The 125313-nt window shown below is 40.4% G+C and overlaps 2 protein-coding genes across 6 annotated transcripts in view; one reads left to right on the top strand and one right to left on the bottom strand.

Annotated features, from left to right (window-relative positions):
• Pola1 (DNA polymerase alpha 1, catalytic subunit) overlaps positions 1–8049 on the bottom strand; it is a 299315-nt gene extending 291266 nt beyond the window's left edge. For both annotated transcript variants that reach the window (XM_076918524.1, XM_034486071.2), the window contains exons 1-2: positions 7926–8049; positions 2832–2956 (exon numbers count right to left, since the gene is read on the bottom strand). In XM_076918524.1, coding sequence (XP_076774639.1) covers positions 2832–2956; positions 7926–7968 — 168 coding nt within the window. In that variant the 5' untranslated portion in view covers positions 7969–8049. The remainder of the gene's footprint in view (positions 1–2831; positions 2957–7925) is intronic.
• Positions 8050–20943: 12894 nt separating this feature from the next.
• On the top strand, positions 20944–110635 carry Pcyt1b (phosphate cytidylyltransferase 1B, choline). 4 transcript variants are annotated; one of them, XM_034485824.2, is made up of 8 exons: positions 20944–21327; positions 67654–67753; positions 72278–72394; positions 83491–83642; positions 85905–85983; positions 91168–91310; positions 94261–94449; positions 106866–110635. In XM_034485824.2, exons 1-8 carry the CDS (start codon positions 21301–21303, stop codon positions 107076–107078), a joined length of 1020 nt encoding a protein of 339 aa, XP_034341715.1. In that variant the 5' UTR covers positions 20944–21300; the 3' UTR covers positions 107079–110635. The 4 variants fall into 4 exon arrangements, with proteins under 4 accessions (XP_034341715.1, XP_034341713.1, XP_076774641.1 ...); XM_034485822.2 differs by lacking the exon at positions 20944–21327 and adding an exon at positions 41002–41405; XM_076918525.1 differs by lacking the exon at positions 20944–21327 and adding an exon at positions 66682–66885.
• Positions 110636–125313: the final 14678 nt, after the last annotated feature.

Raw genomic sequence — 125313 nt, forward strand, 5'->3', positions numbered from 1 at the left:
TTTATGAAAAAGCTTCAAATGGAGTGAAAGTGTTAAACAATTCTGATGAAAAAAAATTATCAAATTGAAACTGGAATGGCAGCCTGATGGAGTAGCTGCAACCAAATCATGAGTTCTGACATTCAACACCACCGCAGGGTTTTCCTTAAATAGACATCAATTAACTTAGTATTCCTTTTAGGTGGGTGTTAACATAAGATATTAAATGACTCCATTAGCATAATATACTTGTCACACCACCAATTACTCATCTATTCCATAAAAAACAAACTGAATTATAGCCAACTCTTCATTAGCTGCTTTGGGGATTGTTCACATAATTTCTAACCTAGTTTTTCCTATAGTTAACAAATTCATAAGGCACACCACACCCATTCACCACTAACTGATGAATGCCCTGCAAAGACACTAATTTTAGTAATGGTTCAACTAATTAAATAAAATTCAAAAGAAATACCTTACTCATCCCCTCCAAAAATGAGCAAAACAAAATTCACTCTATATTCTGTAGGCAAAGAATAAATGGTTTTTAAGTCATCTATTTGTCTTACATAACTAATCCTCACTGAACTTCAAGTCTTAAAAGTGTATGGAGTGAGTTCTCAAATCACACTGGCTGTCTGACTGCCAGAGGGCCTGAGCAACTTGACCCACCTCTACACAGTAAAAGTAATAAATGGGACAGATGCACACTAGTGTTACAGCTACCCATGTGGCAAGCCACTGACCTGCCAGACTGAGTATATGGCAGACTGGTTATCAATAGTTTATAAATACCTCATTTAAAATTGCCCCCTCCTTAGGTGTCTGCCTTTTTAAAGAAGAAACAACCAACTGTACCAGAAAAGCTAAGACCTTAGGGAAAAACTTCAACAGAAGACTTGAGAGCCTAGCAATAAACAGCCAACTGGATTTCCACTACACAGGAAAAGTGTAAGATGGAGTTAAAGAAACATAGATCAATGCTTAAGATCAGAGTTCAGTTCCCAGCACCCACAACAGAACCACCTATAACTCTTGCTCCAAGGGATCCAACACCCTCTTGTGGCCTCCAGGGGCATCTGCATACATGTGTGTAAAAAGACACAGGCACATACATACACATATACATATTTTTTTAAAGATATGAGGAAACTTTTTACTCTATCTTCTGCGTGTGGGGTTCCTGAGGATAAAACCCTGGGCTTTGCTCTTGTTAGGCAAGCAATCTACCAGTGAGTCATATCCCCAGTACAGCAGACTATCTTAAGAAAAAAAAGCATGCTGCTACTACTCAGATATATGATTAATAATACCATGCATAAAAGGGACTCACTCACATAACATAAACATCTGAAAGGCCCCAAAGAACTCCTTTATAGAAATGCCTACATTAAAAAAATGCACCACTCTGCATGATGGTGCATGCTTTTAATCCCAGCACTTGGGAGGCAGAAGCAGGTGGATCTCTGTGAGTTTGAAGCCAGTCTGACATACACAGTGAGTTCCAGGACAGCCAGGACTACACAGAGAAACCCTGTCTTGAAAATTTTTTTTTAAAATGCTTTACTCCTGCTTGACTGTAGTCTTTCTGACAACTCCTTATGTTCCTGGAGCCTCACTTAACTTGAAAATCCTTTCTATTTGCCTAATCCTCACAATATAATACAGGCCAGTATTAAATGTGAATATTCCCAAGCAAGATCACCTAGGTTCAAATAAGGACTCTGTCACTAGGACCTCACTAACCTTCCCGTGCTACTTCACCTGCAAAGTGTTGTTAATCATACTATCTATCGCATATGGTCACTGAGAAGATTAAATGAAAAGCATATTGGTAAAAGTACTTAGAATGGTGTGTGTTAAAAAATATAAAATAAAAGAATGGTGTGTGAACTCAAAGTATATTAGCTGCTATTATCTTCTAGTGTTTGTTTATCTCTTTCTAGCATTGATGGTTAAGATACACAGAGTGTGGAAGGTAAGGCTAGACAATGTTGTGCATTCTGATTTTGACCTACAGGCCATTAAAAAAAAGAACTGCCAGCTGGGCAGTGGTGGCGCACGCCTTTGATCCCAGCACTTAGGAGGCAGAGGCAGGAGGATTTCTGAGTTCAAGGCCAGCCTGGTCTACAGAGTGAGTTCCAGGACAGCCAAGGCTATACAGAGAAACACTGTCTCGACAAACAAACAAACAAACAAACAAACAAAAAAACCTGCCAAGAATATCCAGAATATCCATTCCATCTTACCAACAGGAAGAAATAAGGCCCAAATCTCCATCACCACTCCCTTAGCAAATGAACTTAAGAACAATTCTAAGAAGGTGCTTAGCTAGACTACTTAATATCATGAAAGTAAAAACACCATTTCCCTTAGGCAAAAGAGCATGCAGTATACTAAATAAGGGAAAATATACCAACTACTTTCACTTACAATGGTATGCAAAGCTCCTTACAACTTTAAAGGGTCTAGTATTCTCCATAATCTGCAAATCTACCTTATGGTCACATTTGTTCACTATTATGTTGTAAGAAGCGTGAGCCAGTCCCAGTGAGAGGGGCTTGTAATTCTACCTGCTATGGAAACTGAGGCATTATTATTGCAAGTTCAAGACGATCACAGCCATTTAATGAGCTTCAATCTCAAAACACAAAGTGAAAAAAGACCTAGGAATAAGCTCGGCGGTAGAATGCTTGCCTAGCATGAAGAGGTCCTAGATTCTCTTTCATTTCCCTATTCAAAAAAAAAAAAAAAACTTAAAATAGATTAATATTTCTAATGGAGTGATGAAAGGAACACTGACTATAGAATGAGAATTAAATAAAACACAGGATTAAAACATTACTTACTTCATATTTACACTTCTCACCAGCTTTAGCCTTTTTCAGTCTCTCTAAAGCTTCTTGGCGTCCTTTCTTTGATTTTTTTTCTCGACGAGCTCGAGAAGACACAAAACTCCCTGAATCTGAGACATCTGAAAGAAAAAGTCGAGTTTATCAGATATTATAAAATTACCAGCCATCTTCCCTCAATACCAAAAGATTGTTTCTCAACAATAATAACCAAATGAGTATTTTTAGAATGCAAAGTAATTCACAAATATAAAGATTGTGTGACTCTCCAGAAATTTTCTCGAGTTAAAACAGCTGAAGCCAGTTATCTTGGTTCACTTCTCTGTAGTTGTGATAAAACACTGATCACAAGGCTAGGCACAGTGGCACACTCTTTTAATCCCAGTGCTGTGGAGACAAAGGCAGGTGAATCACTGTGAGTTCCAGGCCAGCCTTGGTCTACATAGTGAGTTCCAGGACAGCCAGAACTACACAATGAGACTCTGTCAAAAAAAAAAAAAAAAAAAAGATAACAACAAAAAAATACTAATGGCCACAAACAACTTAGGAAAGAAATGGTTTATTTCATCTTAAGTCAGAAAAGGAATCTTGAGTCAAGAACATAAAAAAATAAACATGATGGAATGAATGTGCTTATTGATTTCTTCTCAAAAATCAGCTACTTTTCTTATATCTCCCAGGACCTCTCCACAGTTGACCATATCTCAAGAAAATGCCTCCCTAGACTTGCCTACAGGCCAATCTGATTTGGAGGCATTTTTTTCAACTTGAGGTTCCCTCTTCACAGATGATTCTACTTGTGCTAAAACTAAGCAGCACACCAGTTCTAGTCTCCCCATAAAAGGAGCAAAATCTCAAAATCGTGTAGAAAAACATGGAAGATGGAAATCAGACTTAACATTTCCATCAGAAAAAAAAACAGGCCACGAGCAATCTGGTGAGTCATAAAAGGACATTTAGTATTCTAATCATCAAAACAAAAGGATTTAAATAGCATCTGTTCTTTGCAAAGTATAATATTCTACAAGACAGATCAAAGGGATACGGGTCCCTAAACTCACAGAAATGTACAGTCTAAAATGAGAGATGAATACTGAGGAGCTCTAAAACAATGTTAAACAGCACATGCCGTAATGAGATATACAGGAAGCACCTGGAATGTTAGAGAAACAGACTAGCTAAAGGAATTTCAAAAGAGGGTTTAGAGGATCATGACAATATAGGACAGTGGGAAAAATTCATAATGGTTTCTCAAAATTATTGAAATACCAGAAAACCCTGGTATTCACTCAGTTTTTGACCCATCTATGCTTTGGATCATCACAAGTTGGCCAACAGACAAACAGACACAGAGACACAGACAGACACAGACACACAGACACACAGACACACACAGACACACACACACACACACACACTTCATCCACAGAATTAAGACTTCCTGGAAGCCATGAGTTTAAGCTCAGCATGACTATCACACATGTCTATGAAATTGAGTGTTTTATCTTATTCGATATTGATTAATTTACTAAAAGGAGTAATCACAAAAGAGGAGAAACTGATAAGAATCCTAAAAACACCATTTTGTGACATTAAGCTGTTTGACAAAGTGTCTGAATGAATCAGAAAATAAGATCTAAAGCTTGTGTACCTGATGTTGGCAATAAACTGCTGAAAACTGTATCTTAAAAGTAAAGTGTAATTAGAGATCTTATTTTCTCTCTAGCTTTCTGGAAATGAAATCTCTGTAAAATCTCAGTCTACTGTTTAACATTCACATTTGACTTTAAAATACATTTTCAGAAAGGCATTAAGAAAAAATTAAAAGAATGCAGATATTTGATGACAGTCACAAAATCTTGAGTATCATTTAAACGATTTAAAAGATCTTCAGTAGGCATACATGAAAACGGGCATAGCCCTTAAAAATAAATTCAGTGTATTCAAGACCTTGACACCCCCACAAATTCTCCAGATCTTAAATAGATTTATTCCATGAGCAACTGTGCCACTATACAAAGTTTGAGATACAAATGCAAATAAGACAGCATTCTCCAAGTTTATCAGAGTCAAGTAACACAAAAGGACCTAAGGCTAGGATCAGAATATAAAAATAGTGCCATAGAAGAAGTTAAAATGCAGTGGAAATGGAGAAAAACCATTAGGAAACTGAAAAGAGCAGAATTTCAACACCAGAAAACAGGATTAAAAAATGTCAGAAACAGAGGAAGAGACCTAAGCCGTTACAAAGAAAGGTGCAAAATGTATCCAGAAAATGAGACAAAGCCAGTGTGGAAGCTCATTTCCTTGTAAGAATACACAGCAAGTAGGACAATCTAGAGTCTAGATTCTAGACATTATGGAACAGATGCCCAATTCTGTCATTTTCAATGGGTGACATGAGACCAGCAGTCAGCCAGTTACACAGTGAACAGAGCTGTCTTGTTTTATTTCGTTTCACTTGTTTCTGAGAGGTAATTAGGATGTCCTTAAATTATGGTCATCCAGCCCCAGCCTTCAAAGTGATAGGACTGTAGGTATGTGCCTCAATGACAGGTTCACCTTGTTAAGCTGCCCAGTATATGAAACTGAGAAATTCTCTCAGTAATGTTTTGAGGGTTCACAGAGCCCATTTGACCTGCTACAGTGGGTGTTTCTGCAACTAAGTCTTCCTTCCCAGATACTTTGTAGCTAGGCTATGAGCTTGCAAACTAGTCTCTACCAAATGACAAACAGGGGCTCAGATTTTAAACTAGAGAGTAATGTTCCAAGGGAAGAATATTAAGCAAGTTTGCAAAACAAAAAAAAAGCAACTGTTACATAACTGAAAAAATGTGTCCAATATATCTTAAGGTATACACTGTATTTGACATCTGAGTGTTTTGCCATAGTTGGCAATGACCTCCTCTCTGGCTCAGTTTTGTGGCACAACAGAAATCACCGTTTCTGGCTAAGCAGACCCCAGAGTAGTTTCCCAGTCCTACAGGATCTCTGTAAACTACATAGTACCCTAATAAATTTCTTTTATTTAAAGCAACTAGAATTGGTTCCAGTAGTTGCAGCGGTTCTTGATTGAGCCTCTGTATGCCTTTTCTGGTCATTAAGTTCCCAATCTCTTTTCATACACTATTTGTAAGAGCTACTCATAGACCTTTTAAGACACTCTTGCCCTCGTGAAAAGGAGAAAACACATCTTCCCCATTAAGAATTAAATAAGAACGTCTGTCTTATTATGTACTTAGCAATACAGGAGAAATTTGGTGTGCATGTGCATATGTATGGGGGATGCATGTGCATATGCGTGTGTGTACGAGCTTGTGTGTGTTGTGTGTGTGTGTGGTTGTAGGAAAATCAAACGTATACTACACATACATACATTCCACACATCATGCCTAGCCAACACTTTGGTCTAGCTTCAGAAGGCAAACTAAAGCAATTTCCTCAGGGAAGATTCAATGTGGCACTACATATGACTGTTTACTTTCTCTGCTCCACGAAGACGGAAGCCACACCATTCTACCTATCATGCTAATACCAGAGCCTGGCAGAATGCCTATGCCTAGTACCTGCATAATAAATATTTGCTGAACAAACCAATATACCAGGAAAGCCTCCAGTGACTTTCTATACACAATAGCAGCTAATTACATGCCTTGCTACATTTTGCTGCCACTGTCCAGGTGTCCCACCTTCCAACATAAAAAAGCCTGGAATTTTTTTTTAAAGCAATGTCTCTAATGCTGTGTGAGTTAGGAAAAAAAAAAAAAAAAAAAAGGAACAATGGGGGAAAACACAAAAATTTAAATATTGTTTTCAAATCACCACTTGGAGTACCTCCACCCTCCCCCAAAGCGGGCAGAGACAGTAACCTGCAACAGTCTTCCATATAACAATCTTTTGGTCTGCTCTAAAGGAAAAATTCCAGTCACAAGTCCCCAGAAAATACTTAATCAACACTGTGACTTAAGAGGGGTCTCAAGATTGCACAGTATCCTCCAAAGAGTGATTTCTTGATGTTCACAGATGGAGTACAGTTTTTTAAAAGGGAAAAAAGGACTTAGAAGCAAATGACTGATAGGGGCTGCAGACTGTTCATGTACTCACATCCCACATCCCACATCCCACTTGTAATCCAAGCCAGTCGACTCTCCAAAATAATCTCGGGGGGGGGGGAGGGGGCGGCTAAGAAAAATTGAAACCTGTGATTTAAAACTAGCTGAATGCAAAAGAAACTGATTAGGAAGCACGATCTCATTAATGGCAATGCACACCGAATGACAGGACATGTGACGCTAGGCTAAGAAAGTATCTGATTTTAAGTTAGAACTGAAGTTAAGTCATACTTTAGTTGAACACCGTTTAAAATCAGAAATCAGACAAGGCCATCTGCATTTTTTGTATTCTACTTCTAGAAATAAAAGATTACTACTCACAGACTGCCTGATATATAGGGCATCCGAAATGCTACTCAACTGATAATTTTTTTTTTTTTACAAACTTCACCCAAAACGACTACAATGGAACACTGTCTCTATGCAACACTTGAAGAACTTCCCCCGTAGAACTAGAAAAATTCTTAACAAAATGCATCTGCATCTGGTGACAACACTTCCAGCTCTCTCCTCAATGACAATGCTAACAATTTTCCTGGGACTTCCTAGAAACGGAGGCAAAGGCATGCTCCACCCTTGCCCTCAAACCGACACCTGGGAAGTGAGCAGAGAAACAGTTTCAACTACAAGATAGCAAACCCTGCCGAAACAGGGTTACAATAATGAAATTGTAACCTGCACGTGCGTGCTACTCATCAAAGAAAATGAAAATAGCCAACGACTGTGAAACCTGTCACAAGAGAAGGAAACCTCCCAAACCAAAATACCTTTAGCAAGTGACCCCAAAAGAAAGCCCCGTCCCACACCCCTAGGGTCTCCGCCCAGAATGATTAGAGTTGGCGGCCAAACAGAACTAAGGGGCGATCCAGAAGCACGCCACCTTCTTAAGAATAAAAAGCAGAGATTCTCAGTTCCCCTCAATCATGCTGCGACCCCTACATTCCCAATCAGGTGCCCTGATCATGGGCTCCTCCCTCACCGCTTGTCTCCAGTTTGCAGTCGTCTCCATGCACCAGCGCCATGGTACCACAGTCTTCCCTATTCCGCGCCAACCAGCCTGAAACTGGCGCGGAGGCCAAGATAGGCGCCAGTATGAAAGCCAATCAGCGGCCTGGAAGGCTGCGGACTTCCGCCCGGAAGACCACTGACGTACAGCGCTGCGCCGCGCCCCGCCCCAGGTCTTCCCGCGGGAGTGCATTTGGCGCCCTGTGATGACCCCCAAATGAAAAGCGGGAACCTCTGCGAGGACAGGGGGGAAACTGAAGAAGGAAGCGGTCGGGCACTGAAAATAAACCTCTTGAAGACACTGCGCAGGCGCATGCACGCTATTTTTAAAAAAAATCCGTAGGATGCATGGGAAAGAGGGTTCTCTGGTCACCAGAGATGATTTTCTAGGAAAAGAACTGCGGGCGGGTATAAAAGAGAAGGACACTGTCTCTCAATCTCTGCTGTCCATCTCTGCCCCTGCCCCCAAAAGGGAGACTTCCTCACCAGTACAATCTGATTCTTGCCCTGTACCTTGTCTCTGAGTGTTATCATCCACCAAAACCTATTTCACTACCTGAAAGTATGTGCAACATCTTAAGCACATAGCTGAAGTAACAGCCTCCAAATGCAACAATCTATCTTCATGACTCCTGATGTAATGCAGTTGAAAAAGTAACAAAATGACTTGTGTGTTTTGAGTTTGTTTTATTGTTTCTTTTAAGATAGCTGTTGACAAAAAATACAACTCTCACCTCAAAGAGGGTGGGGGAGGTTAATCAGTAAACTCTACTCTTGGAAGGCTGAGACAAGAGGGTGGTAACTTTGAACCCAAAATTAACTTCTAAGTTTGAGGCCAGTTTGAGTTACAGAGGAAGTTCATGCCTCAAAAAAAGAATGAGAGTTGGATAGAGAGAAAGAGAAGCAAAGAAAAAAAAGGAAAAATTTAATGGACAAACATCAAAAAGATAAAATAATGAAGAAAACAGAAGATGGGAAGTGTTTGTGATATATGAGATTAAAAATAGCAAATGGTAAATGGATGTTATCTTAGAGTTTTACTACTGTGAACAGACACCATGACCAAGGCAATTCTAATAAGGACAACATTTTATTGGGGTTGGCTTACAGGTTCAGTCCAGTATATCATCAAGGAAGGAACATGGCAGCATCCAGGCAGGCATGGTACAGGAGGAGCTGAGAGTTCTACATCTTCATCTGAAGGCTGCTAGCAGAATACTAATTTCTAAGCAGTTAGGAGTAGGGTCTTAAAGCCCACACTCACAATGACACACCTACTCCATCCACACTTCCAAGTAGTGCAACTCCCTAGGCCAAACATACAAACCATGACAGATGTGTACATACTTAATTGCAAAAAACATATCAAATATTTAGGCCTATAAAATCCATACCCCAAATGTGTATTTTGCAAAGATGATTTACTTATAAATACTTTCTGTTTATAATGCTCTATTTAATATTGGGAGAATTTAAAGTTCAGGTGGAGTCAGGCTTGGGATTTAAGTCACAGACTTTTATATAACTTTGGACTACTTCCAGAGACCTGAGTTTCTTCTTTTATAAGTTATTTCTACTTATGTAAAGAATTGTTGTGAAATTTAGTTGAAATATCTGTACAATTCCATTAAGATACTATCATTTGGGCCAGTGAGAGGGCTCCATAGGTAATAGTGCTTGCTGCCCAGGCTGATTATCTGAGTCTGGTCCTCTGAACCTACATAGTGGAAGGTAGAAGGAGAGAACTGAATTCCACAAGTTTTCCTCAGACTTACACACACACATATACACTCAGTTACTCATACATAATACATACATACATGAGCACAAAATAAATGAATGAAATATATCTGAGCCGGTGCAATGACACATGCACTTAATCTTAGCACTTATGGTGCTGAGGCAGGAAGATAATGGGCTCCAGGCTGTTCTAAACTACATAGTGAAAGCCTGTCTCACTCTTATCCTCTCTGACTCTCTCTTCCCTCCAGGTTCCCTTTCTCCCTCTCTCCCCACCCCATGTGTTTCTGGCCAGCCTCTTCTCTTCTCTTCTCTTCTCTTCTCTTCTCTTCTCTTCTCTTCTCTTCTCTTCTCTCTCTCTCTCTTTTCTCCCTCTCTCTTCTCTCCTCTCTCTCTCTCTCTCTCTCTCTCTCTCTCTCTCTCTCTCTCTCTCTCTCTCCTTCTCTGTCTCTACTCCCTCCCCAACTCCCCTTCCCATGTCCTAAATAAACTCTATTCTATACTAACAAAAAAAAGGCCTGTCTCAAAAATATGCCACCAGCTAAAGGACAGCTAATAAATAATTTTATGAGGGTGTTATGAACAATGTAACCATGTAACCAAAGGGATATAACAGTAAAAATTATAAAATCAAGTGTTTCAAGTAGCAGAAACATCAGTTAACACATTTAATTGTGATAAACTTTTTTTTAATATGTTGGTACTTTACACACACTAATTAAACCAAGCAAGAAATCTGTGGGGGGTTTTTTTGTTGTTTTTTGTTTTGTTTTGTTTTGTTTTGGTTGGTTGGTTTTTTTTTTGGTTTTTCGAGACAGGGTTTCTCTGTGTAGTCCTGGCTGTCCTGGAACTCACTTGGTAGACCAGGCTGGCCTCAAACTCAGAAATCCACCTGTCTCTGCCTCCCAAGTGCTGGGATTAAAGGTGTTCGCCACCACCGCCCGGCCATCTGTGTTCTTCTTAAAAATGGAACATGGACTTTCACTTTGGTGCATTTATAAAAGGAAGAAAGACTATTTCCAGGATTTACCAAAAACAAAAAGGGGGACTCAGATATTTAACAAACTTCTAGACCACAAAATATATGTGGTATCATAGGCAGTATTTAAAACAACGGGTGCCTAATTCATTTTTCTTCTCCTGTTTTCTGCCCCCCCCTTTTTTTTTGTCTCTTCCTGCAACACAGATTTGATAAAACCTGTAACCATCTTGGGTCATGGAATGACTGGAAAGAAAAGTCACATGCTGAAATTGTGGAACAGAATGGTAACAATATAGGACCCTAATGTCTTCAAAGCCACCATAACACCCTTAACTTTGACTAACTGCAGAGTCCTACATGAAAGGAAAGGAAAGCCGGGCAGTGGTGGCAGGCACACGCCTTTAATCCCAGCACTTGGGAGGCAGAGGCAGGTGGATTTCTGAGTTCGAGGCCAGCCTGGTCTACCGAGTGAGTTCCAGGACAGCCAAAGGCTATACAGAGAAACCCTGTCTTGAAAAACCAAAAACCAAAAAAAAAAAAAAAAAAAAAAAAAAAAAAAACCAGCCTCTTAATTTATGTAACACCTGAAGTGAAAACTTGAGGGTTCTTTGAAAATTTAGTTGTGTCAGATGGTGTTTTGCTAGGGCAAATGCATGAAGGCATGTTTTCCTGAAACAGACAAAGGAGAAAGGATGTTTCACGTGATGAATTAGTCTTCGATAACAACATGTATGATAACAGCATGCACATGAATGCATGTATTGGTTCACCTTTTGCATAGTTAAGCTCCATTTGTCTGGATTCCATAGAGAGAAAGGCACCAAAAACTTCTAGTGGTGTGCTGTGGCTTCTTGCTGCTTCCACAGACTTGGGCTGACTGGCAGAGTGATGTCAGCTGAGACAGACTCACATGAAGTTTTGCTAAATCAGACTCACCTGCTGAGGCAAGAGACACATGGTGAAGCAGGACTAGTGGAGGATAAGTGATGTTTGGAGGGAGTATAAATAGGACTCAACAGCCTATAAGAGAGGCTTGCTTGTAGAGCTAGCTGTGCAACACCTCCCTGATTTTTATTTACTTCATTGAGAGAGGCATAGTAGAGGACTTCTCCTGGTTTCCCTGATGGTCCAAATCCTTCCTGCTGACTCATGCCAATTTGGCTGAGGCTTGGCTATTCCTGCTAGGTCACCCCATTGCTGCTACTATCCAGACACTACTGAACTGCACTGCTGGCATATTTGTGAAGTATTTGCAAGTAGATGGAGCAGATGCAATTTGCTCCAAAGAACAATTTCTAAACAGGCCCACTTCCTGCATATCCTTTCTTTCCCACTGCCTCTGGTGGGTGGTGGGCTAGAAGTGGGGTTAAAGCATTTAAAAACCACCATTAAAAGCAGGCATTGAAAAAGCTAAAGCTACAAACACCAAAGCTGATACCTTTTCCATTGTGCAACTGTCTCTGGTGAATGCCTATATATTTCATTTAAATAGAAGTAGTTGTTAAGAGCAGACAAAATAAACATTCAGAGCATCCATTCATTCACCAAATGTTCAAGTGCCTACTATCCTTCTGGCATTGCTCAGAGCCCTAGAGATAAGATGTTTGTTGAGCAAGGATAATTTTCCTGGAGATTATTTTCTTCTTCTCCATCAACTTTTATAAACTAGATTTTTCTTTGAAAGAGAAGGAAGGGGGGGGGCTAAACGAGATGGCTCAGCAGTTAAGAGCTCTGACTGCTCTTTCAGGGGTCCTGAGTTCAATTCTCAGCAACCACGTGGTGGCTTGAGGGACCCTAAAGGCTTTTTCCAGTCCCACACCCTCCCTACAGCTTCCCCCTCCCACCTGGGGTCAAGGCTAGACCAACTTTCATTCTCCACCCACAGGAACATTCTTGAGTTAGAAATTCTCAGAATGTACTGACTAATAGTCACCTGACCCTGTGGAAAGTCACAGGTAGAGTTCAAATGTGTGTCATGCTTGCTAGCCAACCTTGCTGATGTAACCTGTGCCCCTAAAAAGTATAAAAACTGCTTGTAATAGCCATTTAGGTTGCCTTCTCATCACTCGCCTAGAGGGACTGATTGAGGGTTGACCAGAAAATAAATCTTATACTTTTGCATTGATCTGCATCTAGGTGTCTCACTAGGGGGCATCTCATCTCGAAGTAAGTACCACTGACTGAGGGCCGGTGTCTTAGAGCTCACAACCATCTGTAATATGATCTGATGACCTCTTCTGGTGTGTCTGAAGACAGCCACAATGTATTCAAATAAATAAAAATAAATAAATCTTTTTTTAAAAAAAGAGAAAAGGAGGATTTTTTTGTGTGAGAGATAAGGAAGAAGTAGGAGTAGGAAAGAGAGGAAAGGGGAGAGAAGAAGAAAGGAAAGAGAGGAAGTGGGGGACAACTACACCAGCCAATCAGACTATATTCTGACATGCTTGCCAGGTATGCTTCTCAAGGAAAATCACCAAATTATCACTCTGGTTCCAGTGAGTTTGTTCACATGAATGTAGCCCTCAGCCAGACAGTGGTGGCACACGCCTTTAATCCCAGCACTTGGGAGGCAGAGGCAGGCAGATTTCTGAGTTTGAGGCCAGCCTGGTCTACAGAGTGAGTTCCAGGACAGCCAGGGCTATACAGAGAAACCCTGTCTCGAAAAAGAAAAAAAAAAAAAAAAAAAAAAGATGGTTTCTATGTGCTTGGGCCAGGGAGTGGCACTATTAGGAGGCGTGACCTTGTTGGAGTAGCTGTGTCACTGTGGGTGTGGGCTTTAAAACTGTAGTCCTAGCTTCCTGGAAGGGAGTATTCTGCTAGCAGCCTTCAGATGAAGATGTAGAACTCTCAGATCCTTCTGCACCATGCCTGCCTAGATGCTGCCATGTTCTCACTTTGATGATAATGGACTGAACCTCTGAACCTGTGAGCCAGGCCCAATTAAATGTTGTCCTTTATAAGCGTTGCCTTGGTCATGGTGTCTGTTCACAGCAGTAAAACCCTAACTAAGACAAAATCTAACAAGGGAAAGAGACAAACACATATCAGGGCTTCCCTAGATTTAACACAAAGTACCCCTTAATTAATTCACAATGAATATATGCTATTATTCTGGCTGCCCAGAATCTAAAGACCTCTTGCTGTATGTGGGTCACTTCCCATATTCTGGATTTTGCAGAAGATAAACTATAAGTCTACAAACTGAAAATGTTTCTGTCCCAACAATGCTGCTCATTACAGCATGAACATATCCCATTGTCCTTTCTACAAGGGATTTTGATTTTGGAGCTAGTGGCATGCATTTGTGTGTGTACACATACACACACACACACACACACACACACACATACACACACACACACATAATGTTGATCAGTAACCCACACAAAAAAGAATGAAAATTAACTGTCTTTGAAAAATACTTTTATGCATTCAATTTTAGCTGTTTAGCTGATGCATTTGCATCCTATCCTCAAAGCCAGTAATGCATAATATCCTTGCCTCTGCTCTCTTACAGAATTTTATTTACTCCATGCCTGTAAGTGAACCAAAATGAATTATTGGCCAGTCAAAAAATCTTCTGTGATAAACAGGGCCTTGGATCATTGTGTGAATATGCAATGTCACTCTGAATGAAACCTCCCCCAAATAGCAGTACTGTTTCAAAACCTTCTAACCCATCAAGGAAAACTACCACTCTGAGATGGAAAACTAGAATTCATCTAAGTATTAAGGTGTCTGAATAGGCCAATGAGATGGCTCAGCAGATAAGGATGCATACTGCTGAGCCTGACAACCTGAGTTTCATCCCTAGGACCCACATAGCAGAAAGAAAGAACTGACTCCCACACATTGTCCTTTGACCGCCATATATGTACTATGGGGCACACATATACACTGCACTATACACACACTAAGGAAATAAGTAAATGCAATTTTATAGCTAATCAAAATTTAAACAAGGTTAACAAAGATAGTCAACATGAATTTAAGAAGAGGAAAACAGCATGAAGGTTTCAGAGATTACATTTGGCCAATATTCTATAAAGCTGCAATTTTGAATCATCTGAGTGGTTCTTCCAAATGCCAGACCTTTTGAGGATAAGACCTTAATGTGCTGCCAAAGCTGGGACCAAGTATCCTTAATAAAGCACAGCTAAACGTCAATGGGATGGGTAGCCTGGAGGGAAACATTCAGCTACAAGGCACAAGTGGCCCACCTCCTCCTACCTTAAGGAAGAGCTTATTCTTTACTTATATCTCATGTTATTCATTCCTGTGGCTTCCTGTAAACTGAATAACTGGGTTTGTAGAAAGACTTTATGCAAGGTCAGCAGTAACTTTACTAGAAATATTACAAAAGACTCCCATTGTTAAGCATCATCCCATTGTTAAGGATCTTTGTAGTCTAAGATTTGGAAATGGAAAGTGACTTTCAGTGCAAATCGTCAATCATTGGTTGCTTCCTCGTGTTATCCTTGTGCTTTCAACAGCAAACACAGTTTATAGTTTACTTCCCCTAGTTCTTAACTACTTACTAATTTCTGCTAGTGCCACAAACTTACCCAAACTGTCATGGCCCAGTCAAGAGGTGTTTTGTTTTGTTTTGTTTTGATAACCATTTGCTTTGAAAGATCATCCAGGACATAGAAAACACAAGGTGCTGAAAAGATACAGGGGAATGGATGTCAAACAGAACGTTGAAAGCAAATCTGCTGAAAAGTTCAATGGATGGATAGATAGATAGATAGATAGACAGATAGATAGAGATAAACTTGATGCTCTTCCAATCATATATGTTATCTTAGATTCTAGACCCTCAGGAAATTACCTCTTGATTGAACTTTAATCTCATTCTCTTCCACTGCCATAAATAATGAATGTTTAGCTGCACTTACTGATAACTATACTCAGAATTTCTGTACCTTTTTGATTCAGTGGGGACATTCCTAATGCATCTTCTCAATACTCACTTGAATTTTGCAGATTGTACATTTCCTTAAATTCTTAATTATATGTCTTAATGTGAGATGATTCTAAATTAACATGCAGTTGTAAGAAACAATGCAGAAAGAGTCTACATACTCTTTACCCAGTATACAAATAATGAGCTAAGCTGTATGTAGACAGAGATGTGTGGATACTTTACCCAGTATCTCACAACGGTAGTGTCTTGACCTTAGTCATGGATAAATACTAACCTGTGTGTGTTCTATTTTTATAATTATGGGTGCCAGCATTTATACAAACATGTTACATTTCCCTTGAATAAAGACTTAAAGCATGGGGTTGCTGGTAAATACATGTTTATCTTTAAAATAAACTGCTAATTTTAAGGTGGCTGAGGCACTTTTCATTCTCCCAGCAGTGTTAGAGATCCAGGAATTATGCATCCTCAGCAGTACTGTCAGATTCTATTTCAAATTCCTTCCTAGTGGTGCATATTAATATCCTATTGTGAATCTTCTGCACTCTTCTGGTGACTACTGATACTGTTTTTACATGCGCTTATAGCAGCTCATAACCCTGTCCCCCACACTGCATATATTGTTTCATTTTCTGCTTTAATGGAGCAGTTCACAGGGTTCTTTTTTATTTCCTCTTTTGGCATAGGATTTAATGCTTTTTTTTTTTTTTTTTTTTTTTTACTTTTTAGTGATTGCCTTGAGGCTTACAACTATACATTTTAAAATAATGTAAGTTGTCAGGTAGTGGTGGCACATGCCTTTAATTCTAGCTCTTGGGAAGCCTTTAATTCCAGCACTCAGGAGGCAGCAGTGCAGCAGATTGCTGTGAGTTTGAGGCCAGCCTGGTCTACAGAGCTAGTTCTAGGACAGCTAACATTACCCAAAGAAAACTGGTCTCAAAAAATACAATAAATAATAAATAAATAAATCACCATAAAAATGAACAAGCTAATTAACTAATGTAAGTTCACATCCAAATTATATTGAAATGCATGTAACTTTTCTTTTTAATTCCTTTTCTTTTTAGATATAGCCATTGGTACTGGGCTCCACAGTTCTTTATTTTCATTGGTTATGGTTTTCTGTAATGGTCCCCATCCATTGTAAAGAGATATTTCCTTGATGAAGGGTGAAGACTTTTATTACCACTCCTACCCCTAAGGAGGAACTGTGCTCAGCTGATGGCTTCCGAGGCAGGGAGAGTTTATTTTCTTTAAGGGTATAGCCAGCAACATTCCAAAGGATGGCCCCCACACCCAGAAATATATGTGTGCTACAAATTGGACTTGATGAGTTATTAAACACAAAAAGGGGATACAAAGTTGAGGGAGTAAGGAGATGATGGTACATATTTGATAAGTTAAGGGGAGAAGTTGGGGATGAGTATGATTAAAATACAGTGTATAAAATTCTCAAAAATTAATAGAATATTTGCCATAATTTTATTACATTTATTTAGGAAGTTTAAGAGATAGAGTGGATATGGAAGGCATTAAAGATGGGCATAGAGGGTGAATATGATCGAAATATAATAAAATTTCTATGATAATTGCAAAGAAGTAATAAAATATTATAGATCTGATTGCATTTATTTATTTATTGTGTATGTACATGTGCATGCATGTGTGTGAGCACACACCATGTCGTGCGTACGGAGGACAGAGAACAATTTAGGAAATAGTTCTTTTCCTTCCCCCATGTAGATCCCAGGGAATAAACGCAGGTCACCAGACTCAGCAGCAAGCACCTTTACCTAATAAGCCATTCATCAGGCCAAATGCCAGGTACCTTTAAACCAGTGTTCCCATCTCCTCATCCCCTGGCCTCAGTACATTGGTGCCATTCATTTCACTTATCATTTATCTTACACTATACATTCATACTTATGTAAGTGCTTTACACTTATCTTTCATTTATTTTACGCTATAACTAGTCAGTACATAGTCACTGTGTTGCTTTAAATGGTTGTTTTAGGTCAACAAAGAGTAAAAAAAAGTAGAAAAAAATGTATTTTACCTTAATTTATTTATTTATTCCTCATCTGATATATGCTTGTTGTGTGGATAGCCCTGGCCTTGCATTTTGATGCTAATTCCCCTTTCCTGGGAGGGGCTGCAGAGGAGGAGTGAATCAGTACACAGGTGAATTCTAGTGAACCTTCTGCCCACCTTAATTTGTAAAATAAAGGCTAGATCCAGTGATTGGGCAGTAAAAGGGGAGGTGGAGAAATAAAGGTTTGTGGGAAGAGAAAGAGAAGAACGATGGGGGTGGGGAAGCCAATGGAGGAGCAGGAGGTAGAAGGACAATCCCGTGACTTTGAAAACCCGCAAGTTATAAGGGATCTCATAGCTAGGGAATAAAGCAGTCTAGTGGTGAATCTGCCCAATATAGGTGTGCAGTTTATATTCATAACTATTGAGTTGTGTTTTCTTTGACCGGTCTTATTTGGGTTGGAGAATTACTGTAACATATGCTTTTTTTTTTTTTTTTTTTTTGAGCACATCCAATTTCTGAATTACCCTATTTTTCTTCTGCCCAAATTCTGTTAACATTTCTTGTAGGAGTAAGCTGGTAATGAATTTCTTCATGTTTTTATTTGTCTGAAAGAGTCTTTATTGCTTTTTTGTGCTTTTTTTGAAGACCATGCATATAATAAGAAGTTATTTGAATGCCACACATAAAAGAAAAAAAAACAAGAAAGCATTGTAAGCAGTATTTAATTTCCTAAAAGAGAATAACCATTTAATATGGTAATTATTTAAAATGATGAAAATTTTGACAATCACTAAGTGTCCTATTTTTGATAGGAAATAGATGGACAGGATTTAAAGAGCATTAAAAATAATAAAAAAAATTGATAGCTGATATAACACTTTTGTTATATTATTTCAAAGTTACACAAAATATTATAAGCTTAAAATAAAAAAATTCAGACAACTAAGCTTTAAACACAGAGAGGGCGGGGAGAGAGGGAATTATTAAATATCCACAATAATGGGAAGGAAAACAAAGGTGAGACTCTGGCCAGGGAAGCAACTATGCTAACCGCAGATCTTCACTCTCCCTTTGTTCTTCCAAACCCAATCCTCTAATCTTATCCCCAGCTCTTCTTCAGCAGACCACCTACAGCATTGATGGCATCTTCTGAGCTTCCCAGATGCATGCTTTGTGTCTGTTACATTATTGTTACTTGCAAAGTTTATAGCCATTATTACTTCAAAGATATTATATGTGCAGGCAAAACACTCATTTACATAAAATAAATAAATCTTAATTCACTTTTTAAAAACTAACATTTAAAAATCCAATGGAAACAAATATAGCCTACTCTTGCACTTCGATAGATCATTACGTCACATGGATGGAAACTAATTCTAGTTTAGACTTTGTACACATGCTAATAGCTAATTCTAGAATATCAGGGGATGAAAAAGATAGGGAGTCATGGGTAACTACTTGCCCCCAAGACCAAGCAGACTCAAATTTCTGCATTTGTTCCTTGGTTTCTCTAGGAGCCAAGGTCCCCAAAGCAGCCTCAGATGAAGTCATAAACAATTTTCTGCATCCTTATTAGCTGCCAAACACATGATGAGGCTCAGTTTACAAAATGCTGCAGAGATTCTTTTATTCATTTTATAATCATTTTTAAAGCAACTCCTATGGAGCTGAGGGTATTGCTCACTGATGGCTTGTCTAGTATGCACAGGCCCAGGGTCAGATCTCCCCTCACAGCAATAAATAAATAAAACAACTACCATATGCCAAAAACTATGTTAGGTATAGAGTAAATCATTGCACTTTAGTACAGAATCTAGCTCTTTGTTACTTAGATTTGGACAATAGTATTGTTCATATATTCAGAGGTGATGAAATCAACACACCACCTATAATTAGCTATAATTAGAATATACGAAAATGCCAAGTCATTCATTTTCACAATGATTTAGATGATTTAGAATATGTCTAGCCAGGCCTGCCTCCAAAATTTATGGAGTCAGGGCAAGAGCATAAAGTAGAGGTCCATGTATCATAAGCCTATGTATTTAAAAGTTAGATGTTATACATGGTGTATGTATGTGTACACTACTATATGTAGCCATTATCATAACTTGACAGATTCACCTTCTACATAACCTAGGAGGCCAAAGACTTGTTGGAAAGGCAAGATGAGAAGCCAAAGCTCCTTCTCTGTCTATACCATAGGATGGAACTAGGTCAAACCTCTGGCTTTTATTCAGCCTTCCTGCTTAGTCTCTTCATCCACCCCCTTGTGTCTAGATATGTGCCACTGTGTAGCAGCAGCAGTTACCCAACCTGACCCTAAAGAAGAGGCTACAAATGCTCTAGAAGAAGTTAGGACACATAGGCAGATAACTCCAGAGTATTTTAGAAGGGGGATGGGTCTCTAGATATGTACTCCATCCTCTTGATCCATGGATTTCTCAGAGAATGGGAGTCAAAGAAAGACCCTTCAATATGATGCCCGGAGCGGTGATTCAGAAGATCCTCTGTCCACCTGTGAGGTACTAAGAAGGCAAACTGGCAACTAGGATGGTACCCAGAGAAGTTACAGGATGAACTCATGGACAGAAAGGCTTAAAAGGATCCTTTAACAGCTCCACCAGGAGTTCTGTTCCGGACATTAGACTATAGGAACAGCTTCTGAGAGCTTTCCTGCTGGGCTGGAACTGAGGCCATCATTATGTTGGCCAAGGCTGACTCAGAATAACTATTTTCATCCTGAATTGAGAGAGGTAAGAGTTAGCAGCCAAAATTCAGTAGCACTTTGGTACAACCAGATCTTAATAGAACCTGCTTCTCCAGCTAGCCCAAGCACGCAGATCTTTAGAATTCTTTCAAAGTAGTGTTGGGGTGGGTGGGAAGATGAAGCAGGGCATTACCTTGACACAAATTAGGAAGACTTCACATTGCTAAAATGCACAAATTCATTATCAACAGTGCTTACTTCTATGCTGGTAAGGATATCACTCCTTGCAAAGGATAAAATGCTTATTAGAGTCAATTAACTGTGTGTGTGTGTGTGTGTGTGTGTAAATGCTTTATTTTCTTACCTATATCTTCCTATTTAGAGAAGGTTCTTGCTGAATTGTACATCCACACATCAAGGGTTTTGGTTCTTTTTAATCTTTGGGAAAAGAAAGAAAATGTTTGTCATTCCAGGAGCATAATCAGTCGAGCCAGCACACAATGACATAGTTAATTCACCAACGGAATTTGTTGCCATAGCTCCAGGGAGGGACAGGGTAGATCAAACAATGGCCTTTTTCACAACTTCAGCTTTTACCACAACCTGCTCGTCCCCACACAACAGCCATCAGAGCGGACAGAGCACAGCAATTGTCAATGAACAACAGCCCAGAGGGGACAAGAGGACACTTGTGGCAAATCAAATAAAGCAAAGGAGCTGGACAGCTTGAATCTCTGCTTATCCAATAAACCAGACACTCCTAGTCCTTTGGAGCTTATCTGTCAGCGCTGGGCATATCAAGCTGCCTTGACCTTTTTAAACCAAGTGTCTCTCCCATACATCTAAAGCCACAAAAACTTCTCCCTGTGACTCAAAAGAACTTGTAAAGGGAGAAGACCTTAGAGACGAAAGAAAATTGGGAACAAACCTAGTGGTACATCAGAAATGCACCATGGACAAGGACAAATTCTCACGCAAGGTAATGCCAATGCTTTTTTCTTTGTTTCTGCTCCTTTAAATATCAAAATTGCTGGAAAAATAAATTCCTATGTTCGGGAGTGTGACAGCCGTGTGTCATACCCACACTGAAAATGAAAGTAATAGCCTTTCCATCCTGAGGTAATTTTTAAAAAGGAGAAACAATGTGACTAATGTTTGTTTCTCTTTCCTCTTATAATGTTTTGTAACGTCCTTGGATGGATTTAGACAACAGGAACAGACTTGTTTTCTAGAAATGCTCAATGAGATTGTAATGGCTGTGCCTCATGCTGTTAATCCCAGCACTTGGACGACTGAGGCAGGAGGATTACAGATTCAAGGCTAGCTTGAGTTACACAGCAACAAGCCCCCCTGCCCCACCGCATGCACATATGTAGCAGAGTGCTGTCTTGTCTGACCTCAGTGGGACAGGATGCACCTAATCCTATAGAGACTTGATGCCCCAGAGTGGGGAGTAGGGGTATATGGTGGGGCTGCTCTCTCAGAGGAGAAGGGCAGGGCATGGGAGGGGGAATGAGAGAGGAACTCTGCAGGATGGAGGCAGCATTTGGGATATAATTAATTAATTTAAAAATTATATATTTTTAAAAAGGCAAATCAGTATGAGGAACTGTAGCTAGTTCAAGGCAAAAAAGAATGCCTAGAAAACCAGGGGATATTGGAAAAATAATTTAACAAAATTTTCATTATCGTCTAAAGTGCTAGCTTTTTTCTAGTGGAAATATCATAAGATTGTGATCCCTTTTTAAATTTTATTTATTTAACTTTTATTTTTAAATACTCCAGTCATTACCAATGTCCCTGTCCTCCCTCCCACAGTTCCTCATCTCATTCTTCCTCCCCCATGTCTACAAGAGGGTGTCCCCACCCCACCCCCAGCCTCCACCAGGCCTCCCCACTCCCTGGGGCCTCAAGTCTTCTGTCAATAAGGCCAAACCAGGCAGTCTTCTGCTGTATATGTGTCTGGGCCTTGGGTCAGCTAGTGTATGCTGCCTGGTTGACGACTCAGTGTTTGAGAGATCTCAGGGGTCCGGGTTAGTTGAGACTGCTGGTCTTCCTATGGAGTTGCCTTCCTCCTCAGCAAAAATATTGTGATATTTTGAGAAGAAGTCTTACTAATAGCTCAAGTTGGGCTGAATTTCACTGTGTAACCTAGGTTTCCTCAAACTCACAATCCCTTTGTCTCTCTGCCTCTGAAGAGCTGGGACTACATGTATACCTTACCAAAGAGGATCTTACCCTATTTTTGAGGTATATATTATTTATAATCCTGACTTTTCAGTGAGAAAACTGAAGCTCCTAAAAGTTGTGTAAATTGGCCAAGATAGTAAAGAAAGAACTGGATCCTAGGATCCATTTTTTTAAAGACCAGGTCAAGGTGGCACACTCCTTTAATCCCAGCACTCAGAAGGCAGGAACAGGCAAATCTCTGAGTTTGAGGCCAGTCGTAGTCTACAAAGTGAGTTCTAGGACAGCCAGGGTCTCAAAGAGAAACTCTGTCTCAGAAAAACCAAAAACCAACCAAAGGAAAAAAAAAACTATCCTATCAAACAAGAAAGCCAGCTACTAGTGACACAAAATTATTTAAATTTATTTAATTTTATGTGCATATGTATATACTTGAATGTATGTATGTATATCACGTGCATGCAGGAGCCCACAGAGGTCAGAATAGGCATCAGCTCCCCTGGAAGATGGTTGTGAGCCACCATATAGGTGCTGGGAACTGAACAGAAGCCTTCTGCAAGAGCAATAGGCGCTGGCTCTTAACCCCTAAGCCATCTCTCCAATTCTAACTATTTAAATCTAAATTAATTACAATTAAATATAAACTAAAATTCAAATCCTCAGCCGCACTATCCATACCTCAAGTGCTCAGTAGCTTACATATAGCTCATGAGACTACCTTTATTTGAACAATGCAATTATAAAACATTTCATAATCATAGAAAGTTCTATTAAATAGTAAGGCTTTAAACACTACACTTCTTTTAGATATGTTGAGCCATGTTCTGAAAATATGTTGCAGTTCTGTTACAAGTAATATGGATTTTTAAAATTTACATTAAAATCTCATTCATTTGAAGTCACCTCATTTGCAGAGTGCCAAGTTAACTTTGATCTGCAAATTAATAATATAGATAAGAGTCAAGGAGACTGTTAAATGCACTTCAGAGACCAAAGATTTTTAAGCACCATCAAATAACTCCAGAAGCACTCACTTAGTTGCAAGCAATTGATATGATAATTACACATCATTTTTATTTATTCATTAAAATAGGGATCCCCTAAGGTGCCCTTGTAGAGAATAATGTGGTTAGCCTACTTATTTCTAGTCACCCTTTGCTGTTTCTAAATTCTATGTAGATCATTCTATGCTACTGATTTTGTTCCTTTCACTTGGAACATACAGTAAGTTGGTAGCAAAAAATACTTTTGCCCTGATATTTTGACCAGTCTAAGAACCACTTCCAAAACCCTTACTTCTTCCTTTATATCCCATGAAACCCTGGAAGGGTGTTCCTATGCCACTAGCATACAACCTTTCACAATACAGGGCTTAGATAACAGCCTGTTCACTGAGGTCTTTCAAGATCCCACTTTCTCAGGTAAACTCACAGAATCTATGAATCAAATGGAAAACTACCACATGTTTATTCTTTTTTGTTTATTTGTTTTTGTAGCAGTCTTTGAAGCAGGATAAGGCCTTCCTATGTTAAGAGAAAGAACTAACTTCTGGGCATTTGGGGAGGGAGAAGGAGGTTGTGATTTGGAAAGTAAATTGGCTGACTCCTTTAGAAGGGAGAACTGGATAGCAAAGAATAAAGAACTTTAAGATGTTTTGTTCAGGGCCGGACAATGGTGGCACCTTTAATCCCAGCACTTGGGAGGCAGAGGCAGGCGGATTTCTGAGTTAGAGGCCAACCTAGTCTACAGAGTGAGTTCCAGGACAGCCAGGACTACACAGAGAAACCTTGTCTCGAAAAACCAAAAAAAAAAAAAGTTTTGTTCAGAAAGCAGCACATAGTCCTTAGTTATTTCATGCCTATGTGTATTTGGTGTATCTCTCTCTCTCTCTCTCTCTCTCTCTCTCTCTCTCTCTCTCTCTCTGTGTGTGTGTGTGTGTGTGTGTGTGTGTGTGTGTGTGTGCGTGCGCATGTGCTTGCTATGCTGAGGATCAAACTGAGGACACATATTTTTTGGCATATATTCATTGTACTAGATTTCATAAGGACATATTCATGTAAATATATAATGTGCTTTGAGTATGTCCTCCCATGCACCCCTATTCTCCTATGAAACCAACTCCTCAACCTATCAGTAAACTCAAAGTATTATGCATTGTTTCTTCTTTTTCTCTAGAGAAGCTGTATAGCACACAGTCCATAAAGTGAGACAAGAAAAATTAATAGAAACAAGTTAATGTGTACTAAATATTTATGCTTTATCTGGAAGCCATTGAATGTTTTTTACAATCTGGCAGATTTAGAACTTTTAGATGACTGAATATTTTTTAAATATTCAGAGAAGTCAGGTGTCGTGGCACACGCCTAAATCCCAGCACTTTTGGGAGGCAGAGGCAGGTAGATCTCTGTGAGTTCAAGGCTAGCCTGGTCTACCTAAGGAATTCTAAGCCCAGCCAGAGCTACATAGTGAGACTTTGTCTCAAAAACAAATCAAGTTGTATAAAAGGAAAGTAATTCACTTTTTTCTTTTAAAGATTTTATTTATTTTATGTGAGTACACCATCACTGTCTTCAGATGCCCCAGAAGAGGGTGTTAATCCCATTACAGATGGTTGTGAGCCACCATGTGGTTGCTGGGAATTGAATTCAGGACCTCTGGAAGAGCAGTTAGTGTTCTTAACCACTGAGCCATCTCTCCATCCCTAGTTATTAACTTTTTATTCTAAAATATCATTGGGCCTTCTTTTCTCCCATCTTTCTGTAATCCCTGTACTTGGATGATACAGGAGCAGTATGCATTTGCACAGACTTCTGCTAACTCAACACAGTCATGTGTCCTTTGGTCAGTATGGGAGACTATTCTAAGGGTCATACAGCCTCTTATTTCAATTAGCAGATAGAGGATTGCTGCCATAGACTTCCTGGATGCTACTTCTTCCTGCGAATATTGACAGGTAGAGCAAAAGTTGACTCTCTATAGAATGTAGCAACTTTTCACTATACCTCATCTACTGTGATTCCCCAAGGCAAGCCATGGTTGGTCCAAATTCTGTAAAGACTCCCTGCTCACTGACATGACAGTGATCAGGCAAAAAGCCATGGAGCAGGAGTTCTTAGCCTTATGACCAAATGGGTTTTTTTCAGTGTTTCCTGACATTGAGAGCTGTAGGGAGTTAGGGGGAGAAGAGGCTTATTATTTCACTCATTCTTTTTTTATTCTGAAGAGCCTAGAGCTAGCTCTGAAACATCAAAAGATAATGAAAACAACATAATTGGCATAAAATTAATTTTGTTTCATTTTAATAATGAGGCATTAAAGTGTGAAACTATGTTTTTTTAGTTCAATCTTGCCTTGGGTATTAGAACAGCTTAAAGTTCTCTTTGAGCCAAGCATGATGCAGCATGACTATAATCTCAGTACTTGGGAGGTTGAGGCAGGAGTATTGTTGTGAGTTGAAGGACTGACTGACAGGAGTTTAAGACCACTCTGTGCAGCAACAGCAAGAGCTTGTCTCAAAACTACAGCAAAAATAGTTTTCTTTGTTTTCCTAGAAATGACAAATTCTCTCTCAAATGTGTGCATATGCACAAAAAGACAGACTCATGTGCTCTAGATGCATAGACACATAAAAGGAAGAAAGGAACTCCAAAAATTGCCAGGTATGATCCGGGACAAAGAAAACTATTTTTATTTTAAATTGTTTTTTTAGTAACATTAGTTTAAGTCATGAATAAAATACATTAGAGGCTAGAAAAAAAAAAGCCTCAAGTGAATTAAAAAAAAAATTGCTAAGAAAGCAATGGGACCTGATCTCAAGTCCCAGGAGCTTGCTGACCAATTAGCCTAGCAAAATGGTGAACTTCAGGTTCAGTGAGGGAAAAATGAGGTAGAGAGCAACAGAAGAAGATATCCTTCTCTGGCCTCTGTATACATACATATACATACATACATACATATACAACACATACATACATATATAACACACACATACACATACAACACATACAGATAATACATACATACATACATATACAACACACACAAATAAAAGAAAAATATGGAAGAGTTTAAACAATTTCTGTTGGAATAAAAAAACAGTATGATTAGAGGTTTTTTTTTTTTTTTTTTTTTAAAAACATGTTTACTGAAAAAAAACAATCTTAGTTTTTTGGGGGAAATATGATAGAGATTGAACTTGGGGTCTTGAACCATTCTATCTACCATTGAGCTATGCATCTCCAAACCCCAAATCAATCTCTAAGAGTTTGTTCTACATATTCTTGAAAGTGGAGACTTTCATCTGGAATCATGGCTTCTAGTAATACTTAGCAATTTTTTAAATTATTATTTAGTTTGTTTTGTTTTGTTTTAGACAGGGTTTCTCTGTATAACAGCTTTGGTTGTTGTGACACTCACTCTGTAAACCAGGCTGGCCTTGAACTCACAGAGATTCATCTGACTATTTTCTGAACACTGGAATTAAAGGCATGTGTCACCACTGCCCAACTGCAATTTTTGTTGAATAGATAAAAGAACTCTAATAAAGTAAGATAACTCTTGCTGTTTATTCCAGATTTTTTTTCTTGCCCACAAAGATTCTGAAGTTTCTCCATCTAGAGTCATCTCTAGATAATTCATGAAAAAGAATTTGTTATAACCCAGCATTTGAGGCATGGTTCAATGTCAAGTAGACCAACTTCAACTTGTAACCTCTAACTTGATTGACATTAACATTGGCACCAATAACAAAGATACTGGGATTGTTGTTTAGGCTCTCCTCAAATCCTGTGTGAGTCCATGGCTTGCCATAGGCGTATAATATCCGAAAGCTTATGACTACCACAAAGGGAAGACATCCTTGTACAACTCCTGTTCAGCTTTCCCAGAGGGTGGGAGCTAGACCAGCCTCTGAGAGAAAGGGATAAAATTTGTACACACACACACACACACACACACACACACACACACATCTCATGCAGCAGCTATACCTTTGTCTAGGGTGGCCAACTGAAGGTTTTTTGTTTTTGTTTTGTTTGTTTGTTTGTTTGTTTGTTTTGGTTTTGACACATTCTTGTTAGGTGGCTGAGGCTGGTAGCCTCAAACTGTCAGTCCTCCAATCTCAACCTCCCAAATTCTAGGGTGCATGCACCATCATACCAAGCTTGAAAGACTTTCTTAAAACTATCACACAAATCATTCATGATGATGTCCACCTAAGTTTTGTAGGGTTTTCTCCATTGTACACAGTTGGAGAGAGTTGCAATCACTAGGCACTGCAGTATATGTCTTCTTACCCTGTACAAGGAGATAGACTATTTCAGTTCATTGAAAATTAAAATGGTTATAATGGAGCCTCATTTTGAAAAGCATAAGTACATACATTAATCATTTATCGAAATAGAAAAGGTATTGGTGATTTGCACATGCTTTGATCGGGACAGTGATCAATGTTCTGCCTTGGCTTATTTTCATTAGGCAAGCACATGTACCATTGTCTACAGTTTCTGGTTTTGTTTTATTCTAATTGGAATGACAGCTTAAGATACTGCTGAAATGTTCTGAGTATAGAATTACCAGATAAGACTTCTGAATTTTATTCCCTGGCCTTTAAAGTTACCTCAAAAGTTACTTTAAAGTGGCCTCATTTAGCCACTCAATGGCAAATTGCAAATTTCAGGGTCATCTAACTATATCTTACCGATTTAGCTTAAGATAACTCTTTTTTCGAATTTTTTTTTTTTTTTTGCAGAGTAAATGTAGATTTATTAAGTAAAAGCAAGGGAAAAAAGACACGAGAAAACAAGAAGCTTGAATTTAAAAAAAAATTGTAACAACAATCCCTGTAACCCAGACAGGTCTCAAACTGAAGATCTCCCTGCCTCAGCCTCCCCAAAAGATCAGCCTCTCAAAAGCTCAGTGTGCTGCCACAATGGGCTGGTCGTGCAACAGTTCACTAGACTCTACAGGCTTTAGGGGGAAGCTCAGTTAAAGCAAAGTACCCAGTGATCTAGAATAGTTTCTCTACTAGCTGGAAAGCTTCAGAGAGCTCTTGGGACTCCTGAAAGAAATGGCCAACATCATTGTTTAGTTTCACAGAATGGTTAAGTTGGCAGTTAAGTAATTTGGCAGTTACTTAAAAGATATTGTCTGTTCTTTAGATATATACTGACTAAAAACCTGACAGGAAGTGCTTTTTTTGTCTGACTTCTACTCCTCAGATCTACTGTATACCTAAAGACCTAGATATACTTTGTGGTAGGTACTTAGCAGATGCAAAGACACACATATAAAGACAGTTCACATTTAAAGCCACACTGTTTGTGAGTTAATAAAATACATATTGAACCTCTTTCTTTCTGAACACATATCATTATAGATCTCAACTCCAAGTTTCCTGACCTTATAATGGGAATGGAGGGCAAACAATACATAATGGTTTCTATTTAATAGTTATCTGGTGGGCAGCCAGTATCTAAATGGAGATTACATTTTTTAAAAGACAATTTCTTGCTCTATAATCCCAGACTGGCCTTGAACTAATGGCAAGCCTCCTGACTCAGCCTTCTGAGTGCTAGGATTGATTATAAGTGTATACCACTATACCTGGCTGAGATGGGTTATTTAAACAAAAGAAATACAACCCTTGTGGGTGATGAATATGTTCATCCCAATTCTTTCAATTGGCAAAGACAAAGGCTACAGAGCTATCAGGAGAAGGAACATTGTTTCCAGTAGTAAATGAAGAGATGCCCCACCTTCACAGTCTATTAAGAAGATAATCAATGTGAACTTGGAGTTTGGTATTTGAAACTCAAAGGCAATAAAATCAGAACCCTACTTAGATTTTTTTCTCATAAAGAAATTAATAACAATTTTAGGCCACCAAGCTAAGGTAATCACATTTTGAATGATTTCTCCTGAGCATGCCTCAAATAACCTGCTCCTGTTGGGTAAAAAGAACAAAGAAAGACAAAGTTAATTACTAAGGAAAAGCTTCATCGAAGAATTTTGGTTACCTTTACCCAGAGTTTCTCACTGTTGTTGCTACTGATACATGAGGCTAAGAAAATTCTGTATTGCAGGGATGCGTCAAAGGATCACACCTGTCTCCTGAAAATTTTAAATGCCCCTTCTAGGCTAAAAGTATCAATGTATTACCCACTGAAATAAGTACTACCTTCCTTCCCACTCTCCATCCCCTGGGGCTTTCTAGGGTTTGCTGTTCTGGAGGCTCAAAACAAACCATTTTATACCAGAGACGTCTAGACTTCTCATGGGACTATTTGAAAAAAAATGGACTGGATTCAGACAACAAAGAAATGACTTTTTGCACTTCTGTATTGAGAAACATCAGACAGAAAGAACAGAAGAGCTAGTAAGGTAGCCATTTAAAGCACTCTAGTGAACACCCAGCTTATTACTAATCACCACACGCCTCTCAGAGGTACTGTTAACTTCATTTTATTTTAAGGAAACTGAGGCTTACAGAGGTTAAGAATTGTGCTCAAGAACACAAATTTTGGAACTTAGTGGAGCTTGGCAGCAGCTTTTGTGTGTATATACATATTGTATGCGTTTAGAATGCAATACCAAATAAAGCAAAGGGACCAGTATTTATCTTTTGTGAGATTTTTATTTTCTGTGGATGTGTGATTGACTACACACATATGTATGTACTCAATGGCCTGGTGCCTGCAGAGGACAGAAGTGTACTTTGGATCTCCTGGAACTGATGTTACAAGCAATTTTACACTGCCATGTGCGTGTTGGGAACCAAATCAGGGTCCTCAGGAAGAGTAGACAGGGCTTGTAACTGCTTCACCATTTCTCCTGCTCAATTATTTATCTTTTAAAAAAAATTTTGTTCAAGAAAAGTATCAAATGTATATACATTTAGACAAAGCTGTATATTCCCATTAATAATGTTCGTGTGATCCCCAACTTGCTTCAATCAACGTGATCAACTCATAGCCTATCCTGCTCCTTTCAGAGATTCTCAATCTCAGCATAATTGACATCGTGGGTGGGATCATTGTCATGCACAAGCACATGCACACCAGAAAAGCTAGGCAAGGTCTGGCTGATTTGACTGGTAACAGTACTATAAATCACTTTTAGATTCAAATTGTTTATCACTCAAAAGAAACAATGGCTTGTGTCCCGAACTTCCATAGCCCTGTCTCCCACCAGAAAAAAGATAATGCTGAAACATAATGGGCCAGATGACCTGACTCCCATCACAGAGGAACCTAATGAAGTTTGAAACTCTTCCAGCTCTATACTGAGACAAAACAGAAGGCCCAGTGCCCAAAAGAAGGAAGGTGATTAGAAACCACCTTGTGACAGCAAATAGTTTAAAGAGACATAAGGAGCCCAGAGGGAGATAGCTAGGAAGATCACAAGGCTTTCTCCAGTACCTCAAGCCTCTGGGTCATCCAAGGTCTTCATGGCATAGGATATTCTAGGGTGTCCAGTAGCATTCATAGCTTCACCCACTAGATACTTGTATGTAGCACTATCCTCCAAGTTGACAAAAATGTCTATAGACTGTGGGGCGGTGGGCTGTGAGAAGCAGCTGGGTGCTTGGTCGAGCATGAGCTTGGAACCCTGGACCATTATTGGAAGGCAGGAGTTTAGGTCTGCTCCCCGGCTCTGGTTCTTTTCATTTAACTTCAGCTCTCCAACAACCACTTCCACAGAGAGGTCTATGGCCAACAGTCAGAAGGAACAGGCCTCAGACCCTAGAGAGATTTACATACTAATGAGGTACCTGAAGGCCAGAGGGTGGAGCCAATTAAGCATTCTTCCCCAGCCCCTCCCTCCCTATTTAACTCAGGTCTGCCCTGGGTTTTACAGGGGGGGGGGTACATCCAAGCTCATGCTCGACCAAGTACCCAGCTGCTTCTCACAGCCCACCGCCCCACAATAGACATCACTTAAAACTTTCTAGGGGCAAAACTTCACCCAACTGAAAATCACTGATCTAGAATGTAATCCACTTCTCATACCCAAACATTATACAGGGGCAAACACTTTAGTATATATTTCTAGTTTTGAAAACATAAATAATTCAATGCCATTGCTATACCTAAAAAATTAACAATGTCTTCATACCACCCAAAAATTGGTCTAATTTCTAGTTGTCACATAAATGTTATATCAGTTTTTAGTGCTTTGAATTTGAAATACTAAGACTGTACTCTACATTGACTGCTATCTTATAGGCTTTATGTAATCATTAGATTTCTTACAATTGTTTGGCCCTAAGAAGCAAAGCTTATGCTGTGGAATTTTCTACAACCTGGACTTTGCTGATTGCATCCCTGTGGGATTAACATACTTGTTTATCTCCTCTGTGTTTCCTGTAAATTGCTCTGAGATCAAGAGGTGTGGTCAGAGTCAGGTTCTCTTTCCTTGGAAGACTACTTTATAGATGGTTCAGAAGCACAGAGTAGCTGCAGTTGCCTTTCTGTCTTGCATACTCAATGCCTAGATTTAATCATTCATTAGGGGTAAGAAAGCATATAGGGTGAGGAGGCAGATCAAATGCATTGCCTTCTTCAGTAACCATTTTAAAAAGAGACTATTTGATGACTCAAGCTGATAGTTTGGAAAGAAAAGGTTTGTACCAGAAAACATAAGATTAATACTTGATCCTTTTTCTAGCTCCCAATTTTCAAAATAGTTAGCACCCTCCAATACAGACAAGTGAAGGTTTTGGTTGTTTTGTTTCATTCTTTGTTTTTGAGACAGGGTATGATATAGCCTAGGGTAGCTGCAAACACACAATGTAGTTGAGGATAACTTTGAACTCCCAATCCTTCTGTCTCCCCAAGTGATGGGGTCACAGGCCTGCAGCATCATAACTGGCAAATGTGGTGACAGACAACCCTAGCTATTCTGTGCTTCTTTTTTTTTCTCTTGATTAGTACTATGGATTTAAACTTATTTGGTTGGTTTCAATCTGTTGCAATTCTCATTCTTAGTGATGTTTGGACTCTCCATCCTGGTTGGCAGGGGACTCTTCAATTTGGACTTCAATTTGGATCCTAAGTTCTTTTGACATTTGTATCATTAAAAAAAAAAGATTGATATATTATATTCATGAGAATTGTTATTGGTGCAGTTTTACCTGATGGGCCTTGTATTTACTATATTCTCATAAGTACATTACTACAGTGTTGCTGAGCCCCTGTGAACTGGGAAAAAATTCAAATTGATGGGCCTACTGAATTAGAATCTCTGATTTTCATAAGTCACCTTAATGCATTGATATGATGGAAATTTCAAAAGACTCATTCTTAAAGTGTGTGGAACAATGGTAGGTTTCCTTCCTTTTGAGCTCCTACGGTTGAATGAGAGTGAACTTATTCAAGCTATTTTGCAAGAATAAAGAATCTCTTTTCTTTGATGCTATGTATCCCATGCTCACTAATTTGCTTAAGGAACAAAATTGTTTATAGCAAGGATGGGCTCCTGCAGAAGACCATTGGCTTGCATAGAGTTACTCTACTCAGGATTAGTAAGTCATTTTACATAGCCTCTCATTAGATGTCAGTGGGCTGAGGGTTTAAAATAATTGCCTATTGGAAGTTTTTAGATAGCAAGCTTTTGGAAACACATACAATAATAGTTATTTTCTCATAAATCAAGCATAACAAGGATTCTTGTGGGGAAATATTTAATAGTTGGGTTAAGGCTCAGAGGATAAAGGTATCTGCCACTAAGACTGCCAACCCGAGTAAAACCCAAATTCAGTTTTAGGAATCCACCTGGTAGAAGGAGAGAACCAACTCCTAAAAGTTGTCACATGTACATATACATGGTGACACAAGTACATGTGAGTATTCACATACATACACACACAAGCTAAATGTAAAAGATCTTTAAATTTATGCTTGTTTTGTTTTGAAACAAGGTATTATTCTATATCTCCGGCTAGCCAGGAAATCACAGTTCAGGCCAGGCTAGACTCAAACTTGTAGCAACCCTCTTGCCTTGGCTTTAAGTATGGAAATTACAATTGTGTGTTGCCACATCTGATCTCCAGATGTTCCAAGTGTATTAGACCAGAATCTCCAGGGCATAAAAATCAAGCCTCAGTGTTATTGAAAACTCTTCAAGTAGTTCTCTTTATAATCTAGACTGAAAACTATTATAATAAGGATTTTTCTAGAGGAACAGAACTTATACAATAAATATATATATGTATTTGTGTACATATATAAGGGGTGTTTATTACAATGGCTTATGAGCTGTGGTCCAGCTAGTTCAACAACAGCTGTTGTCTAATAACAGAGGGTCTAAGAATCCAGTAGTTTTTCAGTCCACAAGGCTAGATGTATCAGCTGGTCTTCAGTATATGCCAGAATCCAGAAAAAGTAAGCTCTAATGCCAGGGAAGGAATGGACTTGCTAGGGAGATGAGAGCAAGCAGGCAAAGAGAGAACCAGCTTTCTTCTTCCATATCCTTTATATAGGCTGCCAATAGAAGGTGATGCCCAGATTAAAAAAGGATCTTCCCATCTCAAAAGATCTGGATTAAAAGTGTGTCTTCCTACCTAAAAAATACAGATTAGTGGTGGGTCTTCCCACTTCAAATGATTTAATTAAGGAAAAATCCCCCATGGGTGTGCCTAGCCATTTGGGTTTTAGTTGATTCCAGATATAGTCAAGTTGACAACCAAGAATAACCATCCAAAGAACCTTATGGGGTGAAACAAAGATGACATAAAGCTTGAGCTTAAGATCCTGAAGTATTAGGCTCTTTTTTTTTTAAATAGGGCATTTGGTATACTGGTGGGTCTTGGAAAAGATAATTTTGTTTGCCCTACCATTTGCTATCTTTTGGAGATTTACATGCCACTCACAAAGAAGAGGTCCTAATGAATTCATTTCAGATCACAGTGTAGAGCAACTCAGGTTGTGGGTGATGGCAATGCAACTTTCTGAAAGATTGGTGGGAGATGTGAAGGCCATTTTTCTTTTTCTGGCTGTGGATAGAGCTCAGAGGCTAGCCCATGCTCAGCAAGTGCTGAACCATTGAGACTGCACTGCATCCCCAGCCAGGGTATCATCTTCAATGTATGTTTTCTGATGATGCTCTATGCTGACATCTTCTGACTGAGTAAAATAGGAGATATATGTGGCTTAATAAAAGCTTTTATCTGGCTAATTTGTATTATTAAATCCAAATTAAATGAAAAGCTCTCAAAGAGATCTGTCCAAAGAGAGCAAACTGATCAGAACATTGCATATGCCGAGATATTGAAGCAGTGTGTGTAAACCAAGGCTTTGAAGGGCCACAGCCCTGAATTTGAAACCCAGTTTTGCACAAGCTCCAAGACCCTGGGAAAATTATGTAGTGTCTCCAAGTACTGCTTATTATCAGCAAACTGGGCATCATGCCTGTACGTGACAGCAGGGTCTCATAATTGCTAAGTATTGAAACTACAAGCAATGCATTCTTCTGAATATGTCAATATGAGATATAAGGTGAGGCTCCTCCTAAGGAATATGTGGCAGGAAGAATAACAGAACAAAAGCCTCCCAAAGACGTCTGTCCTATTCCTCAAAAGCTGGAACTATATTACCCTATATGGCAAAAGGGACCCTACAGATGTGATTTAAGATCTCAAGGTGGAAAGAGTAACTCTAGATTATCCAGATGACCCAAGGACATCATCAGGGTCTTTCTGAGTGAAAGAAGGAAGCCAGAGATTTAGAAGAGATCACTGATGCAGACACTTGAGTGATATATTGCTGGCTCACCGATGGAAGAAAGCAGGCCACAGAAGATGGGCAACATCTAGAAATCAGAAAGGCAAGGAACCAGATTATCCCTTCAAGCTTCCAGAATTAAAATCCTGTGGCCACATTGATTTTTACTCAAAGAAGACTCAATTTAGGTTTCTAACTTTGGTCCAGAACTTTAAGATAATAAATTTGTATAGTTGTCAACCCATTAACTTTGTGACAAATTGTTATGGCATTCATAGGAAACTAACAAAAGATTCAACCAACTCTGTGGGCATTCAAAGATTTTGAGTGCAGATTTTGTGAGAAAGTCACACTGGAAACAGATCATTTAAAAATTTATTAGTGTAAAATCCCAGGATCATAATACCAATCTACCCGGGAATGAATGCATCTATACTGGCATCTGGTCTTGATTGCTTTTTTGCTTGTCAGACCCATTTGTGTCACATTTGGATGGCCCCTGGAAAAACCCTCAGGACCCTGCAGTATATGCTGCAGGGTTGGGAAACTGAGTCTTATTGAAACAGCAAAAAGGACCAGAACCATGAGCATGGTGGGGTGCGCCTGTAAACCCAAACTTCAGGAGGTAGAGTCATGATGTCTGTAGAATAGTGAGTTCATACCTGGACTGCACAGTGAGACCTGTCTGTTTTTTATTTATTTATTTATTTATTTATTTATTTATTTAGTTAGTTAGTTTTTTGAGACAGGGTTTCTCTGAGTAGCCCTGGCTGTCCTGGAACTCTCTCTGTAGACCAGGCTGGCCTCAAACTCAGAAATCTGCCTGCCTCTGCCTCCTGAGTGCTGGGATCAAAGGCGTGCACCACTACCGCCCGGCTTCTGTTTTTATTTTTAAAGAAAGGATAGAACTAATTATGGCAGATACTAACCAAGGAAAACAGCTGTTTAAGTGGATATAAGAAGGCTGAAGAAATGGCTCAGCTATTAAGAGACTGATTGCTCCTCCAGGGGTCCTGAGTTCAATTCCCAGCAACCACATGGTGGCTCACAACTATTTGTTAACAGCATCTAATGGCCTCTTCTGGTGTGTCTGAAGAGAACAATAGTGTCCTCATATACATAAAATAAATATATCTTTTTAAAAAGTGGATATAAGAAACTGTAGATATAATCAAACATTTTGGAGGATAGTTTGGTAACAGTATCAAAAAATACATGTCAAAAGCCTTGAAAAAAGCAAGTACTCCAACTTAACAATTCTACTTATAAGAAAACTCATTGGAATGGGAAAACCTGGATTACTGTGCATATCATACGTGTACTTCAATCCTTTCATGGTTCTGTGATTGCAGATAGAATAGCATGTGGTGATATGGATGGGATACAATAGTATACCCATTTAAGGTGAAGAATGAAAAATGCCAGGTGTTTGATTTGAACCTAGTTAAATTAATACCTCAAAGATCCTTCCCTTTTGGTATATTTGATTTTTATTAAAATCACTGAAACTGTGACTGTGACTATGACTAGCAGCTGCATAAGTTGGTGTCTAGCTTTGTATGTTTAGTGAAACTACCATCCAATGTTGTGGGTTAAGCATACGAAAATTTCATAGATACATGAAATTAAGCTATTAAGAGTAGAAAACTACCTAGAGTTTTACTTATCGGGTGACATTCACCCAATGCATCCAGTATGCAAAAGTTTTACATTTAAAGTGTGCTCAAATCCAAGTGGGGAATTTTTATCCATTTTTGTCGATAGTATTTTGTGTTTCAGTCACATGCTAGACTCAAATCCCATGAGGGAGGGACCAAAATTTACACAGCATCCTGAGTGTGATGTTGGCGGCACTTGGAGTTTTGATTAAACTGCACTACATGTGTGATTATTACTTGTAAACAGATGATTAGATATTAATTAGACAATAAGTGATTGTAAAGCACTTAGAATATAAAAGTGTTTATAAATACCACCAAGTGATAGCAACAATAATTCTTTACTGACTACGCAGCTGCTAATGTCAGTAAGAATGATTTTTTTTTTACAGCTAATGGCAGCTCTAATTTCTGCCCAAAATCCCTGTTATATCTGGTTTGTACAGTAAAACAAAATATGTCTTGTTTCTACTTTGTTGAATCATCAGTATTTAGATATATCTGTTGTAGTTTGAGAAAAAAATGTATTTCTTTTCAAGACTTACTCAAACCCAGGTACAGCCATTAATACTCTGCTGTCTGTCCCCCTTGGTGCTAAGACTGTGGAGTGTCAAATATTTGGGTTTTCTTAAATACATTTTAAAAATTGAACTTATTCATGGTGTGTGTGTGTGTGTGTGTGTGTACATGTGTCTGTCTGTCACTCACTTGCCAGAGCATGAGTGTGGAATGTCAGAGGATAACTTGTGAGAATTGCTTCTTTCCTTACACCATGGGGAACCCATGGATCAAACTCAGGTTATTAGACCTGGCAGTGTCTTTGCTTACTGAGCCCGCTGGCCAGCCTGTTTATTTTAAATATAATATATTAGATCAGAGTTTGTCAGCCATATTTTCATTACACTGTAGGTTTCATGTGTTGGGTTTTTGCAGTTGCAACTTAGTGTCACAAAACAGTGCTCAAAATCAATACATTTTAGTCAAACAAATGAGTGAAGGCTAACTCTTTCTTGGTTACCACAGAAGCTTAAAAAAGAAGAAAATACATTTAAGAATGAAACAAACCACTTGAATTCTATCTTCTGGATCTTCTTTTCAAAAATAATAAGCTGTTTTGTTTTCCAGCCCCCACCCCCATGCCTTTATGGATCATGGCCTTGTATCAACCTTGTTCTTAACCAAACTGTTTGACTTTTCTGTCAGAAATAAATGTGAGAACCTATGATGTTCAGATCCATGTTTATATAGATTTGAAATGAACTGTATGAATCAAAGTAAAGAGAGCTTCATGCTTCAGGACTGCAGTAGAAAAGGAGTAAAGGATACAATGAAAGAAGAGATATATCTGAATCGCCCAATAATTTTGTTAACAAGGTAAATCTAGTTATATTGAACAGTGAACCGCTGGGTGGTGGTGGCACATGCCTGTAATCCTAGCCTTTAATCCCAGCACTTGGGAGGCAGAGGCAGGCAGATTTTGGAGTTCGAGGCCAGCCTGGTCTACAGAGTGAGTTCCAGGACAGCCAGGGCTACACAGAGAAACCCTGTCTTGAAAAACAACAACAACAACAAAAAAAAACAAAACAAAAAAAAACAAACAAAAAAAAAACAAAAAAAAAGTTCATTGCCTTGTAGAGTTTGGGACTGACAACCTCATTTTTCAGAGTGGCTACTCTAATCTAGTTATGTGATGTCTTTATTTGTGTGTTCATTACAATAAAGTGATTTTTTTTTAATTTTAAAATGTAGTGCAGGGTTTGTTTCTCCCATGCTGATCATCTCAGTAGAGCAAACCTGTGGCCTGAGGTGTTTTGTGCTTCTAGAAGGGCAGGTAGAATAGGAAGGAGAGGACCCTTATCAAGATGACCCAATAGTAGCTGGGATTTTTGCATCACTGGAGTTCTCGTTTATTCAAAAAAAATTTTAATTATGTGTATATTCATGTGTCTCTGGGGTGGGTGTAAGTATATGTATGTGAATGTAGGTGCTTTTGGAGGCCAGAGGCATTGAGTCTCCCTGAAGCTGCACTTACAGGTGGTTAGGAGGTATCCAATATATGTGCTAGCGACTGAACTCAGGGTCTCTGCAAAGGCAGCAGTGTGTGATTTTTAACCACTGAGCCATTTCTCTAGTTCCTAAAATTCTCTTAAGCATAGGTCATATACTGTCAAGTGAGTGACATCATCCTGACTTAAACTGACAAGTTTGGTGGGGTTTTTGTTGTTGTTATTTGGTTTTTCAAGACAGGGTTTCTTTGTGTGGCTCTGGCTGTCCTGGAACTTCCTTTGTTGACCAGGCTGTCCTCGAACTCAGAGGCCCTTCTGCCTTCTGCCTCTGCCTCTGGAGTGCTTGGACTAAAGGCGAGCACCACCATGCCTGGCTTAAATTGACACATTCTTTTTTTTTTTTTTTTTTAGATATTTTATTTACACTTCAGATGGCATCCCCTTTCCTCATTACCCCCCCCCCCTTAGGAAACCCCTATCCCATGCCCCCTTTTCCTTTTTGCATTTATACATTTTTTAAAAATAATGTTAATCATAGGCTTTATAAGTTTGGAATTGTTCAATCAGAGGTGTAATCCACTGACCAAATTGACACATTCTTAATGGTCAACTTAAATAATATTCTGCTACAGTACCCATTTTTCTTCTTTTAAAGCTAGCCCTTTGTTTACTTGAGAAGTAATAAAAAACCAGTGTCTCTTATCCATTTGATCCTTCTCAATTCTATAAGACAGATGGGACTGGCATTTTCATTCCATCCTTTGAACTACTGTTTCTCAAGTTATGGTCCCCATACCTGCAGCATTAGAATTACCTAGAAGCTCATTAAAAATGCAAATGCAAGCCCTATCTCAAACCTGCAAAATCTGATTTTTGATCTGTCATGGGACCAATAATTTTTATTCCTAAAACATTCCTGGCTGGTGATTCTGATGTTGTCACTGCTGGTCTAGGGCCACACTTGGATGGAAACTGTAGTTAGAAACAAAAAAATGAAAGCTTTAGAGGCATAAGGATTTATTTGGCTTAAGTGGATTCTTCCTTAGTTCCTTTTCTGCTACACTTGCTGTATCCCTGTGACTCCCTGCCCCCCTTCTTCAAATGCCAGCTCCATTGCTTATGAACTTTGAGACCCTAAGCAATTACTCTAAGTTGCAATTTCCTGACTTAGAATGTGGGGATAATGATAGGATCTGCTTTGGGTTCTTATGAAGATTAAGGAAGATCTAAGTAAAGTACTTGGCACTGCACCTGTGCTTAACAAATACTAGTGATTTTATTTCTTACTAATATTAGACATGGCATTTCACTAGAACAAACACTTTTACAAGTTCTTTCAGACTGTCTTCAGACTCCTCTTACACTGATGTTCCAGGATAATGTAAACACTAAGGCACATCATTCTGGTTTTTTTTCTCAGATTGCCATGAGCATTAGATAGGCATATAAGCCCTTTGCTATAGGATATAGGGATGTTAGATAAGTATATGGTGGAAGAGATGACAGTAAGGCTAAGGGGGGAAACGCTGGCTGAGGGAGGAAGAGAGAGCAGTCAGACCTGGGAGGCAGGCTTGTCAAAGACAACCTACCTCCTTCAAAGTTCCTCCTGTAGCAGCCCCAGGAATAGACTCCAGGGTTACAACAGGCCTTAGACATCTGCCAGTGTTCCTGTCTTATGCAGTCCAGAAGGTGAACACTCAGGTGCTCACAATGAGTGCCCTGACAAGCCCTCAGATGCCAGCTGGCAATTGACCTAGTGGTTTGGGGCTTTAAAGTGGCTCTGCCTTCAGAGTGATTCCTATTTAGCAAATATCTGACTACAACTGCATCATACACTCATGCCAGGGAATGATCCTTTATAGCTATGCTCTTTTGCGATGCGTCTGGGGCACCTCAGGAAACAGCTTTATCTTATCTAAGAAGTGCAGGGAGTCTTTACCAGGCACGGACGGAGACCTTCACAAGTGAATTAAATACAAAAAACAAAAGCAGCAAGTTCAGGCCCCGTGGGTAAGGCAGGCCAGCCAATGGGCCCCGGCCGCTCCCAGGTGGAGTGGTACTATGATGACAGTAACCAACCAGAGCGCTCCATGCAAATGAGGATACTGTATCCGCACCAGACGCTCCCGTGCTGTCTGGTTGTTATAGTGATAAACTGAGGCCCTGCCTCTGGGCTTCTCTGAGAAAGAAAGGGGTGGTGTGTGCGTTGGGGGTGGGGGGTAACCTCTTTACTTCCCCCCAGGGAAGACAAAAAGAAGGGAAGAAGAAGGGGGATGGGTAGGGAAGAGAAAAATACGTGACAAAGAAAACATTCTTTGCCTGGGAGGAGACTCCCAGAGGGTGTAGAGCTGGAGGGAGCATTCACTGGCCATGCCAGTACTTACCACTGATGCTGAGTCAGAAACAGGTATCCCAAAATCCCTTTCCAATGAGCCTCCCTCAGAAACCATGGAGGAAATAGAGCACACATGCCCACAGCCTCGACTGGTAAGTAAAGACAAAGGATGGAAATGTATGCGTGGCTATGGCACAAAAGAGTTCCTTCTGTGCCCGCAGCCAGCGAGGAAAAAAACGATGCTTACAGGATTTTCATGTAAATGAGAATGGAGCTGCAGCCTAATCCTTCTCAGCTGTTTATACTTAGCTCCTATACCGGACACAGTTCTCAGCTTACAAAGCATTATTATATTGGCTGGGTAGGAAACGGGGATGCTGGGGATATGTTGTGTTTTTTGTGCTTTGGGAGGAGAGAGAATGACCTTTCCCCCACCTTTTAGGTGCATTGTCACAGTTTTAAAATGGTTTTCTTCTTCACAAACCTTGGACTGCTTCCTTGGTGAAGTTCTAAATTCTAGCTCAGGAACGAGATCTCTTTCGTTCTCGTTCTCTCTCTCTCTCTCTCTCTCTCTCTCTCTCTCTCTCTCTCTCTCTCTCTCTCTCTCTCTCTTTCTCTGTCTCTCTCTCATACCTAAGGGCAAAGGAAAACTATATGAAAAATAAAACACCCTCATTCCTTTGATATTTTCAAAATAAACAAATAATACCTTGAGGATGCATATAGAAATAACGTGCGTTTAAAATGAAGCATGAATCTTTCAGGACGATACTGAAGATTTCTAGTCAGGCAATGGCAACCTAGAGATGCTACATTTATTTAGAATGGGGATGCATGCCTTTAAGAATGAAAGTGCGGAAACAGGAGGCTAGAGCTTTCTCTCAGTAACTGTATCTATTGAGCAGCTCTCCCACACTTGTTCTATCCTTTAGTTTCTTCTCAACCACTTCAGCATCGTGGCCTCAAGGAATTAAAAAAAAAAAAAACATGTCAAATGAGTTGTGGGTTTCCTAAAGCTTGGAATCCTATACAACTTGGGGATACTGCTCTTTGAACCCCCAAATCCAAGACACACACACTAGAGTTATCCTTTCTTCAAGGATTTCTTCCAAGTTAAAACATAAGGTGTTTTGATTGGCTGTGCAGTTTGGCACTAAGGAGACATTTTTTTTTTTTAAAGAGATTTTTTTTTTTTTTTGGTGTAGAATTTTATGTGAGCCCCCACATAATCTGGACTTACAGATTTCAATGCTAATCCACAATTGAACTGTTATTTCTTAATAAGGGTTTGAAGGCAGGCTCGGATCAACTTTCTGAAATCAGATAACCAGGGGGAGTTATATTAGAGCAGTTTCTAAGTTTTGAGGCGTGTTTTTAGGATATTTGAATATTAACTACTTCCTAGTCCATTAGTCAGTGACTGACTGACATAAGTCATGTGGCCTCTGTGCACTTCTCTCATATAAATTGTCCTGATAAGTTGGTTATCAAAAAATTCCTCTGGGCCACTAAACAACTCATGGTTTAACAGTGGGAAAAGCTGACCTCTAAAGGTGAATTACAAAATCTCCCAGAATTTACTTTTTAAAATAAGTGCAATATACAAACTTGAAACCATATACCTTTGGACAAAGAGTTAGGGCAACAGAGTGAAAGGTAATATCCAGCACCAGTTTTCTTTATGTATTTTCTTTCCCTCTGACCTCTTAGCTGTTCAGCTCCTTGGTTAGTTGGCCTGAGAGGGGTATGCAGAGTTAATCCTGGAAGGGAGTAAGTTCAGTTTGTTCTTTCACTTTCGCTTTTGACAACTTCTCTCAGATGGTTACTGACAAAACCCAAACCCAACAGTGTTTCACCTTTACCTTCCACACCTGTGCAGAAATAAAAGACTGACAGAATTCTTTCAGAAACTAAGTAACTCTCTAAAGACCCCTTTGAAGGGCCGCAGGGAGGCACTAAGCCCAGAGCATACCTGAAAAGCATGAGCTTGTGCCTGTAGAATATATTCTTCAAGTGAGATGCAGTCTCTTCCTATCTTTTCAGAGGGGGAACTGGGGTGATACAAGCACAGCAGAGGTATGAGAAATGTGTTCCAAAATTGAACTGTTGAAATAACTGTTGTGATCTACTTTGATAAAAAGGCTCCTGTAGGCTGCTGAAATTGTCTATTAAATATCTGCTTAAACTAGATTTTGTGAAGCATATATATATTTTTTTTTTGGTTAGGAACAAACTTTCACTGTAGAGTTGGTTTCATTTTGACTTATTTATCATAGCTAACTTTCCTTTGCCTGGGATTTTGCTTCAGTAACTAAGGTACATGCTAACTATTTAATAAAGTTTTTTTGATGGAGAGAAGGACAGGGACAGGAAAATGGGAAATTACCATTTCCTGGTTTTTTGGTTCTTTCTATTGATCATGAACCATTGCTAAGAATTCCATTATTCAAATGTCATGAAGTCTATGTTTCCCTATTCACCCAAGCTAATCATATGTGGGTCACTCATGATGACAGCCATCAACAGTCAACAGGGTATGGATATTGGGTTGCATAAGTAACTTTGGAGAGTATGTGAAAGATTTGAGAGGAGCCAGTTTACGGATGAAACTCCAATACTCAGAATCCACTTCTGATGTCAGATCTTTTATCCCAGTCATTGAAAGAAGACTGGGATTTCCTGAATAAACAAGGCTTTAAAGCAATCCATATTTTAGGTGCGAATCGATAATGCTATTGATGCTATTGAATTATATACTTCAAGGTGAAAATTTTCTAAAGGGTAAACATGTAGTCTTCCCAGCTGCTTTATTTTACATTACAGGAAAATACAAAAGGAAAAGACTAAATAGAATAAATTAGTACTGCTGAAGAAATTATAAAAATGATCACTGAAAATCATTTCACTTTTATGGTAGTCTATGTTTTAGGAGTGTAACTTTATTGTCCATAATACCATGGTATCCAGTTGGAGATGTTTTCTGAGAACTTTTCATTATTATGATATTTACTCTAGACTGGTTTTCTGTTACTAAATGTTTCCTGCTTAAATATGATGCAAGGAGCTTGGATTTGAAGAAGAAAAGATGAGGGGTCCTGGGTGAGATGATGTAACCACTCTCCTTGGAAACCTATCTTTTGGGGGAGGAGCACTCCTTACAGGCATGGACTGCTCTCAAATTGGACCAGCCCTCTATGCCTGGACTAATCCTCTGGGACCAGTGGGGTCTCTACAAACCCTTCCTAACAAGGACTAGCTGTCCTAAAGTCTGTCTGCCTGAGGATTTAGTTAATGACCTTGGCTAAGTTCTTCTTGGGGTACATTCTGTTGTCAGAAGGAAGCTGTAATTCTAGCCTACAAAAGTCCATTTACATGAAGATAGATGTGGTACCAGTCAACATAGGAGGCCTTGGAAATAAAAAAGGGCTTGTTCAATGTGCCACGTTAGCAGGAGTTCATTTGGGGTTTTACTTCAAAGTGGAGCATCGCCAAGAGACTGCTGTCTTGCAGAGAAGGTGCAATATGTCATTGATGTAGGTACTCACCCACTGGTACTCAAAAAGATGACTGGGTTTCTAGCTATCACTGTATTTCCTTTACTAGTATCACCATCTATCTAGCCACTCAGAGCAGCATACATTTTAAAAGCAAGATGCTTTTAATATGCTATACTGGTACAAATAAATGAACATACGCTTCCTTGGGTATTTAATATGGCTGACTGGAATTCTGCCCAAGGTTATTGTTAGACATTTTCCTATTGGTTCATGTCCAAATGCAATACCCATTTCTTACAGATTGATAATAGTCATGTGTATTACCCATAGAATCAATGAATTTATATATCTCAGTATTCTCCTAAGCACCCATTTGTCTAATGCTAAATTCCTTATGGAAAAAAAGCTTATATCAAATAGAAGGTCAGCACTTTGCTTTATTTTGGTGTTTGGGCATTTAGAAATAAAAAAGGTACATAGGTCATCATTCAGGCAATGCAGAGGATTTAAAGCATCCAATGATAGAGGATTTTAGGAAGTAACTGAGAGAAAACTCAGTCCCATACCAAGCAGATTCACAGTCAGCCAAAGGGTGACAACTTCTAAATACAGCAATATACCAGGTGATGTGGAGAGAAATAAAAGAAGCGACTCCACAGCCCCCACTTTTAAAGATCACTTCCACTTAATAGAAGATCTAATAGAAGTCTAGTGTGTGGATATTTGCCAAGATGCTGAAATCCCTTAAGAGAACCTTCTCGTAACTGTGACCTTAATATATTGGGCCTTCCAAAAAAGCCATATTTTATCCATTGAGTGGAAGAAGTTCTCAGCAGGGAGGGCTGTGTTAACCTTATCCCCAAGTTAAGACAAGTCCCACCATTTGAGGGTAAGATTACATTTTAAAAGCTTTAGTTGGGGCTGGAGAGATGGCTCAGCGGTTAAGAGCACTGACTGCTCTTCCAGAGGTCCTGAGTTCAATTCCCAGCAACCACATGGTGGCTTATAACCATCTGTAATGGGATCTGATGCCCTCTTCTGGTGTGTCTGAAGAGAGCAATGGTCTAATTGTATACTCATAAACATAAAATAAATAAATTAAAAAAAAATAAAATAAAAGCTTTAGTTGTATTTGGGGACAAGAAAAGGATCAATCTGGAGCTAGGGCAATAACTCAGTTGGTAAAGAGCTTGTCTTACTAACATGAAGACCTGAGATTGATTCCTAGCACTCATGTAAAAGCTGGGCATCGTGCCGCACACCTATAATCTCAGTACTGGGAAGATGGACACAGGAGGATTTTGCTGGCCAGCCAATCTAGCTGAACTGGTGACTTTCAGGTTCAGTAAGAGACTCTCTCAAAATATAATGTGGAGATCAACTGAGGACTACCCATGTAATCTCTGGCCCTGCAACTACACATGTATACCTCCACACATACATACAAATGCATGCACACACACACACACACACACACACACGGACCAGTCTATTTTTAGGGTCTCTTAAAGACCTATTTTTTAATTGGTTATTTTATTTGTTTTCATTTCAAATGTTGTCCCCCTTCCCAGGTTCCCTTCTGCAAGCACTGTATCCCATTCCCCTCTCCCCCTGCCTCTATGAGGTTGCTCCCTACCTACTTATCCACTCCCACCATACCACCCTAGTATCCTCCTATCCTGAGGCATCGAGCCTCCACAGGACCAAAGGCCTCCCCTCCCATTGATGCCAGATAAGGCCATCCTCTGCTACATCTGTGGCTAGAGCCACAGTCCCTCCTTGTGTATTCTTCGGTTGATGTTTTAGTCCCTGGAAGCTCTGGGGGTCTGGTTGGTTGATACTGTTGGTCTTTCTATGGGGTTGCAATCCCGACTTCAACTCCTTCAGTCCTTCCCCTAACTCTTTCCTTGGAGTCCCCATGCTCAGTCCAATGGTTGGCTGTGAGCATCTGCCTCTGTATTGGTCAGGTGCTGGAATTCACAGGCCTAATGAATGAAACTAGAAAATATCCTGAGTGAGGTAACCCAGGCATAAAAGAACACACATGGTATACACTCACTGATAAGTGGATATTAGCCCAAAAACTAAATACCCACCATACAACCCACAAACCATATGAAGCTCAAGAAGAAGGAAGATCAAAGTGTGGATGCTTTCCTACTTAGAAGGGGGAACAAAATAATTATGGGAGGTAGAGGAAGGGAGGGATCTGGGAGGGAAAGAGGAGGGGAGGATAAAAGGGAGACAGAATCAGGTGTGAGAGGAGACAGGGGAGAAGTACAGAGGGTCAGGATATTAAACAGAGTGTGTAGCAATGGGGGATGGATAACTGGGGGTAGCCACTAGAAAGCCCCAGATGCCAGGGAAGCAAGAGGCTCCCAGGAGCCAATGGTAATGACTTTAGCTGAAATACCCAACAAAGGGGAGAGAGAACCTGTAGAGACCATATCCAGTGGATAGGCACAGCCCCAGAGGGATGGAGCCACCCACCCATCTCAAAAATTTTAACCTAGAAATGTTAAACAAACAATATATTTTTTCCAGAGACCGCTCCACCTAGGGATCCATCCCATCTGCTGACACCAAACCCAGACACTATTGCTTAAAGACCTATTGTAAGTGGCATACTCCAGCCTTTAGAATAGTAGTATCCAAGGGAAGTAGAATTCAAGCCATATGTGTAATTTAAAATTATCTAACAGCCACAGTTTAAAAAGTGAAAAAATATATAGATGTATCATTTTTAAAAAAGATGTATTATATATATATATATATATATATATATATATATATATGCAGCTGCCTTCAGAAACACCAGAAGAAGGCAACAGATTCCATTACAGATGGTTGTGAGTTACCATGTGGTTGCTGGGAATTGAACTCAGGACCCCTGGAAGAGCAGTCAATGCTCTTAACTGCTGAGCCATTTCTCCAGCCCCTATGTATGTTATTTAGTGCCATGTATCATGAATATTATGTCAACATGGCATCCATATAAAAGTATTATTTATTATTTTATATGTGCGTACATGTTTATGTGTGAGGGTACATAAGATGGCACATGTGATTACAGATATGTGGCTACTACATTTAGCATTCATATGGTTTCTGAGGATCTGAACTCAGGCAATCAAGCTTGGGTGACAAGTGCTCTTACCTACGAGGCCATTTTCTACTGTTTTTTTTACACAAGTCTAAAATCCAGAATATATATACATATATATATATGTGTGTGTGTATGTGTGTATATGTATGCATATATATTACTTTAAAATATTGTTTGGATTTGAACCCTGTAACAAGGGACTGCCGTGCATATTTTACATACCAAAGTAGACCTGGCTTCCAGGTTCTCCCAGCTTCCTTCAGTCCCTACCTGGCATACTCTGCCTCCAACCCTGAACTTTCCAGCCCAAGGCCTTGGCTTCCCTTCCCCCAGAGGCTTGCTCTCACTCTTCTCTCTCTGCATGTGCCCTTTCTTTCTTTCTCTCTCCCTCCCCTACCCCCCTTTCCCTGTCTTGGTCCTTGGGACCATTGACCTTGACAGTTCAAAAGCAGCTTCCCAATAAACCTGCCTTTAATATAATCTAATCTGGCTTGAATTGGCTTATTTCACCAGTATCAGAGAAATAACCTATCATATATCTCAATTCAAAATAGATTTTCAAGTGCTCAGTGGTCATATACAGCTTTAGAGTAAACTCAGACACCTTTATACCTAGTCCAATTCATGTAAGTAGCTTTTTTGTATACAGTTCATGTAGGGTTGGGATTATAGCTCAGTGGTGGAACACTTACCTATTATCCAACCCCCAATACTGCCAAAAGAAAGAAATCTTCAGTGTTCAATGCATCCATACATATATGTTGGGTACCACCACCTCCTATTTTATACTCTTGTATTTTCTTTGTTAAGCTATTCTGTTTCAGTTAGAATATTGCAGTAATCTAGATGAGAATTAATGAGTTTTAGTTTATGGCATGAATGGGGGAAGGAGAACTTGGGAGATATTTAAGAGGCAAATGCATCAGGATCTGGTAATCTGGTCTGAAGCTGGGGCAGGGTCCAGGAAGGCTAGTTTTTCTGGCTCCAGCAATATGAATATGGTCACCACAAGCGAGCATCAGGAGTGAGAAGTGTGTGCAAGGCACCATGGGGATTTCCATTTAGTATTATCTAGTCAGTGTTATTTGTGGAGTTCAGGAGAGACTTTGGAATTAAAGGCAGAGACTGTAGGAACAGCATGGAAGAGGTGGCCATCAAATTGAGTGAGTGTGAGTCACCTTAGAAGGAAGTGGATTGAAATAATGACCAAGAAAGATGCCTCGGGATAGTACTAATGGTGGGTGACTCACTCCTGGAATACCAGCACTTGGAGGCTAAAATGGTATCTTGTCTAGATTTATACCAACTTGAAATAATCTAGAGTTATTTGGGCAGAGGGGACTCTTAGTTGAGAAATGCCTCCAAAAGTATGCATTGCTCTGGGCTTGGTAGCACACATCTTTAAATCCCAGCACTTGGGAGGCAAAGGAAGGTGGATGTCTGTGAGCTTGAGGTCTACCTTAGGGAGTTACAGGACAGCCAGGGTTACATAGAGAGACATGTCTCTAAAAACAAAGATATATCTATAGGTAAGACTGTAGTGCATTTTCTTGATTGATGACTGATATGAGAAGGCCTGGCCTATCACTACATATGGTGATACCCCTAGGCCAGTATCTGGGTTCTCAGAAAAAAAGCGGGTTAAGCAAGCCAGTAAGCAGCAGTCCTCCATGGCTTCTGTATCAGTTCTTGCCTCCAGGTTCCTACCCTGTTTAAGTTCCTGCTCTGACTTCCCTCCATGATAAAAGAGTGAGGTGTGGAAGTATAAACTGAAGTAAACCCTCTCCTCCCTAAATTGCTTTTTGCTCACGGTGTTTTATCCCGGCAGTAGAAACTCTAGTTACAATAGATGGGAAGGTTAACAAGTGTGAGCCTAGCCTGGGCTATATAACAAGACTTTGTTTTTAAAATAACAACAACAAAAAACCCTACATAAATAAAATCTTAACAAAACCAATCACCAGTCACATCAAACAATCCTGTAACGAAGCTAACTCTAGGACACTATCTTAGTCACAGTTACTATTGCTGTGATGAAATACTATGACCACACACAACTTGGGGAGAAAAGGGTTTATTTAGCTTATATATCCCAAGTCAGAGTGTGTTATGGGAAGCCAATATAGGACCTAGAGACTGGAGCTGATGCAGAGGCCATGGAGGGGTGCTGCTTACTGGCTTGCTTCCCTCCACTTGCTCAGCCTGCTTTCTTATAGAAAGCACCAGGACCACCAGCCAAGGAGTACCCCAACCTACAATGAGATGAGCCCTCCCCCACTGATCACTAATTAAGAAAATGAACTGGGCCCTTCCTCATCAATCATCAATCAAGAAAATAGTCCACAAATTTGCCCACATGGGCCTAGTCTTCTAGAGACATTTTCTCAGTTAAGGTTCCCTCTTCTCAGATGATACTAGTTTTTATGTCAAGCTGACATAAAACCAGCCAGCACCGAATCAATGCACACTAAACAATGTACATTATTTTGTTCTTGGAGGAAGAGAACAGAAGAGCTGAAGATAAATCTATCAGAATATTCCTAATTTTTGCCTGAAATTCGGCTAAGTTAATCTACTTTTATCCTCAGATCTTTCCAGGACAGAATCTCAAGGAAGACACAGAAAGAGGCAACAGAGGAAGGATTATGGAAAGGGAAGAGAAATGTATTTCTCAAATGACTGAGAGATCAAGGTACCAAGGGCAGGGTGAATTCCCAGAGAGAACAGCCAAAGTCAGCAGAGAGAGCAAATGAGGTGAAAAGACAGAAGGAAGAATTTCAGATTGGATTTCTGAGATAGTCAATAGTTATGTTTTGGTAAAGCTGTGTGAGTTTGGGTTCAATTAAGTTATGGGAAAGAATAGTGCAAGTTGAGGGTCCCTCTTATCTGATAACATTCTGCTGATGTCTGTAAAGGGACAGGAAAGTAGTAGTGGCTTGATTCTGGCAGATGCAGAAGTATCATTTTGTGGTATTCTGGGATGTTGGATCCTGTCACAGAATGGTTTTCAGAGGTTGTTAGACTGGGAGTAGGAAGAGGGAGAAATGGCTAGACATAGTTTGTCTGGTAAAATACCACACAAGCATGAAGATCTGTGTTGGATCTAGAACTTGGGACAACGTCAGAAGCTCATGATCCCAGTTCTGTGGAGTGAAAAGGCTCTTTGATCTCTACACACACACACACACACACACACACACAGAGAGAGAGAGAGAGAGAGAGAGAGAGACAGAGACAGAGACAGAGACAGAGACAGAGACAGAGAAAGACAGAGAGAGACAGAGAGACAGAGACAGACAGACAGAAGCAGAGAGAAACAGAGAAAGAGAGACAGACACACACAGAGAGACACAGAGACAGAAATGGAGGTGGTAGGGAGTATGCTGGTTCTTGATAACAAATCAGGTCATTTGTGGCCTCTGGAGCACTACAGCTGCCAGCAAGAGGAACCTAGGATTAGGCAGAGAGAACTAGCCTGGCTCGAGGTGCAAAGGCTAAGGGCTGGTGAAACTGAAAGTTTCCATTCACCAAAGCCTGCTGTGTCACACAGTTTTATTGTGAAATTATTATTATTATTATTATTATTATTATTATTGTGTGGATTTGAGCAAATCACATTTCTTCTATATCCCAACTGTACCACCCCAAAGGAGTGAAACAGGTGATGGTTTTACCATGGAGTGTGATCCGCTGCTGTATATGTGACCAGTCAAAAGTCAGGGCTCTGCCACTCCGTTCTGTGCTTCTGTTTCATCTCATCCATTTGGAGACAAACTAGGTTGAATGGGTTTTTGTTGTTGTTGTTTTGTTTTTGATAAGACACACTGGCTAAATATGTGTAAGAAATGTTCACAAAGTACTTTGAAATTTTACATTAATGTACCAAACCACTTCTTCTGATTTCTGCTTTTTGTCTCGGATGCCTCCTCAAAAGAGTGAATGTATTCCAAATTGTATTTGTTACATTCTATTCATTGTTTAAAAAAAGCTATGTTGAATCTTCTCTTCATGCGAACAATAGTCTCCTAATTTACCTGTTTCATAATACTGAAGTTTAAAACATTGGCTTTCTTTGAGGCATGGCAGTATCACATTGAATTAGAGAAGTTTTCTTAACAGAGGCTGTCCATCTAAGTTCAATGCTTGGGGTTAAAACCCAGCATCAGGAAAAACAATAGTCTTGAAGGTCTTGTGTCTTTAGCTAGTGCCTGAGCAAAGCTTCTCTGTAACTCTTAGGGAAATAAACATAGAAAAAGAATTATTCCATCTGATCACAGGGGGCAGGATGAGAAAGAGAATGGAAGGAAGGTAGGAATGAAGTCAGTCATTGCAAGCCAGGCCTATTTTCTTCCAATAATCTCCCAGGTAACAGCCTCTACCTTGCTAGGGTCTGATTACCCGTTGCTGGCCTCAGACCATAGTATTATTGTTTTAACATTCCTACCTTCCTCTTTATCCCAGCATGAACTGGGTTATAAGGGAGGCTGGAGAAGCTGACCCTGCTTGGGGAAAGACAGTTTAGCACTCAATGATCTTGAAGGCGGACTTGAAAACACAGTGATTAGAAAATAAAGCAGTGAGCCCTGGTAGTGTAAGCCTGTGTAATAATGTGCAGGGCCACACAGGGCTAGCCTATTGAGCAGGATTCATTTTCATATAATCTCCTCCCTCCAGCCCAAGTCTTTGACTTTGGGGTTTTTGTTTTCCTCTCTGTAATTCATGCATGCTGAACCTGACATCAGTGTAAAAGGACGCTGAGGGTTATTTAAATGGGCATTTAAGAAAAATAACAACAGCAATAATAGGTTAATAGAAACATCATGAATGATGTGTAGAGCTTATTGCCAAATGAATGATGTTGAAAGCCCATTCCTAGGACACACAGGTCTCTAGGCTTCATCTCTAGTATGCCTAATAGTGACTGCAGGCACAGTCACATAATAATAAACTGTATTGTAGCTCCAAATTGTTTAGTTATAAGGTAATTGTTCTATACTGGTTCCAGGCTGGAGGTCTTACTCATTTTTCTCGGTAGGTGATAGAGAAATGGTACAGCCATTCATGGTCACACTGTATTGGGCACTGTGTTGAATGTTCTATATGTGTTAAACACGTACAAATAGATCACAGACTCGTGACATATGAATTACAATTCTTCACACTAAAAGAAAATCATGAAAAAAAAATCCCCTGATTTAGATCCGTCTGACTTCTAAACTATATACATGTCTCAAACCAGTGAGCTATGAGTTATCTGCTCAAGGCCCCAGAGGATTCAGAAGCAACATGTGTGGGGATGCACTTTGTAGAATGCTGGATTTAGACCTCTGGTGTAACACTTTTAAATTTTAGGACTGAGAAACAAATCCAATATCTAGCTTTTTGTAGTAGAATTAGAAATTCAAAGTAAGTACTTTTTTTTTTTTTTTTTTTTTTTTGCAATTCTGGGGACTGAGCTCAGGGTTTTTCATGTTAGGTATGTGGTTTACTAATTCTTTTATGAAGAAACTTGTACATATAATCAGAGCTACCCAGCCCCCTAGTGTGTTTTACCTAAATTCTCAGTAGAATAGGACTGGGCAAATAAATTGTAGTCTATATGGCAATGAGAATGAAGACTAGACAACCAACTACAAGAATGTAGCTAAATCTCACAAGCCAGACATATGGACGGCATGGACGGCATGGTTTCCTTTCCACAAAATACAAACTGAGATAGGCAGAGCTCACCAATGCTATTAGAAATCAGCATAGTGGGAGGGGCGAGGGATGGATGATAGCAAAGGTCAGTGACTTGCTTTGGATGCTGTGTATGCCCAGGGTTTAAAGGGGAACCAAAAAGAGCAGTCGTTAAGGCTACCCAATCCTCTCCATATTAGCCTGTCTCTGCATGAATTCTGGTTAAATTGCTCTTCTTCACCCCACAATCTACCAGGATGAGACCCTGGGAGCAGCATTTTGAGGGCTAATAGAGGAAGGTCCCATAAAGAAGACAGAATGGTATTTCTCATATAGTTCGGAGACCAGGAGTCCAAGAATAACACCATCACCTCATTGATGATACCCCCATTTCCCCAAAAAATAATAAACTAGTTTTGGTTTTAAGAAGTCATATATTTTGCAGAGTATACCTTCTTTGGAGCATATTTGTCCATTGTTCAGAAAAACACTTTTATTATTAAAGTACAATCTTGTGCATACTTCCAGCTGAGCCATGTTAGAAATAGCTGTATTCAATGTGACTGCATAGCAAACCTCCCACACTACGTAATTTGTTCTGATGCTTGTTTCTTCCAACCCTCAGCAATGTTTTCTATATGTCTTCTAAACATATTTTCTGACAAAAGAATGTGTTTTACTTTGACATTGTTTTTTTTTTTTTCATCCTTCATGTTAGAGTTATTTGTTTTACTGTGGCAGGAAGAACAGGGTGTTGTTTTTTTTTTTCTTTCAAAATACAGGAAACTGAAAAAATACTTCTAAATATTTATCACTACATGTGACAGTATTTTTAAGTGCTGAGTTGAGTATCCTATGACTCAAAACATGAAACTTAAAAGAATCATTTGTCTTCATGTTCTGAACGCTTCATTTTAGGATACCATGATAATTACAATAGTTTTATAGTACCTCCATTCGCTAATATCTTGAGGTATGATATATGCTCAAACTGGAACATCTTGGCATTTCTAATAGTCTTCTATATAATAATTTTCATTTCAGCTGTCTTCTTGTGAGATCAGATTAAGTTGTCATTGGTTGTGCCTGATCACGTGGCTGATGCAGAATTCATACAGGCAACAGAAGCATCAGCTCTGCTGTCCTTCCTTTTCCTCGTCCTTCTCTTCCTCTTCTATGGTTCACTGTTCTTTCTTTGTTTGCTTCATTTTGTTTCCTTTCAATTTTTTAAAGACAGAGTTAATGTATCTGAGACTGACCTCCAACTTGCTATACAGCCAAGGATGACCTTGAACTTCTGATCCTCCTGCCTGTACCTCCCCAGTCCTGAGATTAGAGGCCTGTGCTGTGGAGCCTGTTTTTTTGTGTGGTACTGGGGATCAAGCTCATGGCTTCCTATATGCTAGACAAGCACTCTGCCAACTGAGCTGCATAGCCAACCCTTACCCTGCCATTTTCTTGTTGTTTACCAGTGCTGCTTCCCTATTTTATTGCAAGAAATGTTTTTTGAAAGACTTACTGTTGTTTTTAATTATGTGTATGCAGGGGTATGTGCACATGAGTGTCAATACCTTCAGAGGGAAGAGGCATGGGATTCTCCTGGAGCTGGAGATATAAGCAATTGTTAGCTGCCTAGATGTGGTTGCTGGGAAACAAATTCAGGTCCTCTTCAAGAGCAGTATGGGCTCTTGACCACTGAACCATCTCTCCAGCCCTTCGTTGCAGGAATGTTTTAAGCCACTAACTGATCTTATGAGTATCTGGTTGGCTAAAATTAGATAATACATTCCAAAAGGCATTGATCAAAGCCTAGGTGAGCTATAAGGCAGGCCACCCAATTTGCACCCCCTCCCCCAGGCCATTGTATACTTTACTATGACAGAGATGGCGTGCCAGTGTAAATCCACATGTTAGAATTAGATCTTAGCAATGCTGCCTTTCTTGATTACTGACATGAAAAGTAATTGTAAAAAGTACAGGACTCACTGTCCTCACTGTCCACTGCATTGTCTTCTGCTTTGCATAGAAGGAACCAGTGGTTTACACATTCCAAGTCTTGCCGTTGGGTGCTGCTGTAATGGGGGAGATCTGCATTTATAGACTCTGTTTGGTTCCTCTTCTCCACTGTTGTTGCTGTTGTGGTTGTTGTTGTTGTTCTGGGCTCTGCCTTGCATGGACAGTGTTATGAAGGCAAACCTTCAAAACAAAACTGTCTTCATCCAGGAGCTGTTGTTGAACTGGTAGGAATTGTGACTGCATCAGGCAACAGATCTTTTTAGGTAGCACTGTGCAGGGGATTTTTTCTAGAACTTGCCACCAGGAACGCTGGCCTTTTCCTCAATAGTTTTCTTCTTCTTTTTTCTTAGACATAAGAACAATGGCTACCTTTATTCTCCTTGTTGCTAGGACTGCATAGAGTTAAAGCCATTTTTGTAGTCTGCCTCTCAAAAGTGCTGATGGTACAGCACGCACTCCTGCATTCCGTGTGCTTACTTCGATCTTGATCTTATCTTCTGGCAGCTAGAGATAGAGCCCGCAGGCTCTCACATGCCACGTAGGCAGTCCTGTAGCCGAGCTGCACCCCCAGCTCTTACCCCAAGGTCTGTTAAGAAACTCACCTATATTTCCTTATTCCTCCAAATAAAGCAAGTTTTAAACTGCCAATTTTTACTGCTTTTAAGCCACTTTAAGGTTTTGGGAGAAGGATGTGGGATAAGACAACTAATGTTCATATTGAAGCTCAACCGCCTACGAGAACATAACTTAGAGTAAGGCATTTCTTACCTCCAGGTAACAATTCTTAGTACCAGTGCCTATTAATGGCATGGACATGAGATCTGTTAACTGTAAGCTGCACTTGCATTTCAGAGCAGTCATGTGTGAAACAGCAGGCAACACTGGTTATAAGACAAGATGTATTGGGAGACACCGTCTAATCTTGAACCCATTACAATTGGAGGGGAGGAAACAAATATTTTATAATCAGTGAAACGTGATTTCAGGTTTAGTTCTAAGATTCCTCATGCTATTTGAAAGTCACTGTTGTGTGTTCCAAAGCAACATTGGAGGGGCTTGTGCTTATGGATGGTCCTTGTATTAAGAAAGCTCACATACCAGGGCATAATACAGTTTCTCTCCCCTGATCTCCAAAGGACCAGTAATTACTAGTCTGATTTAGATGCAGGTGCTTAGGCACTCTTTTTAAATTGATGTTGTTGGGTTTTTTGTTGTTGTTGTTGTTTATTTTTTGAGACAAAGTTTCTCTGTGTAGCCCTGGCTGTTCTACAACTCGCTCTGTAGCCAGGTTGGCCTAGAACTCAGAGATTCACCTGCTTCTGCCTCCCGAGTGTTGGGATTAAAAGTGTATGCCACCACTGCCTGGCTGTTTTTTTTTTTTTAATTTGTGTTTTGCTTTGTTTTTGAGATGAGGTCTTATTCTGTATCCTTAGCTGTCCTATAAACTCTTTATTGTAGCCCAGGATGGCTTAAACTCATAGTTATACAGCTGCCTCTGCCTCTCAAGTGCTGGGATCAAAGTCATACATTATCACATATGACTGGCCTAATTTTTGTTTTTGAAAAGTGAACTGTCAAACCCACCTCTATTACCCATTCCCTCTTCTCTAATGCCTCCCCTTTCTCTGTCAGCAGGCTTCCCTCTCTACATCATGTGCTGTCTTATTTTTAAGCCCACTGAATCCACTTAGTGCTGCCTGTATGGACAGGGGTAGAGGACCATTTATTGGAGCATGGGTAGCCTCTCAGGTGCTGAATCCCTGAAGAAAACTGACTCCTTTGCCAGCAGCCATTCACTGCCAATAGCTTCTCTAGTTGTGGCGATACTTTGTGACTCCCTCCCTGATCCAGTTCGAGTTTGGACTTTATCTGGCTTGATTTTGTGTAGCTTTTGTGCAGGAGTGTACAGTCACTGCCAGTTCATAACTATAACAACCCTCTCACGCCCAGATAACTGCATTGAAATAGTTGTGTGGGTTTTTTTTTTTTTTCCTTAATGGAGTTCCTACAAGGCAAATCTAAATAAAGTTGCAAATGCATTTAAAAAAATATTTCAGGTAACTTTTTAACTGTGCTATATTGTTTTGCTTTTAAACAGCTTCAACCTCTTTATTCCCAACAATAGAAATGTGGGCAAAGGACAGGTTATTCTCAGAAGAAAATACAAATGGCTAATAAACATTTGAAAAATGTTCAATCTTTCCTGTAATCAAAATAATGCAAATTGAAACAGCATGATGCCATTTTTTTGGTCTATAAAATTGACAAAGATAATACTTCATGCCAGCGAGATGGCAACAAGATAGGCACTTTTCATACATTGTAACGTGAGTGTGAATGATACAGCCTTTGTAGAAGGTAATTTACCAATAGATGTTAAAACATTCTTCAAATGTTTATGTTTAAAATGTTTACACCCCTGATCTAAATAATTTAGCTCCTAGGCATCCATTCAAAGAAAACAACCACAGTTTCAGAATTATGTTTAGAATGCTACCTTTTTAAGAAAATATATTTTAAATTAACCCTTAATATTAGGGAACTACTTAAGACTTTTTTTCAGGATATGTTTTATTTTTAATTATGTGCATATGTACATGTCTGTGTGTGGGTATATGTATGTGTGTGCACAGGTGCCTACAGAACCCAAAGAGGGTGTCCGTTCCTTGCAGCTGGAGCTATAGGCTGCTGCAAACTGCCAGATGTGGGTGCTAGGAACTGAACTTGGGTCCTCTACAAGAGCAATATGCAATTTTAAACATAGAGCAATCTCTCAGACTCTGTATGATTTTCATATCCAGTGTAATATTTTATTGTCTTCCAAATTAGTGAGGTTAAAAACTAATTCAATGATATGATAAGACTGTCATGATGTACTGGGTAAAGAAAGTGCTTATGCAGTAAAGTTGTAAAGTTTTTAGTATGTATACATGGCATATCGAAAAGGCTAAAGCTAAACCATAAGGTATTACCATCAGTTGACTCTGGAAAAGAGAATTAAATTATTTGATGTTTGTTTTCTCTTAACTTTCCCTAGATTCCTAAATTATATACTATGATGATAAGAGACATTTAGAACATACTGTTAATATGTGTACTTTCTTCCTGAGTTTAATGCCTATTTCTGTCTTTATCAGCAATCACTTTCTCCAGTTACTATCCAACTAGTATTTGTTAAGGACCTACTCTGGGTCTAGGACTGCACTGGGGAGTGGAGCTATAGTGACAAAGATGGCAGACCAAGTCCTTGCTTTCTGGAGTTTTCATTATGATGGAAAAAGACTGTCTACAAATTTAGTGTCTCCTTATTTGCCAACTTGGACCCTTCTTCCTATTGCCTTCATGCTTTTAGATGTTATAATATGAATTCATTCCAATTGCTTTAAGTATTACTTATATTGAGTCATCTTCTAGAGCCCTATTGCCAGCTTTTAGTGCTCTCTCCCAAATTTCAGTCTTGTACATACAGGCCTAACATCCCTACATGGAGATCTAACAGTAATGTCTGAGTGAGGGAGTGAGAACAGAACCCAAATCTTTCTATCCTTCCTACCACAGACATCTGCTTTTAGAACCTTTTCCATCCAGAGAACAGTGACCCAGGGGCTCCCATTTTTCTGCCCAGTTACTTTGGAATTATCCTAACTCCTTATCTTTTTCATATTCTGTATCCAATCTATTATAAATTTTACTTACTCAAAAACCTATGTAAAATCTGATGTCTCATTACCTCTACTGCAGTGGTTTTGTTTCTACCTTAGATCTTTTACTAGTTTGTTCTCAACGTATTTGCTAAGGCCCTGTTAAAGTGCAGTCAAAGCCAGGTGTGGTGGTGCACGCCTTTAATCCCAGCATAGGAAAGGCTAAGAAACAGGAATCAAGAGTTCAGACCACCACCAGATAAATAGTGAGTTCAAGGGCAGCCTGGGCTACATAAGACCTTGTCTCAAAAAGAGAACAAAAACCAGAGACTAGACAGATGACTCACTAGGGAAGAGTGCTTGCAATCCAAGCATGAGAACTTGAGTTTTAATTTCAGCGTCCATGTTTTAAAAAAAAAAAAGATGTAACCACATACACGCATATAACCCAGTGCTGCAGGGGAGAGGTGGGGTGAGTCCTAACTAGGGCTAACTAACTGTCAGCCTAGCCGGGCAGTGGTGGCGCACGCCTTTAATCCCAGCACTTGGGAGGCAGAGGCAGGTGGATTTCTGAGTTCGATGCCAGCCTGGTCTACAGAGTGAGTTCCAGGACAGCCAGGGCTACACAGAGAAACCCTGTCTCTGAAAAACAAAAACAAAAAAACCCAAAAACTAATTGTCAGCCTAGCTTCAGTTTCAGTGACAGACCCTGTCTAAAAGAAAAAGGCAGAGAGTGCTAAAGAAGGATACCTGGGTATCCTCCTGGCCTCCAGATTCAAACACACAGGTAATGTGCATCCAGTCCTCACGCATATGCATAAACACATAAACACACACACACACACACACACACACACCACTTACATGAAAAGATCAGATCACTCTTGCTTGCTTCTCTCTTCTTTCTCCTCCCTTTCTACCGGGAATTGAATCTAAACTCTCAGCCATCCTAGGCAAACACCACCACTGAGGTATGTCCAACCTCTTCTTACTTTTATTTGGAGACAAGGTCTTGAACCCACTCTGTAGCCCAGGCAGGTCTTGCACTTCAGCATTCTGAGTAGCTGAGATTATAGGCCTGCCATTGTCTTTCTCCCTCATTTATTTGCGAGCTCCCTATTACCTTTCTTCACTTTATTTACTACCTATCCTCGCCTTAGTTTTTTCATAGCGCGCAATCACCACTTAACACACTGCATATATTTTACATTCTTCCTGTTGTTTCTCATTAGTGTTCAGTTAGGAAGACAGAATTTTTGTTGTTGTTTGTTTGTTTGGTTAGTTGGTTGGATTTTTTTGTTTGTTATTGCCTCTGATGTGACCTCAGAATCTACAACAGTACCTAACACACACCAAGTACTACTCACATGGGATAAAATGTTGAACAAAGGGATAATTGGTAGATATTATGACAGTGATTTAAATCTTTCAAAAACACAATTGAGTTCTAAAACTTCCCTGTGCATAGGAATTATGTCAGCTAGTTTATAGTTAATAGCTGAATGCTTTTATTTTCCATAAGACCTACTCTCTATATTAAGGACACCTGAGCCTTGATTAAATTTTCTGCAATTCTGAAATCACAGAAGAGGAAAAATATTTCTTTAAATTTATTTTTACATTCTGTAGATGACATGAATATGTTATCATTATAAGAACAAAGCAAAATAACTCATATATCTTCTTTCCAAGGAGGTAATTAAGTGCCTGCTGTTTATTCTTCTAGGCTAAGTAGCCCTTTCTGTGATAACAGAAATGTTCTCTGTCTGCCATATGTACTTATTAAATACTTTCAGTGTGGCTAGCATAACTGAGATTCTGTTTTAAATTTTGTTTCATATTAAGTATCATGTTAGTTTAAATAGTCACATGTGAACACTAGCTATCATGTCAGCATAATTGTTATCTATTTCTACCTCACCCTTCCCCTTCTTTTTAAATCATAAATGATATTACAACGTATTAACATGCATGTATACTGTTTAGGGATTTCCATCTTGCATTCAGTGAAATACCTTAGGAGTGATTCCTTCTTGATGCACATACATCTGCCCCAGTCTTTGTGGTGACGCCTATCACTTCTTCATGTGTACACACTATAGTTAACAAAATGAGAAAAAGGTACTTCTTGGTGTTGAGCCACATTCTGGACCTCATTATCCTTCACTTCATGGATTTTTACTTGCAAGACATTCATATCAACTGTGTGATTTGGGATTCTACATAATCAATGACCTAATTCAAGACTCTAGTGACTTGTGTATTTAAGACCTATGATCAACTGTTTTGTTTATTTATCTTTTTCTATCTTGCAATCAGATTAAACTTTTATGATCCTAAGTTAAATCTAGGTTTAAAATTATGTTCAGAGATGAGAAATAGAATTTTTTATGATGCCTTTTTAAAATTCTGAACTTGCAGTTCTCAGTCTGATCAGTCCAGTTGTTGTCAGTCAGCAATGCATAGTAAATAAGTACAGGTATTATGTGTCATTTTTGCACTCCAGTAATAATTGTATCATGCCTTTTATATTGTACCTGATAGCTATCTCTGTGTGCATGTACATGCATGTGTATGTGTGTGTGCAGGTGTGGGCATGTAGCTCTGTGTGCATATGCACTTGCTTGCACACACACCTGCAGAAGTCCTGCTGTGTAACTCAAGCTGCCCTTGAACTCCTATGTGGCCTAATCTGGCTGGGAACTCATGAGCCTCCTACCTCAGTCTCTCAAGTACACTCCCAGCTATGTAACAGTTTTTGTTTTAGGTAAATATTTGACAAGTCTCAGTAAAAGGGATTCTGTAAAGCAATATCCAATATACAATGTCCTTCCCTTTGCAAAGCCTTTTGGGAGTATAGCTTTTGTATGGCACCATGGTACAGTGTACATAACTGGAACACATGTAAAATGGGAAGCATATTTGCAAGCGATGGTTGGTGTTCTGAAATCCTAAATTAGGCAAGAGGACTTTTTACTCTGACCTAGAACCAAATCTGTGGTCTTCGAAGGCTCGTGTACATGTGAGGTCTGGGGCACTGGGCCAGAGCTTCTTATCCCTTGAAAGTTGTCACTCTTATGCTGAACAGTCTCTTGTGTCTCTTGTGTCCCAACTTTGAATGTGGACTATGGTTCTCCAGGGAGGTGTGGTCTATAGTTCTGATGACACCCACTATTCTAGTTACTTGATTTCTATGAATTGTACATTGAAAAGAATGTGTCTTTGGTTACAAATATGAAATGATTGGAAATTGTGTTTGCCTTTTGAATTACTATCTTTTCATGTTCTGAAAGGGCCACTCTTCACTTTGGTAGATTGCTGCCCCAGAGTCATCTCTCTTTCCTGCCTTTCTTAATTGTTCCATTATTTGCCTACCTCCCAGACCCCTAGCATCACTTAACTGTGTATCTTGTACTAGAAACACTAGAAAAGGTGATCTGGGTTCCTTAGAGACTAAGCTGAGGCTTGAGGCTTGCCAATGACTACATGCTTCACTAAGTCAGGGTGAAAATATCTGCCATGTGCTTTTACTTCTTCAGTTAATTGTTTTGAGTTTCCCTTTCTGGATTATCAGGCATTTCAGTATCTTTCTGTGTTCTCTTCCTCATCTTGTCTAAAAATTTGAATGTTTACTCAGTTCAGAGGGAGCCAAAAGGACAATTGAGTCTAAAGGATTTACCACTGCTATGGCTATGGCTTCTTGACATCAATTGATATCACTATTGCAGATGGGTCCTGCATAGTTCGCTAGAGATTGTACCTTTCCTACAGAGTTTCTGTACAAACTAAATGAGCAAATATATTTGACATTTTATATGTATCACTGGGTAGACAATCAAAGACTTAGTTGTTATACTGTTATTGGGCCCACATTTTCATGGCTTAACAAAAGGCCTATCTCCAGAATACATCAGAGTATCCCAGTAAGCATTTGGGCTTTGTAAAGGTTGAGGAGTAGGTAGGGACCATGGTCCCTTGTAGACATCTAGATAGGTTAAAGGCCAGATTGGCTCCATCCTATCTTCTCCTAGGAGATACCAGGTATTGTTCTAAGCTGAACCCATTGCCTGTCTGTAGAGAAAACAGAACCTAATGAGCATAGATTCCTTAGACATTAAGTGATTTACTTTGCTCTTTAAAGGGAGTTTTTTTTAAATTGTAGTCTGATGTGTTCAGACTGAAAACAATATTATTTCAAGTCACAGAAAGTAGTTGCTATTTATCAGGCCCTCACCAAGTCTTGCTGAATATATAGACTTTAATTACTTTTATTATTATTATTATTATTATTATTATTATTATTATTAATTTGTAAGTATGTAGGTCATAAAAGAACTTTGTGGAGTCTGATCTCTCCTTCTGCCTTTAGGGTTCTAGGAACTGAACTTGGGCAGCTGGGCTTGCATGGAAAGCACCTTTACCCACTGATCCATCTCTTTGTTACAACATAGCATCAAATGCTCAACCCAATATGTCGACTCAGCATCACTTGGAAAGGAAATCTTCTGGAAGGCAGGGTTTCAACTTATTTACTTCTGCATTGTCCCTGTTCTAGGCATGATTGCTTTCTATATTACACAAAACAAGCCCTTGCCATCCCAACCGCAGTTTCAGATGCTCATCTGTGTGCATGCTGCACACACAAGCACACGTATGCACTTAGGGGGTCTGTCTGTCTTCCTTCTCTTCAGTCTTCCCATTTCCTTACTTCTGGGTCACGAGAATCAACAACAAAATGCACAGCACACATAAAACCATCTTTATCGTTCAGTACAACTTCTCTCTGTTTTAAAGGCCAGCTTTCACACCCTCTTAATACATCTTCCTTATGGGAAGACAGCACTTTGTCTAGTAAGCTTTATGGCTAGTACATAAAAATATTTCTAAATAGTCATTTTTTGAGATTATTTGGTAAAGATTAACTGTTCATATACACATGCAAATGAAACCGCTGTGTAAAATCCAAATATGTGAAGACTGAAGCAGAGTTCCATGTTAGCCTGGACTAAATAGCAAGTTACAGCTAACCTGGGCTAGCATGATGGTAAGGCTGTATCTTTAAAAATCCTTACAATAACAACAAAACTGAAACAGATAAGAAATCATTAGTATAAGATATTTTCATTTGGGTCTGGAGAGATGGCTGAACAGTTAAGAGTACTTGCTACTCTTCTAGGAGACCTAGGTTTGGTTCTCAGTACCTGTGTCAGGTAGCTCACAACTACCTGTAACAACTACCTGTAACTCCAGCTGCAGGGGATTGGCTGCCCTCTTCTGGTTCCTGTGGGTACCCACAAACATGAGGCTTATTCACACACAGACGTGTACATGAGCGCACGCGCGCGCACACACACACACACACACACACACACACACACACACAAACACTTTCATTTGCAAGCACTTTACTAATTTAGATTGGGTTGTTATAATGCATTCCTGTGTCATTTTTCTTGTTTGTATGGAGAACTGCATTATCTATCGTGGTACAATAATAGGTAGTGCTATGTGTGATCTAACGAGGAAGGAAAACAGTTGTAGGTACAATGTATTCACTACCAAGTATAGCATACATATAATCTCTGTTTCTCAGAACAATCCTGTAAAATAGTTACCCCTTTTACAGATGAGACGGAGTCCAGATACATTACAGAACTTGCTTTTAGGAATAAAGTCAAATAACTCTTTGACCACATGTATAGCTAGTTCCTGTTAAAGGGATGATATTGGGCCATCTATGATTTTCCCTGCCATAGACATTGGACCCAAGGGTGCACCTGACACAGCTCTAGCCAAGTCTGGTTGTATTCTGATTTGAAATGAGCTTAGCCAGACAGATTCTACTCTATAATTTTTTTTGGTTGTGTGTGTATGTGTGTGTGTGTGTGTGTGTGTGTGTGTTACTGGGAAGGGTACCCAGGGCCTTGTATGTGCTAGGCAAGCACTCTACTACTGAGGAGATCATGAGTTCAAAGTCAGCCTAGGCTACCTGGCAAAACTTTGTCTCGATACAAGCAAGCAAGCAAGCAAGCAAGCAAGCAAGCAAGTAAGCAACCTCAGAAGCAGCTTGTGAAGACAGACTTGAGAAAGCCATGTGGAGCCACATATAAACGGAAGTTCTGAGGAAGGGGAAGCAAGCAGAGACCTGACTGTGGTAGAAGATGCAAGGGAATGGGGATGGAACAGAAACACAGGCTGCAAACAGACAGGTTGGTGCAGAACACTTGGCACGCTGAGGGCACACTCTACTTATTTCCTCTTTCTCCACTTACTGTGCCTCAAAATACATCACCCACCCTAGAGCTAACTCTAGTGCATGTCTTAAGCCAGAAGAGTCTAATCAAAGTGTACACTCTGCAAGAGCTACAAAGGAGATTTGAGCAGGAGTCTTACAAATACAGATGGTATTCCTTTGTCACGTTACACACATTTCTCTGCTTTACTAGAGCCCCCCAAATCACCTTAAGTATCTGAGAAAAAAACAAACCAAAACAAAACAAAAAGTGGAGTTGCATTCCCCAATTCTTTTTCGCCAGAGTCTTGGTTTGTTTTGAGAGCCCTGAAGGACAGGGTGGGAGGTATGGAAGTGTCAGGCAACTAACTAGGAGATCTCCAAACAAAACTGCAGCAGGATTCCTGCCTCAGAGTAGAAGGCACTGAATGGGGCCAGAGTTTGCTTCTTGTCAGTGTAGAGAACATGGTGTCTTAGAGAACATGATGTCTTGGAGAACATGGTCTTGTCAAGAGCAAGGACTAACTTCCAGGCATGATAGCGCACGCCTACTAGCCCAGCACTCAGGAGGATGAGGTAGGAGGATTCTGAGGTCAAGGTCAGCTTGGGATATGTAACAAGGCCCTGACTTCAAAAAATAATTAAAAAGCCAACTTTAGCCCTACATCTAGCCTTAGATTTTCATATAGTGCCTGACATAGATTTGAGTGAATAAATAACTGGAGAAATATGAATAAATCAATGGCAGATGTAAATCACATCCCCTGTTCAAATGTCTAGCTCCTCTCAGTCACATCTTTCAAAGTTAAGACATACCACCTGTCTCCATATCTAATGAACAATTCATGTAGCACTGTGAGTAATGTTTGCAGTGACTGGTGAACCTTAGCTTAAAACAAAAATAAAAACAAAAAAAATGAGGTGACTGTGGTAATGACGTAGCTCAAAGACTGCGAATGGACAACTCTGGATTGCCCTGTTTACAAAAAACACCGCCTGCTTTGTCTTCCTCTGTCTGGAGAGAGTGAGGTTTTCATTTTAAGAGGCTGACTAAAAAATGCAGGGCCACTTCCTGGGCAGGCTTCCAAGTGACTACATCTTTCTCACAGCGTTCCCCAGAGCCTCAGCCCAAGCTGCCTGGGGCGGGGCCTCTAGCCATTGGTAGCTGGGGGAGCTACCACAGGAGCAGTTATCTGCAGCCCGCCAGAATTGCTGTGCTTTTAGGCTCTCTCCGGTGCAGATATCAGCCTTGGCCTTTACATTGAAGAGACATCAGCATCTGTGATTGGCCAGGCTGGTGTGTGTGTGTGTGTGTGTGCGCGCGCGTGTGTTTGTGTGTGTGTGTGTGTGTGTGTGTGTGTGTGTGTGTGTGTGTGTGTGGTGTGTGTATGTGAATTACAGGAGATGTCGTGCCACGCTTCTGAATATGAGGTTCCTTTCAGCCGAGTGTCCCGGGTGTGGGTGAGTCTAAATATCTGAAGACTGCCCTTGTTGGTTGGGAAATGCTCAAAGCAGGGCATTATGATTTTCCAAGGGCATGACTTAGCATATTTCTTAATCTTACTGAGCCTCGGTTGCCTTTTCTGTGAAATAGGCATAGTGTGATGGTATCCTATGGAGGGATAGGAATATGTACGCAGCTTAGTGTGTTGGGAGGCCAGAAAGAGATGGCATCTCATCGAACCCCTGGCATATGGTAGGCACCATACAGATCTATTGTTTCCTCTTTTTTATTTTATTTGTTCTTAGTTTTTTAAGACAGGGTCTCACGCTATAGCTCAGGCTGGCCTTGAACTCTCCATCCTCCTGTCTCAATCTCGTGAGTGTTGGGAGTACACGTGTAAGTCACCACGGCTGACTAGCTCTTAATACTCCTGATGCATCAGTTAAAGAGGAGGGGGAAGGGACTGTGACAAAGCTTTATTTCTAGGAGTACAATATTGCTCTGGCAGGCCCAGCAGATATATTCTACCTCTTCCCGATAGCCGCCTGGGTCTCACTCTCTGAAGCCTGAACCATTGTGGAACACTGAGGAACTTACTCCATAGCTCAGGCTGGCCTGGAACTTACTATGATCTATCTTCCTGCCTTGGGCTCTTCAGTTAAACACTGGGACTACAGGTGTGAGCCATTGTGACCTTCTCTTTTCTTGGAAACTTAGGGAGGAGGCTGCTGCTGAAGAAAGCTTTATCAGAATGGATTTCCCTTCTCTTTTTTTTCCCCTTCTAGACCCTGACTGCACCAGCCCCATTTGCTGATGAATCCAGCTGCCAGTGCCAAGCACCTCATGAAAAACTGACCATTGCTCAGGCCCGCTTAGGAACACCAGGTGAGGCTGTTCTCATTTCTCAAATGGGCTTTATCTCGACCTCTGAAGTTATCACAAAGCATGGTGTGAACAGTGCTTACTTTCAGAGTGGAATTTTGTGCTCTTAACACAGTGCGAGAATGGAGGACATTACTAGCGAGAAGTAGTTGAGTGTGAGGACTTGCAACTGTAATCTCAGCACTGGGGAGGCTGAAGCGGAAGGACAGCTGGGAATTCAGGAACAGCATGGGTTGTGTAGTGAGTTCAAGACAACCTGGGCTGCAGAGCAAGACCCTATTGTAAAAAAGGAATGACGCCAGCAATAACTTGGACAAGTCAAAGTTGCCAAGGTAAAATGCAGGAGATGCTTAAGCCCAAGCCCTGTCATGTATGAGTTCCATGGACTCTGGCAACTCAGGAAAAAGAGCTGGATTCATCTTTTCATTTGCAAAACAGGGACACTGTCTTGTTCCACTTGACTCTTGTGACAGGCAGGTTCTGTAAAAATTCCATTTTCAAGGTGTTGATGAACTGAGTCACTATAATTGTAACTGTTCTGAAATGTCTTCCTTTTTATGTTTTAAGTGAACCCCCAAACAGACTGGGTGGGTTCTGTTCTAGAAGTGCATTCCTCCATCCATTGGTCTATATCAGAGGACCAATGGGGAAGAGATGTAAAAGAAAGTATAAAGTACCATTTCTGCTTCCCATGGGCTTTCATGATAATTAAAGGGGCAAGGCTGTTAGACATGAAGTAAAAGCCACGAGCACATGTATGCACATACAACACTGATAAGTGACAGTTCAGAGAATGGCACATTCATGTGGCCTGGAGAGGTCAGGCAAGACTTAAGGGAGGGTGCAGAAAATAGCTGGTTCTTTTGAGAAAAGTTTTGGACCATGTCTATAGAAAAATAGTCATTCTGTACAGGTAAAATAGGAGCAGCACTGGGAAGCACAGAGCTAGAGAGCTGTCTGGGGGTAAATGTGGGTCAGTCCAGTCAGTTGGGATGAAGTTTAAAAAAAAATACAACTAGTTGAGTGAGTTGAGATTTAAGGCATTTATGATGGTAAAGCAGACTGAGCTTGTACTGCCACTGCAATACTCGGACAACCAAAGCTTAAAGGAATCCATGGGGTAAGGGACAGTGTATCAACTACTAGTGATAGGTCCTAAGGTCTTTATGGGTACCCTATTATTCTGTTTTCACAACTCAACATGGGCAGGACTTTCAGTATTTCACACATAAGGAAATGAAGGCTTAGAGAAGTTACAGAGCTGCCCAAGGTCCTTCAGCTGGCAAGTGGCAGAGTTTCTTATACTGGAGCCTGCATCAGAGTTACCTGCGGACATACAGATGTCTGGAACTACCCCACTGGAGTATCTGATTCTGTCCACAAGGGCTAGGGCCTGATAAGCTGCAACTCGTGACAACCTCCCAGGTGATGCTGCTGCTCTGGGAGCACGTGCTGAATAGGAAGGTTGAGGTCTCAGGGTCAGAATGTGCGCTATCTCATTTTTTTTTAATGTGGCATGTTTTTCTTCTCTTTTCTTTTTTTTATTGGATATTTTATTTACATTTCAAATGTTTTCCCCTTTCTAGATCTCTCCTATGGAAAGCCCCTATCCCATTGCCCCTTCCCTGCTTCTATGAGGGTGCTCCCCCACCCACCTACCCACCCACCCACCCACTCCGGTCTTCCGACCCTGGCATTCTCCTACACTGGGGCATCGAACCCCCTCAGGCCCAAGGGTCGCTCCTAGCATTTATGTCCAACAAGGCCATCCTCTGCCACATATGCAGCCGGAGCCATGGGTCCCTTCATGTGTAAAATCCCAGAAGACTAGAGAACTGGTGTCATAACTGGGTAGAGCTAGGACTTCAAGTCTCTATTGCCCCATAGCCCGACTTTATCCAGTACAAGGGCCTTCCCTGTGAGGGCTGTCCTCGGTGAGCCTCAGAACTAAGTGAAAATATTCTCAGGGCCTGAGATGTGGGTAGGAGATGTATGGGTACAGCAGATAATGCTTTCACTGTAATCATTTGCTGTGTTTTAACCTATGTCTATCTATCCATAGTCTCTCTCCCTGCCTACCTCCTCTCCCCTCTCTGCCCCTTCTCTCCTTTCTCATTCCCCCATCCCTTGAAGAGACCAAGAAACCAGGTTCCTCTTTTTTGCTTTGGGCCCTGTAGGAGTTTCCTAGTCTGGAAGTTGCTGACACATTACGATTTTAAAAAGTGATCTGACTGCAAAATCAAGTCTACAGATAGTCTTGAAATTTACTAAATGGCCTTTCCCCCAGTAATTATGGCATCTTTCTTTACTTTTCCTCCTCTCTGCTTCCTGAATCCATTTATCCTGATCACCTCTGAATCGTCAACAGAAACTTCCACAAAACTGCCATCTGCTTTCTTGTGGGATTTATATCTTAAAACAAATTTTCCTCAATTGAATTGCAATTGAATAAGAGCATTGAAATCCAAGATCCCTCATTAGACAGTTTGTTATTTCAGAGCATTTTCTGTTTACTGTGCCTTATTTAGAATACAGTATCATCCCGTGAAAGCAATTCTGTTTGTTCAAAATAGTATATAATTGAAAATAGTTGCAGTTCTCAGTCTGACATAAAATCTCTAGTTTTTTTTATTGCAGAAATTTAATTTATTAGCAAGATTGTACCATCTGAGTCTATTAATGTGATATTTCTTTATGTTCTAAATTAATGAGGTCGGGTTGCATCATAACTAATCACAATTTTAGATCTAAATCCTAAATCAGTTAATGGAAGTTTTCGATGATCTCTTTTGAGTTCCATTTCCCATTTTTTTGGTGTGAGGCACTGAAGTGTGAACTCAGGCCTTTGTTGCATGCTAGGCAGAAACTCTACCATGAGGCCATATCCTATTCCCTTAATATTTCATTTCATAGCATGAATATAATATATGCATGTATTTTTAAAAGCCAATATGATTCTTATGTTTGTTAAAAAAAATCACCAGGCTAGTGAGATTGCTCCATAGGTAAAACTATTTGCCACGCTGGCATGGTGGACTGACTGTGAGCCCCAAAATTCAATAGGAGTAAATAGATTTCTCAATGTCATGACTTTGATTATACCATGGTATGTATGCCTTTCCCCTTCTTTCTCCTTCCTTCCTTCCCTCCCTCCCTCCCTTTCCCTTCTCCTCTCTTCCTCCTCTTCTTCCTCTTTCTCCCCTCCTCCTCTTCTTTTTCTTAGCTATCAGGATAAAGATGTCAAGAACAATAACCATGCCCTTCCATATTATGGTCACTTTATATACTACATTGATGAAATCCAACCACTCAGCATGCCCTTCTGATTCAAAAGAAATTGGTGTCTGGTCTGGATCAGCAACAGCATCTTGCAAGACTAGAAAGGACTAAAGGACCAATTGATTGCTTTTAATCGAAAGTACCAACTCTACATACAAAACTGATACACTGACTGCCTTCTCATTTGGGCCTGTCACATGCTACTTTTATCTTACACCCCAGAGTGGCCTTGTAAAATGATATGCTGGGAAACATTGTGCTTTCTAAGGTGAAATGAGCCTTGTTTTGTAGCATTTCCCTATTTATGGTGTGAAAACATTCCCATCACAGCTCACTTCAGCCACCAATGAACTTTGGAATTGGAAAGAAAAATGAACAACAGTCTGAGCACTGAATGGACACCAAAGCATCACCGTCTTTGAGAACAGGACTCAGGCCTTTTTTTCTATGGTCCCACTTAAGCATGTAATAAAGAGTAACTTTAAACGCTATATCCAACTTGTCATATGGCTACATGTGGTGGCACATGCCTTTATCCCAGCACTCAGGAGGTGGAGGCAGGCATATCTGAGTTCAAGGCCAGCCTGGTCTATATAATGAGCTCTAAGATAGCCAGGGATACATAGTGAGATCCTATCTAAAAAACTTAATATGAAAAAAGAGAGTTTGCAGAGGAAGACTGGAAGCCCATTCTTACTCGGCCATCATCTAAGAAACAGAGTCTGTGTGACACAAAGCACTCAAACAAATGAGAGGGGAGGGGACCTACAAAAAAACCCATCATATGCTACATGGTTGCATGCTTTGAGGTCTCCTTCTTCAGCTCAGGATTTTCACTTAAATGATTAAAATTGTTCTCAGGTCTCCTTTTCAAGTCCATGTTTAAAACCATTAATGAACAGGATGAAGAACTCTAAAAGGGAACTTCTGTTTCCCCAGTAGCAGGTAGACTTCACTGGTTCAGACATCTAGACTGGTTCTAAGTGGGATAAAGAGAACACTCAGTGCTGTGTTTGTCTTCCTTGTTAGGTTTCACTGTATGTTGTGCTCTTAATTTTTGTTGTTGTTGTATTTTGACAGCTTTCAAAGAGTCTAGTTTTTAAAAAAATCAATTTTATGCACTGATGTTAAACTGATAATATAGAGATATTGTGTCTCCTGTAGGTAAACTTGTGGCACTGTTCTAATGGAAGGTAATGGGGGTTCCTTGTTGTGTAGTTGTGTTAACTGTGTCTCTTTCTTCCACAGTTGACAGGCCTGTTAGAGTGTATGCAGACGGAATATTCGACCTCTTCCACTCAGGTCACGCAAGGGCACTTATGCAAGCAAAAACACTATTTCCCAATAGCTACTTGTTGGTAGGAGGTAAGAAGTGCATTTCTTTGTCCAGAAACTGCCTTATAATATGCTTCCTGAAAAGTACCCCTTTTCAGATGTCCATCAATAAAATCTGACATTGTTAATGTTTCCAGTTCAGCCCATACCACCTCACTTGTTCGATACCTGAAATTTAAAGTGACATTTAAAACCATAGGAGAAATTACATCATGAAATTGTGTACCACTGCACCAGAGAAAAAGAGAGAGAGAGAGGGACAGATTAATGATACCACCAAGGGTAGCCACCTCATATTTTCCATTAATGCTTTTCTCCTGCTATTTGTGACATGATCCAATTTGCATTTCTAAAATTTTCTAGAGGATCAAGGAAAAAGCGATATTACTCTGATTTCAAATCTTGGAGACCTAAAGGGGTTTAGGATGATTAATGGTGCATAAGGTCATTGTCTATGTTATTTTTGTGTGACCTGCAGCACTTAGGACAGTGCCATGCTAATAAGATGGACCTAATTGCTTGTATAACTAAGTACAGTGTGATTAAGAACTGGGTGTTTATACATCCAGGCCATCTTGGTTCACAATAAAAGAGCTGATGTACTTCCTAAGAATAAGGAAAGAAATATGGTCTGGTGTTTTCCTCCTCTGGAAGGCTCATCTATTCTAATCTTGGTGACGATCTAGTACTTGACTGAGGAGACCTGCAGGTAGCTCTGGAAGCGGTACATCCATTCATTGTGATGAGCTTCATCTCCATCCACTGTGATCAGTTTCCATGACACTGGACTAGGCACTATAATAATCCTTCAGATCTCCAAGAGGGAAGAAATGTTCAGCCAGGACATTCTAGTGTCTAGTATCATGTTATACTGTGCAAGTGTTAAAACTACTTTCTGGAAATTTCAGAGGGAAGCTTGCAGATTTTACTAAGGGTACTTACTAACCATGTGACTATTGGATTGAGTTCTTTGAGAATGACAAGAAAACCAATGGCTACTAGGCAAGTCATACGAAGGGACCCAAAGGAGAAACTATTTTTTGCCTACTTCTCTGTCCCATCTCTAGACTGAGTACTGCCACCTGGAGTCTTCTGGGCTACTGGGGCCCTTGGAAGGCCTCGGCAGCATGTGGCTTTTGGTTATTTAGGTGATCTGCCCCTGGAGGAGGTTTGGTATGGGTAGGCCATAATTAACTATGTAGCCCAGAATTTTGAACTCTCTCATGGGTCCACATGAGCCTCAGCAAGCTGTCACTTTACATCTTGCAGCCACTGGCACTTTCAGAGGTTTCTGTCTATAGATTCTGGTTCAGTACGTTGTGGTATATGGTCTATATGTTCATATTCTCTACCTTTCTCCTTCTCCCTCTCTCCCTTTTCCTTTCCCTCTTATCCTTCTGTTTCTTTCTCCTTCTTCACTTTTCTTCCTCCCTTTAATATCAGTTTGCCCTTTGCCTTTATTTCTCTGATAAATGTATAAAAGCATATTTATTTTTTTTCAGTCATTTCTTCCTTTTTACAATGGTGTGGTGGCATGCTACACCAGGAGCATTTTAAAACAAAATTGTACCCAGATATGCTAGTATATAACTATAATCCAAGAATTTGGGAGGTTAAGGTAGGAGAATCATGGGTTTGAGGCTAGCCTGGACTATGTAGGTAACAAGTTTCAGGCCAGTTTGAGCCATTTAGCAAACCCCATCTATCTCAAAACAATTAAATTAACTTAATTAAACATTATTTTTCAGTCACTTACATGCCTCCAGCAGCATGTAAAAACTTTGAAATGTGCCATTATATATTTGTAGAATACAAAACAAACTCTTAATTTTTTCTAATACTTTATAAATTTCCATTTTCTCAAGTCATTCTTGCATATAATTTTCCTAGTGCAATACTTCAATGCTTGCAAATCTTTTAGTTGCCTCTGTCATAGTTCTAAAGAAGAAATAGGTGTATAAATCCAAACACAAGTACTACATTACACATTTTGATAACTGATTGTTAAGCATAAAAATAAATTTGGACTGGAGAGATGGCTCAGAGGTTAAGAGCACTGACTGCTCCTCCAGAGGTCCTGAGTTCAATTCTCAGCAACCACATAGTAGCATACAACCATATGTAATGGGATCTGATGCCCTCTTCTGGTGTGTCTGAAGACAGCAACAGTGTACTCATATACATAAAATAATAAATAATTAAAAATAAATATGATCAGTAATTTCTCTTTTAATAAGATGAATAGACTATTATTATTTCTGGATGTATCCATGGGTGAATATAACATTGCCAGGCTGAGGCAAGTTATAGCAATAATTCATTTATGTTTCCCTTGCTTTAGTTAAGTACTGAAATATTTGTTCACACAAATGTACACGTTGGAATGGGAGGAGTTAGTTAAAGTAAAATCACACAATTCCTTGAATTCTTTAGCTCAGGAATACAGTTTATTGTTGTCATTAAAGCAGTCTCATTTGTTATCAAGTAGCAGCCTGATAAGAAGATCTGCAAAGAATGGATTGGTGGTAGTCTGATGTGAAAAGGGATTTGTTACTAAGCTCTTAGAATCATTTGTTCTTTCCCTTTCTGGGAAGTTATAACAAAAGGTTTTATCAAGACTTATCAAATGGCTCTTAATTATCACCCTTGCTACTTTACTTGAAAGCAACTTATTCAAGCAGATGCATGCAAAAGAGAGGGGAAATGGAAGTATCAGTAATTGGGTTACACCATCATCAATCCAACAATTTCTGGAAAAAAAATTTTTTAGCATTTACTTTTAAAACATTTTTTAAAAGAAACAAAGTGCTGAGGCTAGGATTTTAACCTATTGGATTTGCAGAGTATACCTTCTTTAATAGGCAAAACGGGGCTTTGTTATCAGATTTACTAAAAACCTGGAGATCAGCATAATGGCTTTTAATTCAACTATATTAAAACATTCCAGGAAGCTTTATAAAAAATACCAGGAAATGGTCATTATATATATTAGACTCATTCAAGATTAAAATAATGAAGATCCAACAAATGTTATAAACAAGACAATGAGCCAGTATACTTAATTTGTTGCAATACAATTCACAGATAAAATTATAGGGTATTTATAAGAAGAAAAATATAGATTTTTAAAAAGATTTATTTTCTTGTTTTTAATCATGTGTATGTGTGGGGTAGGTATGTACATGTAAGTGCAGGTACCTGCAGCCAAAGGTGTTGATGCATTTCCCTAGAACTGATGGTGTGAGTCAGGTTATAAACCACCTGATGAGGGTCCTCTTCAAGAGCAGTACTTGCTCTTAACTGCTGGGCCATCTCCCCCTTTGAGACAGGGTTTCACATGAGAAGTATGTTTTTGAAAGACATATTACTTTGAGCTAGGCGTGGCAGCACATGCTTTTAATCCCAGCACTTGCGAGACAGAGGCAGATGGATCTCTGAGTTTGAGGTCAGCCTGTTCTAAATAGTTCCAGGACAGCCAGAGCTATGCAGAGAAACCCAGTCTCATAATAAAATAAAATAAAATAAAAATGAAATGAAATAAAAGTCATGTCATTTGTTCTTTAAATGTTTATTAAGTGTATCAGATTGTAATATTTGGCTTTCAGGAATAACTCCATAAAATCAAGTATGAAAGTCAGAAGTAACTTATCTTTATTAGATACCACAATTAAAATTTTTTATGTATTTAAAGAGAGAAAGAAGCATATTAGTAAAAATCATTTGTAGGTAAGTTTATTTTTTATCATGAGGAGGTAGAAAATAGACATTTTTAAAAGACAAAATTGGATAAGGCATATTTGTAAATGAAATATTTTGTGATGGGAATTTATAAAATAGTTTTTTAACTTCCTTTAAAATAATGCATGTAAAATATAGTGTAATGCATGTAAAAATAATGTAAATGTTTTACCCATGCCTTTATTCCAGTGTATCTTAAAATTTTTATAATTCTGGAAAATATTCCAGATACATTTTTGAGATGCAGCCGTACCAGCCTATAGAGCTTTGCCTTATTAAAGTGATTTTGAAGTGAATAGCTGGAAAAAATGCTTACTCTTAACTACAAGAGAAAAGCCATTTTTAGGATTCAATATGAGTGTTGAGAATAGCTGGAAAAATGCTTACCCTTAACTACATGAAAAAGCTATTTTTCACATTCAATATTTCTTTCCAGTGCTCCGTTTACTTTGAATTCCTGGACCTTGCCCCTCAAGATCCATGTGTTCTCTGATAATAGATGAGAGAAGCAGAAGCAAAATTGTTAGGCCAAAATTTGCATCATTCTCCATTCTACTCTGTTTGGTTCCTAACACCGGTTTTCACTTGTAACAGAAGTCTGTATATAGGAGGGAAAGACAAGGAGGCACTAGACCAGTGTTCTCAACCTGTGGGTCAGAACCCCTTTGGCCTATGTGTGGTAGTGGGATACACTTTCACAGGGGTTGCATATCAGATATCCTGCATATCAGATATTTACATTATGATTTATAACAGCAGAAAATTACAGTTATGAAGTAGCAACAAAATAATTTTATGATTGGGGGGGGGTCACCACAACATGAGGAACTGTATTAAAGATTACAGCATTAGGAAGGATGAGAAGCACTGCTCTATAAGGTTTGGGGTGCTCTGAATGTTCTTTAAAGTTTGCCCTGAAAGCGTTACCCCCTCACTGCAGTAAGGTGTGGATGTTGCCGCAAGGGCTGTTTCATATAAAAAAGATATTCTCTGGCAAATTAATTTTAGGAAATTATACCGTTAGAAGCTGAGGTTCTAGACATTGGTTCCTTTAAAGCTACCCATTCTTAAGTCCCTCCCCAGCCACCCCTGCATGCCTTTGGGGCTATGTGTTCTCAGTAAAAACAGACCTTTGTCTTAGATTATTTTTTCAGAGTATCACAAACCAGCTTAATAGCAGACAGCTCTAGTTTGAGGAGAGTTAGGGTACATTTAAGGAAAAGCCATTTTGTGTTGTTGGTTGAATGGCTGGCCCTGGAGCTTATGTGTGAACAAATAAAAATGCTTGTGGTGAGTTGAAAGGATGTGTCATATTAATTATATCTACTGGTAGATTATTGTAGGAATTCCTCTGAGTGGCTTCATTCATAAAACCACTGTTTTTGATCCAAGTACACGGACAGGTACTTGGTGGAAGTCTTTAGTGTTCAACAGAAATTTATTTATAATTTTTATGTTTTGTGTGTATGTGTGTGTGCTTGTATGTGTGTACACACACACGTATACATGCATGTATGTGCTATGGTTCTTTCCTTTTACCATATAGGTCTCAGGGATTCAACTTAGGTCGCAAGGCCTGTCTGCAAGTGCTATTGCCTGCCGAGCCATTTTACTGCTCTCAAGAAGTAATTCATTAAAGGACCAGAAACTAGAAGTGCTATGGTTTACTTCTGAATTTTAGTAACATATTTGCATTATGATTGCAGTACTTGCATGTATGATTTTTTAAAGCATACAACTAGTAATAATTTAAATTTTTTCCTGTACAGTCTTACCATGTTGGCAGCATTTTAATGAACTGAGACTATCCACTTATAAAGTACTTTTAAAAATCTGTTTTAATATTAAGTGGTACAGCTCCATAAATTAAAATTCTATAACAAAGGGAATTTTTTTTAAAGCCTAAAAATTTTCTAAAGGATAAGTCTCACCAAACACCTACCTCCACCACAAAGGAAGGAAACAGAATAAAACAATAAACACAGTACTGTTACTACTATGATGGTGATTCCTAGTACAACACACGTAAATATTACTTCACTAACTTGGGTTTATAATTTATTGTATTTTTATTAATTAAAATTAAGTATCCCTCTATAGCTGAGGGTATAGGTCAGTGGTAGACCACTTATCTATTATACAGGAGGTTCTAGATTTGATTCCCCCTGTAACATGGAAATATAAACAACAATAAAAACAGCTCTTAAAAAAAAACCATATTCTTCTAAGATTCCACTTTTCGTGGCAGATGGAAAATTCAGTCTCAGTTCTTGTTGTACAGTCGTTCTACAGTCAAGTGTCTGAAACATCCATAAAAACAGGAGAGGGCTTTCCTCATCTTCAGCCCAGCTCACGTTCTCCACTGCCCTTTTCATCCGGCTCCACGTAATTACCAGCAGAGAGTGCATTCGTCGCACCTTTCTCAGCTGAGGCTCTTGAGGTCTGCACCCAGATATGAACACCGATTACTAGAGAGGTTCATCCGTCCTCTCTCTTAAGGTTCTGCCACTAGCCCTGCTGCATATGGTTTCCAGAGATGTTTGGCCTTTTGCCCACTGCTGGATGGATGGAATCTTCTCTTTTGTTATCATCTCCCTTATACAAATCCCCTGGGAAGGCCAACTGTCTACCAGCGTAGTGAACATTAGCACTTCTACAAGCAGTTTGTAGCAAGAGCCCTGGACAAGCAACTGGACAACTCCAAGGAAAAGACTGCACAAAACCTAAAGGAATATTCTCACCGGTGGTCCAATATTACTATTATTACTAATAAGTGGCTAATATTTTAGAGCCTTACTCTCTGTTCATGAGGATCATCAAATTGAATAATCAAAAAATTCAGCCTATTTAAAGACTAGACAGTTCACATCTAAACAGCTTTCCCAGTAAAAGTGGAGTAGAGCTGGGATTAGAACCCAAGTCTTTGCCAAGTGGTGTTAGATGCCCTTAATCCCAGCACTTTGGAGGCAGAAGTGGGCAGATCTCTGTGAATTTGAGGCTAGCCCTTCTACAGAGAGTTTCAGGACAGCAAAAGCTACACAAAGAGCCAGTCTTTAAAAAAAAAAAAACACTAAAAACAATAGCAACAAAAAAGATTCCGAGTTTGGCAGTCCAGAATTCAAGTCCTATGCTATTTTTTTTTCCAGCAGGGTGCTTTTCCTGGAGCACAGTAAGTTGCCAGGATAGGTTAGCCGCAGCATGAGCTCCGAGAGTACAGTGAATTCATCCACGGGACACCACTGCTTAGAGTTCTCCATCTGTTTGTCACAGTGCATTTGCCAGAACTCAAGAACAACAATGCCACTTTGGGAATAATTAATGTTTAGACAATATGGGTCAGCATGTTCAGCTGCTTCTTGAGGTCACTCCTGGAGTATGAAAAGAGCTGTGTACTGCTGTAAACAGGATGTTTGTTTTCTTTACAGTCTATCAGGGGTTATTATCTCAGTCATGTAAAAGTCATACTGCTCAGGTGCAGATTCCAAAAGGGGGAGGCTGTGGGCTGGACCTAGTTTTATGCAACCTGAAATATAAAACTGACAGATCTGAAATCCATTTCTACTCAATATGATTTTTGATGTAGTATCTTAAAGTCCTGAAGAACATTTAAAAAGTCCTAGGTCTGTTTTTAAATAGAATAGTGTGGCACATAAATGGTTCCTATTTATGGAGTCAAAAGCTGACACCATCAGTGAATCAATACCTAGTCATTATGGCCCTACTACCTGGCCTCCCACACCCTCTCCTGCCTTTGACCATGATGGATGATTTATAGACAAGCAGGTCTCTTTACTCAAGTTGTTCATATTATGCCTCAGGGGACTTGCAAATGTTGTAAGCCTCAGAATCACCTATAAAGTTTGTCAAAGACAGAGCTGTATGGACCTCACCAGAGACCTACTGAATCAAAACCTCAAGAAGCAGAGTACACACACACACACACACACAGATTTTCTTTTCTGTTTTTAAAATATTCATTAGATTTATTTTACCATTTAAAAAGGTGTTGCCTCGGGCTGGAGAGATGGCTCAGTGGTTAAGAGCACTGACTGCTCTTCCAGAGGTCCTGAGTTCAATTCCCATGGTGGCTCACAGCCATCTGTAATGAGCTCTGATGCCCTCTTCTGGTGTGTCTGAAGACAGCTACAGTGTACTCATATACATAAAATAAATAAGTAAATCTTTTTTTTTTTTTAAAGGTGTTGCTTCTAGGTCATCCTGGTCAGATATAGAACACTCTCATGACACATGCAGCTATGGCAATATGCTACAAGAGACATTATAGACTAGTTTTCATTCCAGGTAAAATGAAGCATAGTAAGGGTGACTTCTTTATTTAAACTAAAAACATTGATAATATATAAATTGTTTTCCCATTTGATTAAAAGGGCTATAAAATCTCAAAAACTGGTAAAGCAATGTAGTGATGTAGGTAATACCTCTGATCCCTGCTTCTTCTTATTTCCTCTGCTGTATGCTCAGCTATGCAAGTTTTCTAGATTGTACCATGGCTCTAATGCCGGCCTACTGTAAGTGACTGAAACCAAGTGGTTTGGATAAGCTGACATTGACTCCTGTGTGATCTTAAAAACAGAGAGAAATGGAAACAGGAACCAGAGGATCAATGTGAGTTACTGTGAAATAAATAAGTGATCACACACAGTTTCTTCTTTTTAGACAGGGTCTCACTATATGGCCTTAGCTGGACTAGAATTTGCTATGTATCCTAGGCTGGCCTGGAACTCAAATAGATCCTCCTGCCTCAGTCCAGAGTACTAGGTCTAAAGGTGTGCACTACCATGTCTGATTCAGACATTTTTGTATTTGACAGGTTTCTTGGATGATGCAGCCATGAAGTTGATGTTCTGATAATTTAAATAACAACAATAGAAAGTACCTCAGGAAGTATTTATAGAATACAGGAGCTATATAGGTGTGTGTGTATGTGTGTGTGTGTGTGTAGAGATTCTTTAGACTCATGTGCATATGTGTTGTCAAAGTGTACTTACAGATAAGATTTTATTTTATTTTATTTAAAATAATGAACAGCAATGGGCCAGGCACTATTAGAAATTGAAATAACCACACCAGCCATGGCTGTGCGTCCCTATGATCCCAACATTTGAAAGGTTGAGGCAAGAAGGTCTCAAGTTAAGGTCAGCCTGAGCTATACAGTCAGTCTTCACCTAAAAAATACTGTCTGTACAATTATAGGCAGTGTGCAATTCTCAATAATGATAAGAAACAACTATCTTACGGGCTTAAGTAGTTATACTATATAATAATTTTTTGTGTGTTTGAGATAAGGTTTTGTTATATATTCTAGGCTGGCCTCAAATTCATGATCCTCCTACCTCGGCCTCTCTAATGCTGGGATTATAGGTATGTGCCACCAAGCCCTGGTTATACTATATTTTCTATTGTTAATTTAGAGTATGCATACTTACTCAAATAGCTTACTATAAAACACTATTCAATCTTACATGGGCAGCAGCCCTGTGCATCTTGTGTTTACTGTGTCTCTTGGTTGTACCAAGGCAACATCTAGTTTTTGACCTGTATCATCTAAGTTTGAGTAAATGCATGCTTCAGTATTTGCAGTTATGAAATAAACTAGCAATGAACTTCTGAGAACTTGACCATGTTTTAAAGTGACATATTACTATCATTGACACAATAATTGTGTGTATTTATTACGTACAATTAGATGTTTTGATCTCTATATAGAAATCAATAATTTTATGCACATAACATATCCCATCACCTTACTGATTTAACTTTTTTTGTTTTTTGCGAGAGTAGTTAGTCTGTTTTTTAGCAATTTTAAAGTAGACCAAGATTTAAAAGTAAGTGGTCGCCGGGCGGTGGTGGCGCACACCTTTAATCCCAGCACTTGGGAGGCAGAGGCAGGCGGATTTCTGAGTTCGAGGCCAGCCTGGTCTACAGAGTGAGTTCCAGGACAGCCAGGACTAAACAGAGAAACCCTGTCTCAAAAAACCAAAAAAAAAAAAAAAAAAAAAAAAGGTAAGTGGTCACCATGCAATACATTAGATTACTAAAACTTATTCCTCTAGTCTAACAAGTTACATCCTCTGATCAAGAGTACCAAGGCCAAAGGAATCTTTCCATAAATGACCTTCTTTCTCCTTTGAAGGCAGAACCAGCAATATTGATGATGGCTTGGATATTAGATGTGTCAAGAAGCCATGAAGGGATGTTTTCTGGAGATGCTGACCAAGGCAGTTGGCTATACTTACTCTGTGGCCAAATTTGGCCCAAGATATAGAATATGATTTAGTTCCAGATCGGAGAATTGACTATGTATACATAATGCTTCAAAGGGAAAAGGATCTCATTGCAAGAGCCAGTGAGGGCAGCTCTGACCATTTCAGCAAGCTACTCAGCAGGTCCTGGGTAAACAAACATAGCACTTAGAGTGACCGTTCTTCCTGGCATATAGGAAACTTGCCTTGGCCAACCAAAACAAAGGCGAGTAAGTATGATTTTTGCTTAGTTCATTTAAAAATACTTTTTAGTAAATCTTCAAGAAACAAAAACCTAATTTCTTTCTAAGGCAAGGGGTAAAGGAAATTACTATTCCCACTTTAGGGTTCTAGAACCTGAGATCTTGAATAGACCGGAAGTTATGGGAAGGCTGAGCTCTGCTCAATCAGATCATCTAGTTTGTAACTCTCACCTCTTCATTGTGTACTGTAATGCAATTATTGCATCCCTCTCCAGGAAATAGATACCCACCCCATGCCACCCCCTCTGTGAGTGTGTGCTCTAATTGGGTACAATAATTATGTGAAAAATTGGAATTGATATTGATTAGTCAAGCCTCGTACAGTGCAGGCCTCTTGGCTCCCCTCCTCTTTTTTTCCTTTGTCTCTTCATCTGGTTTCATCTGGTCATTTTATTTCTGAATAGTAACAGATACAAAAGGGCGAGCTAGAAGGATGAAAAATTAGGAAATTCACATTAGATAGTGTGCAGGATAATTTTGATAAAAGCCTCAAAAAAGAATGCAGCTATAGTTAACAGTAAAACAAAACTCTGAATTCCTAGTGCATTTAGGTTTGCTTTCCTCTCCTCATCCTTTGTTCCTATTAAAAAACCAAGTTTGGTGGGCAGTGGTGGCGCACGCCTTTAATCCCAGCACTTGGGAGGCAGAGGCAGGCGGATTTCTGAGTTTGAGGCCAGCCTGGTCTACAGGGTGAGTTCCAGGACAGCCAGGGCTACACAGAGAATCCCTATCTGGAAAAAAAACAAACAAGTTCAGTGATGCCAAGCACCTACTGCATCTGTGCTCCTTCTATCTTGCTGAAGAAGCCAAGTCTACCACAGAATGGGTGGCAGCAGTATTTAATGTCTTTGCCTGTTTTCAGTTTGCAGTGATGACCTTACTCACAAATTCAAAGGTTTTACTGTGATGAATGAGGCAGAGAGATATGAAGCTCTCAGACACTGTCGCTATGTGGACGAAGTCATCAGAGATGCACCATGGACTCTTACTCCAGAGTTTCTGGAAAAACACAAGGTACTTCTCTTGCGTGTTTTCTCTGTAACAGGATTAGGGACTCTGGCTCTGTAGCTGAGATTGCAGGGATCCTAAAGACTCTTCCAGTCTCTAAAAAGGGAAGTTTTAGGGGCTAACATGTAGCATCACTTGATGGAACAGTCTTTTTTGCCCCAAAGTAAGGACTGATGTCTTCTCCTTGCCTGGAGCGCAGGTGTTAGAGATGGTCTAGCCAGGACCAAATGCTGCCTCTGTCTTCCTCTAACTAGAAAGCCATCAAAAATATTCTTAACCACACTGAACTCAAGTTACTTCATCTATAAAATTGGATGACACTGCTGTGTCCCCCTTGTGGGACCATTGTAGGACCGTTTAAAGGAGCTAATGAAAGAATCTAAGTAAAAACCTTGGAAAACTGGCTGGCCTGTGGTAAGAGCTCCAAGGTTATCATTGTTATTACTGTCACCAGCACCACTGTTGGTGCTCACAGACTCACAGGCATCCTTAGGCATGAAACAAATGAATGCACATCTTGTCTGGAAGGTCAGGGGTAAGGCTTTAAGGAAAGAACTTTCTATCTCTGATTTTGTGACTCTGAAATTCCTACTGACATAAGATTTTTATTAGTTGAAAACATGAGACATTCTTTTGATCTGCATCAAATTATGTTCTTTGTATCTCCCTACCAGCCCCACACTCGGAGCTATTCTTTCCTTTTATAAGCAGTACAAAAAAATAAGATTAAGCTGTTCTAAGAATTTTCTTTTCTATTTTTAAATTCGCAATGCAGAAGAGAATAGAGAACACTGATAAATGTGCATGGGTAATAGCAGAGAAGACAATTTCCTGGTGAGAATGAAAAGAAAAGAGGAAAAACTACAATATGATTTACTACCAGTAATCACACTTTTTTACTTAGCATATATTGTATATTCAACACATGACAGGCAGTTTAGAGGATACTAATAATGACAATGATGAATGCCATTTATTATTTACCATATGCCCAGCACTGTGCTAAGGACTTTGCTATTATATAAAATGAGTTCAGTGTCATGGCTACCCTGGGCTATTATTATGCATTTAAGGGGGGGGGACGACTAAGTTTGAATGTGGAGGCTAGAATTAATAACAACAATAAAATACGTACTGAGCACTTACTATGCACTAGTTTCTATTTTTAAGCACTGCCACATATCATTTAATCCAGCAATTCTCTCTTGAATTTTCACCCCAAAGCACAATGTCTGGAAACATTTTGTTTGTCCTAGCTAGGGGCTGCCACTGACATCTAGTGGGGGGAGGTATGAGATGCTGTCCAGTGTCTTCCAATGTGCAGGACACCTATATACACACAGCCCCAAATTATCTAGCCCTTGGTGGCACCAGTATTGAGGTTGAGAAATCCAGTTAATGAGTTTTGTAACTTGTAAGTGGTATGTTGGAATGATACTCTGGTAAATTAAACCACTCATCTAAGCTAGCTCTTGAGATGGACTAAAATCTCAGTGTGCAAGATGTGTCTACCTGGTGTCATAGGAAACAGGGGTGAGGCTTAGCAGGCGTGAAGATTAGAGGAAAATTGTTCAAGAAGTCACATTAGTTACTTGTCTCATTGTTGTGACAAAATACCTCACCAAAGCAGCTTGAGGAAAGAAGGAAGAGTTTATTTTGTATGTTCCAGGGAACATAGTCCTGATAATGAGTGTATGGAAGCAGAAACAAGAGGCAGCTGACCACACAGCATCCAGAGTCAGGAAGCTGAGAGCAATGAAAACCTGTGCTCAGCCCACTTTCTCCTTTTAGTCCAGGAGCCAAGCCCATAGCATGGTGCCACCCATATTCAGGGTGGGTCCTTCCACTCAATTAACCTAACCTAAAGAATCACTGTACCCCCTCCCCACCCCAGACATTCGCCAGAGATGTGTTCCCATGATGAGTCTAGATCTCATCACGTTGACAATAAAGATCGACCATTCCAGAAGGACAGCCCACCTGGCAGCAGGATGACTTGGAGAGGAAGTTCAGATGAAGTTGATGTTATAACCTAGATGACAGGGCTTTCTTTCTTCTTTGAGGCTGACTTTGAAGGGCTCTTGCAAGTAGTCACAGCTGTTCTGATGCAGATGGTTAGTGGCGGTTATCCCCAGAGGCTAGCCTTCCTCAACTGCTTTATCTTAAAAGACACTGGGGTGGAGAGGGGAGGACTTATCAATCCCCTTCAAATCTGTAACCCCGCCCCCCCATGCCAGTGCTAATGTCCTTTGTCTCCTTCTTCAATAGATTGACTTCGTGGCTCATGACGACATTCCATACTCCTCTGCCGGTTCAGATGATGTTTATAAGCATATCAAGGAAGCAGGTGAGGCATTCTCCTGTCCAAAACACACAGCCCAGTATAAAAGCTAGCCGCCCTAGGCCTGTAGCATGTGTAGATGGACTGTTGGAACATCCAGTATCACCTAAGCAGCCGGGTCTGTATCATCCTCTGCGAGAGAGCTAGCTCCCTTAGAACTCAGAAGAACTGGGTAAGAACCAGGGGCCTGACACTTTTCAGTCCTAACCTTGCTTGTAAGGAATGCAAGGAGAAGAAATCCCACATGTTTCCAACTTGGAAAGTTGCAGAGAAGCTGAGAAACACTGTAGAGGAGGAGAAAAAGCCATGGTTGGCGCATGCGTTACATCATAATGGGTTACAGCATGGTGATGGATACCTTCTTAAGGTCTGAGCCATATGCCAACACTTCCTTCCCTAAAAACAGCAGCAGAGAGGTTGCTTTGGGATTAAGAGCCAGCTAAGAGACCCCAACGTTAACTGAATTTCTGCTTAAGAATTCCTTAGCTACCCTGGGCATATATCTGGTAGTAGTTTTCTTACTGGGTTAGTCTCTAGTAAAGGACTAATAATATTATGACTCCCAAGGTGGTTATTTTAAAAGGATGATTTTGTTCATGATTTTTGTGGGGCAGGGTCTTAATAGAGGGCTTGGCTGCTTCTTTTATCCTTTGTGGGTTTTTTGTTTGTTTTTGGTTTTTTTGTTGTTGTTTTTTTTTGTAACAGACTCTTGCTCTGTAGCTCTGACTAGCCTAGAAACCACTATGTACATTTGGCTAGCCTAGAACTCAGAGAGATGGCCTGTCCTTGCTTCCCAAAAGTTGGGGTTCAAGGACATAACCCACCATGCCTGTTTTTGTTTTGTTTCTAGTGTAGTACTAGGGATTTAACCTAGAGCTTCCCATAGGCATTCTACCATGAGTTGAGAGTTTTTGCTTGACTCTTGCAAATTGCTATATCTAGATGCCAATAGGAACTGCAGTCCTCTGAAGGCTTGGGGCTCTGTTATTATATACTTAGTGGCCAGCTTTGGATGTTAGCTGTTAGCCAGGAGTATAGGGGCATTTGTCACTGGACATCAGTACATTGTCTCCATGTTGCCTGGGCTTCTCACAGCATGAAGAGAGAATAATAATATAAGAAAATACCTCTTAGAAGAGACCCACAGGGGCTGGAGAGATATCTCAGCGGTTAAGAACACTGACTGTCTAAAGACCAAGCAAATTTAACAGCTGCCATAAGGATTCCTGTGGCCTAGCCTTGGAAGTCACACACCATCATTTATATGGCCATTTAAGTATAAGCAAATCACTGAGGAGGCCAATTTAGGGGCAAGGGAGTTGTGGCTCTCTCTCTCTCTCTCTCTCTCTCTCTCTCTCTCTCTCTCTCTCTCTCTCTCTCTCTCTCTGTCTCTCAAGATTTATTTTATGTATATGAGTACACTGTAGCTGTCTTCAGACAGACCAGAAGAGGGCATCAGATCCCATTACAGATGGTTGTAAGCCACCATGTGGTTGCTGGGAATTGAACTCAGGGCCTCTGGAAGAGCAGCCAGTGCTCTTAACCGCTTAGCCATCTCTCCAGCCCCTGTGGGTCTCTTCTAAGAGTTATTTTCCTATATCATTATTTTGTGCATATGTGTACCTCTTTCTAAAATATAGGGTTTTTAATGTATTCATTGAGAGTTTCACACATGTATACAATATAACTGGATGTAGCCAACCCAGATTACTTCTATGGCCTTTGAAAGCCACCCCCCCCCATACTCTCACCTTCTACCTTCATGTCCTCTTCTTCTTTTAAAAAATATAACCAATCCACTGAGTCCAATTAGGGCTACCTATGGGACCATGCAATGAGACATGGGTGACTTACTAGTGTGACCCTTCACCACAATTCACTTTCTAAAATGAAGGGTTAGGTGGCATTTTGTTTTCCTTAGAAGTGCAGGCCTAAGACTAAAGTATATGACTTCTTTTGCAGAGATCCTTCTTTATGGTCCATGATGCCTCACTAGGAGGAAGAGTCACTGTAAAGATCCAGTTGGGATGCATATAGAGTAGGCCATAGAGTAGTCCCTGTGGAAGAGTTTCAGAAATGATCTGAGTGCCCATGTGCATCTTTTATACTCTAAGATTTATTTGGAAAGTCAAAAGCTCACTTTAAATGAAGCAAGCAATATCATGAGTATAAATTAAGCTGCACAACCTTGTGCTCTGTTTGTCAGGACCGAGTGTCAAAATCCTCTAGCAAAGCTGGATGGAGAGATGGAGCTGAGATGCAATAGACTGTAAGGCCCACGTTACTCATTATCATTCCGATAGTGCCTACTACTGTTGAAAGTTGCTTTATTAACATGTGCTTTGCTGCTTCTTAAAATAGCTCCATAACCAAACGCTGCAATTCTGAAAAGCATGATAAAAAAGGTTCTCTGATCATGCTCATTACTGAATATTTTTAGCAGAGCAATAATTAGGATTTGGAGGAAGCTGGGTGCCTCATTATGTCAGCAGAGGGCTTGGCTTCTTTCAGAGACCTACCTCTCAAGCAGCCAAAGCAAATCCCCAAATCTGCTTTCCGTTACTCAGCCACAGAGACCTAAGTCTCTGATTTTAGACAGGGCAAGCTCACGTGCCCTGTGTCTAAGTGACTTGCTAAAATCTATTAGTAACTAAAGAACCTTCACATTTCATCAGTCCCAAAGAAAGAGGGGATGGATTTTTCACCAGAAAGTCTTCACCTGTTCCAATTAAGGTGAGTATACTGTCCCAGATCTGCTAACTTGGGCTCTTCCAGGAACTGATTGCCTACCAAGGCCCTGCTTCCATGCTTGGTCCAGTTGGAATTCTCTTTGCATCCATGTTTGCTTGCACTTTTTGCCTTCCATTTAGTTTTTTCTGTGTTTGGTTTCACCCTTCTAGAAGATGATCAAAGAAGTTTCAGATCTAGTGGCCAACCCCAACTCTGTCCTCAGAGCATGGACTGGAGTCAGATGTTCCTGTCTCTAAGATCAGCAGTACCACACTGCTGCTGACACTGTGAATGTACACGTGACACATGACACTTTGGAGCAGCAAAAGAAACATTCAGAGAGCCTTGGATCTGCAAGGGTGCCCAGCATCAGTATTCATCTTGTCATTCATTGAGCAAATATTCTGATAGTGCCTGCCTGTCACCTGGTGCTTAGACCATAGAAGAAAACAAGAAGGGTGTGGCTTTGTCCTTCATACAAATCATAGGCTAGAAAGACGGTTGCTTATGGAAGTGTTCCACCAAAGACCTTGCAATGTTTGAGAGAACAGAGCAGTGGGGCTGACAAATAGAAACACCTGTCTTGGGAGTTGTTGAGACTTAATTTCCTTGACACTAAACCTGACTTAAGAGTTAAGCAGACAGAGACTGACAGACAGAGAAGAGGAGAGCCAATAGTTTTAAGAACAGTGAATAAGCCCCATGTTGCTAAATACAGGCCCACCTTCATAGACTATAAGAAAATCAATTCCAGCTCTTGTACAGTACAGGAGCCTTGGCTGAGAGAGTTAAGAGGAGAGGCTGGGAGATGAGCCTAAGACTAGAAGGAAGCTCTGAAAGGGGATCCTGCACACCGTGGCAGAGGCAAGGTAAAGCCTATACTCTAAACACAGTAGAAAGCCAATGAAGAGGAATGAGCAGGTGTGGGACTTGCATTTAGCAGGATGACTCTGTGGGTCTTGCTGTATATGTTGAAATGGACAAAAATGACATCACTGGAGCTGGAGAGATGGCTCAGTGACCTAAGACTGTATACTGCTCTTACAAAGGACCTGGGTTTGGTTACTAGCATCCATGCCAGTCAGTTCATAACTGCATGAAATTCCCAATTCCAGGCCCAGGAGTCTGATACCTTCTTTCAACCGCCCTGGGCAGTTCTTGATGCAATCTTTGAATAAGATGGGTTGGGTTTGGCTAAAGATGGAGAAAAGAGGTAGAATTAGCAAAGCATTTGAGGAGCAGGTTTGTTATTATACATTGATTGGATATAGACAGCTGGGGGTAGAAAAGCTGCCCAAATGAGCCCAGATCACCTTGTCTAGCTACCTTCTTAGTTAAGGGAAACTAAGGTCAGGTTGCTTGCCTTCAGAGGTTTGAGTGACTAGCTGTAAACTGAGAATGCAGTGCCCTTCGGCTTTACTGTTGCTGATGATACAGGACATCTCTACATGGTTGGGATGATATGGGCTACAAAGATCTCAGTTGCCGATACATGATTTTCATTGACAGCAGAATTTTGAGCATGAAACAGTTCTTACTATTTTGGCATCTGTGACCCCTTTCTAGCCTGTGCTGCTGGTAAACTCCAAATGTCTTTGAATACTTTAAGGACATATAACAGGACCATTGGAAGTTGGCATCCTTGTGCTTGTTTATTTTTCCTCTTTCCCACATATTCCAGATGAAAGTGGTGAAACCCCCATGCAGAGTAGACTGTTCTCAGAGGAGGGCGAATCACTTAGCACATCGCACACATACCCTTAGATAGAGACAACAAAGGCGCCATTCTCCTTCCTTTCCTGTGGGGATAATGGGACAAAGACTTCCAGAGGGATGAGGAGCCGTGATCTGACTCATTCATTGACTCAGTTCTTATCCATCCACTTGTGCATTTCCTTTGCTTTCATTCAGCACCTTCCATGTGTACTGATCGGGACACTGGCGATGCAAAGATGATTAAGGCATTCAAAATGTCCATTTCTATTTGATTTTTTAAAAAGGAACAAAATTTTAAAAACCCACATACACAATGTCTATTTCTGTGCAGAGACAGGTATCAGACATTTTTGTTGTTGTTAACTGAAGATCCCCTTATGTCCAAAATGCTATGGGTTCTCATGATAACATCAGAAAAGACTTCACAAAGGTGAAGGTGGACTAATGAGGTTGAGGAAGAACTCTGTGGATGATGGAGTCAGGAAATGGGTACCCAGGATAGAAAGGAAGAGCTGAGCATTGGCAAATGTAAGGAGCTGGGAGAGTGGATGGTGTCTCCTGGGCCTAACCTGGGATGATGACTACACAGTGTAATGGTAAAGGAAGAGTCAGCTGAGGCCAGAAAACTAAGTCTCCCTGACCTACCCTGAAGCTCCAGTGTTGTCCAGTTAAAAAAAGGACCATTAAAGGAAGTAGATAAACTGATGTAATTTTACCTTAATCTTTTTATTCTTACTTGGACAGGCATGTTTGTTCCAACACAAAGAACAGAAGGCATCTCAACATCAGACATCATCACCAGAATTGTTCGTGACTATGATGTATATGCCCGGCGTAATCTCCAGAGGGGGTACACAGCCAAGGAGCTGAATGTCAGCTTTATAAACGTAAGTGTGCCTCCCCATGTACTCTGGGGCCCACCATATTTCACTACCATGACTTTCGTTTACTGTGTGCTGTGTGATGTGCTTAGTGCTTTTCATTGTTGTCTCATTTAATCCATATTTAAAAAAAAAAAAACAGTGGTGTACTTTATTTTGTGAGAGAGGGTCTCACTGTATTGCCCAGGATGGACTCAAAAGCATGACCCGCCTGCTTTCGCTTCCCAAGTGCTGGGTTTACAGGCATGTACCAACATGCCTGTGCCAGAAATGAGCACTACATTCACAAATGAGGAAAGCGTGTCTGAAGGGGTATCATGAGTCAGCCGTGGAGCAGAGGCTGCTTCCCATTTTATAATGGAGCTTCCTCACTTCCCTCCCCTGCCCCCAAACTCCCTCTTTAGTTTTCAGATGTGCCAAAGGGTTTCTAAAACATCTGCCCCTTGGGGAAAGGCAAGTGTTGTCTTCTTCTCAAAGGAAAAGAAGGCAGGCGGAAGCAATGAGATGCTAAGCCCAGAGAAAATGCTTTCTTGTTTTAACGTTTTACAATTTTCATTTTATTAAGGCCTTACAGATGCTCATTAGAAACCTTAACAGCCGTTTTTTATTGTCCAGAGAAATTACAGCTGCTTAAATAAAGCCTGAAGCCTTTGGCTTCCTTTTGTATTTCTACCTTATTGTTCCCACAGAGCTGCTGTTAGTTTAATAATAGAGCACTGTTAAAACAATCTTTAAAACAAGCAAAACAAGCTGTTACAAGGCAAAGAGAGTAGCCGGATGGTTGAGGGTGATGTTACTGAGTCTGGACAACTGTGGTTACCAGGCTTCCAGGGAGCCCATGATTTTGATCCAAACAAATACTCTCTATGCATTCAGAATTCCAGCCCCCAAATAGATACTGTATTTTCAAAGGAGGATTTGTCTGCAAAAGTAGGCATTTATAATTATGTGCAGCTTTAATTATCTAGCATCTTTCACAACTGATCATTTGTACCTTCAAAATAGGGGGGCCTCATTAATTGTAAGTCAGTGACTATTTATTGTCCTGATAAAGCAGGGAGTGTTGGGATTCAGGCCCCTATAGCTTTGTACAAGCCAGGCAACAAAATGGAAAATGCCGGGTTCGAGTGGCACCCGAACACGTGGCTGCAAAGAATTCAGCCAACGTGATGATTTGGTATCTTAGAGAGAATAAAGCCCTGGTTATTTCAATAAATTAAACTGTCTGTTCTTTTAAATTGAATTCAGTCAACCATCCAAGCATAGCAAGCCATTTCCAAAAGTTATTGCTCACTCTCTTTAAATGGTCTTTAGATAAGCCACTTAGCTCAGGGAACCGTGAGGACAGTGGGGGTGTGCTTACTGCCTTTCTCCGACAACAAGCCTGGCTGCAGCTCAGAGAGGAAATTGAATGTGTTGGATGGGCGTGTAAATGAATCACAGAACCTCAGAAGTGGCACAGACCTGATGAGGACCAGTCATCCAATCCATGTCCCTTGACTTTGAGATAAGGAAAACGGAGTCCAGAGAGTAGACGAGGCCAAGGGAGGGTGGGGGAGAGGTGGAGGTGGCAGTACCCCTCTAAATCTCCCAGCCCAGTGCTCACTCTACTGTTAAGTGCTGTCACTGAGTACTAAACAAAATAGCCATTTCCAGTGTTGAACAAAATATCAAGAAGCATGATGTAAAGACAACAGCTAACACTTATCTAGAGCCAAAGAGATACCCATCTAAGTGTTTTGACTGCAACATCTCATTTAATACTTGTGATAAGCCTAAGAGGGTGGGTGGGATGACACTATCCAACTCATAGGTGAGAAGACAGAAGCCTAGAACATTAACAGCTCACGTCAGACCACACCGCAAGTGATAGAAGACAGAGCGTGTTCCTGTAGCACATAGGTGTGCTTACACGGCTCAGTCACAGCACATACAGCTCACAGCCAGCCTCACGCTAGGTTTTCGATGTGCTTTTGGAATGTCTAAATGAGGGAATCTTGACCTAGTTTTATAATATTTGAGGTATTTTACCAAATTCTAAAGTACAAAATGAGCTTGATTCTACATAGTAAAGAAAAAAAATATCCTGACTCCTTTAGAGAATATATTGCGATTTCAAAGGGAAGACACTAGTGTGATATTATTTTCATTGTTTAGATAATGTGTTTATCAGGTAATGCAGATAAATGCCTATGGTGCTTTATAACCACATAATTAACACATGGGGAGCAAATGCCAGTCTTTGAGCCATACATTCAGATGCATAGCCTTATCAACCCTATGCAGTAGCATTGATTACCATCCCCATTTTATTGATGAGAAAAGTGAGGCTTAGAGATGATTAGTGATTTGCCCAACACAATATGGCTTCCTGGAACATAGATAGATAACACCATTGTATAAGGTCTCTAATCACAAAAGCTAGAGATGCAATCAAAATAAAACTTTCTTTATGTTCAAGGAAACCAATGCACTTTAATTACCCTCATGGAAAATATGGCAATGACAATTTTAGCATGAGACATTGGTCCTAAGCTCAGTTAGTTTACAACTTAATGTAAACTGTATTGGTTTTAACACTACCTCAATAAAACAAACTTTTCAGGCTCTGAGCGGCTATTCTGTATACAATGCATCCTTTGATCTAAGTTCCAGAAGAGTAGGGAAATTTGCTTAATAAATGGTAGCTTTGTATGTTTTGTATTCTGTTCTCATACAATTTCAACTCATAGATGTTGAACAGATTGAACATAGTTCAACATTTGTACTTCCATTTATATATCCAAGGAGATTGATGTGCAAGACACATGCCTTCCCATCTCTAGCCCTCGAGAAATAATGACATCTATTCTTCACATTATGAGCAAACCCAAGTTGATATAAAATATAACCAATACAGACGAACCTCTCTGATGTCCTCCTGAATCAATTTCTTTCCCTTGTCAATTTTAACTAGGAGAAAAAATACCGATTCCAGAACCAGGTGGACAAAATGAAAGAAAAGGTCAAGAATGTGGAGGAAAAATCAAAGGAATTTGTTAACAGAGTAGAAGAAAAGAGTCATGACCTAATTCAAAAGTGGGAAGAAAAATCAAGAGAATTCATCGGCAACTTCCTGGAACTGTTTGGGCCAGATGGTGCATGGGTATGTAGTCATTTCAGCTGGCACTGCAATGGCAGGTACTTTCAGCTTAAATTTCTTTCATAGACTCAAAGATGTCCCTTATGTCTCTGGACATCATCTCAAGTCACTCCAAGTCCATGTCCTTATTCAATTCCTGAATCATCTCTCAAATACTGATTTAGTATGGTACCAACTGGTACACAAAGTAAGGTCTTCTCTGTTTCTGTTTCCAGAACTTAGAAGCCGTTCACTTACCTTTGAATGTCTGGTATTACAGAAGTTGCTCTCATAATTTACCTTAGTCTTCAAGTTGGGGGTGACGCAAAGCTTAGGGTTAATGGTAAAGTAAGCCAATGTAACATGGAGCTTGTGTTGGAAGTCAAGTCCAAGGGTTTTTTTTTTTTTTTTTTGCTTTTAATTTTTAATTTTTTATTTATTCTTCTCTCATATATTACATCCCAACTGCAGCCTCCCCCTATCTTCTCCTTCCACTCCCTACCCCTCTTCACCATCCACAGGCCTCCCAGGGATATCAACCAAACATGGCAGATCAAGTTGCATTAAGACTTAATATTAAGACTGGACAAGAACAAGGGTTTGGGGGGGGGATTGCATTATTTTTTTCTTAGAGAGACACAAACAAACATGTACTCACCCCAGATAAGAGTGCCAGTGGCAGACCAAAGTAATGAGGTCACTCAATTCTAGCTTAGGGAAAAGATGAGTTTAGACTTACAAAAGTGTGAGTGCGTGTGGGGTTTCTAACAGGTATGTGAATGACTTTAAAACATGTATATCAGCAGAAGTCCCAGCTCAGAATGGATGGCAATTTCCTTATAGCTGAAAGGGTAGTGTTCCCTTTCTTTTTTATTGGATATTTTATTTATTTATAATACAGATGTCATTCCCTTTCCCCATTTCCCTTCCCTAGAACCCCCTATCCCATCCCCTCTCCTCCTTTATGCTTTTATACCATTTTGATTATATGCATGTATTAAGGTCAGTTCTAGGTTGAGGGTCTAGCAATATAATAGATGCAAATAGTCAAGGAATAAGCAATACAATAAATACAAATAGTCAAAGAACAAGCAAGGCATTAAACCCCAATTATGTGAATACTCCCATGATCACTGTTTCTAAGGGTTTATCAGGATGACCAAAGTATCTGAGTCTACTTCCCTATCCTAGCCCAAGGTCATTCTTATGTCTGAAGCATACTTCCTTGTTCTAGCCTAAAATTTAGATTCCTGTCTGAAATTACTTCTTTGTTCTAGCCTAATATTTAGGTTCCTGCCTGAGATTACTTCTTTGTTCTAGCCTAAGATTTAGATTCCGACCTGAAATTACTTCTTTGTTCTAGCCTAATGTCAGATTCCTGCCTGAAGCCTACTTCTTTGTCCTTGGCCAATGTCATATTCCTGCCAAGCAGCCCATTTCCTTGTCCTTGGCCCATGTCAGATTCTTAGGTCTTAGGTCATTCTGACAAGAGTGCCTTCCTTACCCATCACGGAATATGCATTATCCAAAGCAATGCACTTCTGTCTTAGGTTGGTAAGGCTCTGTGTAGAATCTTACCCATCCTTGGCTTGCCAGCCTGTTAATTTAATAACTCTGTCTGGAGGTCCATTTTCAGTTTCAAGCCATGTACTTGGCTGCCAACATGTTCATGTTGTTGAAGAAAATCTTTAACACAATGGGCAGGAATAAAAGTATTCCCAGAACAAAAAGGGCTAGCATGATCAAGCTATATATGCCATTTTTGAAGCTTGACCAAAATAAAAATACTGACCTCAGGCCATGGGTAATTTTATCTGCAGTATCTACCGGATCAACACTCAGGAGAGCAGCATTCTTGAAATCCATAAACTCCCAGTGTATTGTTAAAACATCCTGAGAGGTGTTAGAATTATGCCAAATACACTACACATGTCATTATACTTCTTCCTAATTATAATGACCACCATTGTAAATTGTAAATTGTAGAACTAACATGAACCCAATGGTATTTGGCATGACACTCAGCCTTCTATGCTTTATAGACCACAGGCAGCTGGGGGCAGAATTCACATTGGCAGGGAGGTGCAGGAGGGAATGGCTGGAGTCTTGGAAAAGGGACCAGTAACCCTCTCCTTGTTCTCATTCTATCTATCAATGGATCTGCTCTTGAAGGTCTCCTGAGGGCAATCACACCTGCTCTAATTAAGTAAGCAGTGGGTATTGTACTTGGGGCACAATGCTGCACATCAGCAGAACGAGAAAGAATGGAGCTGCTCCACCACTGGAGAGAAAGAGAAACAGCAGAAGTTTGCCTTGTAACTGTGCCAATCAAACCTTGATTTTTCTTTGGCATGTAGTTGTTGGCATAGGTTCCAAAAGTCTCAAGGGACTGAGACCATGAGCCAAGAAAGAAAAGCATATATTTTTTTCCTCATCTAAATTCTTTAGACAGTTGTGATTGATAACTGTAGAAAAGGAAAAGAAAATTCTGGAAGCCCACAATGGTAGCTCTATTTTGCATGCCCTCCATTAATTAAGTAACCAGTGCTATTGGAAGAGTTGATGAGGGTTTTGTGACATAGATATCTTTAAGTTGACTTTCCTTTTTAAAAGAAATGCTATTATGTTTTCATATGTGTAGTATACATGTGGGACATGGATGTCTGTGTGTAGAGACCAAAAGAAGGTTTCATGTGTCCTTCTTTGTTACCTTCCCACACACACATTCCTTTTAACCAGAGTTTCTCCCTGAACATGGCGCTCCTGTTTTCTTGGCTAAGATGGACTCCAGAAAGTCCCAGCAACCATTCTGTCTTAGCAGATAATAGTGCTTGCTGCATAATCATGAGGACCAGAGTTTGGATGGCAGTACCAGCAGAACAAGCCAGCCATCTTGTACACAGCTGCCACCTCACATTTAAGTGTGCAGAGATCAGACAGGTTGCTGGAGATTTCTAGCCCCAAGCCAACTTTCTTTTTAAAACAAAGAGAAATTATTCCATTTGATTTCCTTAATCTTAAATAGCCAAGATTTCCTATTATGATACGAGAAGTCTCTAAGGAAATCCACTTCTACTTAATTATTTTATTGATGGGTTGTCACTACTGCCATTGCTCATTTGAGCTCATTCATTATAGGATTATCTAAAAGTAAAACACTCAATTAGTATAGAAAAAAGAAGACTGTTCAGACAGTTGGAGGAGATGCTTTAAGCCTAGTGGCCTCTAATGTGTTATAGACAATGTTATAAGCCAACCATGTTCTATCTGTAGAATGAGTTTGAAAGGGAAGGGCTAATTTAGCCATTAAAGAACTTCCAGTGAGGACTGGTAAAAGAGCAGAAACTAGACACTGGGCTCATTTTCACTTTTTTTTTTTTTTTGGTCATTTTCAGTTCAGATGATTTAATTCATAGCCCATTTATTAATGTTCTTGTCTATGCACAACAGTATAGAAGAACACAAAGACAATCAAAGCGAGCACCCTGCTCTCTGGTCTTCAGCATATAAAGTCTAGACTTGCCCTTTTGAGCCAGCATATGCCTTACTACTTTGCATTTTCACAATTTTCTGGCTTGGAAGAGACAGCACATGGTTTTGAATGGAGCCATAGAGCAGCTCATTTGCTTAGCACGCTTCAGAAATGTGACCCTGCCAGAAACTCTCCGACTGTAACTCAGTGGGTGGATGTTTTCTCCACCTGGAGTGAGCAAAGGCAGGAAAAGAATATTATTTCACAGGAACTTTATTCTCCCAGTCTTCTCAGGCTCCCAGCAAAGGAGAAACAGTAGCTGGAATGGTTAAGGAGTCTGGTGACAGTGAGCAGAGGTGATTTTTAAGAAATGAAACCCAGCTTAGAGACTGGAGGTTTATCTTTTAAAAACTTGCTATTAGTGTCAAAACTGTTATTAACATTAATTTACTGTATCAGCCAGACTTAGACATTACTTTTTTCTGTTGACATTAAAAGTACAGGAATAGTTACAAGGATGTTAAACGCCAAGATAAGTAATTTGCTTTTCATGAATATGCTATTATTATAATAATTCTTTATTTGTGGATTTGTGACTGGAACTCATTTCTTAAAACAGGGGATCTGCATTACCTGCAAGTACAGTGCTGATACACATAACCCAGACTTAGCAAGGCACAAAAACAGAAAGATTTAAGGTCCAAAATTTGCTACTGCAGGATTGGTATGCAGCTTTATATGTAGTGTACAGTAGGTATTCCACATAAATGTTCCTTCATTGAGTGAATGAATGAAGGAATGGATTATGAGGAATACCTATTTACAGACCTTCCCCAGATCTGGAAAGGCTATGGTGAGGTTTAAACTCTCCACATACAGGCTTCTTTTGTCTATGACACTGGATACAGTTTAGTGTCTGATGGATCAAATCCAATAAGCAGAACTTTACAATGCATTCCAAACCAGCCTGTGCTATGTGAGGTCCAGGTTAGTCCAGGCTACAGAGTGAGAACCTGTCTAGAAAAACAACCACAACAAAAATAGATGGACTTGGTATTCTTGGTGTTTATATTTTGCCCTGGAAGAGCCTGACTTGCTAGCTCCCTATGGCCATATTCTTTGCCCAGCTTCCTCTGGCTTCCCCAACCCAACTCACTCATTTATGCTGCTGAGATGGGCCCAAGGAACATTTGAATCTGCTCCTTATCTATTATGGGAGAACACAACATAATGGTGTAAATAGCAGGAATGGGGCCACAATGACTTCTAAGAATTTGAAGTCTGGCAACCTATGTATTTCTTAATTGCTATAATAGATTTTCCAGTTCCCACTTACTCAGTCTGAGTGGTGAGATATCAGGGCCTACATTGGTTTTTTTTTTTTTTTTTTTTTTTTTTTTTTTTTTTTTTTTTTTTTTTTTTTTTTGGAGAGATAGCTCAGCAGTTAAGAGCACTGACTGCCCTTCCAGAGGTCCTGAGTTCAATTCCCAGCAACCACATGGTGGTTTACAACTGGTCTGTAACTGGATCTGATGCCGTCTTCTGGTATGCCTGAAGACAGCGACGGTGTACTCACATAAAATAAGTAAATCTTAAAAAAAAATAAAGTTAAAAAAACTCATATCACTTTATTTAACAACTGTTAACTGATTCTGTTAGTCTCGAGCCATATTCAGAAGGTGGTCTATAATCCAAACCAAATGGCAAAAAGAAGCCCTCTGTGTTACTGGGCTTTGCATTCTTGTAACAAAATACCTAATTAAGAAGACAAGTTGTTTTCATGTATACTACTGAGGTGAGTGTAACTTAATATACATGAACTTTTTAGGATCAATAGCAAATTATATAAAAGTTTTAACCTCAGTTTTCACACATGGTAGTAGTTTAGTTATCTTTAACATATGTACCATGTATAATACATTCTTAGAAGGTTTGTAGTAAATAAAGCTTTTTTAATGGGAGAAAGAAGAAGAAAGAGAAAGAGAGGGAGGGGACTATTGAGGGTGAAGTTATTTGGGCTCACTGGGCCTTGTTGCTTTTGGGCTTGTAGCGAGGGAGGCACATCATGGTGGAAGGCTGTGGGAGGAAGCTACTCACCTCATGACACCTTAGGGAAGGAAGCCAGGGGAGAGGAAAGGAGACAGGGTTCACCCACAGTTCACTGCACCTGAGCGGATGGTCCAGATCCAAACAGTAACACCTTTCAGACAAAGACTCAGTATTACGTTTCCTTGTGTTATCTCTGAATGACACATTGTCTCAAAAGAAGAGCTCTAAGTGAGCTTCACTTTTGAAGCTTGGTTACTTATGTTAGGGGAGATGCTGTTTGTCTGCAAAATGGAGTTAGTGAAGGATTCTGGGTTAGGGGATGATGGCCTAGCATGCAGGTTTTGCTTTGGGTATTCATCGTCTTAAAGCAGCTCTGTTATTTTTGCTTGAAGCATCAGAGTTCACAGAGCAGAAACATTCTATTTAAATATTAGCACCCTAACCACAGGTTCATGTTGTGAGCTCTCATTGTAAGTGATCTACCACTATATTCCTCCATGGGCTCTGAAAACAAAATTCTCTCTTGTTTAAAATGAAATGAGTCTATTTTATTTTACCAAACATGGCCTCACTTCGTTAACACCCAAAGACAAAGATCATAAGTCCAATGTGAACTTTTTAGTTCATCTTAGACCACGCTTGCCATGCTCAGACCATGTTTATCCTCTTGCCTTGGACCAGTCAAAGAGATGCCATGCCAACCAAATAGACATGTGCCATTTGTTACATACAATTATGTTGTTTATTTGTTTGTTTGTTTTAAAAAAGCAGCATTTGGGGGTGAGAAATTTATATAATGCAAGGTCCACTGCTATGTTTTAAACTGTAGCACATGTGCTTATGTATATTATAAATTTTGCCATTTGAAATTTTAATTTTCAATCCTGAATATCAAAACCAGGACCTCTCATTCATAATAAAGTACTCTACCACACTGCCAGCCCATTTTAACCATGTTCAAGCAAATGGCGGCATTAACTACATTCACAGCAAGCATCACCACCATCCATATTCCTAGAACTTTTCCACCATAGCAAATAGACACTGCACCTTCTAAACACACACTTCCTATACATGAGCTGCTGAAACACCCCCTCCTTTCTCTCTGAATTTGACTGATTACTCCAGGTACCTCATATAAGTCAAATCATATAGTATTCGCCTTTGTGTCTTTGTGTCTGACTTAACCCGTAATATGTTCAAGGTTCACCCACGTTGTAGCATGGATCAGTGTTGGAGCGGCTTTTAGGAGCTGAGTAATATTCCCCTGTGTAGCACCACTTTTGCTTTATCCATTGCTGTGTTGGTGAACTTGGGTTGTTGTCACCTTCGGCAGTTGTGAACAATGTTGCTCTGAATCGTTCCGGGTTGCCTACATAACTGTTTGAGCTCCACGTTCAGGTTTCTTGGGCATATACATAGAAATGAAACTGCTGGATCATAGGGTGACTTCGTGTCTAACATTTCAAGGAACGGGTATCCCACTCTCCACAGCAGCTTTACACTCCGGCCAACAGTGCGCAAGGATTCCACTTTCTCCGCATCCTCGCCAGGTTTTACTCTTTTGTTTATAAAACTGCCGTCTTCCCTTCAGGCATACTGCTAATTTTTTAGGATCATCTTGATTTTGATAAAAGAGATAGAAAATGAAGTTTGTATGTCCGAATGAGAGTTCACACTGGACACATTTTTCTTTCTGCCTCTGAACCAGGTAAGTGCTTTACTGCTGAGCCACATTCCCAGCCTGAGGCTCTTTGATAGTCAATTCTAAAAAGAAATATATCTTTAAGCAAATATACAAATAAAGTGGGAGTGAACCTGAAAAGCCCTGAACTCTGAAAGTGCCTGATGGGAGGTGGTTAGGAGCACAAACTCAAGTCTTAGCTGTATGGCTTCGGGCAAGTTCTTTCATTGTTATTGTTTCATGGGTGCTTCCTTTTCCAAGTTCGTTCTGTAAAGGTATACCCTGTGCCTTATACATACTAGGCCAGTGCTCCATGACTGACACCAGCCCTAGCTCCAGCCCCAGCCCAGCCCTGGCCCCAGCCTGGCCTGGTACCTAGTCCAGGGCCCAGCCTACCTGGGCAAGTTTTTCTGCATCGCTACACCTCAGTCACATCATCCGTAAGGGAAAAGTAAGCTTTGCTGCCTCCTAGAGTTATCAGGAGGATTCAACTGGTTCATGACAATGTCCTTACAATAGAGCCTGGTAGCAAGACCACGTCAGCTGCAGTGGAGGGTTAGCCACTGTTAATGATAATGACGTTTATTGATCTGGCCAGAATGGAAACACCAACTCATCTGTCTGCTTGGATTTCATCTTTCTTATCAGAGGTCCATATCAGATCATACTAGTTTTTTTTTTTATTTCATTTTAAGTCATGTGCCAGGACATATAGGTAACACGAAAGCCTTTAGAGGCATTCATCAAGATATTCACTGCCTTGCTAGATATTAAATACTTCTTAAAAGGGAAAACTTTGTAGGAGGGAAACAGAAAATTACTTTCACACGGACAGGACTATAAACGGGATTATTTTCTTGGGGGAAAACTTTCTAAATGGAAACCTCTTAATACAATGAAAGATTGAGTTTAAATACCTTTTCTCTTTGAAAATGTCATGCCATGGTCTTCATTATTTGTTATATTTCTAAAGTGCTTTTCTTCCCAGGAAGCTCATTACGAACTGTCTCCTGACTGGATTTAATTCAGCTCCTTTGTAGTGGAACCACCCTGGAAAGTCCAGCAGAAACAGATCGGAGAGCTTTCGCATGGGTAGCACGTTTGTGACATGTGACACCATTGTTTATTAGTAAAGATTCAAATTCTCTCATCCCTTTAGGCAGAATATTCTCAAGTTATGAGCTTGATTCAAACTAGAGTAGACAAGATGTAGATTTCTTAGAAAGTGGGCTTCTAATGGAAAGGCTGACAATCCATTACCAGCAGGGGGGCTAATGGCTGCCACTAAAAATATGCTGAAAGATTATAGTAATAAAAACACATATTTTAAAGTGCCTGCTAGAAGTTCAAGAATTTTTTTTAATGTTACTGTTAATAATAGGCTACCCAATCCTTTTGGCATTTGATTTTGTCTCATAAATGGGCTTAATCTCAGGTAATGCTGTTGTATTGCACTCTTTTTTTTCCTGTTTGATTTCGTGGGGGTTGGCTGTCTTTTGGCAGAATTATCAGTGCTCTTAATGGAAGGTAAATAATTGCTATATTTGTAGACAGGTGGAATTTTCAATCTGGGAAGAATCTCAGTGATCAGCAAGGTTTCTCTATTATGTTTTCCAGAAGAAACTTTAGGCTCTGAAAAGTGATGGACTGGGGCTTAGGAAGGAAAAGGAGCACACGAAGGAGTTAACGACGTGCTCCAGGTCTCCATGTTTCCCTGGCTATGCCACTGCTGAAATGCCTGCCCATCTCCCTATCTGGGCTACCGAGTTTCCTTTTTCCTATCATGATATGTTTTATAAAGGTATAAGCAACACACAGCAGCTATCCCTTTGTATTTGTTGAGGATTGGTTCAGGGCTTCCTTCAGATACCAAACCCCATGGAAGTACAAGCCCCTTATATAAGAGAGCGTTGTGTTGGCACAAAAACTACACACATCTCCCTCTATACTTTAAACGATCTTGATGACCTATAATAGCTAATGTGATGTCAATAATATGCATTAGGTATTATATTGTATTTTTCGGGAAATAGTTGTTGGCAAGTCTATTTTATACGTTCAATGTAATGTAAATGCCATTTTGATATGCAGAACCCACAGATGTAGAACTAGCACTAGTGTGTTCATTTCAGAAATGCTAGGAGGTTGTGACTAGATAGGCCTGGGGGCACAGTATTGTGATCCTAGCTACCTGAGAGAGCAAGACAAGAGGATCGAAAGCTCAAGGGAAGCCTGGGAAAATTAGAGAGACCCTGTCCCCCCCCCCCCAAAAAAAAATGTTTTGGCACACACCTCTAACCCCAGCATTTGGGAAGCAAAACAAGTGGATTTCTGTGAGTATGAGGCCAGCTTGACCGAATATTGAGTTTTAGGACAACCAGGCCTTAATAGTGAGCCCGTGTCTCAAAAAAATAAGGGAAGCTAGAGTTAGAGATGAATGGTAGAGTACTCCACCCCTTACCCCACCCCCCACCCCGCAAAGACTAAAAGAAGATGATAAACGGGGTTGGGATTTAGCTCAGTGGTAGAGCGCTTAGGCCCTGGGTTCGGTCCTCAGCTCTAAAAAAAAAAAAAAAAAAAAAAAAAAAAAAAAAAAGACAAAATACTAAGAAGATGATAAACTCACTTGTAGTCCTTTGCATAGATCTTTTCCAGTAACACAATATACATAACACTGAAATAACATAGGCCATGTGATCCTAAAATATTTTTAAAATTTCAAGAGCATTTTTCATGTTAAGTATTCTTTGAGAAACTGATTTTCATGACTGGAGAGATGTTTCAAAAAGGAAGCACTTGTTGCTCTTGCAAAGGACCCAGCACCCACATGGTGGCTCACAACCATCCCCATCTGTGACTCCAGTTCCAGGGGATCTAAAGCAGCCCTCTTCTGACCTCCTCAGGCACCACGTAGTCATGGAGTGTACACACATATTTAAAAAAAGAACCTGTTTGTCAGTTGGTTAGTATATCTTCTCGGAGTTATGTATTTCTCTAACTTACTTTAGAAATGTACCGATTTCTCTGTTCTGACTACATCTATACTTCCAAGTATCCACTCACATCTCTAACTCCTGGGGAAATGAAGCTTTTGCTCTCACTGGCAAATTCCCCCTAGGAAGGAGCTTGTGCGTTCTCAGCCTCCCAGTGGTAGTGGAAGTGTGACCCTTTCCTATGCCCTCATCCACACTAGCCATTGCAAATTAAGAATTACAGATTTAGCAATTTCATAGAGTAAAAAGTGTTTCTTCCCTGGCCGGTTTGCTCAATTAACTAGAGCCTGGTGCGAATACAGCAGCTCATTCTGATCGATTGATTACTAGTGAGGCTGACAAGTTTTACTTCATTTTATACATACTCTAAGCCACCTTTCTTTTCTCTTCTTTTTTCCCATCCTTTCCGTCTACCCCCTTTCCTCCCCTTCTTTATCCCCTGCTCCCTTTCTTTTTAATTTTTTTTGAGATAAGTTCTCCCTCTCTATCCTGGTGTAAGGTAGGGGACCATGCTTGAAGTCTGTATTTTCAGCACATGGGAGGCAGGGACATGAAGGTCTGAAGTCCAAGGCCAGCTTCAATTACTTAGTGAATATGAGGCCAGCCTGGGCTACATGAAACCATGCCTCAAAAAGCAAAACAAAAGAATCCCTCCCCACCCTACCCCCCCCAAGACCCCCATGGGGGAAAATCTGATTTTACAAGTAAAGCCTCCTTCTATCTCACAGTCTTCCTCAACCCAGAAAATGGCACATCCTTTGTCACTGGCTAGAAGCTCTACTCCCTTGACGTTGTTTCCTGTGTGCTACATGCCATCTGTCAGCGAGCCCTGTTGGCTCTACAACCAGACCATATTTTTCAGGGTTCCATTTTAATGCCATTCTGGTAAATGTAAAATCTTAAGGGACAGAAAACAGATCTGTGGTCAGAGTCTAGAATAAGAGGCGATGTCAAAGGGCCATGTGGGAGCTGATGGAGTCCCCTGTGCCTAGAGTGAAGTGGTAACCATACAGCTCTACTTGTCAAAACTCATACAAGTGTACACAAAAGAGGGGTTATAGACCTTAATTTACATGTGGGGAGCTGTGCTGGGCATTTCTTCCTTGTCATCTTTGTATCCATCACTCTGAGCTAGGTGCCATCATAATCTTCGACTCTTAGTGTGATGGGCTCCTCATTAATCTCACTGCGCCTACCTACATCCTTGATGGCAGCATCTTCTCAGCACAGTAGCAAGAGAGGTAATCAGAAAAGAAAAAAGTAAATTGTGTTACTCTTTTTCTTACACCCTTCCAGAAGTTTCTCTTCTTGCCAGAGAAGGTCCTATGTGATTTGATCCCCCACACTATTTCTCTGGCCTGCTCTCCCCCAAGCTACCCAATCTCCCCTCTCCAATAACACTCTCCACTGCTGAGAATGCTGTCCCTTTGAACCTGCCTGAGTGGTTCTCCACAGAGAAAAATATAGAGTTCTCACAATGGCTGCCAAAAGCCTCCATGACAGCCACCTGCTACTTCTCCAGTGATTCCCACCTAACTCTTTCCTTCTCATGCCCTCCAGGCAGGAGACCCCACTCCAGTCCTGTGGTTAACTTGTTCTTCCTGACACATGACTTGCTGTCTGTCTGGAATTGGCTTCCCACTGACTTTCATTGGTGGGGTGGTCCTCCCTCCTCTCCTCAGGCCTTTGCCCAGATAGCAATTCCTCAGCAAGGTCTTTCACAGGAAGCTCATTAGTAATTGCAGCCCAGTGCCCCAATGTGGGAACTCTGTTTTTGGAGACAGTTGTAGGCTTGTCTCAAACTCAGCCTGCCTCCACAAGTGCTGGCACACAGGTGTGAGCCACCATGCCTGCCTTGGTGTCTGCTCCTGCCTTACTTTTCTCATGGATCACATTTCCATCTACCGCACCATGTGTGATTGCTTATCGTGTGATTTCTCCTCACATCCATAAGAACAAAGGTTTTTGTTTAATTTTACAAGACTCTACCCCTATTTACAACATTGCTACTTTGCCTGGTGGTTAAATTGTACACATGAGAGAAAAGGAACTTACTGTCATTAACTTCTTACTGGCCCCAGATTCCACTCAACTTCCCCCATAGCCTTTGACAACATGGATTGCCATCCAAGTCTGTGGGAGCAGGTGTTCTGGTGACACAGCTCTCTATCCTGCTCATCCTTTGTCTTAGCCACACCCAGAATTGCTGTGTTAAGTTCTCTCCTCTCCATCTTCTCTCTAGAAGCAGATGTTCCAGGAGAGGAGTAGCCGGATGCTACAGGCCTTATCTCCGAAGCAGAGTCCTGTGAGCAGCCCCACCCGGAGCCGGTCCCCTTCCCGCTCTCCATCTCCTACCTTCTCCTGGCTCCCAAACAAGACCTCTCCCCCGTCCTCACCCAAAGCAGCCTCAGCCTCCATCAGCAGCATGAGTGAGGGGGATGAGGATGAGAAGTAAAGGTGCCTGGTCAACAAGAGCACACCACACAGGATGGGAAGGGGTTCCGGGATGCCTGGGTGGTATTGAAAGCAGCAGCTCTGCCGGGAGATGGGAGTTCTGCCATGGGAGTTACTAGGGCCAGCTCCTTTTCCTTCTCCATTCAGTCTGGCCTGGACTCAGCATGGAGGTTTCTGACCTGAAAACCCACACAAACATTCTTAGCATCATAGAAGCACCCCACTTTAGCCCTGCTATGGAAAGGTGCAGAGCACTACTCCCTGAAGTGGGGTGACTTCTGCTTTGGTCCACACTGTAGCAAATAAGCCACCCGCAGAAGTGGCTGCTGCCTCACCCTGCTATCTTCAGCCCTCAAAGGAGCCTTGCACGTTGCCTCCTCTCACCCATGCTCTCCCAGAATGAATTCCCTTCCAACTGAGGTGGCTAAGTGTTTCCAAAATGGGCAAGTTAAAGACAAATTCCAGCCTTCTCAGTTTGGCCACTAAAGCCTGATGAAATGCACCGACACCTTCCCATTCCAGGACCCAGACTCAGATGCAGCTTCGCTTTGGTCAGATAGAAAAGTATGACCCTTAACCTCTCATTCAAAGGACAGTTGTGTCAAGGTGAAGTCCACTTAAGTCCTGACATGCTTCTGGCTGTACTTTTTCATCTCTGGCATGATGACACTGTTTTCCAGAAATTACCTGGATTGATGGGACTCCCAACAAGGAAACCCGTCTTATCTAAAAACAAATAACCAAACCAACCGGGAGCTGCTTTGCTTTGGCTCCATGTATGGAAGATGAAAAAAATATCTGTTGGAGCTTCTTAAAGGAACCGCTTTTTCCGTTTCTGACCACATCACAGTTCATAGACCTCGAGTAACAGTTTGATGTAACAAACACTTAGTATACCGATAGGGGTGCTACCTGCACGTATCTGTTCTATGTATCCTCCAACATGCCACCCCAGGGTGTATACCATATGCAATATGAATATATGGTGGTGGTGTCAGACTATATACCCTTCTCCTGCTCTCCCCCATGATACCCTGCTGAAATGCTTGATCTCAAGAACCATCTGGTTCCCTCATGACTTGGGCACTTTGTCAAAAGCTCAATCAAATGTTAGACTCCTGTAGAAATGTTGTCTCAGAAAATTCCTATTGTTCTTCACCCATGACATTTTGGGTAAAGGGAAGGCTTAATCCTTTGAATGGTCTGAGAGACACTGAAGTTTTTTTCTGGCCCTTGTTTCTCTGAATGGGATGGAGACTCTCAGATGACTGGAGAATTATGTGGGGCCACTGTTCCCTAATTACATGCAGGGCATGAGCAGGTCCAGTCAAGGTTTAGAGCTAATCTCTTAGGTACAAATAGAATTTCCTGATTATCCAAGTAAAGACAGACAGACAGCACTGCAGCTTGACTGAATGAAGGCCTTAACATGTGGTGGCCAAAGTCCAGTACCTCCAGTGACAGAAACACCCTCTGTTTTCAGAAGCTTTGGGAACAAGCATTCTGGGGAGTAGGGGACAACTGATGAAGAAAGGTCCCCTGTCTTGCTCCTTTGTGTTGGGGTCAAACTACCTCCCTGCTCACCTGAAGATCAGTGGTGACTGTTGCAAAACAAAACTGTGAGGCTAAGGCAACCTGGGGCCTCCTTGTTCCTGGTACTTCTTCCAGAAGTATATAAAGTGCTTGTGAAAGATGGGGGGGGGGTCTCTGGGAACCCAGCCTGGGAGAAAGAATGTTCTTTTCATAGTCAAGGCCCTCTTGGAGCATCAGAGGCAAGGGCTTCCATCCTTCTAGTGTATCAGTTTGACCTCTGCCTCCCTCCAGGCACCCAGGACAAATTGTGTATGTATACCTTCCATTTCAGCCAGCTGACACTTGTGGCAGCACAGGGACAAGGAGAGCAACTGAGCAAATGAAGAAGAGGGTCCTAGAGAGAGGAAAGAAAGCTAAAAACATCTACTGTCTTAAGCCACTTCAGGTTGTGTGTGGAGACTCTCTGTTGAGGAAGCCTTTTTTTTAAAAAAAAAAAAGTCCTGACTCCATGATCCAGGGCAGATAGGTCCACTTTTACCTAAGTCTTGCTCTGAAGCAGAGTGTAGAGGTGATGTATGTATCAAGTGAGTATAATTTTGCAGGCCCTATACACCATCCTGACAGGTGCCACATACATGACTCATCAGAGAGCACCACTGTAGCTGTGAATGATGGGAAATGACCAACATCGGAATCATCCCAGGTACAAATGACACTTAAACCTCCTTCTCAGTTTCTAACTTCCTTACCTTCCCAAAGCCACAAGTTTTCCACAAAAAAAAAAAAAAAAAAAAAAAAAAAAAAAAAAAAAAAAATGGGGCGGATTCTGCTAACCAACCTTTGGTCCTTCTTGACCATCTTGCAGTCCTTCCCAGACCTGACCCGGTTTTACCTCCTCCCCGACACCCAGGAGGAGCCGTGACTGAAGTTTGTGTGGGTTCTTCAGGCAATTCTCATGGTCAAGGGAGAGTTAAGGATTGAATGACAGCATAAAGCATGCAGCAGGCTTAGAGAAGTTAGAAGAAAAGGGACAAAGGCCAGGGAAAGGGCTCTTTTTCTTCCAGAAAGGGAAAGAAGCAACTTAGGGAACTCATTCCTTAAGGCTGGGAATGGGAAGATGGAAACAATGGCACTAGAGTTGGTGAGTATGGGAGGAGTTATGTTCTCTACTTTCCTTCCAGGCATCACTAGGAAACAGGAAGGCTTCCTGTTGTATACTTCCATGGCTAGTGGATCCCATGCAGCAGGTGGGGTCCTGGCCTCTCTAGCTTCTTTGGCATATTAGCAATCCTCATATCCTCCCCATCCCTGGAAACCAAGGGCTAACTCCCTTCACATAAACAACAACAGGGGTGTAGTTGTAATGTGATAGTAACACTGTATGGCCCATGTCTGCTAAGAAACTTCACTGTCAGGATAACCCAGAGGCACAGACAGACACAGTGTGGCTTCTGACATGCAGTGGGGGTGGGAGACTCAGCCATTCTATGACCTAGGCTACAAGATACTACGGTTATACTGGTGGGTTGTGGCTACAGGATGAATATGGCTCACTTTCCCTCAATCTTCAGGACTTATTTTAATGCCCAGTCCTACCCCACAGAGGAGACTGGTTATTAGCTATCTACTCAGCAGCTCCAGTCCTATCCTAACCATCTGATGAGGAAGGAAGAAAGGAAGGAAGGAAGGGAGGGAGGGAGGGAGGGAGGAAGGAAGGAAGCAAGCGATGAGCTCATTAGGCATTTTTTTAAACTTCTCTAGTTTTCTGTTGTGTCACTGCAGTGTGTCTGGGGACAAAGCCATAAGAACAGCCTATCTACTTAAAATTCTGCTGTACATATAAGCCGAGGGCTCGTCTGGATTCAAGAATGACCTTATGCCCAAGCATTTGCTCTGGTGCTGAATAGTGCAAACTACTGGAATCACCCCGCCCCCACCACTGAAACCCCTAGACCCTCTTCCCCTGATCCCAAATGGACCACAGTATTCCCAACTTGTTTATAAATAAAGGGACACAGAGTCACACTTTGGTTGCCTTGTTTATTGTGTGTTGTTGTGTTCCTACCTAGGAGTTCAAGCTGAATGTGCAAGATGCATGCATTGTGGCAGTTGTCCTGGGCCACTGCCTCCCCAGCTGTGGCTTCAGTACATGGAAGGCTCAACCCTTGCTTTCTGCTAAATGGAGCCAGGCAACCCATATCTTTATTTATAAGATAGTTAAGGGCAGACCCACCTGAGGGGAGGTCAGGGCTGAATGACATAGGTCTTACCACTCACTGGCCCTGTGACCTCTATCAAAGCCACTTCACTTCTCCAGCCTTGGTGTTTGTTCAAAATGAGGTGGGGTTGAAGCAGTAACTTCTGTGGTCTCCCTTGCCAATAAAGCACTATGGATTTCTGAGGCAGCCTGCACTGTCCCCCAGTGTCTCCAAGTTAGCATGCTGACCAGGAGAAAAGGCTTACTTCTCACAAAGTAGCAAGCCTCCCGGGACACCCCCCCCCCCCCAGAGTTGGCTGTAGCACTGAGGTAAAAGGCTCTCAGGTTCCATCTACTGTTACTGCCTTGCTATTTTCTTTCATTTTTAAAATTAGCATAAAATGGGGTTCATTTTAGTACTTCTTATTTTGTGGTATGTTCATTGGTATGTAGTTGCACGCGCACACACACACACACGCATGTGTGCATGCGAGTGGATGTGTGAGGTTAACTTTGGTGTTCTCAGGTACCAGCCACATTGCTTTAGAGGTTTAGAGGTTGTTTAGGTGTGTCCCTGGATCACAGCAGTAGGTTTAGGCTGGCTGCCTTTGCCTCCCCAGTGCTGGGATTACATGTGCACCACTTCTGTTCTTTGTTGTTTAAACATGGGTTCTACTGTGCTATCTTCCTAGCTCCTCACATGGCAATTTTATACATATATGCAATTATATGTTGTCCTTATTGTCCCCATCCCCTGCTCTCCTAGCGTCCCTCCCACTCTTATTGCCCCCTCCTTCCCAACTCGTGTGCTCTTCAGCTTTCATGCCTACGCAGTCCACTCCCCTTTCTTTTCTCTCCTCTCCCTTTTCTAGTTCTTTCTAGTTCTGTGTGAGATCCATGATCGATGAGAGATCCTGTCTTAAAAAATAAGGTGAAGAGCAACTGAGGAAGACACCCAACATCAACCCCTGGTCTCCATACACATACATTATACACCCAAATAATATGTAAATTTAAGTATAGATTCTGTATATGAAAAAGAACATGTGGTGTTTGTCTTTTGGGAGAGAACTTAAAAAATATCAAACAGCAAGCCCCTAATAATTCAACCGATTAATGGGCTATGAATTAACTGGATAGCTGGGTGGTGGTTGCGCACGCCTTTAATCTCAGCAATTGGGAGGCAGAGGCAGGCAGATTTCTGAGTTTGAGGCCAGCCTGGTCTACAGAGTGAGTTCCAGGACAGCCAGGACTACACAGAGAAACCCTGTCTTGAAAAACCAAAAAAAAAAAAAAAAAAAAAAAAAAAAAAGAATTAACTGGATAGTTCTCAAAATAAACATAAATGGCCACAAGTATTTGAAAAAGTGTCCACTATCTTTAGCCACAGGAGAAATGCAAATGAGAACTTCTTTGAGATACCATTTCACCTCAAGAAGAATGGCTACCATTAAGGAAAACAAATAACCAATGCTGGTGAAGGTGTGGGGAGATGAGAAGCGTTCATCACTGTTGGTGGGACTATAACCTGGTACCACCACTATGGAAATCAGTATGCCGGCTCCTCGTAAACTGAAAATAGAATGCTTCTCAACTATAGCTAGGCTCTGGCAAGTGGCCAGTTCAGCTATTTTTCCATTTTTATTCAACTGGGAGCAGAGAGATGGAGGCAGAGACACTAAATCATGTTCCCTAGTGTCAACACTGAAGGGAGCTCTGGCTGTTCTAAGAGTTTTCATGCAGGCTGTCGCCCCGCCCAATTCAGGAGCTTTGATTAACTCCATCTGGAGCTGGTTAGCTCTGTGAAATGACCGCAGTGCTGGGATTAAAGGTGGGCACCACCAGCAGCAGCACTAGCACTTTTCAAACTGTATGACAATTCACATACATCCAAGTATACCCAGTGACCAGTTTCTTCAAGAAACCACTTGACACCAGGAAGTGGAAGCCTTGAATCTTCCCACCTCTGTCAAGAGCTGTGATTACAAACACACACTGCTATGCTCACTAACTACTGCATCTTTTGTCTGGTTAGAAACAATAAGCAGAGCGATTTTCTTTTAAATATTTGCTACTAGTGACAACCTTGCTTAATTAAATGTCTCTTGAGTCTTGATGTCCACAAGGAAGAGTGAATGGGACAGGTATAAAGGGAGATGCCTTGGCCAAATAAGAAGTTGTCAGTAAACATTTGAGTGGATCGCTGCGTTCTGGGGACACAAAAGTCCAAAGGCATACAATCTTTGCTTGTGGTTTGTCAACTTAAGTTCTGTCTCTCCTGTCTGTCCTTACCTTTAATTCTTAATGCACTCTGAAGGAAAAGTCCATGTTTGGAGCTACAAAAGTCTTTGATTTATGCACTCCTGTAATCCCAGAACATAAGAAGGACTGCCACAAATTTGAGGCCACTCTGAGCTAGCAAGCAAGCAAGTACCAAGCCAGCCTGGGCTGTATGGCAAGAACCTGTCTCCAAAGGAACATATGAAAATCTATTCTGATTCTACTGAGTAAAAATATAGAATGATCTTACCGATTTATTGACTGTAACAGTGTCTTCAGTATAGAGTACTCTACCTGGACAGGGCCAGGATTCCCAATTCTCACTCGAAGTGGAGGAAAATGAAAAAAAAAAAAAAAAAAAAAAAAAACCTAAATTTTAAAAACATTCCCTATTTGAAACTACTTTTTAAGAATGTTGAAATGAAGAGACTGGCAATATTATGTCACACCTAGGCCCATAAATAGTAGAAAGGCCAAAATGAGCTCTTGACGTTTTTGTTGACATGCACTCTTTCTTTGAGGACCTTGGCAAGTAGGCCTAGGCTTCTCTGAGAATAGATCAAAGTCTCTTTTATGGATGAAATGCCCATCCTAGGTCTCATCCTAGATTTTTTTTAATCACAGAGTATCTAAAAGGCTCCCTCAATGGAACAACAGGACATTCATTTACCTTTACAAATTGTTATTTCATTACCAGTTTTAGGAAGAGCAGTTTTCATATAGGAAGCTCCACTCCAATTGTGCTAAGGTAACAATAATTATCCCTAACTTTAGAGAACATGACAGCAGCTTATTAAGCTGTTAAAAGAATTGTTAAGAAGCTGGGGAGAGGGCTCAGTACTTAATTGCACTTGGTGCTCTTCCAAAGGACTGAAGTTTGGTTCCCAGCAACCATGTTAGGTGGCTCATTTAAAGGGGATCTGATGCCCTCTTCTGGCCACCTTGGGAACCTGCACACGTATGCCATACACTCATAGAGACACACATACATAAATTTAAAAAGTAAACATTTTAAAAATGTTCAACATCTAATACAATTGTTGAAATTACTAACAAGTTTATTTTTATTGAGGACCAACAAATTCTGCTTGGATAAAATGCCAGGGAATAGTGACTGAGTAATGTTAGCTTTCCTTAAGAGTTTTATACACAGGAGGAAGCTACAAAGCCATGTAGTCCAAACTCAAGTAGACAATACCTTTTCTCCTTTTTAGCTTTCCAATCACCTGTTAAACAGAGCATCAGTAAAGTCGCTGTGCCAGAGAGGTGGGCTTGCTGCCAACATACTAGCCGCTCTCAAAGGCCACTCTGTAATCTGCACTGTCAGCAGTGTGCAACACTTGAGAGTTACCTTAGGAAAGTCTTCCAGTGAGTCTGGAGTAAAGGATAGGCCTCAGAGATTCTGACATGGAATTAGGTCAGGGAACACTGGGAGCCTGGGCAGAGCTGCCTGCTCTGTGGCTCAGGTAGCAGGGATGAGCCTTGTTCTGCTGCAAGATTACAGCAAGAAAAAAATGAGTATTATTTTTCTGTTTATCTAAAGACAGACTGTTATTCTGATGATGTCATCAGTGCTCAGAGAGGAAAAAGACCAGCATTTGGAAATGACAGCTGTCATCAAGCACCTAGGCCAGTGACAGGGAAAAGATAGGTGCTTAATGTTGTTTCTTAAAATCCAATAGAGGGAAAAGGCTGTAGATGGTTATTTGTCACCACTAGCCACAGGTGGATACATTTTAAATATAATTAAAATTCAAAAATGCTTTTCAGTTGCTCTAGCCATATTTGAACTGTTGAGGTGGCCAGTGTCGACCTCAGCTGACAGCACAGGCCTAGAACATCAATGCAGAGTTTGAGTGTCGGGGCTGGGGGGGCAGGTTGTCTACAAGGCTGTCTACTGTTCCCAGAGGGCAACTCCTTCTACACAATGCTTTATGTTTTATTCATGTGATCAAAGTGTTGATCTATGTGTTGTTATGAAGTGAGTATCTGAAAACATTTTCAGCAGATAATCACTTGCGAGCATGCATTATGAAGTCATTTGGGAAAGCTTGGGAACTGAAGGACAAGGAAATAAAAACACAGCACACTGCAGCATAAAGCTCTCTGCAGCAGCTTCAGGGAAGAATGCAACTCAGGGAAGGACGAAACCTCTGAACTTGACTTACTTTTATGAATTCCAAACGAAGACAGGAGCAGCTGCCATGAGGATGCAATTTCCAAGCCACGAATGACTCCTAGAACAAATGGCTGACGGGTTGGTAAAATACAGACAAAATATTCTGAAACCAAAAGTCACTTCTAAGAGTTTTGCCTTCTTAAGGCAAAGCAGGTAACATGAAAGCAGCTGGTTTTTACTTGGTGTTTTGAGACAGGATCCTACAGAGCTCAGGCTGACCTTGAATTAACTATGTAGTCAACTCTAGATCCTCTTGCCTTTACCCACCAAGTGCTGGGATTACAGATGTGTGCCACCATTCCTGGCTTAAGTAGCTGATTACTAATCACTTGGGTCTTTTTTAAAGTACCATAAAACATCCGACTTGGTAAGGGCCTTTGAACCCCTGGAGTCCACCTCCATAATTTTATAGAGGGAAAACAATAGCTCAGTTAACAGGACTATCTAGTAACATCATAAGTCAGCTACAAGGTTTGTCTCAAATCCTCAAGACCACTGGTTTCTAGCTATTAACACACACTAGAGTGGCTATGTGCCGTTCATATTAAATTTGAAAACAGCATCTCTTCGCTACTGAATCCTTAGTATGAGTGACACACTGCTAAGTAAAATAAAGGTTCCATCTTTTTATCTAGGAAGCACACACATAGTTGTACCTAATTCTATTTGGGGACAGTGGTATTACTGCTACCACGCAAGAAATGACCCTTTAATTGAAGACTCTGAGTCATCTTCAGATGCTCCCAAGTTTACACTCCTAAAATCACTCTCCTGAAGCATTTATTAATATTTCTGAGCCTTTAATTCCAGGGAATCTGAGTTAAGAGAGCTGAGGAGAAACTTGGGGCTTCATATTTAATAATTTCAGGTAGTTCTGGTGCAGGTGGTTTTCCCATAACAATCAAGTTTATACCTGTTTACACAGTCTACAGCATAATAGTATTCCTTTCACCCAAAAGTGTCCTGACTGGACATTATATGGTCCACTGAGCCCAAAACATTAACTGTATTTAGAAAGATGTCACAGAAACAATTTACTGCTGTGCATTTCCGGTGTTTTACCCATAGGATGGATATTCCCTAAAATGTGATTTCAATGTTCTCTGCTCCACGGAACCCAAATAATTGATGTTTTTCCCCTCTAATCAATCAAAAAAACCTTGTCAAGGCCCTTATGCATCCCAGGCAACTTGCAAAAGAGCGTGCTGCTGCTAACGGATTCAATTTCAGAAACAGAAGGCAAAGTTTATCTACGTGACAGTGATGAGAATACAGACCAGAGAGCACAGAAAACAGCACACTAATGAGCTGTGAAGATCAACTGCCATTTTATTGTTCTGGTTACCAGGGTACAGAAGTGCCTGTGTGCGGCAGGATCGGTTTGGTTATGACAAACAACAGAAGGCTTAGTAACTCATGAGGAGCCCAGTCCAAGCCACACACGTCTCGGTTGTGTTTTTCCAACACTCACAACACACTTCTGTCTGTGGAACATGGAGTGACAAATGACCCCATCTATTCTTCATTCACGACAGCATAACGTATGGGGCTGAGCTTCATTTAAAAACCACAAGGTTGCTCGGGAACTGTGAATGTGTGTGTGTGTGTGTACATTCATCACTGTAATTTAAGTCGAGGCACAGAGTGAATCAGCTCAGACTTGTACTTATGGGTACAAACTCTGTAACGAACATTCATTTCATGTGTAAGTTAATATTTGTCTCTTATCAAAGCAGCAATTATTCCATGTAGACAACCCTAATAAGTCAAGGAGTTACAAAGAGAACTTGGCAAAGCACTGAACTTTTCTCTCACACCTCTCGCACAGTCCAAGTGCCTCCTTGGCACTCTAAGGTTCTGCTCTCAATATGGGAAAGTTCCATTTCAAGCACTTGGGTGGGAACTTGTAAGAGCAAATGCTCCTGCTTAGAAACCTCAAGCAGCAATTATGTCTTCAAATCATGTTAAAGCATGAATTCAGCAGAGATTAGGGCTAGCCATCCCTTTCTTCCGATAGTAGCACTGTCCAGGACTGACTCAAGCACAACTTGAGCTCCAATTCTGAGTGTGACAATAAAAGAGAAGCATCTGGAACAATGAACAGAAGGAAAACTGTAGAGAAGATAGGCCCTAATTCCTGTAACAATTCACAGCAATTTGTTTCCTGTTTACAATGCTAGGGTGGAAGCCAGGCCTCCACACATGCCAGGGAAGTGCTCAGCCACTGAGCTACACCCCCAGCCCAGTCCCTCGAACATTTGAAATCACTTAGTGTTTTATAAATTATAGGTAGACTTTGCCTTTGCTGTCTACCTGAGTTAAGATATACTTATTAGTCTCACCAATGTCTATTGGTCTAAATAATATCTGAGCTCTAAGAGGAACTTTTCGTTTTGTTCACAGACTGGATTTCTGTGTATTAGCCCTGGCTGGCCTCGAACTCGGAGATCCGCTTGCCTCTGCCCCCCACCCCCCCACCCAAAGTGCTGGGATTAAAGGTGTGTACCTTCACCACCCAGCATAAAAGGAGCTTTTTGATGTGAAAAGAAACCAATTGACTTGGTGATATTTCCCTGGGAAGTTATATAAACACCCAGCAAGAAAGAGCAGACATTGCTGTTTCTTCTAGTTTCCTTTTCATGCTGGATAAACATCAAGCATCCTAATTAAACATGTGGGATATTAAACTCAACATTTAAGATAAAGGCATAAGTCAGTTCTTCCTTTTAAAAAATATGCTTTTTAATAAAATAAATTCTAAAGCTTCTCAAAATGGTTCAAATGACAAAAAGAAAACAGAAATTATGTGAAATGGATTCTACAATGTAAGCAGTATCACATGTGAATCTTGCCCTAACTGACTTCACAAACTCTTTCTGGACCTGACATTCAGCATGGCTAAATGGTGAATGTCGCTCGCTGACTTATCATCACGGGTAACTTTCACAATCTCCTTGTGACTAGCATGCGTCAATATCTAAGAGATGTTCACACTGAATGCTAAGGTTGCACTTTTTCTCTCTCAAGAAGAATCGGAGGGTAAGATAATTTTAAACATGAAGCAGTTCTGTTGTTAATATGAATTCTATTGGAACTGTGCCAATTTCAATCAATTTGTGATGTCAGGCTAAGCTGGAAAGCAATTAGACTAGTCCCACCTGCCAGACTTCGGCACCTCTTTACTGAGCAAACTGCAGGGCCAGCATTGCTCAGTTACCATACATATGGATCTTTGACGTTGGCAAATGTTATCCAGAGTGTTTACATTAATAGGCCACTTTTAAAGGAAGTCAGGATTACTTAAATGGGATGTTCTTTTAGGTGAAAGTTCACCATCTCAGAAAGAGCCAGTTCCAAGGGAACATAGAATCTTCACTGAAAAGCCACTAAACAAATAGCCAAAACAGAACCCAACTGAAAGGAGTTTCTCTGAAAATCTCAGAGGGATTTAGACCTCTGTCTCTGTCCTACACAAAGGAAATCTGGGCATCACTTCTTGTGAAAAGGACAAATTCAAGTTTCCTGGGTGAGCTTACACTGCGGAGATGACAATGCCTTTTAGGCAAGTACCAAATCTGAACATAACAGTTCCAGATCTGATCAGAGCCTGTTCCCTGAGACAGGAAAGGGGAGAAAAAAGTCTCTACTCGAGAAGAAATAGCATCTAAAATCAATTCGATCTATGTTTTATCTTCTTTTTTTTTTTTTTTCTTTTAAGTGAACACTTGATGTGAAGGCATGCCTGGGCTGAATGCTTTCATACACTCGCTCCCCTGATACTTCACTTAGAGCCATCGTTTGGTAAAGAAATAAAAACAGTAACTTTCATCATTTCCACAAACGAGGTGAAATCCTAAGAGAATTCGTTGGAAGGAAACTGTAATTCAGTTTTGCAAATAATAATAGGAAGAAGTTAGAGCAAGCTTAATGGAAGCCTGGAGTGATTAGAACTTTTAGAGAATGCAAGTATAATTTGGTACTTTTGAAAATCAGAACATAAAAAACAAATCCAAGATACCCCTCTATGTAAATTAAAGCTCAGGCCAAGGTATTCAAAAGGAAAATGATTTACATAATCTACTATACTCCATCTTTTTTAGTAATTAACCTTCCTGAGGCTGATTTTGTTCTCCTTACTGTTTGCTTAGCTAAAATGCTTAATAAAATTTCTACAGAATATATTACCCTCTCCATAGATGAATATTATTTGAACTAGAATCTGACAAAAACCTAACTACGTTTAATTATGCTTGATTAATCCAAATGTCACTGAGAGATTTATAGAAGAGAAGTATTCTTCAGGAGAAGTTCATACTTCTTTCTTCACTGTCCCCATCCCTGTCTGCTCTCTCCCAGGTTTGCTATCTCAACTCTCTAGTCCTTTTAGAAAGTCTCAGCTAAAACCCAACAGTCCTAACTGGACCAGAGGTTGCACACATAAAGTTTTATTTCTTTTCACTTCCAAGGGACTTGAGGACAGACCTCCATCAAAGGCTATCACCACTGTGAGTTGGTTGGTACTGGGCCTGTAGTCACCCACACTTAAGGAGCAAGCACATTGAGAACTGAGATCAGTTCTACAACTTGGGTAAAATGTTTTTATACAGCAAAATGCACATACAGGGTATCTTGACTTAATTAAAATACCAAAGGATATTGTGAGACAAGGGGTGCTTTTCTTTAACAAAAGTACATACCTATCAAATGTTTGGAGGCTTTCAGTACTGATGCGCCAAGGTCATTCTGCTCATGTAAAAGCAGGCTGTTTAAAGGGTAAGAAGTTGGATCTACCTATGAACACGATTAAACACACTCCCTCTCCTTCTCCAAGCAGTTAAAACTTCTACTCAGACCTGCTCCAAGGAATCAGGGAGTTGGGTATGGAGAAGGGTGAGTCTGCTCTGTGGCTCTAATATTTATTCCCTTTGAGGGAGTCAATCTCCTGCCAGGAAGCTGAGGGTGGCCCCCACAAAATAACAGCCCATGTTCTGACTACTTTAAACTGTATCATGGAGATTAGTGGGAATCCATGCCCCTACTTCAGGGAAAGATGGAAACACAGGACAGGCTTTTCCAGACTTCTGTGGCTGGGGCACTGCCTTCATTTTGTCAAGTGACTCCAGCTGCCATCCACTGGTAGACTTCAGAGGGAAGCCTTCTTGGCTCCTCCGTTCCTCTGAAAGAAGCTCCCCCCCGCCCCAAGCAGCAGTTTTACCTCTAGCCTTTTTATCCTGATACTTCTAAACTTTGGATTAAAGCATTGCTCTATCAGAGTGTGTGCATGCGCCGCAGCATATGTGCGGAGGCTAGCTGACCATGTGCAGCCATTGGCTCTTTCCTTCTAACATGGGGGATGATATGGAGGTTGAACTCGGCTGTCAGTCTTTGGCAAGCACCTTTACCAGCCCAACCATCTCACTGGCTCTTAAATGATCATTTCTCAAGTCCTAAAAAGGTATTGAAACCTGGGCTGAGTTTTTGTTACAAAGAATCAAATGGCGGTCTTTATTCCTCCCTGAGATTTGACTGTGAAAGCCGGCCCCTCTATGCAGACCACTTGCTCCCCGTTGACCAGGGAGACAATGACTGCAATGGGCCCAGGCTGGTTACCTACTGAACCCGTACAATAAGGGCCTCACAGGGACCTTGCAGAGTCCAGTGAAGAGCCAAGCACAGAAGACAGACTTTCACAATTCAGACTGATAGCTTAAAACAAGAAACTTGGGAAATCCTGAATACTTCCCTCTCTGAAGAAATCGAAGTCTCTTGTTTCTCCCACAGTACTTGTTTCCCAAGTGAACCACAAAAATCACTCTATCTTATCCCCACTAGAAGGGAAGCTCCTGAGGCTGGGATTTCACTCTGCTTTGGTCCATGGCACATGTCCAGCAGTGAGTATAGTTTCTAGCATGTGGACTTCATCTTCCTTCCCATGACTTGTCTGCCAACTTCACTTGCAGTCTTGCTTAGATGAGGACACCTATGTGTAATCATCTATTTCACACCAGCACAACCCAAGGCAAAGGCTGGCCTCGGGGAAATGCCCTGCCGCATGCACAGTTCGCTGGATACTGTAAGGCCACCATTTGTGGTCCTTGATCATTGAATGGGAACTCTGCAGGTGATCAAGTTCAATGCTGGCTGTCAACTAGAATGTTCCAGCTACTGAGGGAAGGAAGTTTCAATCCTACAAGCATTCCAAAGAAGCCTTTGCCTCCTATCTACCTGCAAATACACTTTCAAAACAGTATCCCACGCTCTTCTAAAGTAGGCCTGGACCTTAAAACTCTTTGAATGTGTATTCATAAATAACAAGAATAAGCCACCACAAAGACTTCACACCTCTTTCCTTGTATCCTTCCCTCCCTTCTTCACCCTTTGTTCTTCCTTTCTTCCTCCCTTTCCTCTGTTTTCTTCTCCTCTACTCTCCCATCACACAGGGTCTCACTTTGTACCCTAGACCAGCCTCTCACTTGTTCCTGCTCTCACCTCCTGCACGCTGGGATTGCAGGGGCACATCATCAGGACCAACAGAGTTTTCTATTAATGAACCACATTTTAAAATGCTTGGTTGAAAAGAAAACATGTCACAGCGAAGCTCTTAAAATGGACAACACCAGATATCAGTGAGCCTGTCTACAAACTGCTAATAAAACAAGCTTATACTTCTCCTGATAACTGATTATGTCCACCTAGTGTGAAGTATTCACATGTTTAATTAACTAATTAATCACTGTCAGTGGCTGAGAACTTCTCAAGTTCATTAACATTTCCCATGTCCCATTTTCAAGCCAGGAGGTACTGATATCTCTAATCAGGGGACAGGAACTGGAGTTAAAAGTTATCTTTTCACCCAGAACAGCAAACAAAAATCCTGCATTGATTAAATAGTTAATGGTGCTCTCCTGCTGGCAATATTGGTTCCTTCTGTTTGCTAACATATAGATTATGAAGGACATTATCTTTAAAGTCAATGTTTAAGCATCTGGACCACTGGGAAAGGCGACAGAATAAATGTATGTTTGCATAAGTGTTCTCTCCCTCCTGACCAGCACACATATCTGAAAAATAATCAAAAAGCTATCTATGGTGAAATTAATAAAAGCCACAATCCCATTCCATGGACTCCAGGAGTGTGTCTGACACATTAAGCAAAAGATATACAGATCTATTCTGGAAAAAGAATGATTTCAGAAACCATAAATTTAGACCAAAAGGCTTAGTCCTCAAAGAAATAAGGCATCAGAGTGTAATAACATAATGAGCCAAGAGAAGTAAATTAAAAAATAAGGTCGTGACAGAAATGAAAGCAAGCCACAAAGCCTAGGAAAACCAGTTGGTGACATGGGGGATAAGACTCAAGGGTGGAAAAATCACACATGAAGGATGACACAGAGATGAAAACCATAAAGGAAAATAGATGTGAAAAAAACAGGTAACACAACACAGATAGAGAAACACATTTCTGAAGAACAGTACAAAATGATACAAGATGTATTAAGGTCTAATACAGGACTAGCTAAAGCTTACTGTGTACCAGGAAAGGCCAACAGACAACTGCCAACCCCGAGCTATACTGAAATGAAGTTATAAAATATGAATAACACATGACCACGCCAAGCAAGCAGGTTGTCTACAAAACTAAAGGAAAAAAACTCCATCTGTACTTATGGACCTCAGAGCATCAGCAGCTATAGATCATAAAGTTGCTAAAGACCCAAGGCTCTGACAGCTAGCCAAGCTATTATAAGTAATGGCAACAGAAAGAACATGCACGAGCATTTGATTGAAGCTGTAATTGAGTCTACCAAAACACAAAACCATCAACTTCCAAATGAAGTTTTATACAAAAAAGCTGGCAGCAAGCACTGATCTCATTCAAATATAAACTCTAGTCATGACCCACACTGGTCTAAAGTTCTGTTTCATGAGGCAACGCTGCCTGGTCCATTTATCTCCTCTAAACATGCCAGAATGGGAAAAAACCACACACACACACACACACACACACACTTTCCTGAGTAACTTTCTTGCATTATAGAAAACTTCCGACTTAGAGAGATTATCCTTGAGGATTAATATGCCCAAGAAATTCCTCCTGAGAAACGATCCTAAGCACATGACGTATTGTTCAGAGCACTGGCCCAGGAACAGGAAGACCCAAGCATAGAACACAGTTCTGCTACCCATGTTCCACGACCCCTTGGCAAGCCACTAAAGTGCTTTGGAATCCACATAAAATCAAAGCTCCTTTGCACAGCCCACCTCCAGGCATCATAAGGATCACATGCGGTGCTGAATATTGAGGTCTCTGGAATCCCTAAGAAAGCTATAAAACCATGTCACAAAGACAGAAAGAAGCCCTTGTGTAATGAATCTGAAACCAGATATTCAGAGACAAAGAAAAAAATCAGACGGCTCATGTGGATCCATTTCTGATTCCTGTCACTTTCCCACATTTTTAAAGCCATCTCTTAGCACTATAAAAAGAAATTCAGTACTGCTACAGCTCTTGACATGACTCATTACCAATTTCAAGTCGGGAATATCTGAAGAACTCAGAATGATGTTTCCACACCAGCCATTGTAAATTTCTATTAGTTTTCACCCTTTGACTGAACACATACATATTAAGTACCTATTGTGTGCCAGGTAATGTTTCAAATAGTATACATGGCTCTCCAAATACTTAAAATAGAACAAAAGTATAAACAGAAGGGTATTACAGAGAAATGATTAAGAATTCAGCTGAAAGGTGGTCAATATCAATTTGTAATATATGTAGAAATTCATAAAGAACTCAAAGGCTCATGTATCACCAGCAGAGAGGATACATAAATTAGTCAAGGGGAGAATAAACTTTGAGAATGTAGGATGTTCCTGAAACTCCTGTTATGACTGCTTTGGGGTTGAGGTTAAATTATTGATGACACAAAGACAGGAATGGCTGGAATGCAGCCGGCTTAGACGGACATGAGTTAAGGCCAAGAATATTGAAGAAGGACTGTGGATTAAATCCTTAAGACCTTTAAACAAAAACAGGCTTTTCAAAAAGACAAAGAATATGATGAGGTTCTTCTACACAATACCCAACCCTTCCATGACATCTGTTGTGGAATTGTGGCAATCAATAGGCAGTCCTTAAACAATAAAAACGGTGCTGAAGCAAGGCAACAGATGCCATAATACCAACCTGGTGTCTCCTCCCACTGTCAAACTTTCAAGTGTAAATAAAGGAAGATGGCTGGAAACTGAGACTCAAGAAGATATGAACATAGTGTCTGCTGTTTACAAGATAGCCAAGGTCTCTATAAGTAGTTTCAAAGCTTTTCCATCATAGGAAAATGGTCACACAGCGTAACCTTCAAGACACCAGCTTAGATGACTTAGACTTGTGACCCATGAGTCTCTCATCAGTCTCTTTGCAGTTTAACAACATTGTTTTTTTTTTTGTTTTTTTTTTTTTTGTTTTGTTTTTTTTTGTTTTTTTTTTGTCTGACTCATTACATGTCAGCTTTGCACTGAGGTCTTTATAAATACAAAAGAAGCCACTAGAGACTCAGGGACAAGGAAATGGAAGAAAACCAGATGCTGTGCAATTCAAAGAAACCTACAACTAAGCTAAGTGGGCTAAGTCAGAGCAAACCTCTGAGGCAGAACCCTTCACCAGGAGGCAGTGGGGAAGACTACATTGCTCCAGCAGTAAAGATAAAGGTGTAACGATAAACACACATTGAAACTTTTCTGAGTGGAGTTTTGGTACATAGCCCAGGCTATGATCATGATTCTCCTGTCTCAACATCTGGGGAACTGAGATCGCAAGTGTGTGCCACCATGCCTGGCTACAAACTAAAACTTCTAAATTTAGATTCAACATTGAAGAACTGGACAGAAACATTCATCCATATAGTAAATGATACCAGTAGTCAGCATGGATGACACATATGGGAAAAATAGAGCAAAGAGAGAAACACATAGCGGGGAGCTGGATAAGCTGGGTATTTGAATCCAGACTCTCAGATAGCCTCCATTATTAAGGATAAATAT

The sequence above is a fragment of the Arvicanthis niloticus genome, chromosome X (genome assembly GCF_011762505.2).
Source record: "Arvicanthis niloticus isolate mArvNil1 chromosome X, mArvNil1.pat.X, whole genome shotgun sequence".
NCBI lineage: Eukaryota > Metazoa > Chordata > Mammalia > Rodentia > Muridae > Arvicanthis > Arvicanthis niloticus.

What these genes read in the sequence shown, in the direction of transcription:
- Pcyt1b (XM_034485822.2), top strand. Translation starts at nt 41,289, where the DNA reads ATGCCAGTACTTACCACTGATGCTGAGTCAGAAACAGGTATCCCAAAA. An exon ending in AGTTTCTGGAAAAACACAAG is followed by an intron (nt 83,643 to 85,904) that starts GTACTTCTCTTG and finishes CTTCTTCAATAG; the next exon opens with ATTGACTTCGTGGCTCATGA. An exon ending in TTGGGCCAGATGGTGCATGG is followed by an intron (nt 94,450 to 106,865) that starts GTATGTAGTCAT and finishes TCTTCTCTCTAG; the next exon opens with AAGCAGATGTTCCAGGAGAG.